Below are 121,896 nucleotides of genomic sequence, written 5' to 3' on the forward strand. Positions count from 1 at the left end.
TGCCTTCTGATCTGGGAAAGAAGTGACAGGTGCATTTGGGTCCCTCTGGAGCTGTGACTTTTTTTGGCAGTCACCTTGCCCTCCTCTAAGCCCAAGATGGATGCTCACGTGCACAGAAGTGCTAGCACCTCTGCTCTGTCCTGCTTCTTCCACTAAAGCCCATGACAACAGCTGAAACCCTCCAAGACAACCTTCTCTTGCATCGCAGCCAACACTTGACTTGAAAAGGGATTTTCATCAGCTCCAAAGAGCACTATTATGGCATTACTTCAAGTGCCAAGTGCTTCTATTGAATTTAAACCCTGGAGACCCCCTTAGAGAGGCTCCCTGCAGGCCAGGGCCCTCTGTGCAATCACTCCCGGATCCTCCAGTGACAATTGGATGTCAGCTGAAGCTCCAGGCAGAGACTCCTGTCACAGGCAGTGAACAACACTGCTGCTGCTTCTGAAATGCCTCGGAGTGCTTCACCCAGGGTGCACGGCTTTGAGGTCCTGTCACTTGGCATAGGCTACCTTCACTCTTCCCACCCCATCTCTTGCTCCAGGACCACAGGAATCAGTGTTCAAGGCATGTGGGAAGAACCACTGCTCTTCTTCAGCTCGAGGTGCTTGAGCATCCAGCTGCTCATTGCAAATGCAAGCAGTGCTGCTGCAGATGGACCTGAGGCTCTCTCAGCTCTGCTGAGGTCCTCTGCAGGAGGAGGACCAGCAAAGGTCCGCGTTGCAAGCCTTGCCCAGACAGGTTCCTCAGCTCATAGCATCTTCTGGCTCCCATCTTAGCCAGGGGAGGTAGGCGGGGGCTGGTTAAGGGTGGGAACAGCTTCAGTGGGCATGGGGCTCCTTATCTCAGTGCTCAAGGAGGTTGAAGCTGGGCCAGCAAACTTTACTGATGAGGAACACCTGCCCTTATTGTGGTGAGGGGTGGGTGAGGGTTTCCATGTGCTGTGTGGCTCCCAGGGAGCACAGGCAGGGAGGGATGGAGGAATGAAACTGTAAGACTGAAGGAAAGGGGAGGTTTTGCACCAGGCTGGTGTGGATTCAAAAGGCCTTTGGGTGGCAGAGACAATACAAATACAACACTAGTGGCAGCCAACTGTTGGTGTCACTGGCGGTGGCAATGTGACTCTGTACTGGCAATCCCCTTCCAGGAGAATGGGGACAGCTTGTCTTTCCTGTGGAAAAGGCAGTCTACAATATACATTGTTGGCTCCCATTTCTCAGGGGATAATGCACAGCAGTGCCTGCTGAGCCTTCCTGAAGATGCTGGTGCAGATGCAGCCTTCAATGGTGGTTTGACAAGTCCTATCAGTGCACTTTTGAGGCAGAGATTTGGGACACCGTGAATCACTGTTCCTGCACTGCTCAAGCCCAGGGCTGCCACCCGGGTCTGTGAATGACTCAAAGAGGCTGCTGGTCCCCCCCAGTCTGCTGCAGAGACCAGCCTGGGCATTGGTAACCCTTGAGCCTGGCATGGCTGTCACGCTTACATTTCCAGGCTTGGGAGAAGAACTGAGCCCTCTCAAGAGATGGCTTTGACCTGCCCCAGTGCCATCACCAGCTCCAGACCCCGCTCTGGCAGCCCCAGAGCTTGCCAGTGCTTCCCATGGCACCGTACAGGTCCAGAGCAACATAAATCCCATCCAGACAGATGCAAACCAGTTTCTCTTCCTCCCTGTAAATGGCTATCAGTAAAACTGATGTTGTCTACCTACCCCAGGCATGTCCAGGAGCCCTCAGCTTCAGTCCTCCAGGAAGACATAGCCTGCGCTGGGCCTTGTTTGTCTCGGCCATCACACAGGGGGATACAGCATCAGGGCAAAGCACACTGATGAGACCTCTTTGCTCAGAGGGTCCTCTGTAAAATATTTAATACCAGGGATTTGAATGGGGCTGTGCTAGGTGGCACTTAGGGATGCTGTGCCAAGTGGCACTCAGTGATGAGCTGAGGTTCGTGGGGAGCCTGAGTCACCCGTGTATATTTGTCTCATTACTCACCTCAGAGAGCGTGTCTGTGTGGGCTCATGGGGGATCAAGGCAGAGGCAGCTTTGGCTGAATGTCAGGATCCCAAAGGTCTCACCACATACCTGGCGGAGTCTGGGCATGGAGCAGCCCCACCAGGGTACAAGCCAGAAGGAGAGGTTTCCTCAGGCGTGTGTGTAGCATCTTGAACTCACTGCCTTTTTGCACCGGCCTTTGTTACAAAGTTGGCCGAGCCCACCTATTTAAATAAGAGAAGAAAAAATATTAAAGCAGCGATCCTACAGCAGTGTGAAAATTAATGGCGGAGAGGAGAAGATAAAATGTTATGGCCTTTGTTTTAAACTAGGATTTGGTCTTTTCCCTTGAAAACTGACAAGTGATGTTAGGGCTGTCAATTAGCTGCACAGAGGTGGTGGCACTGATATTGGGACCTTCTGCTAACAATCCCTTTTAAAGGCAGAAATGCAAGTCAGCCCTGTCTCTGCCCCTACCTGGTGTCACTGCGGATGTTCCTCCCCTCAGAGCCACCGAAGCCCAGCTCTGCAGAGACTCGTCCTAGGACAGCCTGTGCCGAGGAAAGACTTCCAGGTGTGATCCCACCAAAGGTGGCTCAGCACAAGAGCGTTTCCCACAGTTATCATTACTATATAAAGCCTCCTAATTGGAAGCAATTATTTGCCTAATCCCTTAATTTTGTGGTGCTTCGGGGTTTTTTCTCAGTTTCTCTCTAAGGGCAAATGCCAGCCCCTGTGGTTTCTGACAGCAGGTAAGACTTACCTTGTTGAATCTCACCCATTTCATATCATTGATCCTTGTGAAATTTACCTCCTACCCTTTCAGGCAGCAGGATGGTGGGTTTTCTTGCTTCTCCTGTTGCCTCCCACCAGCAGCTGGGAAAATGGTGCTTTCCTTGTGAGAGAAGTGACTTCACAAAGACCATCAAGGCTCTGATTCTGCCTTAATTTGGTTCACGTTTTGCACAGGTTTAACCAAAGGTTTGTCAGCAGCTACGTAAATCAGAAATAGCTTCATGCCTGACTCGTTCAGTGCTCCACCACATCTCATCCCATCCGGTGAGAGCTCCCGTTCAGCTGCTTCAGTGCAGACTTCTTTCTCCTGGGAAGCAGAGCTGGAAGGCAGGGGGGCTGGGAGGTTAGAGACCATGCTCAGCAGGGGCTTTAAAACCAAAATCTGGGAGGTCACTGCTCGTGCCCCCGCCTCTCCTGAGCTGTCTGCACCCATTGATGGAGCAAGACCTTCCTGTCCCCCTGGCTTGCAAGGGTCTTCTACCAGCTGCCTGGCCTACAGATCTTCAGACATCAGCTTTCCTGCCTCTGCCAGATGGAAATAATGGAGGAAACAAAGGTTTTCCCAAAAATAGTACCTCCCTCTGTGGCTTTGAACAGCCGTGTGTCACTCCTGCTCCTGCTGAGTCTGGCTTTAGGTACAGCTGGCTGCTCCGGGTAAAGAGGGCTATTACTTCCCAGAACAGATTGTCCATGCGATGGACAGACTTTGTACATAATGACTCAATCTCTATAAAAAAATCCCAAAACCCAGGAGAGGAGCTATTGAACAGTGGAGGCAGCACGAGGCTGCACCAGCGAGAAGGGAGCCCAGAAGGGGTCCCTGCCAGCCCTGCTCCCCTCGCCCAGAGCCCACCGAGCCCCTGCCAGGGCTCACTCCCTCGGGTGCCCACACGTGGGGCTGAGACGGGCAACCATGATGCATCAAGGGGTGGCCATCACAGTGATGTCCCCATGCTCCAACCCTGGATGTAGGAGAAGGTGCCAGACAAGCTTTGAGGGTAGAGGGATGGAAACCACAGCAGAAGGAGGAAAAGGAGCAGAGGAAGGTGCCACTGCTCTAAGTCTCCACTGAAGCTCTGATTTGAGGTTAAACACAGCACACAAACTTAAAACAAGCAGGTGGGAGAGTTTCCAAAGCATGAGGGGACTTTTCCCTCCTCCTCCGCTCCTGTGAGACCTGCCTGGAGAGAACTGGCACGGGCATGAGCCGGTGGGGCAGGCAAAGCAGCGCGTCCCCCTCACCCCCTGCGCTCCAGCTCCTAATGAAATTCATGCAAATTTTAGAAAGCGATTGAGATGTCTGGAGCTTCCTCCACCTGTCGCTGGCTTATTGCTAACGGAAGCCATAATGAGATGCCTGAAGGACAGGATCATTTAGTTTTCTTTACAGTAATTGCCATTTAAATGCTCCGTAATATAATAAAAGTGAGAAGGAAACAGCAACTGGAACGGCTCGCCTGCTTGTCAGGCCTGACGAGCTGCGACATAGCAGCCAGGCAGGCCCTGTCCTGCCGTCTTGGGAATACAGCTTTGCAGTCCTGTCTTGCAATAAAAAATGCCTGTTGCTGTCCCCACCGGCCAAGGCACAACCATCCTGCACACGTCAGTGCCCCGGCCACCCTACGGCACCTCCTGCAGCACACAGCAGCCCAGCACATGGAAAAAGCCAGCAGCTGCCAGAGGCAAAAGCACATATTTCAGCTCCTACCAACTCAGCCGGGCCTCTCTGAGCGTTCTTGGTCGCCCAAGAGTGTGCCCAGCATGGCCTGAGCATCCTGCATCGCTGAAGCCGGAGCGCAGAGGCACGTCTGCCCTTGGATGCCCCGGCTTGCATCGCAGAGCACTGCCTCCGAGCTGGGAAACTTTACCTACATGCCAGGAACACAGAGCCTGGTGTACCTCCTTACATATTTTATATATAGATTTACCTGCAGCTATGTCTGTGAAACAAATAAAAGCCCTCCGGCGCCGTGCTGACCAGTGAGCACCCATTCAGCTCTTTGGGAACACATTTTGGCAGGGCTGGTGCTCGTCAGCTGGGCAGGAGCTGCAGTCAACGCGTGTATCACGTATAGCGCAGAGCTCGGCTGAGCTGCACCCTTACCTACTCCTGCTCTGAAAAGCAAAAAGTCCCTTTTACTGATTAAATGGCCAGAAAAGGGCCTGGCCCTTCCTCTCCCTGAGCAGCTGCTGGCAGTGTTAGCGCAGGACGATTCTGCCTTTTTGCCTTTTCCTCCTGAACCTGCAGGAAGAAGAGCAGGAGGAGAAGCGAGAAGAAATCAGAACCCACTGCTGCCTCTCGCCAGGTGGTTTCCCAGGATTTTGTAGGGAGGAACAGGGCTCGGGGGGAGCGGTTGAAGGCTGTGTGCCGGCTCTCAGGGGCCACCAGCACAGGGGCGGTTTGGAGCCCATCGCTCCTCTCCCCAGCACTGGCTGCTCCAGGGACGCGTGTGGCGTCTGGGGCTTGTTGCCTCCAGCCCCAGAAGAAGTAAATCAGCTCAGGCATCAACACTGCTGCCAGCTGCTCCTGGCAGGGACTGGCATTCAACTGGTTTCACCTTCCCCCTAACCCTCACGCGTTTACTCTTCATCAAAAAAGCAGCTTCAGTACCATTTGCCTTCGGTTTCTCTAACAGTAACTTCTATTTCTGTAGATGATGGAAAACTAAAAGACTGTCACCACGGACATCCTAAACTCACACCCACAACCACCTGCTGTCTGGGGGTTCCAAGAGTCCTCGGTGTAAGTTCAGCAGCATCCCTCGCCACGCGCCGGCCGCTCAGGAGCTGCGCGGGGCTGAGGAGCGGCTCTACCTCCTTCCCCTTGAAGCCTGCGCCTCTCCCGGCATCCCGCCCTGCCAGTCTCAGCCATCTCCTAAAAACCTGGTTTATCATTCTGCAGAGTGATCTGGGAACCTCAGCCAGCTGTGAAGCACAGCAGGAACCAGGCTGCTTAGGTCTAGCAGCGTGCATGCTGAAGGAAGAAGCGTGTCCGTTGAGGAGGACATCCCGTGCTTGGAAATGTCCTGGGGGAGGATAGTGGGGAAAGATGCTCCAGGAGTGGCCGTGGCCCTGGTAGCTCTGTGGTGGGAGGCTGTGGGGCTCTTGGCTGGGGTGTCAGCTCCGCCTGCAGCATTGCAAAGGGGGAATCTGCTCTCTGATCATACAAAAATCACAAATCCTTTTTTTTACTACTTTTTCTTCAGCAGCTTTTTTAATTGCCATTCATATCCCTCTCCCGTATCACCCTGTCAGCTCTCCACCTTCTCTCAGCTGCCAGACACATTTCAGATGCCTGCCAGACTCCTGGCAGCGGTCTCTTTCCATTCTTCAATCCTTCCATAGCTGCCCATAGCCCAGCGCTGCTGCGGAGGAGAGCCGAGCTCATGGCCTGTGGTCTCCATTGCTGTCCCTAGAGCTGGGGCAAATGGTGCCACAGGGCCCCCGCCTTGATGTCTGGGATGCAATGAAGTCGGCACGGGTTTTGCACATCACTGCGGTGGAGGATTGCAAGTTAACACCTTGTGCTGGGGTCCTTTCCTGTGTCCAGGGTGGTGACTAATTAATTTATTTAAAAAACAAAAATAAATTACACTTGTAGTCTTATACTAATTTGGCCTGCTGCTATGTTTCTTCAGTGTAAAACTGGACTTTAAAACGAGTTTGCCCCTCTCGGAGGGGCGGGTGGAGTATGGCCCCCCAGCAGCCGTCACTGCCCCCACCCCCCGGGCCCGGGGCAGGGCAGCAGCAGTGACACCCGCCCCCAGCCATTGCCAAGGGCTGGGTTTACAGCCCTCATCTGCCCGCGCTCCTGCAGGAATAAACTTTCCATTACCTTTTCCCTCACTCCATTTTCTCCCTCTACTACCTCTTTCTCTGGTAATCACAGCTAGTCACTCTCACTTAGCTTCCACCCACAACACTAAAGCAAGCCCTAAAGAGGCGGATTTAGCACCGGTGTGCGCTCGCTGGTGATGGGGGATATTTTCCCCTTCCTTCCCAAAACTTCCTTGATTCACTGACGTCCTGGCTATTCCAGGATGGGCTTACAGGGCACTTTTCCATGAGAAAATGGTCCTAAACAGTTGGCTTTTACCCCATTTGCTGTGATGCTCATGTGAGCATCCTCAGACCTGAGCCCTGCCCTGCCCTTCCCGAAGCAGAGCGAGGGGTACGTGCGCTACCGACAGCACTGGCCGCAGAGCCCCACCGGCGTGGGATGCCTGGGGCACGTGTACTGGGAGGGAAACGCTGTTCTGAAATTGCCATCCAGCTTCTGGGACACAACTCGGCGTCTCTGCCGGAGGCAGGGTTGTGCTGGCTGGGCGTCGGAGCTCATTTAGCACCTCGTTGGCCATCCCTGACTGAGCTGCGCCTGGCTCTGCAAACACTGCCATGGCTGCCGGGAGCTGCCGGGCAAGGGATGGAGGGCGGGTCCTGCCCCGTGCCTTGGTCTCATACAGCACGACTCCAGCACCTGGAGTTCAACATTCATTTCATGATGTTTCTTTCGTTCAGTCCCAGACAGCCGGTGCGAGGGGGTGTCTGCGTGGGGTGAGCCCACATGGAGCTGGAAGGAGCTCGCCTCTGCGAAATGGGTTTGGGGATGGAGGAGGAGGGAGGAAAGGGAGGGAGAGGAAGGGAGCACCTGCCCACAAAGTACAGTAATACTTTAAATATCCTCTTTTTCCTATTTCAGTCTAACAGGTTTTAAATAAAGCAACATTTCAGATGGTTCAGCCATTGTTAAAAAGAGGTTTTGGAAGTCTGGTACTTCCTTGCAATGACAGGTAATAGACAGATCTATTGATAATGACACAGTGCATGCATGAACGAGCATTTAAAATCTCTCTGTACTGTGAAATACCTAACCGTGCCAGAAAAAAAACCCTCACTAATACTGTGGGTGTGTGCTAAAACCTGTGTTTCTTTTCGTACTAATTCTTCCAGGGCAGTGGGAAATGTTGCAGTGCAGCTGACAGCATCTCTCAAAATAATGAAATGCTGCGATTCAATGGTTTTCCTCGCTCGCAATGGCATCACCTTCCTCCCATTTATATTCCTCCAAGAGGCTTAGCAAGACGAGAAAAGCTACTTCAGAAGCGACTGCAGCGTGTCTGCAATTGACTCGTGGGTTTGGGGCTTTTTTTAGGCTTTATCTGCTGTAACACCTCTTCTTATGCTGGAGGGAATTTAGCAAGGGGTGAATAGCTAATTTCATTAGCAGATGTAATATCTCCATAGCGTGAGTTCTACTGACTGAATCACAGAGTAAAATGCTAAAAAGGAGTTGTATTCTAATCTCTTTGAAGGCTACCAAAGTGGCATTTGCCGAAGAGATTTGTATAGGTCTAAGTTAGAGAAAGGTGACAAGTTTTGAGGACTAGATAGGAGAAAATGAGGATGACTCAGTGTTAAAACCAGTGGGGTTTCTTTTATCAAATACTTGTCATGGTCGCAACAGAAGAATGTCTGCAACTCCAACTGGAGGATCAAACCATTAGCTTAACAGAAGGTCAGTGGGGGAGAGCATTATTAACCGACAGCTTGCATTGTAAAATGATTTTCCTTCCACACCAAGGTGCCATTTAACTCTGAATTTTTACATGACGAACATGCAAAGCACAGATTTAAGGGCAGCTGATAATGTTAATCCAATTATAATTCTATTCCAACATCCATTAAACGCTTCTTCAATTCTTTTATCAAGAGACTTGATTCTCTATTACAAATAAGTGAGTTAGAGATATGAAGAAAATACCAGTTCTGGTTACTGAAGAAAATGAATATTTCAGTATTGCTTGGTGCTATGAATCCTGAGGATCCAACACCACATTCTGTGCCCTTCACTGCAAAGAAATTGTAGGGAATATTTGTGTTGATTTTTTTTTTTGTTTACCAGCCCACATGCTTAAAACGTGAGTTTTAACTCCCAAGCTGATATGCACCAGTCAGGGTAACACGTGTGATGTTCATTTATTGAATGACAGGTAAATGTGACTGATGGAGTACATTGAACCAAGGTGTCATGACTGTAGAGCTGTCTGTACTTTATCAACAGGAACTGAGGGCCAGTGACATCAAGAGCTAACGTATTCAGAGATCTTGTGCCCAGTTTGCAGTGCCAGTGACCTGCCTTCCCGGAGTACCCAGCACAGTGCTGTAGCCCGTGCTGGACACAAAGCTCCTTCTGGCTCATTTCTGAGACTCCTTGAAGTCTCTGGTCTTCCCTGGACAAGTGCTTGCACATCCAGCTGGAAGCACTGCCGACCACAGCGAGCTGGCCGTGCCGCTTGCCTTCTCCACTGCCCGTGCCCCATGAGCCTCTGTAAGCGGTCTGGTGGAGGGGAGATGTCCCGTGCTGCGGCTGAGTGAGAAAAATGGAACAGTGGGGAATTAAATTCCCAGACTTTGCAGGCAATAACGTGGTGGTGGCTCTTTCATAAACTGATTAAGTTTCTCACCGAAACAAGCCAGATTTACTGCTGTTCCAACGGCACATTGCGGTTACGCTTAGAAACCTCAGGTGTGCAGACAGGGGCTCCCATCTCCCTGAGCTCTTGCACCACCACTCGGCACGCCTTGCTCCTCACCTGGAGGTGACCATGCCGGTGTGACCGCTGGGAGACTGTAGCCTCCATGTAGCCTTCAGTCACACCCAGGGGCTGGTCATCTCTCACATCGAACAGCCTCTCTCTTCACCAGCCCATTTGAGTCCATCGCTCTGCAAATGTGTGACTGGAAGCACAACGTATTTTGGACAAAATCTCACCGGAGGCCTCCTCAGCCCTCCCTGTGTCTTCCTACCCGCCCACCCACCCCAGCCCTCCTCTCCTGATGTAGTATCCTTGCCTTTATCTTGATTAGCCCACTTACCTTTGCAGGACTGACAAACGGGCCTTCGGGAGGGTGTTTAACTACTTAATGTAGGATTTCCCTGCTGAGAGGGAGGCCACACAACCGGGCCATCCCTAGCAGCCATCCAGCCTCTTCTGAACAATTTCTAACACAAAGATGACGCAATTTCCCCGAGCTGCACTAGAAGGGGCCTCCAGTTAGTTAAGGAGGTTTGTCCATCAGCCCGTATAAGCCTTCCTCGCTGCCAAAGATGATAACATCACCCGTCACTGCTGACCTTTGAGAATAGCTCATTAGAGCACCCCTTTGCACAGACACACAGTTACCACCGTCCCTCTGGTTTTTTGCATACGAAACATACCCAAATGGTTTCATTTTTTTTCTCACAGGTTAAAACACATCTGCTTTTGCTCTCTCCTGGACTCCTTCAAAATTGTCTGCATCGTCCTTAAAGTCTGGCCCCACAGTCCAGACAGCGGGTCAAGGGAAGTCTTCAACCCGGCTTAGCATGGAGCAATGATTATCTCCCTCCCCATGCAAACGCAAACGCTGTTAGTATCTTCCAGGGTGATCTTTGCTTTTTATGCAGCAGTATCACAATTTGATTCATATTCTGTTTGGAGCCCAGCTGTAATCTGCAGATTATTAAGGCCCGAACCGCTGCTTATCCAGGTATTTTTCATTTTCATTTCATTTGTGCTTATTTATTTCCCTCCTGAATGCAGTATTTTCCACCTTTTTTTTCCACAGCAGTTTATCTCACTGATTCCTGACCTTCCCTCCAATTAATCAAAGCCATTTTTGAATTTTAACCAGGCCTCCCAGCCTGCCCCCCTGGCGAGCTGATACATTCGTTGGTTTTATAAACATAGCCTCTAATCCCTTTGTTAATTGCATTAATGACAATTTTTGCCAGAAACAGCCATGAGGGGCTCCTGCTGGGCTCCCCTCCTTTCCTCCAGGTTTGACGACCTATTGATATTTTCCGTTCCCTCCTGCTCACAGAAAGCAATCAATCAAGGCTGCGCGCTCCCCCCCGTACTTTCGGGGGCTTTCTGCCAGTGCCAGTGGAAGTATTTAATGACATTGTGAGGGGATTATTCACTCCCTTCTTCTCCGCAGAGAAGTCCCGCAGCCTGCAGTTCTCCCGAGCTCACGGAAACTAGCCCATTCACTTCCCCCCCGAATTCCCTTTGGCTGGTGATTGCGGCCTGATGGCCCACTCAGTTGAAGACACAGCCTTCAGCGCTAATCACTTTGCACATGCAGTCAATTGCTTTGATTTCATGATCAGCCTGAAGCAAAACGAAGCACATAACAGCCTGTGGCACAGGGACCCACGGGCCACCCAGTGATTATGACAATCATGTTCCTACCGAGGCCGGGCAGAATTTTTGCTCCCTGGAGAACAGAACCAATGCAGAAGTGATGGAATTGCTCAGCGTGTGGCCACAGCCAGCCGTGGCTTGGGAAGGCTGTCCCACCACCTGTGGCACACACGGCAGTTGTGGGGCAGGTGCGTCGCAGCAGTCGTACACCTTCTGTAGCATGGAATATCAATAAGAACACTCAGTCACTTCAATGCCTTTGATTGCTTGCGAAATAAAACCATCAAATCAGAATCCCAATGATGAAATTCATTATTGTCAAACGTTTGGCTGTAGGCACACATTCAAAAATGTACTACTCTCTACCCTTTGTTTAGATGGCCAACTTGAAAATACCGGTCGTCTACAGTCACTCGCACTGTAATGGCAATGAACAGAAATGCACAATGCTGGCTTGAAATAAAACCTGAAATCACACCGTATCAGTTCAGTGGCAAAGATGCAATAATCCATCATGGAGTAATGAAGAAGTACTATTGCCTTAAAGCATTTTGAAGGAAAGTAAAGTAAGAGCTCATTTCATATGAAAAACGTGAGCAGTACGAAGCAACAACCTAACAATGGGAATGGACCCGGTCAGTCCTTCCTGAAAATATTTGTGCCGCGATGGCATCAACCTCCTCCCACACGCACGTTCACATCAGTGGGGCTGGTCCTAATCCCACACAGTGACCTCTCCTGTGATCGTTCGCCGTGGTCATCAAAAAGAGTTAGAAACAACCTCTGGCAGGGAGGCCAACCCCAACTGGTTCCAGCAAGTCCTTGACGACCTAACAGTCCTCTCTGGCTTTTTCCAGTTGACCCACATCTTATTCAAAGTCTCAAAACTGGACCTGGTGTGCTAGCTGAGGCTTTATTATTCTGAGAACAATGACAGGATTATCTCAGGTGGCCTATATGCAAAACTTCTACTCAGACACCTTCCCCTCAATGTCTATTTTGTGATTCACTAATCTCAGACACCGTTTGCAGAATATCTGCATAGCCAGAAACTACTGCAACAGTGCAGTAGGTTTTTGTTACTTAAGTACTCTCGCTTATTTGCCCTGATTAAATTTGCTCCTCTTTCAGGTATTTTTTCTAATTCATAAAAATAATTCCAAGTTTTACTCCCATTTTTGGAAGAGATTAAACTATTACCAGTTGGTTTAATCTGCTAATTTAATAACTTTCTTTTATATATTGTGTCATCAATGGCAACGACTCAATAATACCAAAAGCCCAGACAGGTCCCTATGGAACATAGATTGCTATATTCTTCCAGCTTGATAATGAAAGACTGGGAGCATTTTCCTGAACAGTGTAACCAGTTTTGCAGTATTTCCTAACACTTCAAATGAAGCCGTTATCTCCTGCTTTGCCTTCAAAATGTCACGTTAAAGCAGCTGTTTCTTTTATCCTGAAGCTCATGATATTGTTTTTCAATAAAATTGTTCCAAAAGTGTTTATTATTAACAAATTTTTATTGGTCTAGATTTATTTTTTATTGACTATTGAATCCAGTGATTAACCCTATTCTGTGAAGCCTGAAGGAAAAAGACAGTGAGCGTTTCAGTTTTCCCTAGATTTACTATTTGCTCATTCTTTTGTTAAATAATGGACTCAACTTTCCTTCCCTTTCTAGTATGGGTTTTACTAGGCTTTAGCAGTCATCATTTGTTTTGTGCTTTTCTGTCCTCCTTTCACGGATATCCGTGCTCTCTTCTACATTTATCCATAATGACATATTCTCCCTTTCTATTCTTGTTGATTTTTCTGTTTGAAGAACTTCTGATACAGTCACAATAGCCTCTTGCCGTGCTCCCTGTTTTCCAATTGCATTGGCACAGTTTGTCACTATGTGTCCTTTCTGATTATTTCTGCCGTTTTATAAAGTATTCTGCAGTTAATTTCATCTGTCCCTACCTTAGGTGAGAATTTCCAGCTTTTCAAAATATGTCTTTCCAGAGAATACCTGCTCTCCTGAACCCTTTCCTCTCCTTCAGATACCTCCCCGGGGGACCACACTTAAAACTTTTTTGTTTATGGAAGTGAGCCGATTGGAAGTCCACATTAATTCTATTGTATAGGCTGCCATCTTTGCCTAAAATTACAAAATTCTATTTTGTAACCGACATCAAAGCAGTTTCTTCTTCCAGATTAGCAACCCGTTCCTCACTAGTCAGAATCAAACCTGAAATAATCACTCTCAAATTACATCCTCCATGAGACGGAGGCCTTCCTCATTTGTAGGAACATTTGTAGAGTCTGCACCCCGCCATAGCATTTTCTGCTTGTCTTCCAAAGAAAACATCTGTTCCAAGATGGATACCAAAGGAAGAGAGCTTCCATCAAGGCCAATAGTTTCAGGGCAACTCATCTGTCACCTAACATGTCACCTTTCTTAAACATAAATACTCTTTGCTACCCTTCAGTCATAGAAAATTATCAAGTTTTGGTAGCAGCCGACATTTCCTGGGAAGGAATATGAGGTTTGTGTTCCATTTTTCTTAACAACAAAGCCAAATGTAAAAGTGGCTGCATATGGTACTTTGGAGAAATTCAAGTTGTGACCATTAACTCTCGTCTCTAATACTGGAATGACTGAGGCTACTATGTGAGTTTACATAATGATGCTCATACACGTCACAGAACCAAGATGTAAAGCATATAGGGCATGTCACAAGTCTGGAAAAAGTCTCCTTTTTCCATTAGAATACTTAGCCCACTGATCACATCTACTCCTTCCCATTAAATATGTTAGATTTAGAATCCAATACCAAACAGAAGAAGAAACAGGAGTGCAGAATAGAACAGGCTGGTACTTAGGCTGGAGAGAAAAAATAATTTTGATTAAGTAATGCCTATCTTTAAAAGTTCCTTCACTTGTTAAATGAGTTGTTAAATTAGTTTTGAGACTGATCTTTGGATTAATAAAAGGTGATGGTTAAATGAGAGCTAATAAATTACTCTAAACTGAATAAAAGAAGTTTGTAGTTTTGGCTTTAGAATGAAAACCTGTTAAATACATGGGCCGCTGTGAATCAATACAAACATCAGCATAAAGATTCATCTAACCAAATGAAACAACAGAACTATAACGTTAATCCAGTTATTTCTAACATGCCAACACCATAAGAAACATAAATGCAGAAGATGGAAGGAGAACACCACGATCATTCAGTAGATTTAAACTTACTCTTTATGATGCACTTTCATCAAAATTTGTAGTTGCCAGGTATCAAATTTCATTCATGCAACATCAATTCACTAAGAAATACATATTTTGGTGAGAAAATTAAAGTCCATATTTATGTAAAAACTGTTTTGAAATAAAAATAAAACAAGATTTATTTTTACCAAAAAAATCTTTTTCTTTTTTTTTTTTTTTTTACTAACAGAATAATTATCTGGAAAAAGTAATTTCCCACATGAGATAGTTAAAGGAAGTTAAATATATTTAAAAATGGAAGATTCTGCATTTACATAGTTATATGCCATTAATATTGAAGATACGCTCTCTGGCAAAAAACTCCTCATGCTTAAAAAACGCACCTTAGTTTTATACTGTACATTACAACATACAGTAGTAAGAAACAGAAGTAGTAAACAGGTTATATGCAAAGAAAAGGAGTTACATTACAAGACAGTTACAACTGTGACACAAAAAATCAAAATGTTCAGTTTTAACAGTATCTGAAGGCAATTCACAATCATTTCAGGAGTTTTGTGAAATTTAAGGCCATTAGTTCTAAATAAAATGTATCTGACACAAACTCACAAAACTGTGTATTTTGTAAAAACTGTACATGCAAAACCATTTTATAATCATATATGAACAGGCATATCATAAAATTTTTGGGTAGTTCCGTACACAAAATTGTGCACAAAGCAACATGGTTGTGCAATTTGGAAACCAGTTAATTAACATTATCATTCATGCACCCTGAATGGAAATGTGATTAAATGACAATATTCAACCCAAATATTAAGAGCCAGCATCCCTTTGAATGGGCAATCTAGACAAAAAAAGTTAAAATTTTAAATTAAGTTTAAAATGGTCCATTACAAAACATCTGCTGTAATCACTCCAAGAGACTTTTCTGATGCAAAATTTCCAGTGCTTTAAGGAATGCATGATAAGACTTAATGAGCTGAGTGAGTCAACTATAATACTCTGATAGTTCTGATTTGAGGTAATTTTCTTTAATTACTTATAGCAAGTAACTCTTCTAATTTGCTTCAGCAACTAGTTTAAAAAACTGTAAACTTAGATAAACTTAGAAATTGGAGAATCTCTGAAAAAATACACATACCTCCCCCTCAAAGTTTGGAGTTAGTGATAAGCCATATGCAATTATGTTATTCACATTTTAGGAGTTTATTCTCAAACTGTGAAATGAACGGATTACTGAGAACTGATCGAAGCAATTCAGGTATTGGAAAACACGTCGATATTTGTCCTTTTCTTAGCGTTCATTTGTATTTGTCTGGACAAACATTCAAAGAGATATTGCTTCTCTTGTTATCTTGTGACTAACTATTGCAAGCTAGAAGACATGTGAGTCAATATTCCAAACTTTTATTCTTAAGAATAGTTATAAAAGTACTGAAATTTAAAAATAGTAACATGTAAACATTGATACAGAGTAATAGCATTCCTATACATTTATATACACACAGTATTCAGAGAGGACAATATCTTCTGAGTTGAAATCCTGACTTGTGCTTTCCCCTCCAATAAATACATCAAAAAAGTAGGGTTTTTTTGTCAAAAAAAAAAAAAAGGAAAAAAAAAAGATTCAGAGAGAACACCAACATTTTGCTCCTAGCATTTAAAAGCTTTCCAGTTGCTCATGCAACCATAGGAGAATTTTGGTATGTGAAGAGAATTTTTCCAGCTCCAGGAAGTTATCAGAAGCTACTGCTGCATCCAGGGACTCTTGACTTGCGATACACGCTGAGCACTTCGGAGCAGTCATATCTGCGTCTGCAACACGTGAATGGGGGGCGTGTAGGGTGGTGGCGCAGGTGATGGCTTTATTCCTCTGACTCTCATGTAGGACAGAAACTGCTCTGGGATCTCAGCCAAAACATCTTTAGCAAGTCTTGCCATGCTTAGCACGTGGTTTCCGCTTCTGTCAATGTAATCTCGGAATGGCACAAACTACAAAACAAGAGAGACGTTCACACAGGTCACTATGCAGGCACAGGATACATCTTACAACATAAAAATAAGTTTTATCTAGGGAGTTAGAGTACATGAATATGCTGCCTTACGTAAGTTATATACACATATATATATTTTGTATTTTGTTATATATTTTACATATACACATTGTATCTCAATTTTTAGAAATCCGTCTTCTAACAGCAACAGCGACGTGCTGTCACTTGGGTGAAGTTCTTCACCTAAGCCATGGCTAGCTCAGATTGCTCATTACGTCTTCCGCTGATATACTCGGTTTATCTCTCAACCCTTTTCATACACAAAGGTCATTGTGCCTCAGAAAGCTATTCTTAGCTTACATTTCCTGCTCGTGGGGCTCTCCTACCAGACTGCCTCTGCTCTGGCAGTTTGTGAATAGAATTTTTGCCATCTGAAGTGAAAAAACAGGAAGGATGACTTTATATTCTTGATCATTTTGCGTTATACCCAGTAGAACTATGAACCGCCTGAACATTTTTTATATGACAGTAACAAACGCACAAAGAATCTAAGCAAAAAGGACTGGATTCAAAAAAGAACTTGTTATGTGATACCCAGATCTGCAACACCGAAAAAGCTAGCTGCCCAGCTCTGGCTTGGATTTCATAATAATTAACAAGATGCATGTGCTACTGGTATAGGAAAAAGAAACAATCTAGGCTCCTTGATTTTTATTCACAACAGACAGCATGCGGGGATGTAGGGGGTTAAGCTAGCGAACAGGTTATGCCAAGGGAAGGCTGATTTGAAATTCTGCTTCTTGCTCAGATTTTGGAGCCTATCTCAGAGCAACAGCTGGGTGACTTTTCAAAATTGGGATTCAATGTCCGAAGCTAGTTCTGGTACTGATATGCCAGGTTATGCTGTGCTGGAATTCAAAGCCTAACGGTGCCTTTCCCCCCTTTCCCGCACAAAACAGGGAAGATTTAATTGTTAACTTTTGTACTCCAGGATAAAACTAGAACGGATTGAGAAGTGAGACCCACAGATCTCTCATCTCCTGGCTGAACTCTAAAATCTGAAGACCCTTTTGCCCGTTATACCACCCAGACACATTTTGCTTTCTTGGATGCACAGCAACCACGGCTACAGATTAAATGTAATTCTTCTAAAAACTGTTGAAGTTTTCAAGATTTAGGGGAGCACTGAATTACAGTGAGAATTTAGCCTACACTGTATTTCTGAGATCCTGAAAGTCTTCCAGAAAAGATGGAAATAAACAAAAGAAATCCAGTAAATACATTAGGCAAATAAAAAAATTATTGGAGAAAAAAAAAAACAAAACCCAAACCAAAACAAACAAAAAAGCCCAACAAAAACCAAACCCAACATTTCATCAGTAAAGAACTTGAACTTAATTTCATCATTTTTACAACTCTGGAACCTTACACTTCTCACCCTGGACTTATGAAACCTATTGAGGCATCAATCTCCTACTGAAAGGTGTTTAGAATTCAAGCAAGAGATGACACTTTGCGTAACTCTCCTGAAAAGGATCTCAAACTGCCAGAAAAAAGGCTTCAAGCCCAGGTATTGGAACTATGTTGAATGAAACTGAAACCTGTCACCAAATTCGGCGTAAACAGCTACTGATTAGGATATTTCCCCGGGAAGCAGCAGATCCGTAGTTTCTTAGAAGATGATGACTTAGTCACAGAACTGTTGAAGCTGGAAGTGACCTCTAGAGATCCTTTAGTCCAACCTTGCTGCCCAAGCAGAGCCAGCTAGCGCAGGTTGCCATAGTCGACAAGACTTCAAGAGCAGTCACAAAGACTGTTGAGTGAGAGTAGCCTTTATTTCCAGTAGGAGCATCCTGTACCTCTTCATTGTGTTGTGTCCAAGAACGTATGAGGCTTAAGGGCAGGAGAATAACAGGCAAAAAGGAACCTGATTTTAGGGTATTAAGCCAGGAAGCAAGGTATCTGCAGTTCCATAATTAGGTGTCTTAACTATTTTTGTGTTTATTCAGTAACTCTTCAACGCAAGAGACCACATACTGTGACACTGACTAGGACTGACTCCTCCATTTCATAAAAAAAAGCTCTAGCGGTTTTCGGAAGCCAGCCCAGCAGTGCCCTGCTTCGGGTGGTTGTTCCTTCTTAAACTCCATCAACTTTTCTGTAAGAATACACCTGACTGTCCCCAGAAGCACGAAGTTAGAAGAGGAACAAAACGGAACAAGCACCTCTCTAGGCTGCTGGCTTACACATTCAGCTGGGAAGGGATAAGCTGGGTGTTCATTTCCGCTCATGTGGTTCCTCGTTTTCTAATGCAATGTCAGTCTTCTGTAAAAAGCACACGCAGTCTGACTTGGAAGAACAAAATGTGTCCCATCCCAAGAGACCACCTTACCCATCAGTCCGAAGACACGCAAACTCAGACCACTGTTGCGCAGCAAAGGGAGGCTATTTCAACAGAGGAATTGTTGAGATGCAACGATACAATATAGATGGCCTGAATTCGTTGTCTCGCCCCTCTCCTAGATGTTGGAGGAGCAGGAGGAACTACGGACAGATAAGCATACGTACAGATATGCAAGGACAGCTGGCAACGACAGCAAGGCCTAGAGCTGACATGCAAAAGTAGAGGTGGCAGAACAAAAGAGGTAAGAGAAGCCAAAGGGAAACTGATGAAATGTAAAGTGCTTTTTCTACAGTTTGAGAGTTTAATTTAAAAGGCCAATGTACAAAATTGTCAAGGGAAACAATAGGTACGCTACTACGACTAAGTATTTTTCTAAAACTTCACAAAGAGAAAAAGGATAACAAAGGAGCAGAAATGGGGCGGAACTGCTACACATGTAATACAGAGTTCCTACAAAACCCGTGTGTACTAGCAAGGAGGGAATAACAGAGGTCATGCCTTTACATGAATTGCAGCCAGCAGTAAATATAATAGATCCAGTGCCTCACTGTTAGCAATTTTTCTTTTTACTAATTTAATTAAAATATTTCACAGTACTGGCGGTTAAATTTAGCAGTTAACTACACTAGCTAATTTTAACTAACTCAATACACAAAAAAGATAAACTTTTTATATTTGAGTAGCTAATTTTATAAAAGCAAATCAGTTTTATCCTGCCAGATATAAAATAAAGGTCTTAACAAACCTAAAGGGTTTGACATCATCCCTTTTTATTTATTTAGCTAGCCTATAATGTATTTGTTAGTATTTAGACAGAAAAAGAGCACAAAATAATACTGCCTTCAGGTAATTCAATATGTCTTGGGGCAAAGTTCTGATTGAAATAGGTTAAAGTAAATAAATATTTTATTACACTTCTGATATACAACAAATTCTAAAGAAATACAAAAGGGTATTCATTGTATATTATTTTATATTTCTCAGCAGAAATTAGAATATTTCTTGTGCAAAGCATTTTCACAAATCTTGTTTATAACATTTGAAGAACTCTACCCATTTATGCTCTTTGAATGCAAAACCAGCAGCTTTTGGAGCTGCTGTTGTTTGGAGAAATTATGAATAATTACGTTGTGTATATTTAAATGCATTTAAACATAAGTGCAATGCATGCCAGAGGTATCTGAATTAACTTTAAAAAGTCCGACATGGCACAAGGCTTTGCAGAAATACTAGTTTGGGATTCAGAAGCGCTTCCAGCTCTGGAGGCAGATCTCCACACGTTGCTCTGTCGAACAGCACCAACATATACGGCATAACAGATTACAGACAGCCCCTCTCTAGTCCAGTATGGACTAACAAGGAACATTATAAAGGCTTTGACAAAAGGAGAAACATTATTTCTTGCCTCTTGTTCGGCTGTCCAGCTTCTCTTCATCCCTACCTTTTATAATTACTTTTTTGACAAGACTAAGGCAGCCGGTATGCCTTACTCTTCTAAGAGTTTGATATGTCACTCTCCCATCAGTTGTTTTCTCTGTATGTTGCAGAAATGAAAAAAGTCTCTTTTTCGACTATTAGAAAAAGTAATCTAGGAATCTATGACTTTCTTTTCGGTATATCCATACACATTATGAGGGTAATTTAACTGCTGTCATCTTATCCTCATTTCTGATCCCCATTTAGGAAAAAAACAGAGAGGGAATTTTAATGTAGTATTTATTGCACTGAGAAGCTTTAAGACTGGAAAAAAAGATCCGATCATTTTAATTTCCATATATTTATGTAGAGTTATTTATTCAGTATTCTAAACAAGAACCATAAAACCAGGTGTCATATACATGTTTTGCGCACTTCCTTGGGTTGAGATATTGTATCCACCATTAGTTATCAAATCCTTAAATTTTCACGTACCAGTATTTGTAACATTAAAAATCTGGAAAAGTTTCCGTTCCTGCACATATAAATTAAAACAAATATACACAATCCAAAGTTCATCAGCTGCAATCTGACCTTAATTATTATTAAAACATTATCGCCTGCAATATGAGCTATTCATATAGCTCAAGTTATTCAATATATATATATATTCTACTAACCAACAATAATATAAAAATCCAACCTGGCTTGGAGGGAATAAGTGAAAATAAGCAAGAGAAGAAACAAGTGAAGACTATGGATTTTGACAAATAGGAGGAATAAAGGCAGAAGAAGAAATGGCAGATCTAAGGTAAGGTCTGAACCTAAGGATGCCTGTCAGTGTTGAAAAGGCATTTGGACAATGCCCTTAACAACATGCTTTTACCTTTGGGGAGCCCATGAAATCATGTCTGACTAATCTGATAGCCTTCTATGATGGCATGACTGGATGGATAGATGAGGGGAGGGCGGTAGATGTGGTCTACCTTGACTTAAGCAAGGCGTTCGACACGGTCTCCCACAGCATCCTCATAGGGAAGCTTAGGAAGAGTGGGTTAGATGAATGGGCAGTAAGGTGGATAGATAACTGGTTGAAAGACAGAGCTCAGAGGGTCGTGATCAGGGGCACAGAGTCTAGTTGGAGGTCAGTGACGAGTGGTGTTCCCCAGGGGTCAGTACTGGGTCCAGTCCTCTTCAATGTATTCATCAATGACCTGGATGAGGGGATAGAGTGCACCCTCAGCAAGTTTGCTGATGACACAAAGCTGGGGGTGGTGGCTGACACACCGGAAGGCTGTGCCGCCATACAGAGAGACCTGGACAGGCTGGAGAGTTGGGCAGAGAAGAACCTTATGAAATTCAACAAGGGCAAGTGTAGGGTGCTGCACCTGGGGAGGAATAACCCCATGCGCCAGGACAGGTTGGGGGCTGACCTGCTGGAGAACAGCTCAGTGGAAAGAGACCTGGGAGTCCTAGTGGACAACAGGATGACCATGAGCCAGCAATGTGCCCTTGTGGCCAAGAAGGCCAATGGCATCCTGGGGTGCATCAAGAAGAGTGCGGCCAGCAGGTCAAGGGAGGTCATCCTCCCCCTCTACTCTGCCTTGGTGAGGCCGCACCTGGAGTACTGTGTCCAGTTCTGGGCTCCCCGGTCCAAGAAGGACAGGGAACTGCTGGAGAGGGTGCAGCAAAGGGCTACCAAGATGATTAGGGGACTCGAACACCTCTCTTATGAAGAAAGGCTGAGGGATTTGGGTCTCTTCAGTCTGGAAAAAAGACGGCTGAGGGGGGATCTTATCAACACTTATAAATACTTAAAGGGTGGGTGTCAGGAGGATGGGGCCAGGCTCTTTTCAGTGGTGCCCCGGGGACAGGACCAGAGGTAATGGGCACAAACTTGAGCAGAGGAAGTTCCACATAAACTTCAGGAGGAACTTCTTTACGTTGAGGGTGGCAGAGCCCTGGAAGAGGCTGCCCAGAGAGGTGGTGGAGTCTTCATCTCTGGAGACATTCCAAACCCGCCTGGACGCGTTGCTGTGCAACCTGCTCTAGGTGACCCTGCTCTGGCAGGGGGGTTGGACTAGATGATCTCCAGAGGTCCCTTCCAACCCTATGATTCTATGAAGTCGTCAGGCAGTTGCACTAGATGTCCGTTGTAGGTCCCTTCCAACTGAAATATTCTATTTCATAAATGTATTCAGACACTTACAGGAAAATATGCCTTACATAAAAGATTTAGTTTTAGACAGATATTATTCTTTCTACAGCCATCAGGTTGATCCAATTTTCCAGCAGTTTGCTGTTTTTCAAATGTCAGCTTCTTTAATGCTTTACTTTAGCAAGCAGGGACTAGTGTGCTGAGCCATCAAATGTCATTCTCTTTGTTTGGTTCCACTTTAGTACCCCATGAAAATAAAAAGTGCGTAGCTAGTTAATTTTATTTCATAAAGAAAATAATTATGAAACAAACTCTGTCCAGTGGGGTAGGTAATCAGAAGGAAAGATAGGGTGCCTGGAGCATGGATGAAGTACATAGTTTGGACAACCTGTGGAGTTCTAGCAATCTGCAGCTCTGAGGGGAAGGGGGATTATGGAGGGTGTGTATGTGCACACCAAATTGCTACACCACCCTGCCGGTGGTTGCACAGGTTTGAATGACAACTACTGGGCTGACTGAACGACTGTAGAGAGCAGGAATAGAACCAGAGAACTTTGGCAGAGAAATGGAGGTGTCTGTGTAGGCAGACGAGAGTAGCACTCGTACAACTTGGTTGAGTCATGTAAACACAGATCATAGGATCATAGAATGGTCTGGGTTGGAAAGGACCTTTAACGGTCTCCTAGTTCGGCCCCTCTGCAATGAGCAGGAACATCTTCAACTAGATCAGGTTGCTCAGAGCCCCGTCCTACCTGAACTTGAATGCTTACAGGCATGGGGCATCAACAACCTCTCTGGGCAACCTGTTCCAGCCATCATCTGAGGTTCCTTAAAGCATGAGACATCTGCATGGTCGTATGTGGCAGACACAACATAGGAACTGGGAGACACTCATGGTCTTCTGGACTGGCAGTTAGAGGCAAGGAGAGATACCCTAGGCATCTCAAATGCACTTGTTAGAAGTCTAGGTATTGCCGACTTCCACGAAAGCTGCAGTTTTTCTCTATGGAGTCACAGGAGATTGCAGGACAGAGGCAACTAACTCTTCTCCCATGGCTGTATAACCCTAAGACCTTCTATCAGTGCGCTGTCAGTTAGGGGTCATTTCCTACAGAATGCAGATCCACTGCTATATGTTATATAAAGGCTTATAGGGATCACAGAGAGTTTCTGAGCTTGTTATGAACAGTCCAAGATAAACTATGTCAGCACTAAGGTAAAATGAAAGGCAGGAATATAGATAGAAACAAGAATTCAAAACAAACAGGATCAGTAAAATCTAACTATTAGAGTAAATTTGCTCTCCCACCTGCACAATGTCTCTTTCTGCAAACTTTCCTCTTGAAGAAATTCTCACTACATCACCATCCAGCTCTTCCATAGCTAAAAAAACCCAAACAAAATGAATTAATCTATGAGTTCAGCTACACAACAAAAACAATCTTACTGAGAAAAACTTTAGTCAATTTACACTTTAGGGCAACAAAACCAACAATTGCTATTTAGGTAACTCTCTAAGATCATTTGTGCCGTAAAATACATCATGCTTTGTAGTTATTTTGCACTTTTTCATGCTGACAATACATACTTTTTGCCTTTATTGTCATCTTCAGAACAAAACAAAGCGTGACAAGGTAGTTATCCTTCAAGCTCTCAAAGCAGCAAGTGTATCTGTTTTGGTAAGGCTATATTTACACTTTCACAGGTGGAGAAGAAATCGTCTTCTGCAATTATTCTTACAGAAGATATCACAGGATACAGCACAAAGAGATAACAACTCACAATCCTATTAGAAAAGTAATGACTGTTAATACATAGGAATGAGGAGTTCTTAAAAAAAATTATATTAAATTTATTGGGTAACTCTTCTGAGCAGGATCCAGGAAAAATCTAAAATCGCCCGGATACCCAGGAGCTATTCTAGGTGGAAAGGCACACCTGCTTTCTGGTCAGTGTTGAAATAGATGGACTTGGGATCACAGATTATTGTTTAGCCATTGGATCTGCAATCCTACAATCCTCCTTTCAGCATACACTATGAAAATCAAAGCCCTGCCTCACTGAGATGAGTTCACTGAAACCAGCATTTCAAAACCTAGTTCTTCCAATGCAAGAACTAGAAAATGACGTCATCAAGAGCCAAGTTCAAGCCAAACAAAAGAGCATGTTTGTCCAAAGAAAAAATTAGTAGGTCTGTAGAGCATGTTGCCAGATGATGCTGTTGATGCAAAAACTGTATGTGTGTTTAAACGAGGAGACTGAACAAGTGTTTGAAGGAGACATCCACTGAAAATACCCAAAATAGACATGAAGCACATCCTGCTCAGGAAATTTAAAACAGTATTCAGGGAAGTATCATATTTGCTTATTCTGTTCTTAATGTTCTCTAGATAACCACCCATGGCCATGTCAGATGTGGGCAAAATGGACCCCTGATCTGACCTGTTACAGTCATCCTCACATCCTTACTAAAGCTGTGCCAAATGTACGTGCCATCTATCTGAGCTCCAGACTTTTAAGAACCCCTCTGGTAGCCCGCAGGGGCTGGGAGATCTAGGGGGCAGTGATATCTGGAGGGGAGTAGCTTAGTCTCTCTACAGCAGAACGGAGGCTCGACTGGCATTTGAATTGTAAGACAGCGTGCCTGGAACATGCGGCCTCCTACACACGCACTTCTCCAGCATCCACATCAGACATGGGGTCTCTTGTTTTTTCCAGAAGGAATTTCTGCAGATGGGGAAATCATTTCTCTGCCCGCTTGGGCATTGAAGGACTACAGATTTGGCACACATCTCGTAAGTGATTTTCACTCAGGCAGTATTCTCAAGGAGTCTGGGTCCAAAGGTGGAAACTGTATCCTGCAGTCCAAACAGAATACCGCCTTAAGAAAAGCGATAGGGATGACTCCCCAAAAACTCTTCAAAGACAACCTCCAGCAGTAAAAAAGAAGACAGAATCTATATGTCCTGACTGAGTTAAGGGGAGCCTGGGCAAACCCAAGGACTGGACAAACAGGGAGAAAGGGAAAAGGCAAAGGAGGGGGTGAGAGAAAAGTAAGTAATGTACAACCCAAGTCGGAATTTTCAGGGGTAAAGTGAAGTTTGCCAATTTCCCTCATATGCATTCATGAAGATAAACTGTCTTTTCTCATTGCTTGTGGCATACAATCATCTGAAGTGTAAGTGTCAACCTGGACAATCTCTTCAAGGAATAAGATACTGAAAGTCATCACTAATAACCACTTGCCGAAAAGTATAAGAAAGTCAATCCCCAATAAATATTTTTTGTGTTATTTTTACCTCTTGTTTTCATACTCTTAGAATATTTTTACAAGAATTAACAGGTACAGTCATTAGTGACTATTTACATTATACATCTGTGGTAGTACTAAGTATATTTCATGTACAAAAGAGGCATACTGTCTAACCAGAAGTACTAGAATTAAAAAGAAAGAATGTAGGACTTTGAGGAACAGATATATAGGGAATGTATACGCTTTATAGTGCAGTGATACACACAACGGCACTTAAAAAATTAGGCCAAATCATGGAAGCAGCTTAGTTATTGCAATAGAGAATGGTGTTCCAGCACACTACATGAAAGAATACGTAAATAATCCTGGTAATTTCTCTCCTGCCATAATATTGTCTCAATGCTGCCACGCAGAAGGCTCACTCCTGCTATGCAGTGAAACACACTTTAACCCAAATCACCTCCTCACATGTATTTATTTTTCTCAGTATTTCTTTACTGCAGCAAGAACAGATGATCAATATTTCCAGTCAACTGACACTTCACAAGGCAAATAAATATCTGTGTTGAAGAAATTCAGCATTACTTGAGCATACTTACTTTACTGTGGGTTTTTTTTTCCACTCATCTTCTGGAGCTCTATAAATGCTGAGCCCCCATATGGTTCTGTGACTTGAACAGAGAGCCTGAGGGGCTACACAGCTCCACATGGCAGCTTGTAATCACACTGACTTATCAATCAATCCAGCTGGAAATGTCAGCAGTGCTTACTGCTTGTTCCATATTATGCTCTTTTAAAGAACAATATTTGTTTGAAAAGATGCATATTACTAAAACGTAAACAAATATAAAAAACTCTAAGAAAAACACCAGAACACTTACCATCAAACTCTGCTGGTCCTACCCCCACTATAATTATTGACATTGGAAGCTTTGAAGCCTTCAAAAGAAGAAGAAAAAGAGGTTTAATGCATTACATAACCTCTGCCAATAACATGGGAGATCTGAGGACAATCTGAATAGAAAACGTGCAGAGGTTATGTTTTAATAAACAATTTTTTTTCTACCTAAAAAGTTGAGTGGTGTAAACTGTCTGCTTAAGTGGTACAAAACACCTTGGATGAACACAGAAAGGCAGATGATTATTTTAATTTATTTTTTCTTATAAATTCTTTGAATCATATAGGATCATAATCGAATCCTAACAGGGTTTGTTGTGTTTAATACTACTATGACAACTAAGATGACAACTTTATCTTAGAAACTTTTGTAAAATGACAATAATTGCAAACAGGTAGCTAATGACAGTTGACATTTATTTAGAAGTGCTTTGCTGTTTCTTGACTTTACATAGCTGCTTGGAATTATGTGACACTATTTTTTACATAGCTCTTATGCTAATTTTTCTCAAGAGAATAAACCTCCTATTTGAGAAATATGCATCTTATAATTCTTCCACGAATGAAATTTTATTCAAGTCACTCATCCAAGCCACAAAGTAAACAAGATACCGAACTGGTTTACGGTAAGATTTTTAATTTTACTACATCTTTTTCATTCAATGAAACAAGGCAAAGACAATATCTGGCTTTCCCTGAATAAACTCTCTGTAAAACTTTTAAAATTACAAAGACAGTATCATAAATATTGGATTCTGCTGCCTGGATAGCAGCACCAGATATCTGCTCGTTTACAGAAATAATCTGAAACTGCCTCTGTTGAGGAGGATAACAACTGGGGAAAAAAAATAAAATCCACCAAATGTCAGGGTTGACAACTGTTCCTCATTGAGACATTCTGTTGAACTGTGAATTGTCTACAGTCATTTTAAACAGGAGCATACACAGGCCAAAAATCATAGATGTACACTTTCTGCTAAATTAAACTCTGCTTCACTGAAGTCTGAAGTCAAGTGGTTTTAGAATGTATTGTTATATTTTTCTTTTGGAATATAAAAAGTGGTCTTCCCCCTCATTTAAAAGATATCTTATTTTAGATACATCATGACCATTTCCCATTCTTCATCTGTCATACTACTACATATAAAACCAACTTTCTTTAAGCAGAAGATTTATAGTTCATTACTGTAAACACACTATTTAAAACAATGAAAATATGCCAATCTATAAATCACTATTTAATGTTCCTCAGCACTATACATTACATACTATACATCGACTGCAAATTCATCACAAAGTGTAACTACATAGTCAATCCTCCAGCTAACAGTGTGCAGCAGAGTAAAAAAAATTCAGTAATCTCTTGTTAGTTAAATACTAATACGCTACTGAAGATAACAGTAAAAGCTGTCTGGCCATGGCCCTGGACAAACAGCTCTAGGTGGCCCTGCTTGAGCAGGGGTGTTGGACAAGATGTTCTCCAGATGTCCCTTCCAACACCAACCAGTCTGTGATTCTGTGATCGAGGGCCATAAATACAGTGTAACTGTAACTGAATTACAGTGCACTGCATAAGTCAGTAATAGTGAGTTTAGAATATTTTTGAGACACGAAGACATTTCTTAGAACAGAACATCTTCTGTTTTTCAGGTTATTGCTTGATTGTAAAGAAAACATCCTTTAAAGAGGTTCCTTCCCACACAGACACAGTATTATGTGATGCAACATATATGAAACAGTAAGTGGCAAGGACAGCGTAAAGACAAAGAGTTAAACTTTTGCATATAAACTTAAGTGTTGGCATTTCCTGAATGACAGCATAACCTTTAAACAGTTTGGTAAACCAGAATGTGTCTGACATATACGCTGTAATGAGAAAGATGCCTAAAAGCACAATTAGTGTTAAAAAATGAAATATACCCTTCCTGAGCTTTACACGTATCAGGTTGCATTGAACATCGCTGCCCTTTTTATTATTTTGGATATTATTAAGACTGAAAAAACTGCTACTGAAAAGCATTTAATGAGTTCTGTCATGGTATACTGCGCTCACACTTCAAGTATACAGAAAAATGAATGCAACTTCATAAAAAGAAGACAGAAAATATTCCCAAACGTCCACTCATTCCAAGCTAACAACACATCTGCTGTATTTACAGTTGCAGACTAACAGCTATTATTCCTGGAAACGAACTATTATTGGAAACAAGTTTTTTTCTGTATGTCTTAGCGGCAAATTACTTAATCTAACAAGATACCAGGCTACTGGACTTGCTGATCTCTAAACCAAGAGATGCTCTTTTTTCTCCACGGAGCCTTTTTGTCACCTGAAAGAAGCTCATCTAAAAGAAGCTATGTTCCAAACTTCTAGGCTAGAGTAGAGGATCAACTTCCAAGCTAAAATCTTACCTCCTTTAAAAGTGAGAGCCAAATTATTCAGTTTTAACACTGGAAGCTGGAAGAGCAGAGGAAGTAAACTGGCACCTTCAAACACAGCTACAGCTCGGTGTGTAAGCACTTTCCAGGTGGGCTGTCAGAGTCCTTATTGAGAGACAGACTCTGTCTACATGCTGCTGGCTGGAACTTGAGGGCATCTTGCTCTCCAGTGAAAGACGGAACATTTCAATAACACTTTCATGTGCAACCTACAAACTGGAAGGGCACTGAATCTCTACAGGAGGTAGTGAAAGTGGGCCTTCAAAAATATGCCACCTAATTCTACACTACTCATTTTGACATGATACTTAATTATTTTAACGTAGGCTTTTCACCCACCTCTTCACTATTAACTAGATCCACTGTTGTATGTTCAAAACTATTGGTATAGATCTTCCCTAATGCTGTCTGGAACTTGTTTCTGTGTGTACTTTCATCTGACATTTCCCAGGGGCCAAAGCACAATGGAACCTATTCATAATACAAACTATTACTTATATGCATAGCAGTTTTGAAGAGAAAAATATTGAAAATCATGCAGAAACGGATAAAAAATTAAGAATTTTTAAAATTCCAGGGGACGACTTAGAAGGAAATCAGATGACTGATATCCTTGCCACTTGGGACCAGAAAGTTTGGGGCAGTTTCTAAAAAGGCAGGGTAGGGGGAAACCAAGCTGTCGGCAACTGCTAGGAAGGTAAAGAATAGCTCACTATGAAAAACTGCATGGTGGGAAGCGTTTGAGGAAGGAGTGGCAAGAATCAGATGAGGAAAATCATATGAACATGCAGTGTTAGACGGAAGAGTATCATTTCCCACAGAAAATTACGTAAACTAAGCCGAGATTCAACTTTTGGTTACTTTTTGTCTTTATGCATAATACACATTTGCCGTTTAGATAAAATGGTTGATTTACGGAACAAATTTAGTGCCTGAAATATTAACTGATTTAGTTTACTGCCTAAAATATTAATTCCTAGAAACAGAATTATTTTAAATTTCAACACTTTCAGCAAAACTTACATTCACTATAGATTCTTTTGTCTGAGCCATATCGGAAATAACTCCATCTGTAATAATGAGAAGAACAAAATACTGGGAGCCATCTTTTACTGAAGCAGCGTATCTAAGGGAAGAAAAAACAATATTATAATAGTAAAAAAAACTTTATACAAAGGAAATGATACGAAAAGAAGCTGTATTTTTAAAATTTGACTACTAAGGACTAACAAAAATAAAGAAACATTATGTAGTGGACTTCAAAAGAAAGACATTCATAATTAAGACGGACATTCTACTTTTAAATGAGAAAACTAGAAAAATGTAACTGATACAGTATTGATATTGATAATTTGCACGTGTTGAATCAATGAAAAATGGGAACTGTTTCACTACCAAGAGGAGCATGGACAGAACGTCCTTTATAGAACAATGAGTCATTAGAAAGTCTAAGTTATTTCATAGTTATTACCTCTGGGGAACATAGTTGGTATGAAGGGAATATATTATTATTGAATGGTTGGTTTTATAGCACAAATAAAATTTATCAGAAATCACCACATTGCATAAATAGTCCATTAATTTTTTTTTTGGGGGGGGGGGGCTTATAAAAACAGGTTACTTATTGCTGACCATGCTAGCAGATTTATAGTTCACATTTATGTGCATATTTGTAAAACGGCTGAATGTGCACCCTGCAACCTTGGCTTAGATATTCATCTCTTTACATCACCCGCAGATGTGCTTTCAAGACTCAAGCCTCTCCCTGTGCTGTACATGAACACAAGACAAAACATATGCGCCATCCCTGGAAACAGTCAAAGCCAGGCTGGACGGGGCTTTAGTTGAAGATGTCCCTGCTCATGGCAGGGGGGTTGGCCTAGATGACCTTTAAAGGTCCCTCCCAACCCAAACTACTCTATGATTCTGTGATTCTATATCCAGTGCCATTCCAGTCCCACCTCAGCCAAAGGACCCAAGAAGCAACTGCTCTTTGAAAACGAGCGGCTTCTGAAGATCTGGAAAGTCCTGAAAGACAGTGAGTCTGCAGCAGTCCTGCTGAACTCTGTGGCCTGCATACCAGAAACTAAGACTTCAGCTCATTTATCTTCAACTCCCAAGGGTCAAAGATAGTTAGTGAAGAACTCTTTTTGCATGGAGCAGGCTGCTCCACTTGCTGCTTCACTTGACAGCAGCCAATATAGTTACTACTTTCATGAAGGCTCTTGGCGCTGTGAAGGAGTCAAATATAGTAGAACCTTGTAATAAAAATGGCAACGAGTAGTCTGGAGAGCAAAACAACAACAACAAATAGTCTCCATATGAATACTGTGGAATATATGCCCAAGTACAGAATATGACTGTCAAAGAACTCACTGTCTCATTGGTCACTACAGAAGAAAGGCCTGAGCCACCGAACAGGGTATGTTCTAATGGTGCTCATGATGATTGCATGTGCTTAGAAAATTCTAACTCTGATGTTACACAGTGTATTTGCAAGCGAGTACCGCCAATATAAAAGATGTTATAACCACAACATTTACAAGAGTTTGGAGGAATGTATGTGAAATGGAATCCACAACTCACACAAACCCATCACACTCCTCCCTCTTCCTCCCGAAGATATAGATGGGTAGAAGAAGCCACACAGACAATGAACCTGTTGAACATCTCCTATTTGCATGCTAGCAGTAGGGACTGATAGTTAAATATCTAGATTAACAAGATCTAATGTGGAACACATTTTCCCTACCACGTGGAGACTTCTTTTATCTCATGTTTCCACAATGCCTATAATCTTTTCATTGATAACTGCAGTGACAAGTGATGATGAGAGAGTAAAATAAAAATTCATTATCCTTTCTGAGCACTTAAATCAGTCTACGTACCTACACTGAAGAAACGGAATAGAAATTTGGTTATTTCAAACTTCCCACAGAATAAAGCACTCTGAAGTCTTTTGCAAGAAAGATCTTATATGAGGAGGGGCTGTGACAGAAGACACTATGTAGAATCTGGTGTAGTTTAGATATCATTCCCCTCGCTAGGGAGTTAACAAACTCATTATCTGCTTAAAGAGCTTCTGAAGAGTTCCGAGATCACAACAGGATAATAATATCTCACATAGTTTCCAGAGATTTCATCAGAGGCATATTTTTAAGTAGGAAGGATGTGGGAAGAAGAAATTTGTTGAAGACTGATGGTAGGTTCAAAGAGTAACTGCAGACTAGATCATAACTTCTACTACCATGTCTATGAGAGTCAAGAGAATAGCCAAGAAACTGAACCTTAAAGGAAAATGATGCTACTGAGAACTGGACTGGTGCATGGATTGTATTAAGGATGATCGTGCAGTAGAACTCCTCATGAAGGTACTTAGCTTTTCCACTGTGATGTAGTGTGATTTGCTACCAGAAGTGGTTCCCACAGTTTGCAACAACTTGATATTTAGAAAACAGTTCAGTGGAAGCACTACAAATGCAAAAGTTGACAAATATTCCTGAGTAACAACTGGTGAGAAAAGGAACTCAATTTATGCCAATGTTTTGATGGTACTAGACCATGATTTTTAATTTTTGCAATGAACAGGAGGCTTGAGGTTAATTGGCAAATTCTGAACCAGTCAGCTCAGCTGATATGATAGTTCTGAAGAAGAAGGAAGAGCCAGAAAAGTCAATGGGTTAGACTTCCAGCTAACATGGCTAATGCAGACGCTGAATGCCACATACACGGAATTCAGCTGTCATAAGGATCGGCATATTTCCTCACAGTCTGAAAACTGCTACTGGAAAGATCCTATCCCAGGGAAGATTAAAAGGAGACAGCTAGTTGCTAAAGACAAGCAATGGAATATGCATGTATTTAATTTGAATGGTATGATTCGAGGATGGAACAACTAATCCTAACGATAAATAACTGAAATCCACTATCAAGCCGTGCTGAGGTGCACACAAAATTATTTGCACCATAAAATGTGCTAATTATTTTTCATTGGGCTGTACAACTAACAGCAGCAAGAACAGATAGTAAATAAATATTTTTTGCTACAACAATTAACTGTTTTGCAAGCTCATCAATAAAACATTAATAGTACAATGATTTACACATCCCTACAGCTTTATTTTATAAACATAAAGTTCTTTCTCTGTATCTATAAATAAAATCTGTTCAGGTAGTTACTCAGCTAAATTATTTGAGCCATATCACTTTCCTTATACCAATACATGGAGGGGTGGTGTAAGCCAAGATCTTATCTGCCAAAATAAGGCAACATTATCCTCCTTAAGAAAGTTCTACAAACACAAGATAGGTTTTATGTTGAGAAGTTAGATGAGGTGTTGCATAACAGCACCAGGGCTCCCCAGCGGTGGCTGCGGTACTGTTGTTGCCTTAACGGTATGAGCTGGCAATTGTACCCAGAGAGCGCCCTGGAAAATTTTGTTGATGTCTTGGACATTTTGAGATTAGAAGAACTACATATATGCATTAAAAAATTGCATTTTATATATTTTTGATAGATTTATGCCTTTTCTGGGAAGCAAAAATTCTATATTCCAAAGGACAAAAAAGGAACAGACAGAGTGATCTCAGAAAAATTTTCTATCTGATTTCTCCTAAGATTTTAACACAGGGTGGATCAACTGGATCACTTGTATTTATTTTTAATCAGTGATGAAATTCTGCACAATACTAGAACATGGTCTTCAAACCTATTCAAAGGTACAAGTTAATCACATTACACCGAATAAACAAAACAACTGTAAAAACCTTTTTCAACGTTTAGCATCATGTAACTGTTAGCCTTTTATATCTTATAGTTGTACTGACAATAAGAAGTTTCTGCGAAGCGCCTGCTGTGATGCTTACCTGGCTACGTGATTAATTACTGGGGCAAAGTTCGTTGGTCCATAAAGCTGTACTGATTTTAGACTCCTGTAATACGCCTCCATTACACCATCAATTCCATGGCAGTATGGATTTTGAGGGTTTCCATTCTAATGAAAATAAGAGACTATTAGTCACTAAAAGTAATTACAAAGCCAAAATGAGGAAGGTTAGTGAACACTACCCAGGGTACATTTTTAAATGCCAAAGACCTAAGCATTCTTGGATCTATTCAGAGAGTTTACTACAAATGCCTAATGTAAGTGCGGTGGCTGGTTGTGAGTGTTAACCACCTGGGGAAGGAGGTCACAGCAGCCTCATGTTATATGCAGTCTGAATCACTGGAGCTGGTTCCGAGACATAAATACCATCTTAAGTGGAAATAAACAGTCTTTCTCACATGCAACAGTAACAAGCATTTCCCCGTGTGGATTTAAGGTACGAATTACAGGGCAGATGTAGAACTGGAATCATGTTTCGGAGCATAGTTCTGGCTCAATGATTTCTTGTTTCAAAAATGCAAAAAAAATATATGGTTGCCAGGTCCCGGTGTTCATACACCATGTGAGTATAAGATAAACTATAAACTCTTCGTTGTTTTGGTACAATGTTTCTGCATTGGGAAAATGATTTTCAACCTGGTATAAACAGATGAAGAAAGGAACTTATTCTTTGGGAACCCACTGAAATGGCTGGGACTGTAAATTCTTTGCGTAGGCATTTTACTGTCTATTTCTATGATGACTCTATAATGAGGATACGTATTTACAGATGACAATACAAACACGTAAGCTAAATCCCACATTAATGACCCATGTCCGGCCAGACAAACGATCCATCTAGGGCTTCAAAACCTTCCAAATCACCCGAGTCTCCTGCATGTGCCACCACCTCATTGGCTTAACAGACCAGTATCTCATTCTGAGGTAGAGTATACCTCCCTGAGAACCTAGAGGAGCAAAGGCGATTTGTCATGGAATTGATCTAGAATGCTAACACAGTGCTCAAAACACTGTTTAGCATTAAATGGGAGACACCTACACATGTTTATATATGGAGGAAGGAAAAAAAAGACTGTTTTTTTTCCTCTGTAAAAGCACCAAAATGCCTCATGAATTAACCGAATTAATTTTAGGAAAAACTTTTAAAACTGGAAGTAGCCAGGAATAAGTCTGCTGTTTTAATAGCCTTAAGATTACACGTATCAATATATTTGAACTTGCTACCCGGAAGTCCAAAGAAAGTCTGTGATTCAAATGAATATCTGCAACTGCACCTGTTTTAAATTACTATCCATGTGGAAAACCTTTCCTTGAGATAAGACATGTGGCACTGTTTTCTAGCACAGGCTGACAGAAGAAAAACACATCCACAATCACCAGTCTTCTGCCATGTCTTTGCTGCTATGTAATTAAAACTTGCCAGATATACCTACACTTGGGGTATTTCTGACAACCTTATCCTACTCAGAGAAGAACAAACCCCTCAAAATAAGCAAGTAGATAAAATCCACACTAATCACAAGCATCAGTTAGAACACATCAACCTTTCCAGCAAATCCTGTTAGATTTTAGGTTTGTAATTTAACTGGCACATGGACCAGTCTCAGATTTGTTCTTGTCATCTCAGCTTATGGTCCACTTAGTTATCTCTATGTCTCTAAACTAGCAGCTTGTAAAAGATAAAGAGATCCCAGAAAATGAGAGAGAGCAATAACAAAGAAAGATTGTCGTGGATCATGATTCACTTGCTTAAGATAGATTAGCTTCAATCTCAAGTCTTTCAAGCATCTGTTTCTCATGCTGCTACAGCTGAGGTTAAAGATGATTACTTTTCTTTATTACTATTTTTGGCCTACAGGGACTTCTTGACTCTGGATTTCTCTCATCTCTCACTATGACGAAAAATTTTGAAACAGACTTTTAGACAGAAGAATTAGCACATTCTCTCTTCTTTACTTGTGCAGTAATTGCTTAACACTGCAGCCTTAACTCCCAAAATTTTGTTGCGGTAAAGAAACTGAAACAACATATAAATATTTATTTACTTACCAGTGCAAATTCATGTGATACTCTTCCATCTGGAGGCAGTCTAGCTCCAAAACCTAGAGCTGGGAACATTTTATCACTGTCATAGTCCTGAATTATTTCACCTACTGCTTTCAGTGCCATGCCATAAGCATTCAGCTGATAGGGATTCATGTAGTGCAGTGAAGTAGGCTGTGAAGGGTTACCTGTTGAAGCAAGGATCAGACTTACTTTAAAACTGAATCACTTCAAAATTTTCTCTCTTAAAAATGACAGAAATCTCAGAAAGCAAAAACTGAAAAGAAAAGATCGTGAAAAGACAATAAACTTATTTCCTATATCCGTAACTGTGGTTGTATCAGGTAAAAATGCAATAGGTTAACAGTAGTAGCTGTAAACTTATTCAGCATTGAAAGGGTAGCAAGAAACTGTGATTAGACTTGTAAATTCGCATCATTTCATAGTATGATACACACTTTTAAGATGAAACTTATAAAAGTATTATGACATTCTGAAAGCAGCTTTGTAGGAGGATCTCTGCTTCATCCCACTTCAGCCTCACTCCACCTGAAACTTCTTTCTTTTGCCCCTCCCAACGGGGTCTTGTAAGTTAGCCAGTTTTCTCCCAGCAGAAATAAAAAAATAAAAAAGTAATCAGAAAGTACACAAATATTTGCAAACTGTTCCTATTTATTCAATTTTATATGTAGCTTTTTCAGTTTTTATCTGTTGTGTTTGCCCTGCGTTTCTGGACAGGAGTTGGCTCAGCAAAATGCAAGCCTGATTGCAGGTGGTGCCAGGCATACAGATAACCAGTAATACAGTGAAGCTAAGCAGAATACTGATATACGTACATACACGCACGCACACATGTATGCTTAAAATTGATCACAGCACATACGTGCACAAGACGTTTATTTTTATTCTTACCATTTGAGGCTGTGAAATCAATAGCTACTGTGAAATTGATCTGGGTTCTGTAGAAAAAGCAAATGCAAATATTATTAATAGTTTTATTGTTATGTGGAAAAATAAATAAGAGACGATAATATCATTTGTGGACAAACTGTAGGACACTGACTTTCTAATACAGGAAATAAACACTGAAAATACTCTTTTGTAAGGTTCCAGCCATGAGCTACACAACGCTCTTTTGTTAACACACGGATAACAGTTACTTTACTCCATCCTTCCTTTTTTCATTGTTTAAGAAAAATCCTAACTCATTAATAAGGTTATTAACAACCATAAACATTATTAATTAATTTTCAACAGTAATACTAATTTTGCCTTGGACATATTTTAGCCCTAGTCATGGAGGACTTTGCCAAGGGAAGTAGCTTTTACTAATCTGCTCCTTCTCTTAACACTAAAAGTGCGTCTTCAATCAGAACGTGTTTGAAACCACACCACGCGTAAAATCTTTGGACAGGACAGCCAATACTTTGAGTGAGCATATCAAGGTAATCCATGGAAGACAAAAGTAAAATCTGGATGCAGGAATATAAAGATCTGTATTTGGAGCAGTAGCTAAACAAAGCCATTATCCTGCATGGATCAGCTGTTAGCGTAGACCTATTGTCAGAAAAAATTAATCATTGATAGACTTTTACAGATTGACAATCCAATTAAACGCAGTTCTGTTCCGCAACTTCCTTCAGGACAAAACACTGTCGTTCTGGAGATAATCTCTCAGCTAGTAAGACTCTATCAAGAAAAAAGAGTTTGTATGAATTTGAAAATTGACTTTTTACTCAGATTAAGTCTTTTATATCTTCTTTCAAATTTTAGCCTCTCTGTGTGTGCAAGTATGAATTTAATGACCAAATTAGCAAGGATTAAAGCTCTTTGAAAGTTACCAAACAGATTTAACTCGTGCATGTTTAGATTAAACATCAACAATCTGACACCTGGCCTTGCAGTAGTGGTTTCTTGCTCAAATAACCTGACATACCCAGAGACATAAAAAGATGGAGATGAAAAAAAATTCACATGCAATCATTTTATCATACTGATCAAGGCTAGCACAAACTAAGCTAGGTTACCAGTGGACTCTATCTCCAAAAAAGCAGTAAAAGCCAACCAATGCCCACAGTATCAAGAAGAGTCACAGAATCATAGAATCTTCATGGTTGGAAAGGACCTTTGAGATCATCGAGTCCAACCATACACACACACAAAAAAAAAACCCCAAAAAACCCCCAAACCACCACAATCAAACATGTACAATCTCTGCCACTAGAGCATGCCCTGAAGCGCCAAATCTAGACGTTTCTTAAACATCTCTACGGATGGTGACTCAGCCACCTCCCTGGGCAGGCTGTTCCAGTGCCTGACCACTCTTTCAGTAAAGTAATTCCTCCTAATATCTAATCTAAACCTCCCCTGCCCCAGCTTCAGACCATTTCCTCTGGTCCTGTCATTATTCACCTGGGAGAAGAGGCCAACACCCACCTCTCTCCAACCTCCTTTCAGGTAGTTGTAGAGGGCAATGGGGTCTCCCCTCAGCCTCCTCTTCTCCAAGCTGAATGTGCCCAGCTCCCTCAGCCTCTCCTCATATGACCTCGTCTCCAGACCCCTCACCAGCCTGGTAGCTCTCCTCTGGACACGCTCCAGCACTTCCATGTCCCTCTTGTACAGAGGGGCCCAGAACTGAACACAGTACTTGAGGTGAGGCCTCACGAGTGCCGAGTACAGAGGCACCATCACTTCCCTGCTCCTGCTGGCCATGCTATTCCTGATACAAGCCAGAATGCTGTTGGCCTTCTTGGCCACCTGGGCACAGTCCTTGGAATATGGTCAGCTGCGAATATCTCTGAAACTGCTGTGGCCTCAATATAAGCTTCAACAAAAAAAACCCACAGTGAAATCTGCAATCTCTGAAAAGCGTAGAGACCTAAGCTTTAAGAGAGAAGTTTTCTGCCAATACTTCTGCATTCTGCTTTATGCAGTTTCACCAAAAAATGTTTAATGGCGTGACAAGTCATATTTTCTTTGATCTATACCCAAATGTCAGGCCCTGTGGCTTCTTAATCACAATGTCCTTCTGCACTGTCAGTCGTAAGAATAAAGATCCTAAGAAGTTCACGTCAACTAGTTTTCTACCACCATCACTATTGTGTGCAGAAAAGTTGTTTTCCTCAGATAAGAACAGGTTAGGAAAAACAACAACAAAAAAGGTCTAATGCAATACCATTTCTAGATTTATGCTTACAGTCCTTATTGGCACTGCGAAGCAAAACTGCTTTTGGACTATAATCTCCCTGTACTTAAATTTTACGGACTTTGCTGTGGTGTAATGTTTGAAGAGTGAAACAAGACTCCTCTGAGTATTACATGTCAGGAACATCAAGTACGGAAATCTCAGCGTGCTGAAGAATGTGTCACTGTGAAAAAACCCCCAGACAGCTTTTCCTCTGCATAAGAGCAGCAAAACTTATTTATAAACCCATTTCCTGGATCAGCTATTCTGATCCAATTGGTAAGAAGAAATAGGGTTTCTGAGTTTGGATTCTGAATTCAAGACAGAAACAAGAGAAAGAACAGTAAAAAAAGATTAAAAAGGAAAATGTCTATCAAAAGTAAAAGAAAAAAATATTAAAACCACAGCTAACGGCAAAAAGAACAAAGTCAATTTTCATGCGACTACAGGCAATGACAGCATCAGTTTCTAGAGTATTCCTCAAAGCAGTGTATCTGCATTAAACATATACAGCTCCAGATAACAGAAACCCATCTGGTAAACTAGAAAAACTCCCTCTCCCCTTTACAATCCACTGTAATCTGGAATATGACTTTTGTCCAAGCAGAAGAGTATGCATATTACAATATCTGCCAATTTGACAGCTATAAAAATCGTAATATAAAACAAGATCAAAACAAATACCTGCATCTCTAGAATTCGTTTCCATCTGTATGTACATTTCAATGATACTGATATAGAAAAACAAGCAAGAACGTAAAACAACTACTTGATTTCAACAATTTAGACATGCATGTACACAGATTTGATTTCAGTTTCCTAAATATAGGTTCCTAATGTTATTTTAGAGCCTCTAGGGTACTAAGTACACCATGGAAATTTTTGGGAGTCTAAAATGGCATTAAATGCCTATATAATTCAGGAAACTGGATCCCACTCTTTGTATTATGGACTCATGATCACAGAGAATGTCATTCGTGTCTTACAGAGAACCAGCAAAGCTAGAACAAACTCTCTTAGGGCAAACCAGCACTGTGATCGCCCTATGTTTTCAATGACCATTTGGTTTCATACATCGTAAAACATTTGTATGGAGAAACAGAGGCTGAGGGGAGACCTTATTGCTCCCTACAACCACCTGAAAGCAGGCAGTAGCGAGGTGTGGGTCGGTCTCGTCTCACAGGTAACAAGTGATTGGACAAGAGGAAATGGCCTCAAGTTGCACCAGGGGAGGTTTAGACTGGATATTAGGAAAAAATTCTTCACCAAAAGGGTTATCAAGCATTGGAACAGGCTCCCTGAGGAAGTGGTTGAGTCACCATCCCTGGAGGTATTTAAAAGATGGGTAGATGTGGCGCTGAGGGACACGGTTTAGCGGTGGACTTGGCAGTGCTAGGTTAATGGTGGGACTCGATGATCTTAAGGGTCTTTTCCAACCTAAATGATTCTATGATTCTATATCAGAAACATCACTCTGAGAACACAATCTCATGGAACAGAGACATAAAAGCCTAAATTACACAAGGCACCAGTGGCCTCTAAGGAAAGGAATAATAAAGTGTAAAAAGGTAAAAAATAAAGGTCAACCCTTGTAGTCAAAATTATCAAAATGTAATTAAAGCTTTTTTGAACACAAAACTGGGTCTTTCAAACAAACAATTCAATTTCAAATGACCACCACTGGAGAAAATATTTTCAAAAGCAGCTGTACTATCGTGAACATGTGTATTTTGTGTGAAAGATTATGAAGAAAAGGTATTAATTTCTCTACTGCTTTATGAGGACTGAAAAAATTAACCAGTCATAACTAAAAAATTAATCCAGGAAGGCTAATTTAAAAGCTGCGTGTCATGAAAACATCAGATACAACTACTTTGGAAGCCAAATGGGATGACTGGGACATTAATCTGGATGACATTTTAAGAAGTGTTTTCATGGCAATGCATGTTATTCTAGAACCAAATTAAATGTAATGAATATATCTGAAAGTCCACTGTCCTGCTTTTATTTCTACTACACGTTTTATTTCTTTTTAACAGACTAATTCTTATGCTGTATCAAGTACTTGTTATTAGTTTACTGTGATTATTAATGTATTAACCTTCATCAACAATAATGTATTTTTTTAAATAAGATTGATTACTGTATTTTGTGTAACGGACATTAGCTGAAAAATCATTAATTTAGAATAAGGATGCTCCAAATTTACAATTGAAGTCTTCAAGGCAAATTCAGCTGCCCGATTAAATGACGGAAATTTTAAAACACATGAAGACAACAAAACTTATTGTTTCTCATCAGAAAATTCTTTGGCTAAGGCTGTGTCCCTGCTTTTCCAGCTGTAGAGTTCTCCAAGGAGCTACATTAAAAGCTCAAGACATCCCCTACATCAGTGACGTTGCGGGGTCACGAGGCTCTGCACAAAAGCCGCTCAAACACTGCCAGCTGGCTGGGCAGGGTGAGCTCCTGAACGCCCTGTCCCAGGGGAGAAGTCCGGTAGGATACACAAGCACAGCAACGCGCCTTATGGATTCAGAGCTGGATAGATTCTACTCTGCCAGAATTTAGTTGGTATAGAAAGACATGATCGATTTGATACCTGAACAGGTGATTCTACCCTATACTACCACGAGAAATGAAGAAAGTATCTTAAAAGGAACAGTAATCTTCACGTCACAACCACAGAGCAACCGTTTTGTTTATTTCTTTGGGAGAGCAAGGTGAAACCAATCGTCTTTTAAAAAAGCTCTGTCAGCACTGATACACATAAGGGAACAAACTAAGCCTGGATGTAGCTTTTTCCTAGGCTCAGTAACATTTGTAATGATTAGGGGGTTTTAAACAGTACATTGGAAGGAAACGTGAATTTCCTCCTGTGGCTTTGGAGTGACGACCAGCTGGTCTGCTAGCAGGGGGGGGGAGCTGTTGAAGGTTTGAGGGAACTTACTGTGCAGAACTCTACAACGGAGCTAATGGAGTAACTAACACTACCAAGAGGCGGTATCCTCTCCATGGCATTTAAGTCCCCAGTGACACCTATTTTATAATTTCCCTTTGCTTGCTTGGCCAAATATTGTATCAACATAGATTTTTCTGATAAAGGCTCTACAAGATCTTCCCTTATATAGTCTTATTACTCCTTATTATTCTCCAAGGATACAAGAAATATATGGTAAAGCCTCCAAAATATGTAGCTATGGCAGCCCTTGCTTCACAACTGTATCTCACACCAGGTCTCCTCCAAACATCAAACATGCATGCCATTACATTATACGGTGTACTGCTTGAACAAAAATAGCTGTCATGAAAGAAGTTCTAAATTTCCATTTTGACCATCAATGATTCAATACATTTCAGTTAAAAATGTATGCCCAAAGCCCTTAGAATCCAAACAACATGTGGATGTTCATTTCCAAAAGCCTGGATGAAGATAAGGCTTTAAACATGATGGGAGGAAAACATTTCCTCTTATCTTCTACTAATCTGGGACAGAAGAGATGACTTAGTATTTTTGAGTTGCAAAAGGATTCAGCTCCTGAATTGTATTGATTTACAAATGCCTAGAGCAGCTCACTCCCAACTCTAATAAGTCAAACAGGCTAGAAACTTCTGCACAGAAATATCCTTTCTGTCCACTAAGTCTTGCAGCTTTTTGGCTCCCGGTCTCTCTCCCAGACAAAACCAGAGCAGATTATAAACTAACTGTTTGACAATCGTTCCTGTAAACCAGGATAATTTCAATTGTGTTCCTCTTCAAGGCCATATCCCCTACATTCCTGAGGTTACTCATAGATTTGGAGGTGTTTTGATAGGAATATGTTATTAATTGGTAAGCAGCAGGAGAAATCGGATTTTGAAATACACATTAATTTTTAGCACAATGTACCTATTTTAAATGCGGGAAGATCAGTGTGGCAAAATATGTGATTAAGTATCAAGAAGTAAGGAAAAGCCAGCTACTAAGATGGCACCCCTTGATGTAATTAATATTCAGTAGCAAAAGAGACATCCGCCTCTTTCCTGCCATACTGCTATAAAATCCACTGTTATGTAGTGAAATTAAATTAGGGTTTATGGACAAAGATATATATCATTCTTCAAAGCTCTTTAACAAACCAACAGTCATACTGATGATACTTATAATGGAATATCCCAATTAAACAGATGCAGACTCAAAATATAAATGAAATCAATACTGTACTCCCAATTTGTTGCAGTTAAAGCTGTCAAGGTTTCCATTAAATCACTATTAGTTCTAGACATCTCAAATCAATTACAATGAAAGTTCTGAACATGAAGTATTTCATAAGCATCCATTTATGGAAGAGCCAATATTGCGCCTACTGCAGAATCAGTGTTCTCTTCCCCTTGCATAACCAAACGGAAGAGAAACGGGGAACCAAAAGGAATTCCGGAGGACAGACTCGATGGGAAAGCAGACAGACCAATGACAAAATCTTCTCTTTCCCCGTCCTTCAAAATCTGTCACCTAGACTGCAATTGATATGCAGTAGTATTAAATGAGATGAACAAAGGAAGAAAGAAACCAAGAAAACGACTCTGAGTCTCAGCCTCCTGGTCATGTTTACAAAACTGTGTATGTTGCAGAAAGAAAGGTAACATTTTATACAAGGGTTTTTTTTTCTTCTCCAGTTTTCACTGGCAGGTACTGTACGAATCACTAAACAAAACTCTGCATAAAATAATTAAACGATAAGTATCACTGCTCATACTTTTAAGCAGAGAGCATTCCACTGAATTATACTCTTTTTTATAGAAAAGAGAATAAAAAAGCTTAAGCGGCAATTATTAATATCACAGGTCTTCTTTGACTTGCAGTTACAGAGATATACACAAAATATCAGTAAGAACAACAAAATATTATTTGTATTCAAAATTTCTATTATTTGTCTATAGAATGCAGATAATTAGGTTTATTAACTTGTATTGTTACATCTCAGTGAGAAATGTGATAAACCACCCTACAAAGATTATATATGCACCCACTATATTATTTTCTTTCCAAATTTAGATATAAAATTTAATTACTCAGTTCCTTATACCCACTCTTTTTGTAGAGATTAATTTTGAATGAATGGGGAATGGTTGTGGCATATACATACAACACACTTCAAAGAACAAAGAGCTACACTAGAGGTAAAACTGTTTCTTTGTGCATTTGTGTATACATATACTTCATTCAATACAAACTTTTTGGTAAACATGGATGGATGGCCATTTTCTACTTCTGTTAAAGTCCACAATAGGAAGGCTCCTGAGAAAGGCAACAGCAGTCTTAAAAAAAGTAACCTGCATCACTCAAACTCTAGGATTCTCTACCTAATGCAGAAAACTTGCACAAAGCGGAAGGGCTCCGCAACAGACCGACCATGACCGTTCATATGGAAATCACATCCAGAACCTTGATGCTCCAGGTACTTTTCTGCTATCTCGAGCAGCTGTCTATCTGTTGCTCACAGTGACTCAAAGCAGGCACAACAAGCCATACTGGTAATTGGAAATGGACTCAGAAACACCAAAATAACTGGTTTCCTAACCATGGCAATCCAGGTGCCTCAGAAACAGCTTGTCAAGCAAATGTGCTGACAGAATTCTTCATAGTATATGGAGTCAACCTACTCTTCAGTTGTTACAGATGCAGCAGTACCTCGACAGCATGCCTGACCTTATTTAGGAATTAGGAAGTTTTAGCTTTGCTAAACTGTAACAGATTCTAACACAGCCAACAACTGAATTAAGTCCTCTCTGAGGAGAAACTGTAGGATCCAAAGAGTGCAAACCTGGACAAGAAGTATTCCAGCAGCCGTGTTTGTAGTTAACTGAACGGAACTGGAGGTAAGGGTAGCAATTCTAGAAGAGCTGGAGAGTTTGCAGTCCAGAAGCACCCTGGAACAAAGTGTAGGGGTCCTGAGTGTACTAAAAAGCCTTTTAATGGCCCTAAACAGACTCATCTCGACCCTCCATTACATGCCCCCCTCATTGGCTCAGGAGCCCCATTTCAGCTCAGCCTTCAGTCCCTGCCTGAGCTACGTCAGAGGACCACGGGTCTCCAGCTCAGCCAAGCCCATGCCTAGCCATAGACTCCATTAACCCAGATCCCGACCCATGGAGTGACTTCCTGGCTTGACCTCACTGCCTGGTCCACCATGGCCCTGCCTGGCAATCACTGGACCTGATCCTCACCAGGATTTGTGGTTTGCCTTCCCAGCCTGACCTTGGTCTGCCTCATCATCACAAAGTTCCTTAATGATCTGGACTCTTAATTGAGCCCAGCCACCAGCTCTGGGCCTGCCCTGCTTGCCTTGGCCATGTACTGTAGAACTGGGCCCTGGCTGGTGAGACCCTGCCCCACCAGCCATGCTACCCAGCTCTGCTCCCAGCTCTCCCGCCATTCTGGGAGGGATGGCTGCTCCCTGAAACAGCCCCTTCCCTCCACTAACGCGTCCCACTAATTACACGCCTCAATGATGTGCCTGTACAGCTCCCTCTGAAGGTCACCCACAACCTGTCCTGTACCCCATACAACATTGAAATATAAAACAATCAAATCTGCAATGGTGCAGAGGATCTGCATCCTATCCGAAGGAGAAAATACGTTTGGCCACCGAGAAGCAAGCAAATGAGCAAGCCCAATCACAATTTTTTCTAAAGGTATTGAATAAGAATTTTAAAGAGAATATGTCTATATCCATGTTAAAAACCCTAATCAAGCATTCCCATTTTTAAGTACTGTGCATAAAATACTCTTGTCAAGTTTAATCTCAGTGAGCCAAAAGACACAGTGTTCTGAGATACATAACAGACTGAACTTACCCTTAGTGAAAATACTTATTTTCTTGGATGGAGATCAAACAGCAGTGAATTGGGATTTTCTAGCTTTTAAATTTAACTGTTTGGGAGAACCAAAACACCAAAGAGGCTGTCAGTCCTCGAGAAGGAAAAAATTACACTCTGCAGCAGCCCATGGGTTAGGGTCAAGAGTTTGGAGTACATCTTAACAATGACGCATTCCCTCTACAAGTTACCAGTTCAGCACAGAGTACAACCTCCGGCTGCGATTTTTCAAAACCTTGAATGCAATGGCAGTCGAGATAACTTACTGACAGTTTCTCTGTAGCTAACAATTATGATTGGGGGCGTCATTTTAACTTAATGACTTCAATGATGAATGTGTTAGGAATAAACTTTAAGCACATTCTCATCTGTAGGATTACCACTGCTGGGAACAAAGACAAAGCCTTATAATGCTACTGCCAAAACACAACCCAGCCTTCTCTTCTATTTCAGCTGAAGCCTGGTTGAAGACTGGAACAGAAAAAAAGTAACTTGTTTCTTCACAGGTAATAAATGCTCTAAAATAAATGTGGAATGTATATTCAGACTGTATCCCTCAAAAATCCATATTAAGTGCCTAGCAATGTATAACAAATTATTTCCATTTATCTTAGAGAAGAATTGTGTTCTGGCAGGGAGGTTAAGAGACAGGAATTTCTGAGATTTGATCCCACTTCCAGGCATGTTCTAGGGTAAGCCATTTGATGCTTCTGTCTCTACTTCCCTTTTGGGAAAATGACGATAAATGAGAAATTGAACGTGTTATAAATTTTACATAATTAGTATTGAAAAAATGCCTTTGAAGGGGAAAGGCTCTAAATAAATGCCAATGTTAAATACACCAAAGGTCAGTGCAATCAGAAGAAATAAAACTGCATTTTACTAGTTTAATAGTATTTAGGTAATACCCTTTTAGTTAATCCAATTTTCACTGGCTGATCAGAGGTTATTACTCAATCTCGGTGTTTTAGTACCAACACCGATTCCAACATTATAAGCGAAGTTCCATAACTTAACTTATGTCAATAACTATCTGCAGGTTTCCTGTAGGAAAGTACAGCCTCTAAAATGAGGAAACAATACAGCTCTTTACAGATACTACTCAGAGTCGTCATATGCAAAGTACATACACAAATTATTAGTGAATGACAATGAGATTGTGAAAACAAGAAAGGTTTGCTGCCAATCACATACCCGCCTTTAATATAGTCAAGGAATGAAACTTCTGTTTCAATTAGGAAGGAAAGCAATGTTACCTGAAAGCAAATAAAAGAGAGTCAGACATGAATTGTCATTTCCCAGTTGAACAAGTAGAGACATAAGCACAATGTTTTTGGAGTTCTATCCTTAAGACATAATTTCCTACAGTACTAGGGGAAAAAAGAAGATTAAAAAAAACACAAAGCATTTCAATAGGCAGTTCTTGAAAGGGAAGAGACAAATTTCGAAGTCTAGTAGAATTGCTTTTTTTTTAAAGCAAAAGGTAAGGGATAGAAAGATTGTATTCCAGGGCAGGTTACCACATGCATGTCTTCTGATCGCTGTGCACTACATCTACAGGTGAATATTAGAGGCTAGATGATAATGCATCTATTCTATGAGTACCTCATAGTTTAAAGAACTCAATTATATACTCAATTTCTCATCTTGCATTAAAAAAGTGGTATTGAGTTTTGATGCAAGCCAAGAATCCAAAAATCTAGTAAATTATACATGTATATGAAACATATAAAAAAATTTTAAGTGGAATATATAAAAAATGTAGAGGTAAGAATTTCAGTCCCTGCATTTATCATTCAGAAATTATATAGGTCCAAAACACAGACAGTGGTCTAACGGTGTTACTGGCATTTCCAGCGCTCAGGTCACAGAAGAATAAACTCAAGATCTTCATATACCACACAACATTTATGAAGGAAAGAATTAAATCTAAATTATTTTCATTTTATTTACAAAGTGACAGAAAACTCTCTCACAATGCAGGCACATCAGGCAGTCAGTGGAAACTGCCCAAGTAACTACTTAAAGCAAAGTCACTGATAATGATGTAAGGAATTGAAAGAGGATGGAAGTTTGTCACAAAATTTGATTTGCCTCCAAATGCAGCAAAATATAAAAATTGAAAATATTCCTATATTGTATACTTGAACTCAGAATGAGATTATAGGTAGTAATTCTGTCTTCTATACTACTTCGTTTGTCACAGGTTCTCTGTGATTCTTACTGACTTCCAAAGTTTAAAACCATTAAATTACTCTTCTAGTTGAGAACAGAAGACCATAACAAAGTTCTACCACATTATCAGTAGCATAGTCTTGTATATAAGACTGAAATTTCGATGCATTTTCCCACTGGACACAGTCATTTTAATGATTAATTTGTTATTACAGCTGGTCATCTTGTTCCTAATTAGTTTAAACAAAAAAGTCTTCAGTGAATCTGACTTAAAAAGGTGGGGTTTACTTCTATACGGACAACAACTACCAATGTTCCAAGTTTTATACAGTGAACTTTAAATTTCACTACTTTGCTTTGTTCAAAACTAATAATGCGTTCTGAAACATTTCTGCTTCGTATGTAATTTGTCTGGTCTGAATTTAAAATGGCCTCCTAAGTAATAATGAACTGAGATGGCTACTGCATGTACATAGCCCTTAAAAGCAGCAGTGAGATAGCAGTCAGTGATCTATATCCACTTCAAGTAACGTTTTCCAAAAGCAAAATTCCAAATAGTGAGAATGATGGCCTTGGTGCCTGGTTTTAAAATTGAGAAATCTGTGGGATAAAGAATGTCTTGGGTGAATGACAGGGAGAAGAAAAAACAAAACTGCAGGCAAACACACAGGAAAGGGACAATTTGTAGAAGCATAAGGGAAGCCTGAAGGACTAAGAAGTAAGGGCAAATGGGGGCAAAGACGACTTGATAAAGAAAAGAAATTACAGAACCAACAACACAGAACACTGGTAGAGAAAGAAAGAGGAAAGAAAATTGCTAACAACTGCTTATTGGAAATTTCCATGCAATTTCAGACAAAGGATAACAAGACACAGTTGATTTTGTCTCTCAAAACGTGAGGAAAATATGTTCTTTCAAATCCAGACAGATACATGTGAAGCTCTTAAAATATTTAAAACCAAAAACAACAGGAAAATTGAACCTGCAAATGCATTTTTTGCCCTTCTGTAGCCTAAGCCAGATTTCATACTTACAATTTTGAGTACACTTACTTTTAGTATTGATTTAAAAGAATGGATTTTCATAAGTTTCTAACTCACTAATTTAGCATAATAGAACTTTATTTTATCACACTGAACTGTAGTAAAAGGAATATGTTAGCAAGAAAACCAAATTATCTAGTGAATTAGATCTCGTATGGTAAATTTTCATGGACATACTGCTTCTGCGTATTTTTTACAATTTAAAGTGCGGGTATGATATAAGTGTTTTTTTTCCTACTGATCAACAGACTTATACAAGAATGTGAGCCAAAATATTCCTTCAAGACTACAGTTCAGAGTGAAAGTAGCCCTACTGACTTCAGTGGAACTGTTCATGTGGAAAAAACCCCACACATGGGATGTGTTTTCAAAAAACATATATCTGATCAGGTTTTCCGGTATACGATTCTTCAACATTTATCTTCGTTTTTTTTGTAAATGATGTTTTGAACATCACGGATGCCAGAACACAGAAGCTGAGGAAGTGCTGAAGGGAATTATTTGCATTGCTAGCAAATGGTTCATAAAACAGAACACGGAATATGAACAAAACGACATTAAACTCTCATCCCAAACTATACCGACAGATCTTTCAAGATAAATTTACAAAAACCTGTTGACAATAAAAAATGTTGACTCTCTTTGCTTTAGCCATGATAAGCATACTAGCTTTTACTGATGCTAGCCCAGCAGTTAAACTTCAAAACAAAATGGCCTTGTAAAAGTGCAGATATGTTTCAGATAAAAATTAATAGCGTTCAGTCCAATAATTTCAAGAATTTGACTGAAATTTTGGTATAACTCATTTTGGAAATCACTGGTAACTTAAGAGCACACTTGGACACAGATTTTATCAGAGTCTTCAAATTAAAAAATTCTGAAAATAAATGCCACATAACAGTAAATAGTTTATTGTTGTGGCCTTCACAGAAGGTTCTATTCTAATCCTGTTAAATTACAAGTCAACTATACTCTGTTTCAAGAGAAAAGAAAAGCATTCAGTAACATAAAATATATTTACTTACTGTTCCAGAATTAACATACTTTTTCTTTTTTCCTTTTTTCTTTGGATTGATTACCTAGAAACACAAACATTAAAGCAGTATGATTTATGATTTAACATAAAGATAAGTGTTAAGGTACTTTCAATGCAGAAAGTAGTCTATTTTCAGTGGATTCTAAATTTATTCAGCATACTGTTTACTTATGCACCTCAGTGCTGGGATATTAGAAAACCGGTGAATTTATCTTCATGGTACCTGCTAGGTAAGCCTTATTCGCATTTGACAAACAGGGGACTGGGGCAACAGAGGTGAGAATATTCATTAAATCTGAGTGCTCAGTGAAACACCACTTTGAATTTTCACAGGATTCGGCATTCCTGATTCCAGTGTTTCAGTGTGCTGTGTCACCCCTCCTTCACCTCACAGTGCACCTCTTCACATTGCAGTTAATCTGTTTCCATCTTCTCCTCAATATTATCGGAGAAAGATGAGAGTTGTTCTTCTCCTAGTTTCTGTATTTGGTGGAATGGCAGGATCTGGCTGACAGAAAGAGCAATTGGGGGGACAAATCATACCGTGCCAGAAGAGAAACTAGCCAGTAATTTCAGGAAAATGCCGCCTGACTGGCATACACGACTCGTGGGGGCTCAATGCACTTCCCATACACAAGAATCTTCACGGAACTGGACTACAAAGCATTAAAAAGTTTTCCTGAATGTCTTGAACCCACACCTATAAAATTTCTCAGTGTAGCCACCAAGCAAAACTGTTTCCTTTCTGAATACCTACCCATTCAAAGCCAAGCCTCAGTCAGTTTTATTACAGACACATTAAAATGCACTCCTGCTTTTTTCAAAATTGCACATCGAATTGGAAGCAAAACATTATTTTGTTAATTAGGTTGATCAACTATCTCCTATATTACTAGGAAACTCAAATCCTTGTGGCTTACTGCCAAGTTTTACTGTAAACTACTCACAGATGTTCTGTGAATGACAAGGAATTAAAACATTCCCAACTGAAATCTTAGTCACTTAACTGCTATAAAATGTTTAAACAATTTTGCCTGAATATGGGAAAAATAGTGATACACGTCTTCCAAAAATTCTCTCCCCCCAGCCGAAATGAAATTACATTTAAAGATCATATTCTCTGCACAACACAGAACAGATGTGCAATGTAAGGCAGAAAAAGGTAACTATCTCTTGAGGTCTTCCCAAACAGGCTAAACAAGAGTGACTCTTGCTCTCCAGTATGCCACACAACTGTGTCCAGTAAGTATTCTTCAAGGCTTTTACTGCCTTACACATACATAAGCCCTTTAACACTTAAAAAATCCAAAACAACCCCTGTCCCTGCTATTAACAGTGTCTTGACTGGTGAGCAATGTATTCAATCTGTGGAATGGTGGTTTATACACAATGAGATGATTCTTGTTGAGCCAGAATCTTGGCCAGAAAGTGACTCCTGCTGGCAATTGCCCAGAAGAGGAAGATGGAACTAACAGACTGCCTGCTTGCCCCGTGGCCCTTCATTCACAACTCTCCAGAATCCAGTGGTCAGGCCTGAGTTAGCAGAGTATTTCTTACCAGCAGTCATTAAATGCCAAAAAGGAGATTGATCTGAATCTTCTGTTTCAGGTAACTTGACAATTGGCTTCTTACAAATCGCTAGGAAATGCACTAGAGCTTGGAGTGAAATGTTACGGGAAACAAGGCATCCACTTGGGATCAAAGATTAACTAAATCACGGCCTGTCTCTCTCCTATAAATCCAGGTACTATAATTATTATAATATTTATGTATTTGTTTCTCAAATTTCAGATAACTTCATAAATAAAACAATGTTTTTTAGCCTCTAAAAGTCTTACACCCCCACAATAACCCAGGAAGCTACATGAACTCTTACCTATTAAAAAAATGTCAATTGAAAAGAGCTTGTTATAGCAATGTTTCTGATTTGAAAATATGGGACACCCACTCAAACACAAACTTCTCTACCTGCCTTGGGTCAGTCTGTAGATGTAAAACAATTACAAAAGAATTTGTACAGTCTCTTTTGTTCTGATATTGCACAGACTGATCAAGTAGAAGCCGTACCAAAGTACGGAAGACTGCAACGTGGGGAGGCAAACGTGAGATGCTCAGGAAATGTATGCTATTGCTGGGAGTAAGATATCGACACTATATTTAAGAAACTGCAAAATGACTTAAGATGTTATGACAGAATATTCCTGGTAGGGTAGGAGTCATGTCAGTGGTACAACAGGAGAGGACATTTTCACTGCACACAGTAATCTGTGCTGTGACACTATCCATAGGAAACTGCCGTAAGTTACGGTAATTCTGGGGTTTATCTTGGATCTAAGTAAGAAAAAAAACCCCATGGCTTTTTGTCATCTTTGTCCTGCTTCGCACAGCAGCACCTTTGCTCATCTTCAAAATAAAAGTGCAGCACATAATTGGAGCACCCTCCTTCCCTGCCTTGCCCTTGCATTAGTGCTTGCCTAAATCATTGTATTTGTGATCACCTATATTAGGAATATGAAATCTTACAAAATACAGAAGTTTAATGGCTGTAGTCTGAGATCAATTAAAGGACAGCTCAAGGAATAACAAAGATTCTACACACCATACAGAAAAAAAACAGGCTATAGCTACAGAGGCTTGTCTTCTCATTATTAGCAAGAATATCTTTCCATAAGGAAGAAAAAACACATTTCAGTTCTGAGACACACCCTGCATGCAAACCACATGATGCTGGAACTCATGGTACAAATACAGCAGTTGACCTAAATCGTTCAAAAGGCATACCTAAAACCCAGAAGAACATCTTCAGTATTTATCCTGAGGGACATAAGAGGTCTTGAAATTAAACTGTCTACTAATTAGCTGGATTTGTCTTGCATCTGAATCACCCTCAGGAGAAGCAGAACTGAAAGAAGCTCCAATCATGGGATTAAGATCGCATCAACGAAGATCTTGCAGACAGGCTGGTCAGGAGTTTCACCAATCTGGACACATACGCGAGTCTCAATTCAGGAATAGGCTCTCCTACCAGAATGGACAAAGCGGCAATAGAACCGCAGTCTTCAAGACAGGTAGTCATGGAGCCATCCCAAAGGCAACTACAGCCCACGTGAATCCACAAGTCACCAGGTGGCATCACACAGTGGAATTGCTTGTATTACCTTCAGTATAATTTGAAGGCAAATTAGCTGCCAATTTGAAAGAGCAGATGCTCACATTAACAAGCCTATGTTAAAGGGAGAGTCTGTGGAAAAAGCTATTCTTGCTTTTTTGGATGGCAAATATGACCATTGTTGACGTTGGAGAGCTTTAGATACTACTTTCCCCCGGGGAAAGAGGGGAGGGAGGGATAAGATCAAAATCTTGGCTTCTGGTAACACTGGAGATCAAGGATAGAGTCACTAAAGAAATACCAAGAAAAATATCACACACAATGTCCCATGTAGAAGCTGTGAAGGAGCTCCAGAGTATGAGAAAGAAGAAATACTTTTAGGGACTTAGAAAACAACAGGGAAAAAAATGTTAAGTGCCTTATTTTTTCTTCAGTTCCTGTACTTGGTCTGCATTATATAAGACAAGGGTTGAAACTGCTGATGCAGTAAGAGGACTCATTTTATGCTACCAAAATTTCTAGAGAGCGGGAGGGCTCTATGTATGATGACATTTTCCAAGAGAGGGCTGCTTTTAACTAGAATAATTCTGCTGGCAATCAGACCTAGGGACGGTCATTTGTACTGTGGTGTGATCTTCACGCAATCTATTGTATGGCATGAAGAGAAAAGTCAAGGTCTAACTCAAAAGAGCAAGGCTCCAAGAAACAAGGCAAAATGAAGGCGATTTCTAGTAGAATGCACTGTCACCTTTCCTATCTTTCCCTTAGGCGCTTTGGCAGATGCTGTATTTTCCCGGGTTGTGTTCATTACTCAACTGATACAAACACCTTTTAAGTTTATTACAGAGGAGACTACAGTCTCTTTGATGCGAAAGGAAGGAAAACACAACTACACTGAAAACTGGACCATTCCTGTGTTTAATACTATTTATAAACTCTGAAAGGGACAAAAGCAAGTTATTTTTATAAAGGATCTGTCAAAGAGTTATCAGACAGATATGCGGTCTGGAAATGGTAAAAAAAATGCACACCAAAAAAGTCTACCCATAACACACGGTTCTTTGGGTTCGTGACTCCATGATCTGAAGCACTGAATAGGAACTTCACACACGGACCCTTTTAAGGTTTCCCTGTTCCCAGTATATAAACACCTAAAGACAATAAATAAGCACTCTTGAGCCCTTGCAGGGAGTATCTCTTTACGATAACGCTGCTCTAAGTAAGCAGACCAACAGTTCCCAAACACCACCACCACAGCAGTACCACGGGACAGCTGTGGGGTTTTGCGCAAATGCATCGAGGACGCCTGTCATCAGAACGGTGAATTAGATGCTTAGGAGCTGGGTAAGGAAGGGCGAAAGGAAACACAGGGCAATATGGCAACTAGACTTAGTTGCCTATTACCCATCTCTTTCTCTCTCTCCCTCCCTCCCTCCCTCCCTCTCTTTCATCTAAGTTATGCAAACTCAGAACTGAAAATCAAATTTCTTGGATCTATAAAAACATAACCTGGAGTTTAACACTGCAGAATGTAACGTACTTCCCTCGAAAGAATCTGTAAATTGACACTTCTTCTCAGTGACAAAATACATCTTAAATTTTTTCCTCCTGTTGCCTCTCCTTATTTAACACATTTTGAAATTTCACAACACACTTCACATTCCAAACTGACATTCTTCTGGGATATTAATTTAAAAATTAAGTTTTAATGTAGGAGTCTGAATGCTTAGACTACATTTTTTTTTCCCCAGTCAATTTTTTTGTGCCCAAATCCGGGATAATTTTTAAAGTGATCTTTCCAAAAAAGAAAAAAAAAGCCAAAAACTAGCCCCTTTATGACACTTCAAGTTTGTTCATCTCAATTTCTGTTTACACAAACTCATCGATTGCTTCTGAGAATAAATTACAGCATACTTTGAAGACTCAGTAAAGTTTGATCTTGGAAAAAAAAGTTTACTTTTTTGCAAATCCAAATAATCTTAGACTAAATTAAGAAAGAACTCCTGAACCTGAAATAAAGAAGCCTGCACAACTGTGGGGGCGGGGAGGGGAGGGGAGGGAAGATGTAGGAGTCCTAAACCAAAATGAAAAGTTTTAAGCAAAGATGGTAACTGAGCACCTGAAAAACCCTACCAACAAGTAAGCTAAATTCTCTGTCATTTGCAAGCCTTACATCAAAACTCTAAAGATTCTAAAGTCTGCGCTTAAGATCAAAGGCATGTTACTCTACATCTGATGTAGGAATCACTAGATATTCTTTGGATACTAGAAAATAGCATCCAACGCATGTAACTGTTGGCAAAAGGGGAAAGAAATGACAAACTGTTCATACACAAATGGGAGTAACCCAGTATTTGCTCCAAGTTCTGTCACACCAGCCCAGCTGCTTGAAGTGCTCTCGCTCTATCACAGATGCACACACCTGCAGACACACCTATTTGTCTTTAAAGCTTCTTATGAAGCAAGACTTCTAGATGGTCTGTTCTTCTTTTTAAAGGAGAAATGTGAAATAATTCCAAAGTTTGATTTTGACAAGCACTGCGCAGATTTGACCAGTTTGCCATGAAAACATTGGAAGTGTTTCCATTTGCTTCCTGAAAGTGAGTAAATACTTACCTCATACACATTGAATTGAGATTGCCCTCTTGACAACTCTCTGTAACTTGTTGTGAATTCTCCGATGAAATCATGGCTGTTAAAAAAAATATGTTTCAAATCAAATGCACAGCGTTTAGTAATTTAAACATGTATTACATCTATGTATGAAAAAGAGAAGCACAGCCAATGTGAACCGACACCCAAGAAAGGAGCAATGGCAAAAAATCTGACTTAAAAATCTTTATTTGTCTCTCTGTTGTGTGTTCACTCTATTAGTAATAAAAAATTAGAGATGAAAAGTATTAGCTTAAATCTTTCTGATGGCTTCTTCGCTGCACAATGAGGACTGGGTTGTAAATTAGTGATGTGACCCCAATGTAAGCTTACAGGATCTGAAAAACCGGAGTGGGCTATCAAAGACTATCACAGTTTTCCCACTGGATGATCACTGGCACCACAGACTCTGAACTGTGTGCAAGACTATGTGAGAGAAAGGGAGGTACTAAAAGTGTGAAAGGAGTAACTTAAACCAGAAAAGACCAGCCCTACCAATCTGTATAACGGGACATTGAATGGCACTTCTAAGGGGAAGACCCAAAGCTTATTTCAGCTGCTACCTTCTTCCCATCTGGGAGGAGAAAAGCAATCCACTGAGGCTACTCAACTTGCGGTATTAGACACCGTTGGAAAGTAGACCTTAACTAACACTAAAGCAAGGGTTATCAAGCTTCTCCTTTCTAAATTCTATTCCTGCTCCAAGAATACATTTGAAACCCCTGTGCTGTCACCTACGTTTTGAAAACTGCTTTGTCAACTCTTAATCAGGGTACCAAGGAGCCACAGTGAGTGAGCAGGGCAGCCAGAGGGAGAGTAGTGGGTGAAGCATCACTGAGAAAGGTGGCCGGGGTCAGGGGGCTGGGGCAGAGAAACCACAGGACTGCCAGAAGAGACCACATTGCAGGTTCGTACCTCAGCCACGCACACGGCATGGAAGCGACCACAGGGATGAGCATGTACAGCTGGCTACACGACTCCCAGCAGTTACTGGACCTGTTCCCATTCTCCACTCTCCCCAGCCGAAGTGTCCTCCCTGCTGCTCCAGTTCCCATTCCCCCCTGCCCCTGTCTCCCTCTTTTTCCACAGTTGCTCCCTAACAAGGCGTTTGATCTCCTCTACACGCTGCCTCCACATCTGCTGAGCTATGAACCTAACTTTTTTACCTTCCCTCCAATGGTAAACTAGAATAGAAAGTCAAAGTTTTATGACTTAACGCCCTGGCTTGAGGCAAAACAGAACAAATTTTCTTTTTCCTAAACCAAGACACTTTTTTACCTATAAAACTTGTTTTTAAGAAATACAGCACACTTCTAATTAAGCTATAAATATTAAAAGCAAATTTAAATAAATCTGAATGTTACAAGAAGAGAAAAAATGGAAACAATCCATAGCAACGTGAAATTTCTTTCTTGATTTATTCATAATGAAATGTAAAAAGCAAATGCCAAATGTAAATCTCACTTTCTGGAACCCACATGAATTCACAAAATATGTAAAACAAACAATTAAAAAGTCCAATCATCACGCTAATGCACATGAAAGAAGTAAAGCATCCTAAAAGAAAGCTTGAGAAATACTATCGGTGAAGATATTACTGATTACTCAGGTTCAGAAGGCACCACCTCTCATGAAACCCTCCCCTTCCCGTTTGGAGATCAGGAAATTGCTTCCGAGACAGACTAAGACTTTTCTTAAGAAACATATTTTGGAGGTATCCTCTCCTTTGATTAAATGCTCTCCAGATTGCGATGACTATTTAACCCAGGAAACAGAGGAAGACATCCATACAGGCCATGGAACTTGAGTTCTATATGGGCTGTAGCACATAAGGTATATTTAACCTTGGGTAACCATGGCACTGAAGAAAAATGAAACTTGGTTAAAGAGGAACCTCTCCCTCTCATAACCGTTCTTATGTTAAATTTTCAAGTCAGCTTGTATATTTCAAAGGCAGAAATTCAAACCATAGCTCAATGACTACCTACAAACATGCTGTAGCAAACAGAGGAAAAGTAAGCAATTCCAGACAGGGCTGTCTCTGTGAAAAAAAAAAATAATCTGCACTGTTTAAAAGTAATTGTTTAATTCTAAGAAACACTGGAAAGGCTGCTTTCCTTGTGGCAACGTACACAGACTGATAAGAACTGAGCTAGAAAGATATAATTCCTCTGGCTGATCACGTTAAAAAGGCATGGCATATATAACCAGTCTCAGAGTTCTCTGCAGCCAAAATATCATCAACCTGGATCTTAACACTCAATATTCAGATGGACTCCCCTTCACTAGGTTGGCTCCGAAAGATGAGTTCCTGTTGGACAACATTTGCCTTTGCCAGAAGTATAACTCTTTAAGAAAAACAAGGCAGCGATCCCTCCCAATATTCATGATCACACTTCACCAAATGGATCTCCTCGTTAACTCTCTGGACTGAGCATCCAAAGAAGTTATTTTCTTTGCCTTCCTAACACCAAATATTCCTAGACTTAAAGAATTTTGTCCATGAGTGACATATCAGAACACTGAATCAGAGACTCTTAGCACATAAAATAATCACTTGAATACCCTCTCCCTAATTTTCCACTTTTGCCATTATGCTTTGAAGTGCTGAAATCACTTTCAGAATTGTATTAACTTTAATTTTTTTAATGGTCTAAAGGAAAAAAATAATGGAGGAAAGGACAATCATCACCAGAAATATGTAAATGAGTAAGGGGAAAAGTGTAATAATTTAAAAATCAACTATCTAGCTGGAGGAGGATGAAGACGGAGAATAAGAAATAAGGTGAGAGAGTCTAGAATCTGAGATTTACAATCTCCTACAGTGTTTAGATTCCCAGATGAATGTTTCGGTGGCACCTGGTTAGCATGGCAATATTTACAGTTTTGAAATTCAAGAAAAAAACACTTATTCTGCGTAACAGATCATAAATGTCAAGACTCTGAAATGGCTATTGCACCATATATGCTAAGTAACATTTTCTCTGAAATTAGTGAAAAAGCCTTCAGAGAGAAATAAAAACATCAGAGCATTGCTGATGTGCTGAGATGAAGTTGCACATCATCTTATTTTTCCCTTCTGTAAGACCTGTCTGCAAGTACTTCATTGATAAGGACACTCAATAAAAAAAGTCACTCTGTTTCACACAATTGGGCTTGTCCAAAGTCACAAAACCAACTTTTGTGACTTCTTACAGCATCAAATATTTGGGGGTTTGTCACAGCTCTTAGAAGCAACAAAAGGTATCAGTTCAAACGAGTGGTCCACATTTTGACAATTTTTGTGCAAAACTGGTTTGTGACAAAGAAATGCTTAATTAATAATTAATAATTGTGTCAGGAGGATGGGGCCAGGCTCTTTTCAGTGGTGCCCGGCAACAGGACAAGAAGTACCGGGCACAAACTTGAGCAGAGGAAGTTCCGCCTAAACGTGAGGAGGAACTTCTTTACTTTGAGGGTGGCAGAGCACTGGCACAGGCTGCCCAGAGAGGTGGTGGAGTCTCCATCTCTGGAGACATTCAAAACCCGCCTGGACGCGTTCCTGTGCAACCTGCTCTAGGTGACCCTGCTCTGGCAGGGGGTTGGACTAGATGATCTCCAGAGGTCCCTTCCAACCCCTACCATTCTGTGATTCTGTAATTAATAGTGTTAATGTTACAAAGGTCCTGTAGGACCTTTTAGTCAAGAAATTTTAAGTGATGTTTGAAAATAAGTGCGAGCTAAGAATATACAATTACTCTTAAAAACAAAACCCCCTCTAAGTCAAGACTCAAGAAGTCAGAGTCATGTCAAGTCAAGATTCAGAAATCAAGTATATGCACAGTAATGTCACCTTACTGATTGCAGAATAACCCGTAGTATTCAGTATAACTTGCTCTGCTATCTAGCAGGCTCTCTGCTGATCTTTCAAAGATTGTTCCTGCCCAGACTGCACATCTCTGGAACACATTCAGCCTAATGGGGTGATTATCTGGTGTAACAACTGCTTATAAATAAAGAGTCCATCAAAAATGGAAATGAATATAAACGGAGTAACAGCAGCATTTTACAAAAAATTGACAGACTAATTCTTGAATGGGATTCACTTCAGATACATTTGGCAACGTCAAAGTTAAATTAGGCACTTAGGTTCCTGCTACAATCACTAGTAAGTCATAGGCACCACCAAATGGCAATTTATTCCAGTTAGGATGGATTCAATCAGACCATTTTCCCCTGTAAGCTACTGAAGTGACTTAAATGATTAGTTCAATCGAGTTGTCTGATTTTTACATTGTCTGAAGCTACATGAGATGAGTGCTCTCTCATCTTTCTGAGGAATTTAATATGTATGGTGTCAGTGTTCTGCCTGCTTCTAAATTAAAAAAGTAGAAAGCAAAAGGCAAAAAAATCATACAACTAGAATAAAAAGCAATACGCGTAAATAGTGTCCTTCCCTTCCTGTTTTTTAGATAGTAATTTTATAGGTAATTCAGAGTGGGATGTGAGCAAAAGCAGATAATATTTCAAACTGGGAGAGTGCAGAGGCTAATGACTGCCGGAATTCCACAGTATGTTGAAGGTTTCGCTCAGAGTTACAGCTATGTAATATTAGTTGTCCGATTTCTTCCTTTTTTTTTTAATCATACCTCAGTTTTAGATTTTGGAGGAAATGGGGTTTGATACCTTAATAAAATATAATCTTTATTTTTTCTTGGCAATATATAATTTAACTTTTCATTGTTAGATTATTTTCAAAAAATATTGTGGTTTATATACAAAAGTGTAAATTTATCCCATTTTTGAGGATTTGGGAAATCTAAGTGAGAAACAGAGGATGTTAAAAGAAATTCACCGTTACAGTGATGCAGTGATTTTTTGCTAATATGGCTCTGTTAATTTAAATCCTTGTATTTTTAATTGCCAGAATATGTTATTTTGTCACTCCAGGGAATATCTAATCAAGAAGGATGAATTTGCACTAGCAGGTATTTATAGAGGGTGAACGTGTGATAAGAATGCTTATAAATCAACAGGCTTCATGATGGAACCAAAAAAGACAAAAGTATAAGCTAAGAAAGCTGAAACCGGTTTTGCACCTTGTCAGCAAGGAAATGAATGGCAGCACAGGGTAAATTATGATTACAAGATCTATCAGGCCACAGAAGCCCAATAGCATTAGCTATAATGCTAAAAGTAAACTGCAGTAGCAATATTAAAGACATTACTATATAATAAATAATATACTCCTAAAAATCCAAATGTAAGTGCATATCCATAAATTTAAAAATGTAAATTAAGATTAATAGGAAATAATTAAGACAGACCAACTTAAAGACAAACAGAAATTAACATATTCTTGTATTACATACAAGTTCTAGTACCATGATTTATAAGTACAGCTTCTAAGCAAAGTATTAAGACACAAGCTCAAACTTTTTTAAAACAAGAGGTACGAATACAGTCTGATAAAAAAAAATACTCTACCTTGTTTATCAAAATAAAGGCAATTTGAAAGGCTAATTTGTTCAGAAAAAAGGTACAGTTGGTACCGCCAGCCAGCTTGACTAGTAACAGATTGCTCCTCTTGAATTTAGCAACAGAAATTCCACGTACGCTCCACCATCCTCTTTCTAGCAATGCAGTTATTTAAAACCCAGGTCTTCCAACTCCAGAGTTTACAACAAGGTTTTGATGAAGACAGGCATGGAAATGAACATTCAAACCCAATCTGAAATTATGCTAATTAACAGGTAGTTTCTACATTGCAATATCCAGGCAACAACGAAGCAGCAATTGCAAGCTCAGGCACTTTGTCGTATTTGAAAAGGAACAGTTTACGAAGCAGTGTTTTAAGCGAAAGAAAGATTCTAAAATAGATTATCCCTCTCTTCACACATGTACATTAACTGATAATATAATGAGATTCACAAAAGTGATCTTACAGATCACAAAGGATTCCATTTTGCTTGTTCCGTGTATGCACATACACACATCATGCTTGAAATGGGCTAATATTTCAGCATTTATCACAATTGCAAAACAAAACAGAATTGTAGCACAGCAAAACTTTTTTTCCAGTACCTGTACCTCTAAATATCAATAAAGACCATTCTCTACGCCTGTTCTGGCCGCTGTGTATTTATACATTTTAAAACATGTGTATAAATATGCATAGATAACTCTAAAGTTTAATAACAGACTTAATGTCTTACCTTCCATCTCTATCCCAATCATACACTTCTACTTTAATTGTCCTAAAAAAATAAAAAAACACAACGCTATTAATATATATATATTAAAATGTACCAGGATTGCCTTTAATACTTGTATTTTAATAGCATATGGGTGCATCGATTGTGCCAAATCCAGAAGACAGAATTTTCCAGTCATTGCTCATGGGGCAGAAAATAGCAAGTCACTCAGGTTGCCAAATATATCTTCATAAATTAATAGCAAAATACAGCAGAAGCTAAGGAAACAATTAAACACATTGCAAGTTTAAGCAATATATTTTTACTTGCTGATGCTCTGAATTTTCTGATTTTTGTTTTTTTTTTTTTTATAAATGATTCTTTAAACCTTAAAGTATTATCAAAGTTTTTAAGAACATCAACAAACTGGAACTTATTGTGAAGGTCTCTTTGATATATGCTATTATCTGGAAAAGGTATATCTACTGTGAGCTAATAACATCTTACAGAAAAAATATATCCACATTTGAGAAGAAGTGTGCAGAGATTGACAGGGCCCTTATAAAACAAAATTATTACACAACAAAGTACAGATTAAAAGCAATGTTCTCAATACAAAGTGCATCTAAAGCAGCATGGAATTCCAGTCCGTACATTTGGTTCTTAAATGAAAAGAACTACTTCAGAATACAATAAAACTTCACTCTGGTAGACAGTATTAACCTCTTCTAAACATCGTGCAGTGGTGACAAATGAGAACTGCGTGAGATCCACCCAGGATTTTGTGAAGGCCCTGTCTGTGGCTGCAGATGAAAGAAAGTTGTAGTACTTTAAAGACTGTGTTTTTCCCCTGTGAAACTCCCCGCTACCTCTCAACAGAGGAGGCGGCTGCTTGGCTATCTATCTGACCAAAGAGGACAGAAATGTGCAGCATAATTTTTTTAAAAATTCCTGTAAAGCCAAAAGTATAGTTCTTCAGTCCTTTTATCAGAGTACACTAGATAACCATCAGATTATACAGCAAAACCATGACTCTGGCTTCCTAGGATGAAATGGGACAAGCAGATTGTGGGGTATGGGGGGAACACGACAGAGGCAGACTCTGGGTACCGGTTTTTCCCAAACTGGCACATTACCCTGGACATTGTGGGAATACTCACCCACCTCGTAGTGAATGAGGAGCTGGTGGGCAAGCAGGGTAATGAAATGATAAAGTCTGCCAACACACAAGTACTCAGTGTGAACACGTTTTCAGTAGGAGAACTAATTACAATTTATTTCATTTAAATCGGAATTGAAAGACAAACGAGTAGATTATTACACACTCGAAAAAATACATGGATCTGAAATATTTTTTCACAGTGTAAAACAATAACTAATTGGCAAATTTTCAGAGACATGCCTCGTGACAAATATTAAGCATATAAAGGTTTCGTAGTTTCTTGAGCATCCCTCTGATGAATCTGTAACTGGCTTTTGTGTGAATCAGTAGACTGAGACAGGATACCAAAACGCTTTAACTAAAAGCATGATCTTCACTATGATCTTAACTTAACTAAGAGCAAGGTCATGTACCTCCTATGCATTAGTTCACATTTATGAGATCACATGTCTCTTGCAAACAAAGACTCAGAGAGTGAGGGTTGTTCAGCCTGGAGAAGAGAAGGCTCTGGGGAGACCTTATTATGGCCCTTCAATATATAAAGTTGGCTTGTAAGAAAGACAGACTTTTTAGTAGGGGCTGTAATGACAGGACGAGGGGAAACAGCCTTTGATGCCATTTTCCACAGCATTATCCTGGAGAAACTGGCCACTCATGGCTTGGACAGGTGTACTCTTCACTGAGTAAAAAACTGGCTGGATGGCCAGGCCCAAGGAGTTGCGGTGAACAGACTTAAATCCAGTTAGTGGCCAGTCACGAGTGGTGTTCTCCGGGACTCAATACCAGGGCCAGTTCTCTTTAATATCTTTATCAATGATCTGGATGAGGGGATCGAGTGCACCCTCAATAAGTTTGCAGGTAACGCCAAGTTGGGCAGGAGTGTTTGTCTGCTTGAGGGTCAGAAGGCTCTACAGAGGGATCTGGACAGGCTGGATCGAAGGGCCGAGGCCAATGGTATGAGCTTCAACAAGGACAAATGCCGGGTCCTGCACGTGGGTCACAACAACCCCATGCAGCGTTACAGGCTTGGGGAAGAGTGGCTGGAGAGCTCCCCGGCAGAAAAGGACGTGAGGGTGTTGGTCGACAGCCGGCTGAATATGAGCTGGCAGTGTGCCCATGTGGCTAAGAAGGACAACAGCATCCTGGCCTGTATCAGAAATTGTGTGGCCAGCAGGACCAGGGAAGTGACTGTCCCCCTGTACTCAGCACTAGTGAAGCTGCACCTTGAATACTGTGTCCAGTTTTGGGCCCCTCACTGCGAGAAAGACATTGAGGTGCTGAAGCGGATCCAGAGAAGGGCAACGAAGCTGGTGAAGGGTCTGGAGCACAAGTCTTATGAGGAGCGGCTGAGGGAAATGGAGAAAATGGAAATGGAGGCAGCCTGAAGAAAAGGCGGCTGAGGGGAGACCTTATTGCTCTCTACAACTACCTGAAAGGAGGCTGTAGAGACATGGGTGTTGGTCTCTTCTCCCAAGTTAGAAGGGATAGGATGAGAGGAAATGGCCTCAGGTTGCACCAGGGGAGGTTTAGATTAGATATTAGGAGAAGTTTCTTCACCAAAAGGGTTACCGAGCATTGAACATGCTGCCCAGGCAAGCGGTGCAGTCACCAGCCCTGAAGGTATTTAAAAGATGTGTAGCTGAGGCACTTAGGGACATGTTTCAGTGGTGGACATGTCAGCACTAGCTTAATGGTTGCACTTAATGATCTTAAAGGTTTTTTCCAAGCTAAACAATTCTACAAAACGGTTTTAAACTGAAGGATTTTAGACTGGACATAAGGAAGAAATTTTTCTCAATGAGGGTGGTGAGACACTGGAACAGGCTGACCAGAGAAGCTGTGGATGCTCCATTCCTGGAAGTGGTCAAGGCCAGGGTGGATGGGGCTTGGGTCCCCGCCCATGGCAGGAGAGTTGGAGTAGATGATCTTTAAAGATCCTTTCCAACTCAAACTATTCTATAACTGTATACACATGTGAAAGCTGCAAGCTGAAGATGAACGTGGAGATGAACTGTTCCCTTAGGAGTAAAGCAAACCCCTGAGGACTGCTTTAAGTGACTGGGAAACAGAAAAAAGGTAGAAAACAAAAATTTCTCATGTCAAAGATCCATCTTATTTTACATACTTACTTGAAGAGTGGATTTATTAAAATGCAAATACTATAGAGCACATTATCATCAACATCATTAATGAAACAGGAAACATATATTAGGATGGAGATAGTATATAGTTTTATTTATCTCCTTTTACTACAGAAAGAGCATATATACAAGTAAATTCAACAATCAGTAATAACGAATCCTATCAAGCCTAAAGTGAACAGAACACGGGATAGAAAAATAGCACTTGCAGACTTTCTATATTTTAAGCAATGACTTGCTTACTTTTATTCTTCAGAACACTTTCACATGAAGTGAAGTCATCAGGACTGTGGTATTAATAGAGGGAATACGAGTCCAAACAATTACTTTATAATTTGCTTCCACAGAAGCCGCTCCCAATTCTTTCTATGAGATACAGTTGAATACGTGTTAAATAATTGTATTTACTAGGAAGGGACTCTTTGGGGATAAGGTTGATCAACAGCTGGTAATGTGTACACCGACAAATTCATACCTAGATGTTTTTCATATTTTTTATATTATTACGAAATAGGCAAAAGAGGAGTTGCTTTCAGTGGATATTTCTCTTTTCAATCCAAATTTAAGGGCCCTGACCACAACATTTATTACATTTTATCCCTCTTGTGGAATTTCAGTTTGAGGTTAAGTTACCTTAGAATGAAAACTGATTAAAGTGAAAGTTGTTCGGTGGAATCAAGTCAAGACAGCTCCAAACCTACTTTATCTCACATGGTATTTGACCCTTGAAAGGAAACCGTATTTAACTTAGTAAAAAAGGCAGTATCACAGAGGTTTTTTCCCTAGAGAAACATTATTTTACTTCCAGGTTTCCAAACCTGTTACTATTAAGATAGACAGGACACACCAGTAAGTTACAATTTACATAAGGTTTAGTGGGACTTAAGTTTTGAACTGTCTTACAAATCTGTGTTCAAATAGCTAAATTATCTCAGTAAGAAACCTTGAATTATTAAGATAAATTCTTAAGATTATAAAGACAAATTCTTGAGAAGGATCTTCAGACATGCAACTTTGACAACAGCAATTCTTCCCTGAATAAAGCTCCTCTCTCCTGAAATTTATTTCATATTACACAGATTGATCACAGATCTTGAGTTTTACATACCTTGCATGAACGCAAGATATTAAAAGGCCTTTCAAATCTTCACATAATGATATTTTACCCTCTCTGCACTGCTATTTTATTTTAAAGGACACAGTTCAGAGGATGGGTTCTCTATTTTAATTTTTAAAAGACTTAAATTTTTTTTAAAAAATCAAAGTTAGAGAATGTTGGGGTTTAGGATATCTCTGTCTTAAGACTTTTATGCAGAAAATAATCGTGTGTAAGTGCTATTTGAGGGCTCGTATCAAGAGAAAGAAAGAAGAAAAATATTAGGACTAAATACTACTGAAATCCCATCCCTATGATGGCTAGAAACATTGTATGATTATACAGTTTGAAAAAAATTAAGCAAATCCTGGCGTTTTCACAATGAAAATGTGGACAGAGCTCAGAAGCATACACTAACTGAAGACTTACTCTTCCCAGAATCGAATGGAACTTTACTGTGACATATTCTTACTAATGACATTATTCCCACCGTTCACATCTATCACAGAACCCAGAGCACCAACATTTGATCTATGAAACTATCATCTAAAAGAGCCTTTTGGGATTTGTGTTTTTATGTATTACCATGCTGATCTTAGGAATCTAATCCTTATGTTTAGAAAGAAAAGTTTTCAAATAAAATAAACCCCAAACTTTGGATGCGTTTTCTGGACTATCATCAGATAATAATTTGAGTTAATATGACAGCTAATGAATATTTCTTAATTTGAAACCTGATTGTTGTAGGCAGGATTATGAAGTTCCAAGGACCCTTTTATTCATAAGGCATTCACTGAGCACATTATGTTGAAAGCATTCAAAGTAGAATCAACATGAGAAAACAGTAGTTACACAATAATTTGAGGCATGCCATTATACTTTTTAATTTTCTTTTGTAACATTGGAGTTATTTCAATATGCCTCTACAACAATTTCTTTTTTAATGATTATGAAAACCTTTTTTCTTTAATATGATAAATAGTGCAGAGTCCAGAGACTAGCTTCATAAGCACTATTTTGCTTATGCATTATGCACATGAACCCATATACAAGTTAAAAATTCTATTTGATTAGAATGCACTTATTATGAAATTGCTGCATTTATATTGCATCTAATTGAAAGAGTAACCAACATGGCTGACAACAACCGTATCAAGTACTTCACAAGGAGAGTGTTGTCAATGTAGGAGAACCCTTTTTCCTTCAGTTTGAAGGAACATGACCTCAAGTACTGCAAGAGTTATCACAGATCAAATAAATCAACTAAGATCCAGCAGGAAAGACTACAAATGGCCATTCCCCCAAAAAATTATAACCTCCCCCAGTTTCCTAGGAAATCACAAGTCAATTAGCTTTTGATTTTTTAATAAGCCATTTATAAAGACAGAGCATTCTGCTTAGCTTAGTGAATATAAGCACTTCTTACTCTCCTGGTTCTCCATATTGACTACTGAGATTCAGTCAGTTGATTCAAGAGTTGATTTGTTTATCCTCTGGCATTAGCTAGTAAATTACCAGTTCAAGGAACACCTTCCCAGAAGGCTAATCTTTCATGGCAACCAATTAAAGTAATTTTAGTGTACACATTTCACTGAACAATTAGCTTGTCAAAGTTGCACTTGGCCTTGTTGAACCCCACGAGGTTCACACGGGCCCACTTCTCAAGCCTGTCCAGGTCCCCCTGGATGACCTTGACAGGCTTGAGAGGTGGCACCGTGCAAACCTTGTGAGGTTCAACAAAGACAAGTCCAACATCTTGCACGTGGGTTGGGGCAATCCCAAGCATAAATACAAGGTGGGCAGAGAACGGATTGAGAGCAACCCTGAGGAGGACTTTGGGGTGTTGGTGCATGAGAAGCTCAATATGACCCAGCAATGCATGCTTCAGCCCAGGAAGCCAACTGTATCATGGGCTGCATCAAAAGAAGGGTGGCCAGCAGGTCAAGGTAGGTGATTGTGCCCCTCTACTCCACTCTGGTGAGACCGCATCTGGAGCACTGCATCCAGCTCTGCGGCCCCAAACATAAGAAGGACATGGACCTGTTGGAGCAGTTCCAGAGGAGCCCACAAAGATGATCAGAAGGCTGGAGCACCTATGCTATGAGGAAAGGCTGAGTTGGGGTTGTTCAGCCTGGAGAAGAGAAGGGAGACCTTACTGAGGCCTTCCAGTACCTGAAGGGGGCCTACAGGAAAGATGGGGAGGGACTCTTTCATCAGGGAGTATAGTGACAGGATGAGGAGTAACATTTTTAAACGGAAAGAGGTAGATTTAGATTAGATTTTAGAAAGAAATTATTTATTGTGAGGGTGCTGAGACACTGGAACAAGTTGCCCAGAAAAGCTATGGATGCCCCATCCCTGGAAGTGTTCAAGGCCAGGTTAGATGGGGCTCTGAGTAACCTGGTCTAGTGGGAGGTGTCCCTGCCCATGGCAGGGAGCTTGAACCAGATGATCTTTGAGGTCCCTTCAAGCTCAAAACATTCTATGCTGATTGCCTTCTGAGTTTCTCATCTACTTACCTGCATATTTTAAAGGCTTTCACTTATCAGCATCCTCTGACATTACAATGTCACCCAAGGAAGACAGATCATCATTGTTTTTCATTGAAAAATTATTAAGAACTACCTGTGCACACTAGTAACAGTGGCCATTCTTCAAATAAGCCTTTTCTTTCTAACTGTTTCTTAATCACACCATAGAGAGTGAAGAATGTTTTCCAGAAATCACCACTCACATTTCCTACAGATTTAGCACATTGACTTTATTTTTCTAAATTCTTTAATGTGACGAATGGTTCTGAACACATATTATCCTTTCAAAATGCTGAATAAGTAACCTAAGTAACACCAGGAACTGAGCTGCACAGAAAAACTTACATATAAAAGAATACATGAGTTGGAAAAAAATCGTATATGCTAAGCAAGCTTAACCTGTAGCTTACCGGTCATAGTCTCCATTACACAGTGCTCTGACAGAAATCTTGAATGCCTGCCACACTGGATTTAATGTATTTTTTATGACTTCTGTTTTGTGGCAGATTGTAAAACTGTAACAAAAAAAAAATTGTATTTATTTACTTTTTCTTTTGTGTCATCAAACATGGAATCAAAAGAGCTGTAACCTGTATTGACTCACACAATGTCCATATAAAATTTAAGACAATAAAAAAAGAAATGCAGTGAAATCATAGAGAAGGGAGGACTGAAGAGGACAGACCTGTTTGAGAGAGATTACAGACTGGGGTGCTAAGAAACTCTAAATCTAAAATGTCTTTACCCAAAACTTTGACAAGAATGACAACCATTCAGTGAGTTATTTCAGGCAAGAGCAGTCTCCATCCTACTTGTTTAAACAGGCCTCATACAGTCAGGGATCAGTCCCAAACCCAGAAAGAAAGTGGTACGGTAAAGATCTGACTCTTGCTTAATGGTTAAGAAACTGAGACGAGAGAGTCATGGCTTTTTGATTCTTGTTCCCCATTTTATGTCTATGATTTTTATTAACCAGGGCTGTCTCAGGTAAAACACACAAGCCTCTATGAGATCCCATGGTCACCTTCTCTCGGGTGAAACATAATGAATTGTTTTAATGCGTTCTGCTTTCCCTAAATGAAGCAAAATTAGAATACTTCTTTTGAATCCGCATCTTGGGGACTGAATTGTTCAAAACAAAACAGGAGGCAAGGTCACTGATGAAATCACTACTGAAATTTTACATACAGATATAACTTAAATGTTCGTTGAGGGAATAGGTATTTTTGAATTCTATTTCCCAGAACTTGGTCAAAAAGATAAAAGATATTTCCAAATTTGCAGTATAAAATATTTATCTAAAACAATTTTGAAGTATTAGCATATTCTGCAGCTACAATTTACTTTGAGAATTCTATTTAATTTAAAGGCATACTATATTTTAGCAAAAGTAACACCATTTAACTATTTTTATTACAATTAATTTTCATAGTGCTCTATATTTATCATACATTCAACTCTTAAAACCCTGAGTTGCAGTATTTGATCTATTTGTTACAACAGTTTTATTCCTATGCTGCATAACACGATATACTTAAATCCAACGAACATTATAAAAGAAACACAGTTTAATCTGACAAATATAAAAAAATGAAAGCTAATATTACCATCTGCAAATAAGTAAGTTGCCTACTGTTTAGCAACAGAAATACTTAACAGGCATCTATCTACCTGCCATCTTCATTGCTTCGATGAAATACAAGGAAAGGATCAGATTTCCCAAAGAAGTCCTTCTTGTCTAGTTTGTTCGCACAAAATTGCATTAAAACTGAATCCTGAAATGGGTAATACAGAAAAATTACATACAACATACAGTTTACTACACTAAAATAAAAATAAATAAAAATCATTGACTAATAACCATACAAATAGATACCAAAATAAATGAGGGTATCTGCCTTCTAGGCACCCTCTACATATCTGCATTTCTGCAATGTCCTGATAGTACAGTTTGAACTGCTGGAACCAAGAATTCCTTTGTAGCGGGGTGCAGAAGAAGGGTAAATTTCTATGCTAAGTGCCTCTGTTTTTTTCCAGTATTTTCTGGTATCCGAAGCTGCGTTCTGAAGGAAGTAGCTGCACAGGCAAGGAACGCATATTAGAATTAATTTTAAAATCTCTAGTGAGACACAACTAAGCCTCGTTCCTTCAGTGACTTAAAAACTTGCAGTTGCCTGCTCTTGCTGTCTGTAAAGCAAATGGCTTAGCAGCTTGCTATTAAGAGTCTAGAAGCTTCCAAAAAATGAGCCTGGAAGATACCAAATACACCCATTCTGATGACAAGTAAGGAGAAAAGTTTCTTTGCTGTGGTCAGGCAAACTGATAGTCTCACGTGGCCACCTCTTTGGGCAGAGTCGAGAATGTGAGAAGGAATATAAATGCAAAGGTAAACCTGCAGACTCACCAGATAGTCTTCCAGCAGACCCTGCCCCAGTTGTGTTCCACAAACAGGTCTACAGGTGGAACAGCAGCGAAAGGAAGACTACGGAAAACGTGGCCTCACCACTGAGTGGGGCAGGGGACCAGGTGACGAAGGACATGGAGAAGTCCATGTTTCTCACAGCCTTCTATGCCTCGGTCTTTACTGGTAAGATTTGCCTTCAAGACTCTTGGGCACCTGAGACAGTTTGGAATAAGGATGACTTGTCCTTGGTAGAGGAGGACCAGGTAAGGGAACATTTAAACAGACTACACATACAGAAGTCCATGGGACCTGATTGGATGCACCTGTGAGTGCTGATGGAGTTGGCCAATGTCACTGAGAGGTCACTTTCCATTATCTTTGGAAAGATAATGATGTTCAGGAGAAGTTCCTGAGGACTGAGAAAAAGCAAATGTGACTCCTGTGTTTGAGAAAAGGCAAGGAAGAGGAGACAGGCAGGCCCGTCTTCCCTCAGTCCCTAAGAAGATGATAGAACTAAGGGCAAGGAAGAGGATCCAAGCCTGTCTTTCCTCAACCCCTGAGAAAATGACAGAGCAAATAATCCTGGAAACCATTTCCAAGCACATGAAAGACAAGACGGTGGTTGAGAGTCATCAGCATGGATTTACAAAAAGGAAATTCATGCCTGATCGACCTGAAGCCTTTCCTCATGAAATGCTCAGGGGATGAGGGGAGACTCGGGACAAACAGCAGTAAGGACCTGAGCAGTAATTCTCCTCCTCTGTCCAACCCACTCCTCCATGAACCCTAGGAGAGGGAGGAGCGGTGACACTCTTGGAGAAGGTCATGACCATACCATGCCTCTCCCCTTAACCAGCCAAATTCCCCACTGCCTCCTCTCTCCCAATATTCTTCTATTTTCTATCAAATAAGTAGGCATCTGCAATTAATAAACCAACGAAGTCTTCACTTTCTTTAAAGGAAACTGTTTAAACTCTTTTTATGCTGATTCTTTGAAATACCATACTGGTTTTTTCCAATAAACATTAATTTCACATTTTTTAAGTAATATGAATCACAGTTAGCATAAAACTTTTTAATTACAAGGTTAAAAATCCAAAATTTTACTTTGATGCTCATGTAAGCCAATATTCCATAATGGAAATGTAATTCCATGGCTGAAACAAATGGATCTTTGTTAAAAATTAGACACTGAGATATTAAAATGTCATTAATTACTTACAGAAATAAAGACTAGATTTAAAACTCATCTAAGAATCAAAAACTTTATGCTTCATACTGTTTTCTGCTTCCACTATCTAAAACTAAGAGTAACTAATAGGGAAAGAAGTATCCTAACTTCTTACACTTATCACAAAATGCAAATTTATATATTATACCTTTGACAACCTGGTGCAGTGTAAGTCACAAAATAATTTTCGTTTTATTTTTCAAAAAGCGCAAACAAGCACTTACTCGGCAGCAGCCCAGTTCCTCTGCTGTTACTATGACTGTTCCGCATTTCTTCCCAGGAATTCCTCTGCAAGAAAATACAGCTACATCACCCCAGTTCCTTGGTATCATTTATGACAGTTACAAGTGACACGGATACACACAAGGTGAGCTTTCAAGTCACAAAACTGATTGCATACTATAGAGTTTCCCTTTTGTCACTTGTCCTGTGTACAAAGAGTTGGTTTATCCTAAGTGAATTAGTAAACGAGTTGCATATTTATTCTAACTAGCAAGAAAAAAATCAGTTTCAATTTTAAAGGAAAAAGCATAAAAAGTTTAAATGGGATGAAATGACAGTATCGCAAATTCTATTTTCCACCTACCCATTGATGTTTTATTTAGAGATGATTCTACAACTTACCGATCTGTGAAAAGCATCCTTTTGAAAAGTTTCCCTAAACAAAATACCTAAAATATATTTAAAACGATACACCAGCTTTATTTTACAATATTTATTCTGAAATGTTTATGAAGACACAAAATAACCTCACCACCACATCAGACACAGTAGTTGCAAAATAAATTATAATGCACCCAGAAAGCTATTAAAACCATACTGTTGCAACACCATAAAGCATAAACCAGAACTTTAGCATAAAAAAAACCCCAAAAAACCACAAACAAAATAAACCAAGGAACAGAAAAGCCCCACATAAACTGATAGTATTCAATCGCAGCAGCCTTTTGGGGCGCGGGTGACGGGAGTACAAATACTGAGATGCAACTTTTTGTATGATGCTGTAATATAAGTGAGAAGTTCTGCAATATCCTAATGTCATCTATTACTGTGTCCATTAGCACACAGCTTGGCAATTATTTCTAGATATTGTTTTTTTCCAAAACAATGCTATCGCTTATGCTGATTTAACTTCTAGTTCTTTATTTCTTTACATCTTTCTTGAAAATAATTGTTTGAATAAAATTATTTTCCAAGAAGACGTTAAGATAAAGTTATATTTTCAAATTGATTGTATTTTTTAAGTTTTTCTAGGAGAACTAGAGGGCACTCCTGTTCTTCTGTTATGACAAACATTAATGTAAACATTTACTGTTGTTCTTATTTTGCGTATTAATTTCCTTAATCCTCTTGATTTTTTTTTTTACAATACTCTACAACTTTAAATAAGTTTAGCAAGACTGTGGTATAATAAAGAATGGATGGGAAAATAGTTCTTAGAAGCAGATAAAAGTTTAGAAATTATGACTAGAGGAGCAAATACTGATGCAAATTTAGGCAAGCTCACTGAAATTCTTGTTCGGAAGTTGATGTTTCAGTTTATAAGGAATACGTCAGGGAATGCTGCTCCCGTACCGCTGCAGTCATTTGCCCATAAGCAGAGATATACATGGCTGCTCTCCTGCACCACCTCAGTGCTACACAGTAAGTCTGAATTTCACAAGGAAAACAGTGTATTGGGAAACCACTCAAGTTTTTGTTATGAAACTTTACATGATGATTTAAATAAATACAAAACTTATGGCACTCCTCCATTTCACGTGGTATGACTTATAAAGTACAATACTTTAAGACCAAACAGGGGAATTTTCTTCCAATAACAGAAGAAAAGAATCTGTTCATTTCATGTGTTTCACAGTACAATTCACAGTTTTATCAGCATCTTCATATCATACGGGTTTAAAACTGTCACCCTTCAACAGCTCAAGACCGAAAATTACCCATTTTAGCCTCTATAGCAAAGGGATATTGAAATTAAAATTTCAGATTTTCAAAAGATGAAAAAACTGCAGTTTTTCTTTTGAACAGTACTTCTTGGTAGTAACAGCAGCATTTATCACCCTGATAACTTAGTTATCAGGGTGATGTTGACCTTCCATGGTAAAACGTTTCAAGGAACAAATGACCATGACCCCGGCTTTGACAGGGAAGGAAAAAGTAGAAATTTCTAAAGTGTGACTAAAAACCCAGAAATTCCCAGCACCACAATTCTGTAGGTTATGCCAACTCAAACAGAAAGCACCGGTATCAGAATTACCACTACCTGAACCAAAATTCTTCCTACTGAAGTATTTGAGCCCAGTTAACTGTGCCATTAGGGACATACTGGAGGTGTAGTCTAGGCAGTATCTTGAAAAAAAAGCATCAAACATTTCTTTTGGTATGAAAGGTCAAATAGATTTATCCCACTTGTCACTTCCACAAGATTATTGGGTCAGATGCTTGATTGTGAAAAATACAACTCTGATCACCTCCTGAAGAATCACAGAATCATTTAGGTTGGAAAAGACCCTTGGGATCATCGAGTCCAACCATCATCTCCACTCTACAAAGTTCTCCCTTACACCATATCCCTTAACACCACATCTAAACGAGTCTTAAACACATCCAGGGATGGTGACTCCACCACCTCCCTGGGCAGCCTATTCCAGTGCCTAACCACTCTTTCTGTGAAGAATTTTTTCCTAATGTCCAGCCTAAACCTACCCTGCTGCAACTTGAACCCATTCCCTCTTGTTCTATCGCTAATTACCTGTGAGAAGAGACCAGCACCAGCCTCTCTACAATGTCCTTTCAAGTAGTTGTAGAGAGTAATGAGGTCTCCCCTCAGCCTCCTCTTCCCCAAAAGAGCTGGAGGCCTGAAGTAAACTGTTGATAAGCAAGCCCCATTTCTCACAAACTGGTCACCAAACAATTCCCATTTGATAGAGAACTTTGTGCCACCCTGCTTGCAGCTGTAACACATGGCAGTCAACGCCTGCCTGTCTCAAACTGAGATTTGCATATGAAGACATTTATGCAAAGACGTGCTTCGTTTCATCTTACGAACATGATGTCCAAGGGATGCCCAGCCCCAAGAGATACATATGTCTGGAATCATCACTCTGAAGAATGGGGGAAACTGGAGAGGCAATCCCCTGAAGATATTTGGGGCGGTATGCCAGGGGAAAAAAAAAAAAAAAAAAAGAATTCTTGATTTTTTGAGTAGATGTAAAAAGTACATGTAGTATAGTCATACCTGAAAGAACTTGTGGTATGCTTTCGCTTGATGTATCATCAAGGTTCTCAAGGACACGTGCCTTATAAAAGGATAATATTACCGTGATAGCTGGCAAAAAGGTGAAATGCTTAATCGAGATTAGTACAGAATTTCTCTACAGAACAAAAAGTTCCCATTATTCAGGAACTAAAAACTCTACCAAATGACCTCTACAGTTTGTGATGCTATTAAATACGAACTTTGTATGCTTGTCTTGACACTACAAGCATGAAAAAAAGTACTGGACAACTTGCAGACACTAAAGACTTTGTTCTCTTACATATTCCCTTACAAACCATTCATTAAGAAAAAAAAAACACCTTTAAATGCAAAGTCAACACCCTGACAAAAACTTCAGTGGTCAAAGATCAGCCAAATAGAAACACCTTTAACTGGCAATAACGCCATGTGAGAAAATAACAAAATAATTTCAAGATGGTCTTATCTCTTTATGAAAACACATTACTTCGAGTTTCAGCGTTACAGATCAGTCCTTCCAATTGCCAGGGGAGTGCTGACAAATATTACCCTGAAACAAGCATGTAAGAGTTCCACCTGTTTAAATCCAGAATGCAGTGCCACTGCCCATCTTCTTCAGCTTTACGGAAGAGCTGGTATTGGTTCAATAGCGCTGAAGTGACAATGCAGAATTTATGTTCAGGCAACCAGTTTCTCAGGGTAAGTTTCTCTGGAAACGGTTATAGATCAGGGTTTGTGGAGTAACAAGAAGTCAATCTGTATTGCATAATCACTGTCAACTCCACCACTCAGTGCGAGTTATCTGACACTCAGATATAGAAAAATGTGCCAGTCTAAGTGTGAATAGGGTGCAAACTGAATAAAGGAAGGTAAAGTGTGAGGAAGGTCTATGTTTCAGTGGGTCCTACTGGTTTAAGAGCCCAGAACCTGTAGGTGTTCTACAGGGACCACCTCTTTTTGGACAGTATTTGAGGGAGCAAATAATTTGACTGTTAGAGGAACTGAACAGAAAACCATCATCAAACGGAAGATCCTCAACAATACCTGCATGTCTCTAGACAAGATACAGTCTTGAGGAGTAGTTACTGTCTCCTTAGAAGAAAGGATTCCACAACTGAGACTCCACATCTGCAGCACCCAGAGAAGTTTGAAAGGACACTCTGAAGACCACTCGGGCTTTAACAAGGATTGAAAGGAGGACCTTTCCAGAGTTAGTGAAAAAGTCAGAGAAAAATGACAATTTATCCGGGAATTCAAACCTGAGAGGTTAAACAGAGCCCCCACTTTTGCAAGCTGACACTGCAACAAGGCAAAGGATGGAACATTTTTCAGATCGTTGGAAAATTTACAGTCTTATCCCTGAATTTACAGAACCTAGCCCTCCGGGCAGTCACAACCACAGATAAGAGGATAGGACAAATATACAGGAAGTCCCAGTTCCAGGGTTCAGATGTTTTTCTATCAATAATGTTCACAGCAAGATGACAGGAGAAAGAACTTCCCAAAATAGGCCAGCTGGCTCCAGTACAGCCTCATTAGCAGGCAATGGCACTCAGACGTGAATAACTAGCATAGAATGCTCATTAGGCTTTGTAAGGGCTCTGCCTCCTCATTAAAGGGAATCCCTACAGGAATGCACTTAGTAGATCCTGAAAGAAGCATTGCTCAGAGTTACAAATGTGGCTAGCATCTTCTCTCTAGGAAGACAGAGCATGCAGATATCTAATTCTGAATAACGTCTGCGAAGGTGATGCTCTCTTGAGAGCAAATTAAAGCTGTGTCATTTCTGGAAGTAGATACCTCTGCACCTCACCCTTTCACGCTAATACCACTGGGGCATGCAAGGCAAGTCTGAGTAAGTCTTACACGTGGAGCTTGTCTTGAGAAGGCATTTAATAAATCTAATAACCCAACAGGTAAAGAGAGTAAGCACTACTGTTAAAATGTCAGATTCTTCATTTCATCTGCTTTGTATCACTAGATTTGTCAAGAGAAATTATCCAGAAAAAAATGTTCACCTCTGTACCTGGCCAGTCTGTAAAATAAAGTGCAACACTAAAGTATGCTCTTGAACAAAACCGCCCGTAGTCACAGGGATAACAAGGTAGTGCACCACCATACTGGCAGCAAGACTTCTGCAACAGACTGCATCGAATTCAAAGCCCTTAATGGTGTCAGAAACAGAGAGGCAGGTTCAGGAGACCGCCTCATAACTGCAAGGACCAAATACTATTAGGTTCATGCCTCAGAGGTGTAACCAGCTGGTCCTTGTAAGACCAATGAAACTGCAGGCCACGCCTGTCAGGAAGGTGAAAAAGAAAAATGCGGGTGTATATTTCTACTTTTGCACTCACCATGAAGGTTAGTAGGAAGGTATGTTTCAGCCTGCTTGACAGACCAGTGCAACGGTGACCCTCTACATTTGAGATGTTTTACCTTCACTTTGATGAAGGACAAGAGCATCCTTTCATGAATCATAGAATGGTTCAGGTTGTAAGGGACCTTAAAGACCATCTATTTCCAGCCCCCCTGCCATGGGCAGGGACATCTCCCACTAGACCAGGTTGCTCAAAGCCTCATCCAGCCTGGCCTTGAACACTTCCAGGGATGGGGCATCCACAGCTTCTCTGGGCATCTTGTTCCAGTGGTCACCACCCTCACAGTAAAGAATTTCTTCCTGATATCCAATCTAATCTACCCTCTTTCAGTTTGAAACCGTTACCCCGTGTCCTATCATTACACTCCCTTATAAAGAGTCCCTCCCTGTCCTTCCTGTAGGCCCCAAGTCATGGTAGACTTCATAAGGGAACTTTCCCTGGTGCTATACAATCTGACTTCGAGTTGGCCAGCTCATGGAAGCCATGGAGTCCTGAATCTCATGAAGCTTTTGTAAGTGTCCAAAGTAGATACATCTGAAGTTTAAGCTTCAAGTCTAATTTTCATTTCGAAAGAATGACAGATCTTACTTGAATGCCAATCAGAGAATGGAATTCAAGCTTCTCAAGCTGCTTAAGTACAAAAGTGCTACTTCAGTAGGGTAGCTGATTGGGACTAACACAGCACTGGGCATTCTCTTCTTTGTACATGCATTGGCAGAGAACAGAAAAGGCAAAATGTTAATCAACTTCAGAAATACTGTGAAGAGAAAACAACTCTCTGATCTCAAGTGACAGATCATAAAGAACATTCTATTTATGTGAACGTGGACTTGACTTAGTAAAGAGAGTGGTAGATTCAAAGCAGTAAATACCATCAGGAATGGAAGACATGCAGTATTGTCAATTGAATTATTGTTATTTGAATATTAAGAGACATTAAACACACGTCTATAAGCAAACAATCCTGAGTTTGGTTTTGTTTTGGTTTTTTTTGGTTTTTTTTTGTTTGTTTGTTTGGGGTTTTTTTACCTTTTTTAGTGTCAAGTTTTATACAATATTTTATTGCAGACAACTAGTGATTAGCTACTGAAATTGAAGGACATCTTAAAAGTTAAGGTTCATCTGCAAACTTTGATCACAAGAGAAAGTGATGACAGAAACTTTTTCTGCAGTTTTTCAAGTTATTTAAGGAAGTGATACAGCAAAGTAGTATTACATCTAGCATATATTATGTTACTGTGTGCATAGATGCATTTAAGTTTAAACAGTGTGTTCGTAAGAGTTTTCCTGAATTAAACTGCAGATAGTGAGACCTTCCTCACCTGGAGAGTTGAAGAATTTATTTACCCATAAAACGAAGTAGTTCCCAGTGTGCACAGTCCCACCCATCCAGAGAAGGGAAATAATACAGAATGCATAGTGATATTAATAGAACCGTTTATGTATAGGACAACTAAGCCCCAGATTTAAAAATAAATAGTGTAAAAAGTACTGATGTAGTCCTTGGGGAGGGAGGGTGAGGAGGGCAGGAGAGGTTGGGGGGCGGGCAGAGAGGATTACTAGGGACTTGTCATAAAGACTGAGTCTGTAAATACAGCGATCAGGTGACTGAACTATATTTAGAACACCTCAAAATTCAGTAAAAATGCATTTATTCCTGACCTCAATTCTGAATATTAAAGAGAATATGAATCATAATGTCAAAGGATGTTGCAGCAGTAATGATCACGGCACTCATGGAACTCAGCAAGAGAACTAACAGCTTACATTTGTTACAAATCCATTTGAATAATCTGCAGCTGGCTATAAAATAGGGAAACTAAATGAAAGGCTTATTTTGATAAAACACTAAGTCAAAGTGTCTTGCAAAGACTTTTCAAAGTTTTTTCATGTTACTCAACTTTTCAGCATGAACTATACGATCAACGAGTCCTGCTGAATGACTGAAATTTGCTTTTGTACAAAACCTGAATGATTGGAAGTAAGACATTTACAGACAGAACTTAGGCAAGGCTAATGGGCTGGAATGGCATAATTACAGGAATGCCTCCCCACGACGCAGTGCTAGCCAGCCCCTGACATTTATGATTCAAAAGGATTTGTTTCAGGTTTGCATAAATCTCAGACATTCAAGTAGATTGAATTCCATTAAAATATTTTCTAACTTACAATATAATTTAAGAAAGTTTACCATAACTTTGGTAAGAGAAATATTTCTTTTACTTTATTTTCAAGTTTTCACAAGGATCCTTAGATTAAATTAAAGGAAAACAATCTACATTGGTTTATCAATTTAAATGGTCTGTTCTGAACTGTTATTTCATTGAGAAACAGTTCTAGAGACAACCTGAAATTATTTTTGGCATGGAAATAGGAAACTTCAGATGCTTTTCCAGGTTTATGCTTGCATTGTAATTGTAAAAATTTAAGAATTTAATTGGATTCAAGTATGGAGAAGAGTTTTTAGCACGATAGCCCAACACTTCAAAGCTCCTGAAAGAGTAAATTACAGCTATTACATGCGGGTCTCCTTGAAGCCGGCCACTGTTTTCACCACGATGAAAAGTTTAGGGCCACCTCCACAGAACATTACCATGCTATGTGATACAAACTAGAGAAATGCTTTTTAAAATTATTTTATCAGTGACATTAATTTCTTTACATAAACAAGAAAAAAAAGCCTCTAATAAAATCTAGGGGAAAAGGCTACCATTGGTATATTTTGGACACTGATAACAAAATACTGACTTCTGAGATTTCTCACATGACTTCAAAGCTACTACTTAAACTAATGTTTAAGGTAGGTACAGGACACGAGCTATGTACACGAAAAGATAAGTAGTGTATAAACCATATAAACTGCTAAAGATAGATATAAAAGGGTCATCTGAGTAACAGAAATGGTTAATTACATCAAATATATACATAGAACAAAATGCATGGCTAGGAACATATTTCTTAAGAATTTTACCTCAGATTAATAAAGCATCATTAATATAACTTGATTAGGGAATTTTCTTGTCTTTGCAACTATACTAAAATAATACCTACATCCTGAATTTTGCAAATTGCTGTAGTTCATCCAGATCCTGGTTCTTGTTATTTGAATACGAAGTCAGAACCTGTGCCCTGCGTGCTGTTTTCAACAAAGTTTGGCCCAGAATAATGCAAGGCTTGCTAAGCTGGAAAACTGCGCTTATAAGGAAATCAGTGATGAAGAAAGGTAAATGAAGTAACCCTAGTGTATTACTTATAATGAACCCAGTAAAATGGGACAAGAACAAACATCAAACAAGAGTAACCAATTCGTGAACATTCACTACAGTGCAATTACTATTAAAGGGAAAAAAAAACCCAAACCAAACAACAAAACGCCCACAAAAATTCCAAATCAAAAGATATTACCAGCCCATGAAATGTCCAGCTATACCTTTAAATGATTGCTTTTAATGTCATATGTGAACTTGTAGCATATATTTAGATAAAAATGGTGAAATATTTTCAACTACTCAAAGACTACTTAGGAATAGACAATGAAGATTGTTCACATAATTTGTATTTTAAATATCTGTACATCTGTACGAACAATGGTTTGCAAACATCAAAATCCTCTCAGTGGGAGAAAAATACGTTGATCATAAGAAAGTTTTTGATAAATTTAGTAGGATAAATAGAAAATATTTGACACTCTGGACTGCCTCATTGTTTGGGAATTGTATTATTGAGAACAATAGAAATACAAGTAGGAATGTTTTGTTTTGAAACAGTGAGGGTTTTCTTCCTTGATGCTTGAACAAAAGGCAATAAAGATTTATGATGTGTTAATTTGCGAACTAGAAAGAAAAACATTTTTAAGATAACTATATTCCAACTATTTCTAATGCAAGACGTGATGAAGTCGAAAAAAATTTTGGATGAGTCAATTCCTTTGCTAATTGTCCAAATTGAAACTTAAATTATTATAGTCTATAAAGAAAGACTTCTTTTGTACCTAACAATTTATTCTCTCTTAGAAGCCACGTCTGTCAAGATACCTCACAGCAAAAAAACCCCCACAATCTCACCTCATGAAGCAGCACGTATTCATCCTACATTCAAGAACGACATACTTACACAATTGATTTTTCAAGTCTGCTCCCCTGTGATCCAACTATTTCTCCCAGCGTACAAAACATCTGTCCCAAAAAATCCTGAAAAGCAGTAACATAAAACCTCAGAACTCATATTTCACATTGAAATTCAGTTTCCCATTTATCTGGGCTGTTCACTATTGTAGAACACATGCTGTAGAACGCACCTTAATAATAATTATGCAAAATGAATCATAAACCAGACTTGCTACTACATATTTTACATAACACTGGGTCTCGTTTACAGAAGTAACTCTAATGCACTCCACTTACTGTTTTTATATTGCCTTTTTCGTCAACAAAAGAGAAACAGATGGAAAAAAATTAAAAGCCTTAGAAACACGACTGTTTCTTTACCTTCTTTAACTGGAGCATTTTAATAAATTTCTCTTTTATCAAGAGATTCTACACTTATTCTATTAATTTCTTGGAAGTTAATTATGTTGGCAGAAATTCAAGTCTGTGCAGGACCTGTATGAGCATCCTGGATTGCTTTAATGACAGACTTTATTTTTGCGTTTTATAATTTAACTGTATCACTAAAAATCAGCTAATTTTCATATTATGTCTCCCTGTAACATACGTGGTATAAAAATATGAATAGATTTTCAACCTGTTGTACGTGTAGTGAAAAAAAATTTATTCTGCAGTCACGCTCCGTATCTTGCAAGTGAGAAGAGCTTGCTAGCACTGCTCTTCCCAGCATCGCGGGCAGCAGCAGTAAGGATAAGTTTGTGAGATTTGTTCACAAACAGCAATGAGAATTGAAACGCTATATTTCCTATACAGCAAACCATAGCTTTATGATATGGTATATAGTAGCGAATATCCGTACAAGCAGTTCTGACTCTTCTGTCAGCCCAGGCCACTCCTTCCCATCTCTGAGCTGGGTTAGTTATGGGTCCATACAGCGAATTGGATCTGAGAACTAATCCCAGTGAAGAGGAAAATAACCCTGCAAAACCCACATTTTTTAACTACGTCCTTTAACTGATCTGTCACTGAGGCACTTCCATATAGATTAAGTCTTTAAAATGGCTAAAATTCATCTGAGAATACTCAGCTCATTAATTTTTAAAAACATCAGGCGTGACTTATTCTAAAGTAACACCATTTTCTACACTGAAATCCCGTATTCCACAATTTTCTTTTTTTTTTTTTTTTGGTGGAGTTTCCATGATTAATTCCTATTAGTTCCACAGCTTGTTATTAGTGACAATTGTTCATTACTCTGTGGTTTTTTTCTTAAATCAGGAAGTTACCATGAACACAGAAGTCTGATTTCAGGTAGCCAGTTTTATAAACATTATTACAGTCAGCTACAATGGCAGCACTGTCTAGTCTGGTTACTTCATACATCCATTATAAAACGTGCTTCATTTGCTTCTTGTTTTGCCAAAACTGAGTCACTGAAATTGAAATTCTTCAGGCTGACTCTTTCTTCATGCCCCAAACTGGTCAACTGTTAAATGCTGCCCAGTATTTCCAAAGGAATGGGTCAACAGCCTTTTTTTTTTTTTTTTTTTTTTTTTAAGGAACAGGGAAGATCTTGTTTTCCACACAAGGTGACTATGACTCATGAGCAGTCTAGCCATGCAAATGCTACCAGCCTAACATTTTTCCGACACACCAAGCTCCCACTGCATGGATACGAGCAAAGCTCTGCTCACTTCCTACCTACTCACTGCCCAAATTCTTAAGAGCTATGGCAAAGAGACACAGGAACCTGGCAGCAAAAGGAACAATCCAAAGCACTTGGGAAACGATGGAAATAAATTGCTATAGGTAAAAAAGCCATTTCTAGCTACCACCTCTCACAGGGTTCTCAGAGACATCTTCTTCGTGTGCGTAATATTATATGACAGAGTTTGGATGTCTTCAGCACAGATACCAAGTCTGCACCAATCTGTACAGATGTCCTCTTAAAGACAATGGGGGGAAATAGATATTTCCAATATTAATGTTACTGCCTAAAGAATAAAGTTTCCCTCCACAACGGAAGATTCCAGGAAATTGGCACCGTTTAAAAAACAGGACCTAGGGCATCTGAGTATGCTTAGCCTGTACCAGTTAGAACGTAACAGGCACATATGTAATTCAAGATCTACTTGAATAGTCTTCAAAGGAACATTGGTTTGTTTTCTCATTGGTTTGTCCTTTTTTTCAACTCCTGTTCCAGTAATCAAACAATGAGATGTAGGCTATATAGTTGCATATATCTTTCTTTGCACTTTCATAGTGAATAACTTATCTTGTGTCTTATCTTTTTTCTCAAAAGTTTAACATGAGTTTTTTGTACAAAGTAGTATGTTTCGGGGAAAAAAAGAAAAGAATTCGTATAAACTAGTTACTACAGAAGTGCAAACCATCTTGAGCAGATGCCCAGGATGAGGCTTTATCCTTGTTGAAGACACTATAGGGAAGACTTCCATTTTCATTGCAGTTATTCAGACCACCTTTCCATGATGACAGAGATAGAGAACAGCTTGTCAGGGGCTTTAAATCTTTACAGGGAGGATCTAACTGGAGATCAATGGCTAAAAGTCTTATCTTTTTACCGTGAAGCACAAACACACAACATTCCTTCCATTATTCCCTTTTCCTTTGCTCCAGACTCTTAGAGGTTCTCTACAAAAAACCTTCCTGTATTTATTTAAAAAGTTCCCTCGGAAGCCTCTGAATTCTACTCTTGCATCTCTAAATTTCAAAGTTACTATTGAGTCCCTTCCACTTCAAGACGACACGAGCATAAAAGGTTTCTACTAATATTAAATGTGACACAATCAAATCATGTTCACAATTTTTAGAACCCAAAGAACTATCAACAAAACGCAGCACATGACGTATCTGAAAAGGTATACATGTGTGCTTAAATATGCTCTTTAGAGGAGGAATGTCCCATTAAAATTATACTCCTGAGCATTATATATGTTATTAACCACAGCACAATCACTGGTTTTGTCTCTATGCATCTGGTATTACTTACAGTCAAAAGAAAGTAAACATATTTAAGAAAGTGTTAGCATTTCAGCACAAGAACGTATAATAGCGAGGAAAAACTTACGTGTTTGGATAGATTAGGACTCTTTGAGTCAACATCATAGCTTTAAAAAAAAAAAAAAAAAGAAAGTTATATCAGAGTTGCCAGATGACAGATCTGAGGACAATGTAAAGAACCAAAAATCAAACAATCTTTCACCTATTTCAATGTGTGAAATTTACACAAACAGATTCATGAAGTCTCACCAGTAAAGAAGGTGAATGGAATGACCACAGATTACAGGATTACCGTTCACTAACTATTTGAAATGAAATAGTTTCCAGTAAAGTGCAGGCTACTAAAAGAAATTATTCTGATATTCCTGTTTGAACTATGAAAGCTGCCAAACACCAGAACAAAAATTAAAAGTTAATCTTGGAAAACAAACTAAATTGTGAATTATTTTCTTAGGTAATTTTTCAGTCGTTTGACTAATTATATAGAAATAACTGACAATAAACTAAATTGCTTCTAGCAAGAATTTGACTTGTTCTTTTCAGCTTATCATAATCTTGTTCTTTCTCCAGCTAGGAAATGCCATTGTTTCCCTTCCACTATGAAGTCATATTTAAAAAAAAAAAAGTACTCTCCGAAATTCTTGGTGGATTACTGATCGCTGTACTTCCATAGTGGTCCATCTTCATCAGATAACCCATATGAACATTTTTATCAAACCCTACATTTGGATTCAATACCAGTAACTAAACTGAAAATGTATCCTCAACACCCGCCTCAGCCTCCCCTGCCTGTTTCCATTCCCACCGCGTGGTACCCTGTCCCTTTGGTTGTGCTGCCACAGCTGGTTGGTGGGATGCACCGTGGACCAGATCACAGGTCAGGAGGACGGGAATACCATAATGTAGCCGGATGTGGTGCAGCACAGTCAAAGTTTTAGAAGCATATTTGTAAACAAAGAAAGGACTATAGAAATCACTAACACCAGGGGTTTGGGGTTTTGTTGGGTTTTTTGTTTGTTTGTTTTAAAAAACGTAATTGCATACTGTCTGATGAAATTGAACAGAAAAACACAACTGGTAATTTGACCTGAGGGCTGGCTACACAGCTAAAACAAAGAACTACTTCACTGGCAAAGTCAGTTACAAATGATGAAATAGGAACAGAAAGGAGCCTGAGACACTGGTGGCTGTACGGTTTGGGAGGGGGCTCGTGCTCATTTATCAGAACACCAAAAAAATCAGAGATATACCGGCAGCTTTCTTTTTTGTTGCAAAAATATGAATCCTATGAGGAGTTTCTTTCTTTGAAAAATAACTTTGGCCAACAGCACTACAGAATTTCGTTGAGGAATTTAAAAAAGGAAGCCTTCTAAAGATGCTTCTTTCCTGATCTGAATCGGAGTTTTAATCCGTAAGTAGCTATATGAGATTCATATTTTAAAGTCTGAGTTCTACAATATTTCATTTCTTATTCTATCATTGTTATAGGGCTCTAAAGTAAATTCACAGATTATGGCTATATGGGCACTTGCAGGCAAACATTAAAAACAGTTATTCGGCTTTGAGTTGAAAATGCACTTGTGTCCATGTAATCCAGAACAGCAGCAGAAAGCAGTCGGGTTTTTCTGATAAGTACAGAGTATGTTTGATATTTACAGCTTTTCATAAATAAACAAACAGGAGTCCATTTCTTTGAGTACATGAAGAATCAAACGGGAGCCTGTATTTCCCCTTCCAGGTCCAAGTGCTTTTCAGATAGCACTTACCCAGAAGTTCTTTACAGATTTTCCTTTCTTTGCTATCTTTGAAGCTTTATTTCCTTAGACTGAGCCTAGCTTTCTCTTTCCTGGTTCATTTCTTTGGCTCTTCACTCCCATTGCACTGCATCCTCCCCCTCCCCCCTCCCCATAACATCCGTGCATCCTTCGAGGAGCAAGAGGCAAGCAAATCAAGATTCCTACACAGCCCCAACTGTGTCTTTATTTCAGCAACGCTTTACCCGTACTTGGAGGAGAATCCTCTATTTCACAAAGCGACTATCTCTTAAAGTTATTTTAAATAGCAGGCAACAGTTAAGACTCATCAGATTTAATGACATTAAACCCAACTTCTAAAATAAAAAAAATAAAGTCTGCACCAGGCTTCCATGGTGAAGAAGAAAGTATTTGCACCTAGCCATCTAGAAGCACCCTGTAGTCATCTTGGCATTGAGTATTTCCTTCCACTCCTTGAAATAGTTGAAGTTTAGATGGAAACAGCTAGCTGCTATCGGTGTATTCAGTACAACAGAACCTTTTTCCTCACCCATCCCTCCAACATTTCTCGTTAACTTAGGAAGCATTCTGACATGCTATAAAAATACATTTACAGCTAAAGAAAAATTAGACATAGGGTTTTTCTTTGTTTCCACAACATAGGAAATGCTGCCATTCAAGAGCATTTCAGTACACCCTGCTGGCAACTTAAAACAAAATCTGGAAAACTACGTAACTTTAGTGTTGCTAACATGCATCTACCAGGCATCATACTTTTTCTTCCACTGCTATGGGAAAAATCATGACTAATGTGATCACTGCCCTATTTATTTTAGGCCCTGCTTAAAGTACAGATTGCTTTGCATTCCAGAAACTCGGGGGGAGAATCAAGAGACTGGCAGAGTCACTCTGAAGCAACTTCTTGGGTAAGTAAATGCCACATTAAGACTAAAGCCTAGAAGATTTTAAAAAAGGCTTTACCATGAACTTGCTGGGAGATTTTAGGCAAATTATGAAGTCTTTCTTCATCTGCTTTGCTGTCTACAAGACAGAAATGTAATAAATGCAATCTCTATATCAAGGCAAACTTGCAATGTAACTTTAAATTGGGAAGCGAAAATACTACAACTTACCACTGCTATAATCAACACCTGAGTAGGATTTGTCACAATTCCATTACACAAATCAGGAGACCTAGATCTTTAGGATTATATCTTTCTTGATATATTTATTCAGTAAGTGACTTAACAGAGGATTCTCTTAAATCTCTCTCAAGAACAAACAAACTAAAAGAAATACACATGAAGGCAGAAATCTTAAGAACACAAAATAGGAACTGACAAAACTCAATCTAACTCCTTGCAAAGGAAATGAAAAGAAAAAGGAAAAGGGTTCAACTAAAAAGGACATGTAAAGAAAAATTGTGGCCACTATGCATACTACACTGCAACGACGGGTGCATGGCTTTCCCTTACTTATCTAAGAGGGATATTCAACTGCTCTCTCATAGACCAAGGTCAGGAAGAATTGCTAATAAAAAAGAGGATGTAAATTAAAATAACAAGACAAGCTTGATTATCACAGAGACTGAAATAATAAGAATAGGGTGATACGTAACAGATGACGTGCAAGGTAACTGAACTCTCTGTATTCTACTTTCCAAAGAATAAAGTGCAAATCAAACCAATTCCATCGCCTGAACGGAATGAGTACATCTGGAATAATGTCAAAACTTCTAGAACATCACTGCCTTCATTTTAAAATCTTAGAATTTAGCATACTTAGATGCATACTGGCATTTATTTTAGTAAAGAAAATTTTGTTTCTGTACTACTTGTACAACGTTTTATTTCTGGACAGTATATCCATACCTGTTTTATTGACTTCCTTAGCTTTCTATTTTCAAGAAGTAATGATTGTGAGTATGATTGCACTTTGACTAGTTAACACCTGCCAATTTCTTAAAACTCAGTCATTATTATGTTACATTTTTATTTCTGAGGAAGCAATGCTAAATCAATCTGAGGAAGCAATGCTAAATCAATTTATGAACATATTCCATGTCAATAGATACTATCTAATTTCAAGTTAATTTTACGCTGCAAAAAACTTAATATGTTTACAGAAGCTACACTACTAGAGTCAAAGATTGTTAACTTACAAATCAAAGCGCAGATTCTCTCTTTCTTCAAAGAAGTAGTCCATTATAAATTTTCTTACAAAATCTGGATTTAAAGTATTATCAATTACTTCTGTTCTTCCAAACTGTAAAAGAAAAGTATAAGTTTAAGCCACACGCTATAATGAAGTACAATTAAGCAGACTGCCAATACCAGCAATATGTGAGATATCAGAGAGCCTGTAAAAAATTCTCTTAAACAGATGCCATAAAAGAAAATGACTGTGTTCGCATGAACAGGTCAGTTATCCGTGGATGAAGAGAGACTAGCAGAAGATCTCCTATTTCAATATAAAAAGTGGTGCACACCCCATATCATATGACCTAAACTTCATAAACATCAGCTCCCAAAGCCGATCAGAATCCACAAAAATTTGGGGAAGAAACTCAGTAACATAAAAATCCACTGTTTCCTCAAAAAACAACAGCAAGCAAAAGCTTCAAATTATTGCTTATTTCAGATAGCTTTAAATATTAGGGAACACAGTTCTTCCATTATAAGTATATCATTTTTGCATTATCCAGCTCCTATTTCACTTCAGTTCAGTTCTCTCTTCATCTCTCCTCTCCCTGACTTTCTGCAAAATGCCTTTTCTTTCTTGGTGTTTCTTGGTGGAGGGAGAGCCTCAGCTCTCATCAAGCCAAAAATATTTTAGTTTTACAAAAAAAAAAAAAAAAAAAAAAAAAAAAAAACCACCAAAAAAAACCCAACCCCGAATACTTTTGATTGACTTCAGTTCATATACATCACATATAAATGACTGATCATAAAATATCAGTGTAATAATTTTGTTCTTGTTTTATCTGTTCTTTCAAGATACTCAGAAAACAAAACAAAAATGAATGAGTTATTACTGAAATGAGTATTTCATTTTGTCCTACATACTGAGCACATCAAGACATAATTTGAATATAATCTACTGAAGAGTTTTCTGACAGTCTGCTGAAAGATCATCATTAAGGAGTCCTCAAAACTGCAATTTGTGACTAGAGACTTTTGAATGACTGAAAGACTGCCAGCCTCTTCATTGACAGGACTCAACTAAATCAATGAACGTGGATAAAGAAAGAATATACCTTCTTGTAACTGAAGGTTTTTGAGATGTATTTCCTAAAAATGTTTTCACATCACGGATGTGAATCTAACCACTATAACCTGCACAGAGCTACTCAGCCTCCAACAGGAGCCTCCCTGTCCTGGCCCCTGCATGCTTAACATATACTTGGTACAGAAGGACACAGCATACTCCACCGTCTTTTCCTCTCTGTTCTTTCATTGCTTGATTCTTATTAAAATAAAATGTCAAAGAACTCCAGCCACATTATTTGTGTGCTCTAAAGAAACTCCGTTATTGTCAGCAACTCCTTTTTTTTTTTTCCCCTCCTTTGAATGACCGTGCTCGCATTCAAACTGCAGGGGGTTGCCTCCAAGCACCATTCATTCACACAGGTCACCTGGAGAAGAGGGCCTGTATCTCAGAGGACGACTGCTTTGCAAAAAGCAACTACCCACCCAAAGGTCTCAGGTACAACAAAATGTTCAACAAAAGTTAATACATCTTCAAGACACAGCTCTATAAAGTCTCAGGAAAAGAAACAAGCCTCAGAAGCGACAGAGCGGTGATTTGCGTCTTTACAGAGTGTGCTTGAATCCTGTTAGGTACCTTCACTTTTGCTATGCTGGGAGATGTCCAATTGGGACAGCCTTATTCAGAGATCTCCATATTCTACACTCCCTATAAAAGACAGAGAAGCAAAACTATCTTCCCAATGAACGATACCATCTCCAAATAAAAAGGTAAAGAATATTTAACGTTTAGCGTCTATTAGCATACTCCTTTGCTTTATATCAAGTCTTAAAATCTAGGTGGATTGATTTCCTGGCCTCATTGGAACCTTGATAACCCCTGCAAGAAGGCTTCTGAATATGCTCTAAGGCACAAATTGTTTAGAAAGCAAGTTTGCTCATTACCCATCACTGTATTTCTTCAGCTGTGCTAAGCTAAAGCAACTGCAATGAAGGGGGTAAGCATTATACAGACGTAGGCAGGAGAAATCTCCAGAAGCTCTCCAGAGTGATGAAGATACTGGATATTCAAAATAAAATCCCCCAGTCTCTTAACAGAGGACTAACACAGGATGCACATGATGCCGGAAACAGATCAGAACACGAACAAATAGTTTGATCCTTACTGTTTTGGGTGAAAAAAAGTCGGTCTTTTGAGAAATGATTCAAGGTGTTCTCTGAAACGCTGTGATAAAGTTGAGTGGCAGAGTGCTGTAAAACACTCTCTTGAACCGGTGACTACTATGGCCAAGTTTTAATCAACAAGAAACAGTATCAGTGATAGAAAGCTGGCATTTCTGTGGGAACAAATACGGCTGGAATACTTGCCTGGGCTAAAGGGCCTTTCTTTCCCCTCTGAATGGTAGAGTTCAAGTTTTATGTACTTTCAAAGCCTCCAATCAGTTTCTAGGGCAAATAAATCTCCGTGTTTACAAATAAAATCTTCCCCTGTCAGCTGCATGCTTTATAACATTCCACAATGTTCAACAGCCAGGAAAAACTGAAAGCTGGAATGGCTGATAAAATGAAATATGCAGCAATATCTAGGCATTCAGTACTGTTTGAAGGTATGCACTGAAAATGAGAAGCCACCCTCTGACACAAGCCAGTAGACAGCAGTTTATCAGACCAGGGGTGAAAAATTAAAAACAATGGGGTCATAAGGACCATCCATTTTGCAGTTCTGAACAGGAATATATTTAATCTCTATATTTTGTCCCCCTCAAGTGTCCTATTTCTTCTGTTTGCACTCTTACAGTAAACTGTCCAAACTCTCTCAAAGACTGGAATCAGCTGCATAAAGAGGAGATTTGTCCTTGGTACTGCTATCTGATAAACGCTGACCTCCTCTAGTAGTGAGGGACTCTGGGCCTTCAAAAAGAAGATGCAACCATGACTGCACTGTAACTCACAAAGCCACCAGAGGCACAGCAAGTAAGCAAAGAACATGTGTCAAGTTCTGGTAGTCTCTCATGCTTCGTCCAACAGAATCAGACACGCATATACAAAGATATCCATGAAAATATCTCCCAGCTTGTGCAGATTCAAGTAGCAAATTGTCCTGTGAGATTCCTTAATCACCAGGCAGGGAAAGAAATGTTACTGAAGTACTTTAAATCCTCAGATTAGGACAAGCCTGAAGGAGAGTAAGAGGATCTTACTCAGTCATATGGGACCTACACTTCTATATACATGGAAGATGCACAGAAACAAAGAACACAGGGAGCTGTAGCATAAGAAAGTCTACTTTCTGCTGCCAAAGTCATCATCTAAATTCAAAGGCACAAAGCCAAAATAACTTCGTAAGCTCACAGGACAACTTGTCAAAAGAGTCCATTTAGGAGCGCTAATACCTCTCTCGACAAACCTCTGGCTTGACACCTTCATAAACAGATGATTTTCTGACAGTACAATCCTTCTTGAAATAGTAGTGTCAGTTTGGACAACAGAAGGATATACTTGACTTTGGAAAAGCCATTCAGAGGAGAAGAAAATTAATGGCTAAGAAAAACAGACAAGAATCATAGAATGCTTGAGGCTGGAAGGGACCTTGGGTGATTGGCCAGTTCCACCTTCCTGCTCAAAGCAGGATCAGCTAGAGAAGGTTGTCCAGTCAGGCTTTGAGTATGTCCAAGGACAGAGACACCGCAACCTCTCTGGCCGACCTGTTCCAGTGTAAGTTCACCTTCATGGTGAAAAGGTTTTTTTTCTCATGTTAAATAGAATTTTCGGTATTTCAATTTGTACCTATTGACTCTTGTCCGTCCACTGGATACAGCTGTGATTAGTTCATCTCTGCCTTCTCTACTGCCTCCCATCAGGTACTTACAAACACAGATAAAACGTAAGCCTTCTCTTCTCCAGGCTGAGCAGTCCCAGCTCTCTCACCCTTTCCTCATACCAGAGATGCCCCAGTCCCTTTAACACCGTTGTGGCCCTTTGCCGGACCCACTCTAGTATGTCCGTATCTTTCTCACGGAGGGGAGCTCAGCGTTGGAGACAGCCCTCCAGCTATGGTCTCACTGGTGCTGAGGGCAAGGATCAGCCCCCTTGACCTGTTGGCAATGCTGTCCCTAATGTGACATGGGACGGTGGGCTTGTACCTCAAAAAACCTCTCCATTTAACTCAGCTGGAAGGTACGAGGGGACTGGGGGTGTGACAACTTATACAAGTGCATGAAAAAGCAAGATACAGGCACACAGCCAGGCAAAGGAAAGGACTGTTCCCTTTGTTCCTACATACCCTAAAATGATTGTGACTGGAGGGGGACACAGACACTCACCTCAGACAAAAACCCAGCTTATTTATACAGCCTTCTGGACTCTCTCACAAAGTTCAACAAAGACAAATTTGAAGTCCTGTGCTGGTACTGGGGACTGAGTGGTGGGGTACGAGCTGCGCAGAAAAGGTCCTGGTGCAGCCATGAGGGTTTGACAACACATCGGGTTGTACGAGGGTCAGCATAGACCCTATTCAACACATGTGGGGCCTCACCTGGAAAACTGGCTACAGTTTGGGTCTCTAAATACAATGGAATCAACAGACTGGAGGCAGTTCAGTTAAATGGACCCTAAAAAAAAAAAACAAAAACAAACCCCAACCCCCAATCAGCAGGCTGGAGCACACAACTTAAAAGCTGATGGAGTTTGGAGAAGGGATGGTTTACGGAAGATCTATTTCCACTACCATCCTCCACTACCTAAAGAGCATTGCAGAAGACAGAGCCAAAGAGCTGACAGCACAACCAAGAGACAAGATGCAATAGTGAGAAGTTACAATAAACAAAATTTTGAAGGAATATAAAGGAAACACTCTTGCAGAATGAGGGATTAAGCACTGGAATGGGGCACCCAGAGAATTATGCGGTCTCTGCCGTTATAGAATTTCAAACCTTAGCTGGGAAAGGCCCTGAACCACCTGGCCGAACTTTGAAGATGGCTTTGCATGGATCAGGAGGATGAACCAGACACAGCAAATGAGTCGGAAGCTGGATAACACAAGAGTTCCTTTCACCTAATTTATTCCATGATTGTGTCATAATTCATACCTTGGGTTTTCAAGTTTTATAGTTCCATTAGAAACAGAACTATGTATGAATTCAAAGGAAAAGTTACTTCAAAATGAAAAAAATAGCCATAAAATGGCAGCTAAATGTTAGTTTTAAGTTTTCAGAACAGTAAAATATCATAAATTTATAAGTACTTTTCGTCCCTTCAAATCTGCATTTTTTTCAGTAAACAATATTCCACTTTACACTATAACCATGTTACACTTGGGAAATCTTTCAGACTTGATTTAAAATGCGTGACAGAAGTGTATCAGTAAAAGAAGATAAATGTGGAATGGAATATGCTGATGATTTGATCACACTGAGACCAGAGGAGGCCTAACAGAATGCCCGTTACACTGCTATCTTTGTCTCTCATCAGTTACACTGCAATTGTTACAAAATTCAAGAGACTGAATTTAGTGGCACTGCTAACTTTTCTCTACCTTAAATTTTTTTTTTTTTTTAATTGAAGCTTCAGTTTTTTGGTCTGTTTACTTTTTTCCAAGGGCTACACAAAGGATTTCTTCACATTAAAATATAACAACTAATTACTTAACCGACAAATTACTATTAAAATGTATCTTATAGATGACGTTAAAACGCTGGCCTCCAAAAATCACCAGTCTACACTTTTCAGCTAAATGAAACATCATCTTTTAAAATCTGTTTTCCCAATTACCTATAGCCTTTTTTAAGCAGAACAGGTTATTTCTATAATCCAATCACTTACGACTAATAACATAGCTGCTAATTAATTAGTTCTCCGCATAGCCTAGTTTCCCCACTAACAGTTGTGTAAAGGTAAAATCTTAACATGACCAATAAGCAAATGCCTTTAGAAATGTCATTCAGGAGAGTAACAGAATCCATTTAACTGTTTAAAGGAAAATAAACATTCAACAAGGAAAATCAAGAACAGAATCCCTTTTCTGGCTTTCCTGAGATGGAGTCTTTGTCACCTCATAATGCAAGCTCTCCTGGTACAAGAGGATTTTTAAAATTTATTTAGTCATTTGAATTTTTAGACCATCTCAATCTAGTCATCCAGCCTGGGCTCTGAGGTTAATGGAAAATCATAACCTTCGTTTTATCATCAGAGTTATAAAGGACTAGCAAGTTGGGTAAGTCCAGTATCAAAGATACGAAGCAACTACTGTAAATATGATGGTCTAACCCAACCCTCTGCTGACCACCTTTTATATCAATTAATTATTGAATTATTTCATGCTGAATTAATTCTTGCTCCAACTTTATGGGTATTATTCTCAAGTTCACTCATGACAAGTACGCCCTCTTTTCTTGTATTTTAAAATTTGCAGTGTTCTATCACAATTGCAATGAAGTTGTTCCAACAATTAGTCACCCCCATTCTGAAAAATTAGTTGTTGTTTCTTTTCCGATTTTTATTTTGCTTCCTTTTCCATCTTTTTGATCCTTCTATACACCTTTGTTAGCCAGAAATGTTTTCCATTATGAAATTTATGTTCTTAGTGTTGATATTTATAGCTGATTGCAATTATCCTTAATTCACTCTTCCATTAGGAAAATAATTTAAGGTTTTTTTCAGTGCAGCACATTATTTTAATAATTTAATAATTCTTTAATTTTAATAATTCATTACTTTTATCTCTAGTCTTTTGTCTTTTCAACATCTTTCTTGAAACGTGAGCAGTCAGAACCTAGTATTCTGTTACAAGTCTAGGAAACTAATGAACTAAAAAAATGGTTTAAACTATCACTAGGTTCTTGGCTCTGATCTAAATGGCTTTTGAAAATTCTTTAGGAAGCTCCAGGTAACACTCTCCATTGGAAGCTCATTGTACAGAATGGGACATGAGCACACAAAAGACAATTCTCTTCTCAGTTTGTAATCTAGCTTCACTACATGTGAACAGAACAACTAAGAAACTTCAATTGCCGAGAAAAAAAAAAAGCAGTACCAATAAATTGAGCCTGTTATAACAATGACTAATAGACTTAAATAATCATAATTACACAGACCACACGGAAACAAACAAAAAATTCACAACTGCCAAGCCTACCCTAGAAAAAGCAAAAAGCATAGTTGTAAGATGTTCCGCAGTGTGTTTGTCCCAAAGGAAGAATAAGGTTCTTAATATATAATCTCATACTAATTATCAGAAAAAACAACAACAGACCTCTAACATGCACACAGGCACTGATATGAAATCTGCTACTGCACATACACATGATGGCAATTTCTACATAAGCCTTTTTAACTGATGGTCGTACGATCATGAGCGTATAAAAACCAGAAAGGATTCCTCATTTTTCTATACTTTGGCTTTTTTACATTAATGGTTTCCTTTGAAAGGAAACACGACTTTCTTGAAAATATGATGTTCTTTTATTCCAACTGTCTTAATTCCCTCAAACAGTTGATTCTTTCAAGAAATCTGCCAGAGAAAGCTTTGCTGTGAGAAGAGTATCATGGAACAACAAGATTTATTCTTTCCTCACAACTGGGACAGTATAGGCTTCTTCCGTGCTCTCCATTCCTTTGCTTCCTTGTACTGAAACTTTTTCCACTATCTGCTACAAACTACATTCCTATTTATGCCATGTCCCTCTGCTACAGAAGATATGAGCTATTGTTCCAACGAAACTTCACCAGTACTTTAAAAAAAACCCAAAGTCTAAATCCCAATAAACACCTATTATAAAACGTCTAGCCTTTGTCATTTTCATAAAGACAGACTTCGAAATCTACAAAGGAGACTCAAAAGATGTGGAAATTTACTCAGGATGTAAAATAACATTTGGCAGCTAATGAAGCTGGAAGTCAGCATGGTGAGGACCAGTGAGGGAACAGACTTCCAGACAGGTATACAAAATTAATTTGCATCCAATGCATTGTTACAGTAGATGGACCAGAAGCTCAGAGCCTCACTCCATGGGAAGTTCCTTAACACCTACCACTGGAGGATATTTATTGCCAGTAGAACTGCAACCGGTTGAGTATTTTACAATGTCTATTATTTATTTAACGTTCACCTTTGAAGTGCTCCCTCTTGTTTTCAGAATTAACACCCTCTTTGAAATGAAGAAATTCTTTCAGTATATTATTTAAGGCTTCTGTAGATAAATAAGTTAGACTTATTTGTGTCCTCACAAAGTAAGGGGAAGTAAGTATTTTAAAACCAAAGCTCAGATTCTGATAATGCATTTATTGCCATTTATACTAAATTGAAATACCTGATGATCACACTGTAAGTGAAAACAGGGAAAATGTTTTGAAAAACAAGAGCCCTATTAAATTGAGAACAAAACATCTAAATTCTTTGCTAAGGATATGGTGTGCAAGAATAACACTGGGTAATAACGCTGGAATCTGAATAGCAGGCAAACAGGAGTCAGTGCCCAGAAAACACCTACCTTTCATTAAATGAAGGGTTTGATTCAACTATTGTATTGAATCCATCTGAATAGCTTAGCTGAAGGGGAAAAAAAGCACGCTGCTAGAATAGAATGCTAGGGAAATTATGGAGATTATGAAATTATTTACTGTGTTTATGATCCTCAAGCATTTTCTGCAGCGTTCAAAAGAAAATAATTAGGCAAAAGAAGGAAAAGAACTATGCATAAAAAGATACGGAATAGAAACAAGGTAAAGTATGTTGCCATGACTGAACACCATTCTTTAATGTCTACACATATCATCAGTCACTTATTGTTTGTCTCTGTTTTGTCTTCTCCAAACAATTCTAGGTGACTTCCACCTCTACCAGCTAGTAAAATATTAAATAAGTGTTTAAATGCAATAAAACAGACACATAGACAGAATTTTATTGAAAAACACAGTATTAGTGCATTCACCACTGCAGGCAGAATAAGCACAAAAATAAAGATATGAGACTACCCAGCTAACATATACACCAACTAACCTTCTACCCACCACCTTATTTTTTACCACTGGTATAAATATAATACACCACAACATATAAAATGCTGTCCTGACTCAGCCCTTCTATCATGTCAGCCTCTGAGTTTTGACTGTCATAACAGCTACGAGAAATGGGCTTCTACTCACCAAACTTTACATCTGACATAGTCAAAAATGTAGGCTTTTGATCATCACTTGGAGGCATTTCTAAAGAATGATTCATCTGATCTAATGTAGACGTCTAAATTAGGTCTGATGAACTGCCCTCAGGATCTTATCTTTTTCCATTAACTATAAATAGTTTAAACAGTCAACTGAGTTGTAAATACCTAGACCTTTTGATAGACAAGATAGGGATAATTATGTCTTAAAAGAAAAAAAAAATATTTTCTATCATGTGCCATGTCAAAAGTCCATTTTAACCCCTGTAGTTCCTAAACTGGCATATGATACCATAACCACGTGCCAAAGTGCATCACCTAGCCAAGATACTCTCTAATCAGTGCAAAGATGCAATACAAGCAATAACGTTGCACACTGCCTTGTGCAGGTGGTTTTGCTTTGGTCAAGGAGATAAGATGGCAGAAGACAATACAAAGCTATATGGTAGTGACACAATTCCACTATTACAAACTTGGATCTGTTAAAATCAAGAGCAGATAGAATCTTTCCATCAACAATCTCCTAAATCACCTCAAAATGAGCCCACAGAATATTTTCTAAGTAAGGTTATAATGTTATAATTTTACCATCAGGACAATTACCATAATAAAAATGGTTAATACTTAACAGTTACACCAGAGAAGCATGAAAATTCCACAAAATTACACATGAACCTTAGACAACAAAAAAAGCCAGAATTTCTGACAAAGTCCTCTTAACCCTAGACCAGGAAAGGTCCCAAATGGTTTAGTGATGATCTAGGCTTGACTGCCAAATCGCATCAAGCCACCTAAATGGCTGAAGACTCCTCTGTTTTCAGAGTTAGCTATCCAGACACCTAGAACTCTGTGTGTGTCCACTACTTCTGCCAATTTAATTAAAGTTAGTGAATTCCCATTTAGGGTCCTCAGACTGATATTTCTTCACACAAATCACCAGAGGAATGTGATCCAGTAGGTATACCGAGAGGATGTCCAGTACACAGTTCAGAACAACAGAGAGCAGCAACTTAAGTAAAAGCTACAAACAAAATAGGTACAACCTTTCATGCAGTGCCCAGTTATACAGGCTTTTCTCCAAGCAGGAGACAAATGCAATTCTCTAATCTCGACAAGACTGAAACCCACATCCATCATGTTTCAGCAATGCAGAAAGTGTACTTCTCCAGCCAACTGGCAAGGACACCATATACCAGGGAAGAGGACTGGTTTTATCAGGGAAGTGGTCTGCTTTCTCTGCCCTTGGCCCCTCCACTGGCATTTTTACACAGTAGTAATCACATAAAATATCAGTTCTGAAAACAAGAACATCAGAACTCCTCTCTTTTACAGGGGAAAACAGTAAGATAGTTCATTCCTCCCTTGGCTCTATTCTTAGAACACATGGCCACACAGCAGACCACCTACAACGACGAACAGTTCCACCAATCCTCTCTGTAAGGCAGCTAAAATAGCGCATTTTATCAGTAGAAAGATGACCACCCTTCCCCCAACACCATCAACTCATTCGAAGAATAACATTAAAGGAGAAAAATTAGATGACTAAGTACAGGGAGACAGTTCCAGGCTACAAATGTTGATGTGCTGTAGATATCCAATTTATATGTACTTGATTTAGTTTCTTAAGACATCTCTCTCCAGTGTTTACACTGATAGGTTAAGAAGCCATAGTCCAACCTATACATAATACCCTCCCTCCCTTGTTGCCCAGTGTATACTCTATTCAGCAACACCTAACTCCTCCCAGACACTACATGGGAAAAATAGATCTCTACCACAGCTACTTGCTAGTTTTGCTGACGCTGACCATCACCACAGTCGAATCCTTCCATAGATCTTGTACTGTTTTGAGTGCCTTCCTCTTTTGATATCCACAAACCTTGTACAGACTGATTGCTAAATTTAATTTCATTTGTCTCAGGGAGACTGTAAAACAGGAAACTCATGTATTTTCTCTAATTTTGTTTTCCCTTTTGATGGAAATATGCAATACAGACATGGAAATTGAGATTAATGCAACCAGGTTTTAAGTGTTTACCGGTACATCGGACTCCCGTTGTTTATCATGGCATTCAAGAGGCTATGACATGTTCTTTTCTGCTAGGGCAAGCGACAAGCTTTAAGTATACTCTAAAAGTTCATACAACCATGAATACATATCTTACCTCTCTCCATTCTTTGTTTCCAATGGCTTGTGTGTACAAAACGCAGACTGTGAAAAGAAAAAAAAACATGTCTGGTGATCTTCAGAATTTAACATATTCTTAAATTTAAGTGAACCAATTTTGTAGTCTGTTGTGCTGTTGAAAGTAGTAATTAGGACAATCAAACAGTAATATGTTTTCCATCAGTTTTCAGTATGCCTAACCAGATCAGCAACAATATGGGCTAGTAAATAGGGTGGTTCTAAAATGGGAGGCAACACTTAATGCTTGACCTCCAGCAAATCACTTGATAACCCTTAGCAGTAAAATTGGATAAAAGCAGGTCTTCATTAAATGTGGCTGGTCTGTCTATCCTAGAAAATCTAATGCATAATTACCCTAAATTACGCTTCCTTCAAGAGATGAGAGAATTAAAAACAAGTGAGGATCCAACTGGATAAAGAGACAGGGGAAATAAAAGTGGAAAAAGGAAAAAAAATAATTTCTCAGATTTTCTTCCTTAAATTCTGCTTCAAATTATTTACATATGTTTAAGTATCTCACATACGCATCCTTCTTTTTAAAACAAATTAAAACCTAATACAAAATGGAATCAATTAAGTTTGTTGACCTAAGCTGTTTCTGAAAGACCAAGCAGCATAATCCCACAGGCATCACTCTCTTTACAGATCTGGTTTTCTAGTACAGAACCCACTACACGTTCATCTGCAGCTTCCATCACAGGGACTGGTGACAGAGCGATTATAATCGGGTCTTTCAAACACTATTATAAGCACAAATCATCTGCACTGAAGGAGTACTACGAACTTTATTTTCTACAGTCTTGAACTAGATGCCGCTAGCACCGTTAAAGCAATTCTTACCTGAAACTCCACTACAACCCTTTTCTAAACAATGGAAATAGAGATATTTGAACACTTTTTCCCGACAAATTCTCCTGTGCTGATCGTTATTTTCAGCAGAAGGTTAAAAACACTACTGTTTGGGGTTGAACAATAAAGGTAGAAGCCTGGTCTTGTTCTCAATGAAGTCAGAATCACCAACAGAGCAAAGCAGAAATGAAATCAAGCTTCAAACTACATTTTCTTCTTACTTGAAATGTATTTGCTCCGCACCAAAAAAAAAATAAAAAAAAATCCCATTAGGCAGTAGCAAATAAGAGGAAGAACAGAAAAAAGCAAGTTCAATATTTTAGCTCACATAGAAGTCAAAAGTTAACACAATCTAACTTCCTTTTTTTTTTTTTTTTTTTCCAAATAAGATGTCTTGTAGAAAAAAAAAAGAAAAAAAAAAAAAAAAAGAGTTTTACAAAAAAATTTCAAAGTCATTCTCCGGAGATGCCTGTCTTTCTCCATTTACTCTAAATGAAACCTTTGGCAGTCATGCTCCTAGCTTTGGTTCCTGCTTATAGTAGTGTGAATCCAAACCAACAAGGCTATTTTTACAGCACGCTCTGGAGCAGACTGCTGAACTATATTGCATGAAGAATGAAGTTAAATGGGAAAATGTGAGAAAAATGAGTGAAATGGAAGCTACGAAATCTGCTACAGAAGTGTCTGAACGTTACTGAACTTCTGACAAACCTGTGCATCTAGTAAGATCTGTGCCAAGGTAACACTAGGAGAAGAAGGAAGTGTTGCCAAAGAACTTGCCATAAATAAAAACAAGAAAAAAACATATTCTCTGGAAGTACCCCTACTGCTAACATAGAACCAGACACGCTCTCACAAACATTCCTTTCATTTTCCCCATTGGAAACTCTTTTTTTAAACTGATGTTACCAGTTCTTCAATAATGAAAATTTTCCAGTTTTCAATAGTGGTTTCCAAGAATGCAAACATCTTACTAATTTCAAAAGCAGACGTAGTTGTGGATTTTGTCCATTTTGCCAAGAGCTTATATATAAGTTTTCAATTAGAAATTTCTCATACCTATAACCCCAGTTGAGAATAGAACTGAAATTCATTTAGAGAAAAAAAAACCACAAACCTCTATAAAGATAATATGGACTTTCGCTATTCAGATATCTGTATTGTCCAGATTTTTCTTAAACATAATCATTTTCCACTATTGATTTGCTGCTTTATTTTTTGTACTACATCCTGCCTTGTGTATTACTGTCAATACAGTAAATCAAGTAACAATTGCGCATTGCAGCTGTGGAACAAAAAGAATATTAAAAAATGTGCGATTTAATATTGAGGAGAAGAAAGCAACGATACAACTATAAAATATCCGCTACCATCAAATTTTCAGAAAAGAAGCATTCTCGCATTACCTTATCTCCCTAGTTTATGAAGCCAAATAAAAGAGCAGCTATGAACAAAAAGACCAAAAAAGATTACCAGAGGATAATTTTAGTCTCCCACCATGGTTGATGAGATGCGAGTCACACAACATAAAAGGGTTAAAAAACAGGTGTAAAGCTCCACCTTAAAACTCTCTTACTCTGTTCCTGCTTTCTGGAAAGCTGCTCACTCCTGTCTGTCTGTTAGAATCCTAGTTTCCAAATTCAGTTTTTTCGTAGTCAGTTTACTCACATTTGGATTTTTTTATCTTTGGAGGACGTATCACAAGCAATGCTATCCTTCTCCCCTTTCCATTGCTGAGGCAATAGCAGATTTCTATTCCCCTCCACTACCAGTGGCTCTCCAGTGCTTCTAGAGGTATATCCCAGGAGCGGGACCACCTCCTGAGTTTGAGAGTCATTTATATAAAACCTTAAATGAGGAGAAAAGAGCTAAAATTTGTAGTATGACTAGCAATTTTCTGGTATTTATCTAGGCTGCAGATGTGGCAGGTACTTTAAATATAATGAAGATACAGACTAATAATCATCTCATGTGATATTTATTTTATTGTAAGTACAAGGTGCAAGTTTGACAGTGATACATACATGTGCATCTCAAACTGACATTTCAAAAAAAAGTCAGTCCTAATGAAAGCTATAGAAAAGACATACATTCCAGTTCCAGACTTTCTGATAAATACTTTGCAAATTTAGAATAATTTAAAAACTTCTATCTTTCCTCTAAAACTGACCGCAGAAATTTTCAGGAATGATAATGGTCTCCTTCAATGGTATGATTCACTATCCTTTAAGGCTGCTGGAAAGACGGTTTTATAAAGACCCTGATATCATGATAATTACAATAATCCCTCAAAAACTTCTTCAAAGTCCTATCTGACTGGGGAAATCAGACAAATATGCTGACGTTGACCTAAAGCACTTGAACTGCTCAAACCAGAGATCTAAGGCTTCACAAAGCAACCAATTTTTACTTTTTTTGAGCAGAAAATAGTTAATAGCATTGTCATGTGGGAGGGGAAGGAATAAATTGGGATAAACAGGAAATTCTTAAGTTTCAAAAGCCAACATATCACACAATCACGTCCTAAAACGGAGCTGAACAACCAGTTCTTCTCTTGTAAACTGCAAAACCGAGGGAGCAATGAGGAAGGTCACAGCAGCACACTGATGAAGAGTAACATACCCTCAACATGGAAGCTGGCTAAGAAACCCTTTTGGAAAGCTTTCCCATATGAGCTCTTCCAAGGGATGATACATCCATGCCTATAGTCAGAAATACTAACATTTAATAATTTTTAACTCTAGAAACTGAGAAACATCAGGGAAGCACTGCTTGAGCTCATTCTCTCCAAGAAAATATTAATAAAAGAAGGCTTTTCTCAAAAATATTCCTAGAAAAAATGGTCTCCAAACTGGAAGAACAGAACGGTCCAAATGCTACAGTAAATCAATATATACGGCTTGCTTTGACTCCACTGAGGAGAAAGCACTGTCAGTAAGAGTTGTTTAAAATACTTCATGAACAAGGGCTATCCAAGTCTGTCCCATCTATATCGAATATGTCTACATTATTTTTGTAACTTGCCTCGAGGGAGCTGGCAAAGTGCTAGCTTCCTCTTGGCATGAATATTCTACATTGCAGGGAAGTGGTCAGAATTCGAATAAATACCGAGTAGCAATTACAGTATCAGAAAAAGGCTAAGCAAACCTTCTAAGGGAACTGGAGAAATCACAAGTTCCTTTTTAATTTCAGGAGAAGGCTGCTACATTGATATGGGAGTCAACTATATTCACGTGTGTCCCTTTCTGAGAAAAAGGCCAAGTGGATAAAATCAGATTCTCACCATCAGTATTATCCCTGGATAACTGCACTGGAGTTTGAAAAGCATATTAGAATTGGCCTAGTCAAATCCAATGAGACCTCAATATGCGGAGTGACTCTACATGGTTCTATCATGTATGAGATCTAGCGGTTGCCAATGCAGTGGGTCTAAAAGCGGATCTCGGGAAAGTGGTACAATGCCGGTTTTGACACCTTTTTTAGCTAACAGCATAAAGTTACTGTATACAGACTGGGCTAAGAATGGCCTTTGTCCAAGCAAACAGACACTGAGTATCCTGCCGTAATTCCAGCCACCGAAAAAATTAGCACTTTTTATACTCCACCCACAACCCCTTTCACTTTTACAGTAGGGCCATACCTCTGTGCTCAACTAAAGGACACTAGGAGCTAACAAACTAAATTGGCTAATAAAAAAACCCTGCAGAATACTGAAACTAAATGTACACTGCTTGGGGATTACCCACAATCAAAGTTACTTTGCAAAGTAATTTCTTGAGTGCAAATACAGTGTGAGCACTTCCAGAGCCAACAGTTTCCCCCTTCTCTCTTTACCAAGGACAGTATTGCTGTATTCCATGTTTTTGTGCGGCTAACCTGTGACAGATAGGCCTGATGGGCAGCGTCACTGGGCACTCACAACTTGAGACCAGATCTCCAGAGCACGCCATCAACTTAAGTGCTTTAAATAAGCTATTTTCCAGAAACAAGAAAGCAGTATGTTTTGAGTTGATAGGCAAGGTTATGACACTTCAAAAAAAAAAATTTCCATATACTTTGAATGCATAAAAACCAGTTTACTTCTCAGAAATATTTTAAAGATAAATTTAGGTTTTCCTGCCACTCTGTTTCCTTGTGTCCTTCGCACAGCATGGGTCACTCACCAGCCACAATCACTTGGGTTTGCCCACAGGACACAGTCCCTGCAGAGCTGTACCGCCGTCTGCATGGAGTGTCTCCTTCCAAGGATGCATCTCCAGCAGCGTATCTTCAGAAGTGTGGCTCTGGCAGTATGGTTGGCAGCTGTGTCTCTAGCTCCTACCTGCTGCTGCTTTTTTTTATCTAAAATACGCTTGGGCAGGGGCACTGTGTGCTCCCCTAGCTCGCAGAAGATCTGGCAGGGAATGGTTAGCCACGTGGCTTTCAGAGCTGACTGACACCACAGCTGAGTGCCCACACAGGTCACATTGCAGTCCCCTACTACTCAAACCCTGCAATTCATGCCTAAATACAGTTCCCTATCTGATAAAAATTTGAAGCACTAGTCCCTAATAATATTTGAGCTTAAAAAGTAGACACCTCATCACTTTTGTTGAAAGGTGCCTTGATTCAACAGAGAGATCTCTGAATTCAATCTATAAGGGGCAATAGGTCACTGACCACTCTAGCAATTTTGAGGTTTTATTTTATTTTTTTGAGTATTTATTTTATTTAAACTCAGTTTTTATTAGCCAACTAAAAAACAGTGGCATGCAAGACACTCAATTCTACTTCTGCACGATCTCCCTACACCAGAGGCGTGGTATTGCCTATGTCTCCTTTTAAAAAAAAAAAAAAAGTTATATAGGTTAGGAATGTCAAAGGTACTCCTAACTTCATGCAGCCTCTACCTGGAGGTAGGAGCTTTTCCAATCAAAAGTTTATTGTGGAAGCTCTCTCAAGAAACTTTTGTATGGTTGTCTGTTCTTAACCAAAAGCACCCAAATGTTTCATGCTCTCACAGGACTCAGTATTCAGGACATGGCAACATGTCCAGACACTTGATAGAAGTTCATGTGTCTTGTGTTATTTCCAATGTCAGTGAGCACAATACATGGTATTCTAAGGAAGAAAAGCATTTTTTAAAAAAAAAAAAAGAAAATTAACTTACAGATAAAAAGATATAGAGAGTTGTAGGGGCGACAACATGGCCCAAGACACCATAATCTAAGGACTAGTCAATTAACACTACAGAGTACTTTGATTAAACACTATCAGAAAAAAAGGAAATCTTTTGTGGTCTCAGTTCCTCGATAAAAGTTTTATAAAGTGTCTGATACAGGAAGATAGTCATGGATTTTAAATCAGAAGTTCCAAGCACAAATACAGGCTGGACAGAGAATGGATTGAGAGCAGCTCTGAGGAGAAGGACTTGGGGGTGGTGTTGGTGGATGACAAGCTCAACATGAGCCAGCAACACGTGCTTGCAGCCCAGAAAGCAGACTGCATCCTGGGCTGCATCAAAAGAAGGGTGGCCAGCAGGTCGAGGGAGGTGGTTCTGCCCCTCTACTCTGCTCTGGTGAGACCCCACCTGGAGTCCTGCATACAGTTCTGGAGTTCTCAGCACAAAAAGGACATGGACCTGTTGGAACAGGTCCAGCAGAGGGCCATGAAGATGATCAGAGGGCTGGAGAACCTCTCCTATGAAGACAGGCTGAGAGAGTTGGGGTTGTTCAGCCTGGAGAAAAGACGACTCCGGGGAGACTTTATAGCAGCCTTCCAGTACTGAAATGGGGCCTACAGGAAAATGGGGAGGGACTCTTTATCAGGGAGTGTAGTGATAGGATGAGGAGTAATGGTTTTAAACTGAAAAAGGGAAGATTTAGGTTAGATATTAGGAAGAAATTTTTCACTGTGAGGGTGGTGAGGCACTGGAACAGGTTGCCCAGAGAAGTTGTGGATGCCCCATCCCTGGAAGTGTTCAAGGCCAGGCTGGATGGGGCTCTGAGCAACCTGGTCCAGTGGTCCCAGTCCCTGCCCATGGCAGGGAGGGTTGGAACTGGATGATCTTTAAGGTCCCTTCCAACCCAAATCATTCTGTGATATATAAATTCATAGGCACAAGAATTTTTTGAGATCCAGTCATACACTAATAAAACTTATCTTACATAACTGAAAACATTAATTCAAAAACCATCATACTATTTTAGATCAGGAAAGGTCATGTTTCCCAGAGACAAATTAACTTAATTTTATTTTTCAGCGTTTGACTCTAAGATTAGTGGACACAATGTACTAGCAGCAATAAGTGCTTCTAGTTTATTTAAAAGTTTGCTTGCTAGCTTTTAAAGAGATGTAGAACAACAGATATCAAAAAAAAAAACCCACAACCCAAGCTTTTCTGCATTTATTAATTTTAGGAAAACATAGGTTGACTGCTAAATAAGGAACCACATAGCGCCAGAAAGCAAAGTTGAACAGTCTTAAATTCTGGTTCATATAACAGAAACTATAAGTGTAACTTAATTACTTTAAATAATTGTCACAAAGACAATGTAAACCAAACTGACACCGAAGAAAGTCAACCACCTCATTTTTAATCCAGCATTTACACATTTGGAATATACAATGAGAAAAAAATAATAAAATGCTATATACTTACTCGGATCAGATTTAGAAAACGTATCTCTGTCCAAAAGATTTCTGTTAAAAAAAAAAAGATAAAAATAATCTTAGTTATAAAAAAAAATTGTGAAAGATACAAATCAAATACCAATGCATGTATTTTTTTAACAATTTTGATCAAGAGTCAGCTTAGTTTTCTGCCCTCCTAATATGTAAGATTTCCTCAAAGTCAGTCAGCGCTAATGCTTGAGTCGTCTTACATTTCATTTTATTATACATTGTGGATTTGAGCAAACTGTGTCTCTCATACTCCAACACCATGCAGTGAAAAGCAACACATGACCAGCACATTAAATATATATAATGGACATCAGGAGCAGAAATACCTTTAAACCATAAACATCTACCTGAGATTAACCTGCTAATTGAACCCCAAAACTTTAGACTTCACTTAAAACAACGGCTATCAGATCTCAGAGCCATCAGGAAATATCTGTAAGAACCTGTCACGGATGAGTAAGGTAAAGAGAACTAAAGCATACACAGGATATACACCAAAATTAGGAATTTCCTAAATATCTACAAAATCCCTAGTAAGAACTGATTTCTTTGTTAGTCATTGCAGTCTCAATATCATAGCCACACTTCAGACAACTGGGAATCACACAGAGATGAGGAGCCTCAAATTAACAACAAGTCTCGAGAATCAGGACTAACCAGAAAACTATTCTCAGAATAGTTACCAACATTTCATCACTCAAAAATAAAAGTTGAAAATAGTTTTTTTAAAAAAATTAAATTATCTTGAAAACAGGTCTGAAAACAGGATGCTACTGAACAGGGACAGGAAAGAGTTGTTAGACTTAGGTAGCTTAAGTTAGGTATTAAACTTAAGCAACGGCAAAAATGCAGCATAGCTGCATATAGAGCAGTTATGTCAAAAATGGTTCTAGATGTCACAGTAGACCACAAATTGAATGCAAGTTTGGAATCTTGTGCCTTTGGGATAAAGGCATACTAGAATGCATAAAGAAAAATGCCACTTTAGAGTAATTGTCTGGTCTTCATAATATTGGTAAAGGCTCAATTCAAGCAATATTATTTTGGGCACTCCAATTGCTTGCAATCTAAGCCAGACAGGGAGCCACCAGAGTCCAGCAGAAGCAGAAACAAGCAGAAGTCTATAGAATATATCTACGAGGAAAACACTGCTGCAAATTGAAGCTGATGTGCATGTGGACAAAGCAAGCAGGAACAGGTTTAACCCTAAATCGAATCTTCTGCACTGCAGGTGCAGAAGTTGAACTTTATTCCATTGTTCCACCATCTTTCCTTGTTAAAGGTGGCCAGACATGATGTGAAATCTCCACCACGGAAGGTCTTTAAGAACATGTTAGGTAGATACAAGTCCTAATTAAGTTCTTTGATCCTACCCTGGAGCAAGGGGAAGGATTAAATAACCAGTTTACATCCCTAACAGCTTATTATTTTTAATAATTAGTACAGCCTCTTCAAAGGTCACCATTTATTACTCTCATTCAGTTCTAAATTGCATTATTTTTGTGCTACTGAACAGTGCTGAAAAGCATATTAATATGTTGTTCGATACAGGTGTTCTAAGTGGTCCACTCTCCAGACTTCAACAAAGAAAAGATACCGTATTCCTAATTTAGGTTCTGCCAAGTCCACATTTCAGAACAAGCAATATGAACAAAAGATCGCTTTAAAAGAACACTGGATACATCCATGTTATTCACTTTAGCCAAAGTAGACATTAGGATTAAAATTAGTATTTGTGAACGAACCTGAAGTCTGTACATGCTACTTCTTCAGAACTTCCCTAATCCATTCAGAAGTTGGATTTTTATGTACACATTTAATTATACTCTGAAAAACTGTATTCCATCTTAACCAAAAATGTGCAAATATAAATTGAAATATTAACAAACCCGAGAAAATCAGCAATTCCAAGTCTGTATTTGACAATGACTGCTACAAACGGCTTTAAAAGACAGTACAGCAAGTTCTGCAATATCAGAATTGCCAATCCAAAATGAAGATTGCTTCCTATTCCTCTTTAATTATGCATACCTAGATATACTATTAATTCATGGTAACTAGAACTGGTTATATTATCCCAAAATGAATTGCTATGAAAACCTAGAATTAGGGTTATATGAAATAGTACATTATAGTACATTAGGTTTTGGGACAGGCCTCCCATGCTCACCATTAGGATTCCAAGCAGTTTCAACTGCTCCGTATAAATACCATACAATGACCTTATAATTGGTATGTTACTGTTTGTGACTGCAGATTAAGATTAAACCATTTTAATGGCTCTTATACTGAGCTAAGGTGCTTTGAGATTTTGGGGGGTTTTTTTGGTTGTTTTTTTTGTTTGTTTGTTTTGGGTTTTGTTTGTTTGTTTGTTTTTTTAAAGTCTCCTATACTCTTATTTTGTTCCTTTTTAAGTTTTCTTCCCCTGCTTTCCCATATACATAAAAACATAAGGACTGGCCATACCAGGTACTGTAAAGCTCGGTCTATCCTGATACTCTTATTCCAGCAGTTGGAAAAAGTAGCCACCATGGGAACAGCAGAAGAAAAAGGTAAGAATCTGTAATACTTCCCAAGAATGCTCAGGGACTTCTTGAATTAAGAACATTTCTACATAAACAGTATCCCTGAAAGGATTGTAAAGTTGAGATACCAAAGTTTGACATTGTAATTCAGGTCAGTAACTGTCATTAATTCACAGTTTTTAACTGATACAGCTTGTAATAGCCTCAATTCGACCCCTCACACATTTTACCATAAACAATGTCTTCAGCAAAGCTTGCACACATGCCTGATCCTCCAAATCATTAATAACCAATGAAAATAGTAACGTAAGAACTCAACAAGCTGTTCAAGTAATGCAGCCGGTTTTGGAAAGAACTTAAAAGACTAGTGCCAACAGAAAACCTACAAAAAAAAAAAAAAGTCGTCATCTGATTTGTCCACTAAATCACCCAACAGCTCAAGAGGCTGCTCAATTTCATTTGCGTATTTTCATTTGGGGGCAAAACAATCAAAGTGCTCCTTTAACTGTTTGAAAACCGGAGAAATGTATAAAAAAGGAGAAAGACGACTGGATGTATTTCTGGAACTTTATGTAGTCTTTATCCCATTAATAGTCAATGGTACTTTCTGCGCAGGCTGAATGATACAGGGTTTATTTATTTCCTTTTTTCCCCCTGAGAAAAGCATTCTCTTTGGTAGTATACTATTTTGTTTCAGGACACAGCCCTGGGTAAGCTCACAAACTCAAAAACCAGAAGTATCTGACACTTCTGCTTCTTCCTCCTAATCAAAGTATCAAGATAAACAGAATTCTGTTTTGACTGAACATGGTGAGTATGTTTTTCTATGCGCGTTAATCCTTTCAGATAAAGAATGCAAAAAGAAAAGGGCATGAATTGCTATCTATTACGAGGAAGAAAAAAAAAAAAAAAAAAAGAGAAAACATATGCTTTTACCTGGAGAAACATGCACATCAAATGCTCACAGCAAAGAAGCCTAGGCACATCTGTGCAGAAAGCATTATTCTACCATCACAGATCCTCAAGGAATTCATTTGGCACCTGCCTATTCTGGAGTGGACCTTCCAAAATGGTTGCAATAGCATAGATGACTAAGGGAAAAAACCCAAATAGGAGCCATGGCAATAACGCCTACTTAGTGTAAACTGGAAAGTACAAGACAGGTTAGAAATGCTGGGATAAAGATTTATTTTTCTGTATAACGAGTGCAATTTCCCAAAGGGGGGGGGGGGGGAGTAATCAGTAAATAAGTTAAAACACATTTAGCTACACCTTGCAGAATCACTTTGTTCACACAGTTTCATAACTCCATTAACTCCATGAAGATTTGTCAAAATACCAGTTTCTGACCAGTGCTTTGCTTCGACAATTGGAATGGAATGATTTCAGTTGGAAGGGACCTACGATGATGATCTAGTCCAACTGGCTGACCAAAAGCTAAAGCATGTTATCAAGGGCATTGTCCAAATGCCTCTTCAACACCGAGAAGCTTTGGGCATCGACACCTCTCTAGGAAGCCTGTTCCAGTGTTTGACCGCCCTCTCGGTAAAGAAATGCTTCCTAACGTCCAGTCTTTTGTACTATGTTTAATACAAAAACATCTCATAGGTACAAATCAGATACTTCAGGATTCACTGCTGTAGTTCGCTGCGGTAGCTAAAGAGGTACCGTTTCAGTCTGTGTTGCTTTGCACGATCTCACATACTCCACACATTATACATATATTGACAAAGACTGACCTACATTAAAATGTAACATTTACTCACCTTGTTCACATATACTTTGCTTCAAATTTGACTTTATTTTAATGATCGGTATCTGAACTTCCTGCTCTGCAATTTTTTTGTTTTGTTTTAAATTTAACCCTTTGTTAAACCCAACTGCTAAATAGAAGTAAATCCAATTCCCCCTTCAGAAATGACAGAATGCTGGTGCTGAAGAACAGACCACAGCAAGTACAGAACTGAACAGTTTAAAATCTATTTCTCTAGTTTTACAAAAACAAACAAACAAAAAAACCAAACCCATGTTCATATGACTGGGGAAGTACTTATTTCTACATGGCTTTCAACAGCTCTGAAATCCTTCATGACAAAAATGCGGTTTACTTCAGGTGAATTTGTCAGCATCTCCCCGGGTGCTAAGGTTTTATGTTTCTCTTCAACTTTAGACTACATTTAAGTGCATGCAAAGATTCCTTGCTTGTGAAATAAAGCGCTCAGGAGTTCGCAAACACAAAAGTTAGCTACCCACGCAAAATTATTTTTAATTTTTAGAAAACAGACATTTTCAATAGATTGTATTCTCATACAAGCAATACACTACTTTTCTCACAGTACACTTGTATCACTGCATGGGAAGAAGAATTGTCTCTAGTTCATTAAACTAGTTCGTTAAACTTCCCGTCCCTGGAAGTGTTCAAGGCCAGGCTTGATGAGGCTTTGAGCAACCTGGTCTAGTGGGAGGTGTCCCTGCCCACAGCAGGGGGGTTGGAATGAGATGATCTTTAAGGTCCCTTCCAACCCGAACCATTCTATGATTCTATGAAACAGTTCATGAAAGAAATGCGTTTCTATTTCCCTCACTTAATGCTAGGCACCTGTGCCTTTTTCAAGGAAGATCCTGGGGGAAAAAAAGGAAAGAAAAAGAAGTGTCTCTTCACTTCTTACTGTGCAGAATAGCATCCACTCTACTACTCATTGTAACATAACTGTATGACATCCTTGTAGTCACTGTCCCTCAGCCTTAACTGGTATTACCGGACTTGCAATGGTCAGTCCCACGTAAGACGATGTATGATCCAAAGAGCCCACTTGAGTGAAGAGCCCACTTGACTCCTTGCAGAGTAATTTCACAAAAAACATTTCAGTTGTAGCGCTAGCTTAAGTAGCCACCCTTCCCCAGCTATTTACTCTCTCCTTCTGTACTCTGTCAGAACACAATAAAAAGCAAGCTATTGGCCTCACAGATCTCCACATTCAAAATGCCCTAGACCTAAAAGCAGATTAGACAGTTTCTCAGAATTCTATCTTCTTGTCAAAATAACCGGTTCTCTTAGGAAAGGCTCACAGGTGAGAAAATGGTGACTCTCCTATGAGGCAATTAGGATGACCTCTTCCCCTCTTGTCCAGATTGTCTCCACTCTTTGGGGCACCAGAAGGACTGGGAAGAAAGCAAACATATGTCTAATAAGCAAGCTTAAGAAATCAGCCACAATACCTCTTCCTAACCTTTAGAGGCGTAATTGTCTCTTCCTATTCACAAGAAGGCAAAGAAATAATTTTCAGCCTCACAGTAACTTTCATTGTCAACTTAAACATATATTGGTTCAGAAGCCACTCTCTTAAAGGAACAAGAAAGGGAGAAGCCAAGAGAAGGGTCAGACCAGCAGTGCTTCCACGAGTTTTACGACAACCCACAGGGAAGTCTTCTCTGGCTAAATGTACACTAACAGTTTTAGGATGAAAACCTCTATTAAAATTGCTGACTGCTCCTGGGGATTAAAGAAAAACCCACAGGAATTACCAAGTTTATTTACTTAAAACACGGCCATAGTTTTGCAGGAATTCTGTGGAAGCAGACAGGAAGAACTGACACTCTCGCAGATGAAGCAGACCTGAACACAGTCTTGGGCTGTTCCAGTTTAAATAAAATAAGTCCACCTAGAAATATCAGGAACTGGTTGAACTCTGTTTCAATACCAACCCAATTATTACTTGAAACCAGCAGAATGAACCACCTACATTTATGTTCCTAAGGCTGAGCAGGCAAACAGCCTCTGGCTCTGAGTTACTAGTGATGTGTCCTGGGGGATGGCAGTAAGGATTGCTGGTGGTGAAAAGACCTATTCAACCTCGTATCAACTCGCCCGTCCTCTCCAGCTGCTTTCACCCAGCCCATCCAAATCCATCGATACGCTGTCCTATTTACATCTGATTTCTTTTGGAATGTGTAGTTAATACAGTGTTTCATTAATGTATAACAATATATAAAACACAGATTGGTTTTGCACAGTTGTTCTGAAACAACTCTTTAAAAGGTATATATCAAAGAAGTCATTTAGAAAGCAGACGTGTACCACCAATGTGATACTCATCCATTCTCAGCCCCTGCAGCGGTGTTGGTGGGTGAGGGACTGCTTAGATGGGCAGAGAAAGACAGAAAATGAGGAAAATAATACTACTACAGAAAGTCTTCATCATACATTTAAAGTTGTTATACACTTGCTAGTACCTAGCCCCTTTCCTGCGGTCAGGCGTTCCTTTATACCACCCTTTTGAGGCCTAAGGTTGTTGGCGTTAGCTGTGGGAAGGTGTTACGGTGAGCCAGCCGTCAGCATCCCACGCCCTGCCTGGGGAGAAGCATGAAGCTTACAGTGGTGGCAGGGTGGAGCAGGTGGTCTCAGGAGAAGCGTGGTGTTGATGGCTTCTTCCTCCCTACTCTGAGGAACCCCATCTGCGGCTATTTTTCCAACACAATCTTACGTCTTGCTCGTGCTTCACTGGTCTCCAACTCCATTTTACATCCACATTTACTGTATACGCTGTGTTTTAAATCTGCTTGAGACATGCTCTTTCAGCTCTTCGATGTTCCAAAAAACCCAGTTTTGCCCAGCTCCCGGCCCATAGCTCTTTACCAACCACTGGTGACCTCTTCACAGCGCTGGGGTCCCCAGTGGCATCTCCAGCCCCCTCTCTTCAGCCTCTGCTCCTCCACCCTCCATCCTGTGTCCCCACTTGCAAGACCTCTGCTGTCACATCACGCCAATGCTCCTCTGCACTACACCCTTCTGTGAGGGTCACAGATAGGTCATTCCACATAGAAGAACTACTTGCTGCTACTGTCTGTAGAAAGAAATATGGTTATACCACAAAATTACACAAAGACAAGCCAAAGTGAAACTATCTAAGCAGCAGGCACCTGGTCATTAGAAAAAACGCTAAGCAAACCCAAATAAAGCTCCATTTGCAGCTAAGCAAACCCAAATAAAGCTCCATGGAGGCAAAGACAAGCTTAGACAAAACCTGTCAAGTCCTGAGACTTGCACAGTTAGCGTGAAACCTGGGGCCTGTTCCTGGCGATCACAAGACTGAATTTACAGGGCAACAGATCTGCCTTAAATTCTAGAATTCGCATGGCTGCTTGCTTAAAGTTCAACCAATATAGGTGAAAAACAAACCGTGTAGGCTCTCAGGAACGCATCTCCATGACTATTTTCATGGACACTGTCACCCATTTGCATTTTTTCTACCAATACACACATTTTTCTCAGCTGAAGCCAGCTGGTTGTCTAGGCAGTTTCATTTCAAAGAAAAAACATGTAAGATCAACTTTCTGTTGTCGGTCACACATAACCACTCCGCAGACTTTTAATCCAACCTGGACACACATATACAAAGAAAGCAGGAAAATGAAAACCAGACTTACGATCAGGATGAATTTTGCATTCTGTATTTTGTACTATAGAGAGTTACAAGCTTAAGTAATTTGTTATGGATATCTCTTTTATCATTGCATCTTTCTGCAACCGGAATTTCTAACAAATGATTACTATTAAAAAAAAACAAACAAAACAAAAAACAGGAGGTAAGTACACTGGCTGAAGAGAAGCAATCTTGCCAGAAATCAATACCTAGGACAATCAAAGATATAATTAAACATACTTTGGGTTCTGCAACCATTAGAAAGTGGCTGGTTAAGACTTTCAGACTGCCAAACAAAAGGCAAGGCAAAAATTCTGAAGTAGTACCTTTTGTTCCTCTGTGCAAGAAACTTGAAATTAAATCATCTTCATTAGTGAAACTACGATTTCCTTAATTCCATTCAGCCCATTCATTAATATTAGATTTCTGTATAAATTGTGAAGCAGCATAGAACTGATCCAAACCAGGCAGGGGCAGCCAATTGTATTTCTGTTGAATTAACCATGATAAGGAGTTTATGTTGCCTTTATGCACATTATGCCTGGTGTGGGAACACAGCCAGCGTAGAGTCTATCCAGCGTAAACCCAGAACGATGAGGACAGACCACCTGATCCAGCATAAAGCCTAGCAGAGCAATACTATCATAATAAACTTTCTGAATTAGCAAAGTGACCCCGTACTGTGTCAGTATTTTACAACACTTTTACCATCTTTCAGACAACCATGTCATCTTTGATACGCTACTAGAAGTCATAAAGTGATCAAATTTCACTTTGCTACAGATATTTAAAAAATTACTCTCAAGAAGATTGTTCTGATTGATAATCCCTCGTTTAGTAAGTAAATAAAGATTAACGTGAGGCATAATGAAACTCTTGGCCTTTCTTGTAAGATAAGGTTTCATAAAGGCTGTGGCTTGATCAGGAGACTACAGGAAAAAACTAGGGCAGGTTCACACAGTAAACATGAAGAGCAGAAATCACCATAGTACAGATCACAACAAAGAGTGGAAAAACTTGAGAGCTCATTAAACTATGTCCACCTCACACGCAGCACAAGCTTCAAGATATGAGACAACCAGCATCTACTTGTTTTCTCATCATTAAATACGCTAGTTCAGACAACAACATGGTAACTGCACTGATAGTAGGGAAGATGGGAACAGAATATCAAGTTTTTCCAAGATCTAACTAGATTGGAATCAGCGAAGAACATCACCAGGGAGGGAGATCCAGGATGACAGACGCATGGCCTGAAGCTCACCTCAAGCTCACGTGGGACCACAAGTTTACACACGCAGCTGGTAAGTGAAGATTCGAGTCTAGGCACAGGCTTATAATCAGTATGCAAACACCCCTTCAGAGAAAGAGGAACTTTTGGGCTGGAAAACAGTAGAGGACTAAAAGAAAAAGAGCAGCCTATATTCTCTTTTCCACACTGATTGGAGGGACAAGGTCCTAATGCTTCACTACATGACGATCTTGCAAAATTATGCCAGGCTGCAACAAATAAAGATCACATAGCAGGTGACAGTGACATTTTCATCAGACCATGGATGCCCTCCTGGGCATATCATGAAGAGCTACAGGGCGCAGAGGGAGATGGCTACTGGAACAATTGATCCAGACAATAGCAGACTATTACCAACACCAGAGGATCCTCTGGGATGACACAGTTAAGTTGTTCTGCCACATTAGATTTGGCACTTGAGCCAAAGAATACAGATTCCTGATTAAAAAAAAAAAAAAACCACACCCAAAAAAACAGAGGTTTGGAAATCTACATCTTATAAGAGTCAGAAAAGAATCGTGAACTTTTTGTTTGATGGGCACTGGGTAGTAATAATGAGGAAGAATTAAATTCATCTCTTGCTTTTGTAGCATTTGTAAGCCTACAGCCAATGCTGGCATTCAGTAAGGCACGGGAATCATCTGAAAAGTTTTCAGTCATAAAGAAATCGCAGAAAGAGCATCACCTGACATCCAAAATATTGGTGCGTTTTGTCATTTTCACAGACAATTTCTCATCCTATGAGATGCACTTCTCCTAAAGGCTACCTGACATGCCCCTGAAGCTAAAACAGGCTGGCTGGCAAAACAAGAAGTAGTGCAATGCCAGCTGCGTAGTCCTGGAACCTGGCTAATTTGATAACATTGACAGTATGGGCATGCAGGGCAAATTAACTTGGGAAATGCTGACAGGCGAACCATACAGAATTAAAAGCTAAGTGAACAGAAGCTGTATCCTTACTAAATAAGAAGAAAGAAAGAAGAAAGAGGGGGGGGGGGGGGAAGAGATCACAAATCTATTTTGTGGCACAAGCAGCTTGCAGTGCTTCACTGACCACCAAGTTACACCACCTGTACAAATAGAAGTTCCCATATTTCCTATAATGAAAACAAGCAAAAAAAAAAAAAGAAAAGAAAAATCTATTAAGAAAGAATAGTTATCAGCTGATAATTGTTGATGTAAACTAGTGACCAAATTGGTGCTACAACTTCAGGTATCAAGGGAAAACTAACCTCATACCCAAACAATTTTTAAAAGCATTTATCTCCAGGTGTTAAGGGATACACAACTGCTAATTATTAAGGAATTTTCAGAATTCTCTGAACTTTGCAGTTTACTCTTGCTGTATTTCACAATTTTGTTTAACACTACTTTACCAGAGCTGGAGCCAACGAATGTACTTACAGATGAATCACAAATGTGTGTTAATCATTAATCTCTGACCCAATATTGTTCATTTTACACTCAATTTTGAAGCATGATTTTGTAATCAAAAGCTGTCACTACAGCACATGAAGAAGAAAGGAATCACCATAGAAATTCCCATCCTTCAGCACCTGATGTCAAGACATATCAGAATGAGAGATGATTTTTTAAACAAGAAAAAAAAAAAAGCAGTTTTAACAAAACAGCCATGGCTTTTGAAGATACCTACAGGGAAATTAACATTGTAAACTACATACTGAAATTAGTTACAAGTAACATAACTAAGGTCAGAATTGATTGATTATGTCATATACCTACATTCCTTTGTAGTTATCTGATGGATTCTTAAATCGTTGTAAAACTAAGGTTTGAAGAAAATATTGCAGGTATATTCAAACAATACCTGGATTGAAAGAAGCTCCCATTATAAGTGAACTGGATCAAAGCCAGCATAAGTGTTCCGACATCTGTAATTGGGACAGGTTATTTGAAAAATCTAAAAGTAATACTAAAGGTCCTGGATTGCTTTACGCATAGCAGCACGCCCTTCATGGGACCAGGGTTTTCTGTGGCTGAACTTTGCAGAGACAGGCAGTAAGTGTGTTCATATGTCAGCCTTGTGACTGTTTCGGTATTCCAAATTCAATCTTCCTATGCTTGTCATCGTCCTAGCCTTCTTTTGAAACGCACCCTTGATAAAACATCAAATCACACTTTATTTACTAAGGGAAGAGAGGGAGCGGTCTGACAATTTAAGTTCAGGGCACTGATATTCTGTCCTCGGAGAAGTAGTGTTAAAACAGCAGCAACTCCTGGGCAGCTACGTTAGAAAATGGAGCAGCGGACTGTAGCACAAACTTTGTCTCATTTCCCATCAGGAAACAACACGAGCAGTTCAAATCATCTGCTAGAAGCTGCCAACTCTGCTGGTGAAAGGAACTACTGCTCCGCAACTACTAGGGAATACTTAAGGAAGCTGCGAAACGTGAATGAACATGCGAATATAAAAATCCCGCAAATAAAATGGGAAATTCGAGGGAGAAAGCAGTATTTTTGAAACACCGATAAGCAAACCGTGGCCAAATAAATGTCGAGGAGCAAAACTGCGAACACTAGGTTTTGTTTCACGGGTTGGCGTTTTTGGGGTTTTTTTTGGGTTTTTTTTGTAATTTGTCGGCAGCGGCGTTACGATAAAACGTGACGAGGTAACACGCCCGGTTTCGTAACAGTTTTGCAAGAGAGCCCCAAAGAACGCACGGAGGGATCGCTCCGGATGGGAGTTCCCCGGTCCGGGTCCCGGTTCCCATCCGGGACAGCCCCCGAACTTCCACCGCTGCCGGGGAAGGGCTCTGCGCGCACACGGCGGGGCCCCCGCTACCCCCGGCCGGCTCCCCCCCGCGCCGGGGGAGGCTCGGGAAGGATTCGGGGCGGCGGCAGCAGTTAAACGCCCGTTTCGGCACAGCCGACAGCGGTCCGCAGCCGCCGAGAGACTCCCCCCGCGGTGCCCGCCGGCAGCACCCCGCGCCGGCAGCCGACGCCGGGCTCTCCGCCCGAGGCTGGGGACGCGCAACTTGCCCGCCCTGGGGACGCTCTGCGGAGCCAGGCGGGACAGAGCCTCGCACGGCGCCGGCCATGCGGGGGGCAACCCCGCGCCCGCCCGCCCGCCCGCTGCCCCCGCTCCTCCCGGCTCCGCTAACAAGCCCGGGGCGAGCCCGGCACGGCGCGGGGAACAGCCCGCTCGCCCGTCCGGCCCCTCCGACGCCCCGCGCCGCCGCCGTACCTGCAGGACACGGAGAGCTCCACCTTGGTGGCCGGGATGCTGGAGCTGAGGACGTTAAAATCCCCCACGGACGCCATCTTCGGAAACCCACCGCTCCCTCCCGGCTCCCGCCGCCCCGCCGGCTTCTCCAGCCCGAACATGGGGCAGCGCAGGGAGGGACGGAAGGAGGGACGGAGGAGGCGGCGCCAGGCAGGTCCCTGCACCGCGCGTCGCCGCCGCCCGTGTGGCGGAGCCCCGGCCCGCGGGCGGCCACCGCCGGCAGCGGGGCCGTGACGTCACCGCCAGCGAGAGCCGCGCGTGACCGTGCCCCAGCCCGGGGTGCCCGGTGCGGGCGGGATCGTCGCCGCCCCGAAGGGACGCGGCCTCCTCGGCCTCCTCCCCCGCGCGGAACGCCCCGTCCCGTCCCGTCCCGTCCCACGGGCTAGCCGGGGAATCCCCCTTCCTGCCCCGGGCGACCGAGCGACTCCCGGTCCTTCCCCCCCGCCCCAGCTGGGGAGAGCGCCCCGGCCGGTAACGTCCCAAACTTCAGCGCGAGGCCCGCGGCGAGGCGGAATTATTCTCCCGGGAAGCGCAGCCCCTCGGGGTGTCCCGGAGCGGGCGGGGCGGGGACGGGGCGCGGCGGCGGCGCTGCCGGGAGGGAGGGCGGGCGCGGGTCCGCCAGGGGGCGCTGCAGCGGGGCCGCCGGCGGCAGAGCGCGGGGCGGGATGCTGCCCAGGGTACCCGGGGAAGAGAAAAAGGGGAAAACAAACCCACAGAATGAGACGTGGACGTTAATTGTTAACGAGAACAACGCTTGTTACTACAAGAGGCTTGAGGGAAAGACGTGGGTCTCTCTCGGTTATTATATGCGTTAAGTAACATGTTGAAAAACGTGAATTTCACCCTCTGATGTGCTTGTGCAGGCCCTTACCTGTTTTTAAAGCCCACTACCGCAGCCGTCCTGGATCACAGAATCACAGAGCAGCTCGGGTTGGAAGGGACCCATAACGGTCATCGAGTCCAACTCCCTGCTCCTCAGAGGACTACCGTAACACTAAACCACATGACAAAGAGCATCATCCAGAAGCTCCTTGAACTCTGACAGCCTTGGTGCCGTGACCACTTCCCCGGGGAGCCTGTTCCAGTGACCGACCACCCTCTCGGTGAAGAACCTTTTCCTAATGTCCAATCTGAACTTCCCCCGATGCAGCTTCATTCCATTTCCTCGTGCCCTGGCACTGGTCACCAGAGAGAGGAGATCAGCACCTCCCCCTCTGCTGCCCCCCCATGAGGAGGTTGTAGACTGGGATGAGGTCACCCCCCAGCCTTCTCTTCTCCAAGCTGAACAAACCAAGTGACCTCAGCTGCTCCTCATAAGTCTTGCCCTCAAGGCCTTTCACCACCTTGGTCACCCTCCTCTGGACGCACTCCAATGTTTGATGTC

General features: G+C 40.0%; 1 protein-coding gene across 1 annotated transcript; it reads right to left on the reverse strand.

Annotated features, from left to right (window-relative positions):
• Nucleotides 1–14,293: 14,293 nt before the first annotated feature.
• CPNE8 (copine 8) lies at nucleotides 14,294–121,021 on the reverse strand. Its single transcript, XM_063323398.1, has 20 exons — nucleotides 120,474–121,021; nucleotides 108,007–108,047; nucleotides 100,495–100,541; nucleotides 89,129–89,232; nucleotides 85,281–85,320; nucleotides 82,200–82,276; nucleotides 72,695–72,758; nucleotides 70,507–70,610; nucleotides 69,246–69,350; nucleotides 61,927–61,968; nucleotides 55,697–55,772; nucleotides 49,961–50,014; nucleotides 46,911–46,972; nucleotides 36,590–36,636; nucleotides 35,684–35,865; nucleotides 33,615–33,742; nucleotides 29,772–29,874; nucleotides 26,296–26,353; nucleotides 23,471–23,544; nucleotides 14,294–16,181 (listed from the first exon to the last, which is right to left on the reverse strand). Exons 1-20 carry the CDS (start codon nucleotides 120,611–120,613, stop codon nucleotides 15,993–15,995), a joined length of 1,737 nt encoding a protein of 578 aa, XP_063179468.1. The 5' UTR covers nucleotides 120,614–121,021; the 3' UTR covers nucleotides 14,294–15,992.
• Nucleotides 121,022–121,896: the final 875 nt, after the last annotated feature.

This window comes from Chroicocephalus ridibundus, chromosome 1 (assembly GCF_963924245.1).
Source record: "Chroicocephalus ridibundus chromosome 1, bChrRid1.1, whole genome shotgun sequence".
In the NCBI taxonomy this organism is placed as follows: Eukaryota; Metazoa; Chordata; class Aves; order Charadriiformes; family Laridae; genus Chroicocephalus; species Chroicocephalus ridibundus.

Bases quoted from the DNA above. Each gene is read 5' to 3' on its own strand.
- CPNE8 (XM_063323398.1), bottom strand. From the start codon at position 120,613: ATGTTCGGGCTGGAGAAGCCGGCGGGGCGGCGGGAGCCGGGAGGGAGC. The intron at 61,969-69,245 runs GTAAGCTACAGG...TTATTTTTTTAG, and splicing joins TGTAATGGAGACTATGACCG to GACAATTAAAGTAGAAGTGT. The intron at 55,773-61,926 runs GTAAGACATTAA...TTTTTTTAACAG, and splicing joins GATTGGGATAGAGATGGAAG to CCATGATTTCATCGGAGAAT.